The sequence below is a fragment of the Arvicola amphibius genome, chromosome 10 (genome assembly GCF_903992535.2).
Source record: "Arvicola amphibius chromosome 10, mArvAmp1.2, whole genome shotgun sequence".
Classification (NCBI taxonomy): domain Eukaryota; kingdom Metazoa; phylum Chordata; class Mammalia; order Rodentia; family Cricetidae; genus Arvicola; species Arvicola amphibius.
The window spans coordinates 19,753,588-19,897,766 of NC_052056.1; the positions used below are offsets into that span (position 1 = coordinate 19,753,588).

The 144,179-nt window shown below is 37.9% G+C and overlaps 1 protein-coding gene and 1 pseudogene across 2 annotated transcripts; one reads left to right on the plus strand and one right to left on the minus strand.

Moving 5' to 3' along the window:
- Positions 1-6,486: 6,486 nt before the first annotated feature.
- On the minus strand, positions 6,487-112,859 carry Usp25 (ubiquitin specific peptidase 25). 2 transcript variants are annotated; one of them, XM_038345847.1, is made up of 25 exons: positions 112,720-112,859; positions 90,093-90,170; positions 86,470-86,614; positions 82,832-82,915; positions 75,696-75,819; positions 72,521-72,683; positions 67,994-68,080; positions 62,815-62,952; positions 59,262-59,338; positions 52,323-52,396; positions 47,243-47,391; positions 45,572-45,699; positions 45,152-45,247; positions 43,557-43,718; positions 42,789-43,015; positions 39,633-39,703; positions 38,328-38,556; positions 36,709-36,909; positions 32,882-33,021; positions 18,428-18,606; positions 17,295-17,373; positions 12,220-12,299; positions 8,498-8,621; positions 7,373-7,568; positions 6,487-7,076 (listed from the first exon to the last, which is right to left on the minus strand). In XM_038345847.1, exons 1-25 carry the CDS (start codon positions 112,762-112,764, stop codon positions 6,904-6,906), a joined length of 3,249 nt encoding a protein of 1,082 aa, XP_038201775.1. In that variant the 5' UTR covers positions 112,765-112,859; the 3' UTR covers positions 6,487-6,903. The 2 variants fall into 2 exon arrangements, with proteins under 2 accessions (XP_038201775.1, XP_038201776.1); XM_038345848.1 differs by lacking the exon at positions 82,832-82,915.
- Positions 97,906-98,331, plus strand: LOC119824954 (annotated as a pseudogene).
- Positions 112,860-144,179: the final 31,320 nt, after the last annotated feature.

Sequence of the window (144,179 nt, forward strand, 5' to 3'; positions counted from 1 at the left end):
AAATTGAAAAGTGGGAAAAAACAGTTATATCCTTCTCTTCTTTGCTGATTCTATCAGTGTTGAACTAACAACAAACTTGACTGTAGTTTTGAACAACTTTCAGGTTGCCAGAACTACCCAGAAGATGTATCCTACAAAATTATCATAATCAGTCCAGTTGTGAGTTTTCCAGCAGGGTTGAACATCAATGTCAAGTTGACTTGTTGGAGCTCTGTGGTGTTGAAAACACTGGTGCTTCCGCTTTCCACTTCCTTACTCTTAGGTCTATGAGACATATCCTGAGTTTATTTCTCTACGTTACTGTCCCAAGTCACTGTACTTAAAGCTCCTCCATATCTACTGTGACATTCCTTAATCACTTGCGACTAGACGTGCTATCTTGAGTAGACAGTAAACTTGTTTATGACAGAATATGGATAGAAATCAATACTGAAACCTAATGTGTTCTCATGTTATCACCGAATATGCTTGACAAAGGGATAGTAATCAATAAGAGACATTCATATCAGTAAGAGCTGGGGCAGCATCATTCAGATGAGACCCTTGTAAAAGTCATGTAGTGGCCAGAGACTATTGAGCATCTGAAATATGGCCACTGTGACTCAAACACATTATAAATGCAGTGACACGAAGGCTGGATAAGATACAAAAGTGAACCAGTCTCTATTAGGTGGCCAGGTATTTTAGCAGGTGCTTGCTTTAGAAAACAGCATCATCTTTCTCTAGTCCTCTGGTAGAAAGGAGACACACAAAACAAGCCCCACAGGAAGATCACTGTGCCAGCAGGTGGCACAGGGTAAGGACCATGCTAGGAGGCTACTTTTCAGCAAATCCAATAGTCCAAATGCAGAGCTGAGAGATCGTGAACTACAGCAGTGGGGAAGTATTCAAAAGTTGCCTTGTCAATACCTGGCCTCAGTGGAGGCTGGAAGAATTGTTTTAAAAGTTCTGCATTTCTACATGTCTGTCATTCACCAAGGCATATAAGGAAATCAGATACATGGAATAAGGGAGAGTTTAGTTTGCATGTGCAATGGTTAATGTACCTTTGAAATATCCAGATGTCTACAGTATGAACATGCCTGACGTCTGAAATACGCAGATCCAACAAGATATTCAGACAATAGAAATACATACCACTCAAAACCTAAAAAATTGTCAAACACCAACGTGTTCATTATAAAGGATATAGGTAGGAAAAGAGTAAACTCTAGTAAGTTTTAGGAAGACACAGACCTTAGAAATCAGAACAACAGAAATCAACACTACCAGACTGAAAAAAAATCTGATGGGGGCAATGAATTAAGGATGGAGAAACCTTTACCTGCAGCTTCAACTTCAGGTGGAACACGTGACAAAATGGGCTTGCTTTCCATCTAGGAAAAACTAAACATCCTCAAGCCCTGTTGTCCCACTGAATGGCAGTAATAAAAAACCCTAACTCGTTCACACTCCTTCATTAACTAGTCTCTCAGGGTAGGACTAAAATAAATAACAATTAGAAGAGCAACTATCTAATCCCATGTATTAAGACAGCTGTTTTAGACTACAGAGAAGCTGTGGCCAGAGGATTTAGGAGTTCAAAGACATCCTGGGCTGTATAGAGTATTACGCCTGTTAATTTGAAAAGCTTGCTTGCAAATTATAGAACAGAAGTTAAATAGTAACAAAAGTGCCACATATGTTCTTGATGTACATATTAACATTACTAGAGTAACTGTAGATAAAGAAAAACAATAACAATATACTAAAGACAAACCTAAAGACTGGAGACTAATATGGGCTTTAAAAAAAAAGTGGGCCTTTGGGATTGCTTCTGCAGAAGGACAAGCATAATAGGCGTTTATTAAAACAAAGGTATAAGATCATCTATATACTTGGTTCTGGTTTGATTTCTATCATTTTCAGAATGCTGAGTTTCCCAAATGTCCTCCCCACATCCTGGTGATCTAACTGTAAATTTAGCTATAGGGAGGTATAGAGTTCAAGGGAGAGCAAAACTCCAATTTTGTTGGCAAGGAAAAGGAACAGTTTTAGTCCCTATCACAGGAGCTGACTGAATAAGAGACAGAACACAGTAACGACGGTCTGAAGTCTTCACTGGAAATAACCCAACTAGACTATGATTCCCAGCACCCACATAGCAGCTCACAACTGTTTGTAAGTCCAGTTTCAGGGGATTTGACACCCTCACAAGACATACATTCAGGTAGAACAGCAATGTATAATGTATATTAAACAAAAAAATGAATCATTAAAAAAGATAACCACTGGCACAAGATGTCTCTCTCTCTCTCTCTCTCTCTCTCTCTCTGTGTGTGTGTGTGTGTGTGTGTTTGTGTGTGTTCCACTGCCCATAATTCCTCAATCAGGACTCATTATTTTGAGACACTTTTCCCTATATAACACGAGGTGACATTAAACATCAGACTCTATTTCTGCTTCCTAAGTGTGTGTATGCAGGGAGAGTGGTGGAACCCCTCCTAGCTGAGGCTCATTTCTATTACTTTATTATCAGTATTTTTTAACTTAGTTGTTTTTTTTTTTTTTTATTGCCTATCACTCTAAAGCTAACAGGAAAGGGATCCCAACTGGCTTATGGAAAGTATGGGAAGGAATCTGTAAAATAGGTTGTTATGGATTTGCTGCAGGTCCCCACAAACCAAGATAGCTCCTGGGCTTCCCCAGCAGCTAGCCATGTGGGCGGAGGGTGGACAAGGGGCAGACAGATAGGCACACCATGCAGATGGGTTTGCTACAAGCTGCTAGGGTTCCAGGCAGGGACACATGAGACCACGTGGCAGGCTCCATGTGACTGCGACAGACAAGAGAGATGTATAAACATACCATACAGAGTAAAATTAAGTTAGATATTTATTAGATGGGTTATGGAGGGGAAGGAAAAGGGGGAAAGGGGGGAAGAGAGAGAGACCGTGAGAGGAGGGGAGAGGCAGAGAAGAAGGGAGAGAGGCCGAAGCTGCCTCTTCGAGAGAGGGGACAGGAAGAGGGGAGATGGGGCTCAGGCTGCAAGCAGGGAGTAGGTGTGGCTTGTCTCTTAAAGGGACAGAATATTACATAGGTGGCTACTGTTAATTTTTTTAATGTCCAATTTGGGTCTTCCTTTTGTTTTATGTTTTTAATTTACTCTTTTCTCATATATTGAATCCCAACCAATTTCCAATGACCCCTCACCTCATCAATACACAAAAATAAAAGTTACCACACATCTTTGCTGGTATTATCCAAACATGAAAAATAAAACATATCTGCTGAAGGTAGAGTGAGAAATTGGAAAGGAACATGAAAAATATGAGAACAAAAAATATTTACCTTACTGGAAGTCTATCAAAGGCATAATGTGAGACAAAACTATTAAAACACACTCAGATTCATCAGCACATGCAGTTTCCATTCATCCAAAACAAACCAAACCATTTTTAATGAAAATTCTGAACCACTGAGTGCCAGATTAGCATTTTCTGACTTATACTGGTACAATTTATTCCTAAAATAAAGGGTTAAGTAGCAAGAAAATAAAGCAGAGGCTAAAGGAAAACCCTAACAACCTACCCTTACTTCAAGAAAGGAAAAAAACCCAGCTATTTCACACTATCCGAAATTAAGCATGGCTCACCAAACCCCATGCCAAAGCTCCAGCCTTCAGTGTGTACATTTGGAAAGAGCCTTGAGGAGGTGAATAAAGATGCATGAGGTCATGAGGGTTGTGTCTGCACCTTACCTGAGGGTTGTCCTTACTCCAGAGAACCTGGAGGCATGTGTATACAAGGAGAAGGCCATATTGGGGCAGATAATTTGAACATTGCTAATAAGGAGACAGTATCCCACAAAAAGCAACTTGCCATCTCCTTATATATTACATAATATACTTCTGCAGTGCTGTATTTCACAGCACCAGAAAACCTATATACATACTGTGGAGGAAGCTGGATCAGGGCCACAGCCAAGGACACTTAATTTATCTAACATTCTAAAGGAAAATGAAAAATAAAACTTTTTTTTTCTTTTAGTTTGGAGAACTTAGAGTAGAACCTGGAAGCAAGGCAACAAATTTGAATAAAAAACAAACACTAGAGAACCAAATATAGGAAAAATTCATATTATTCTCAGTAATATGTAAAATAAAACAGCAAAAAATCTACCACTTCTTTGAAACTGCTGGAAAGGAATATAGGAGGATTACAATCAAGTATCAGAAAAGGGTGGGAATCTACTGAGTATTACGATATACAAAATGTTGCCAAGAACTTTATGGCATGGGGTGGCTCTCCAACTTCAACACTCTCTGAAGGTATGACTGAAAAGTTTTGAATCGTAGTTAGGAGTTGGAGGTCAGGAATTTTCAGTCTTAACATAATCCCAAACAGGCTAAACAGAGCTTTGGAGCCGACATCTTGGAAACTAGTACCCTTAAATACAGTGTATTCTAACTTGGAATTTAAAGAATGAGATATTGCCAGAATATTAGAATCACTCATAGCTACTGGTCTCCATAAACCATGTGTATATAAGAAGTCTTGGTTCTTTCTTAACTGACTTCTGAGTATTTCAAAATGTATGAGGAGAATTTTACAGTAACTAGAATGACAAGGATTGAATGTTGACCTTACTGTGGATAACAGTTCTACAAGGCTCTAGCTCTTACATCACAAGCTCCAAGTTATAGTTAATTTAGCAAACAACATGAAGAAATTCCAGTGGCCTAAATCATGAGAATAGATTAAATGCCCTTAGGAAAGCAAGTTGATTGTCCATGTATGGATAAAGTTCATTTATATTGCTAAGTTATTTCAGATTCAATCCTAGAAATGAAAAAAACATTCTTTTTTTTAAAATAACATTTTATTTAATATATTTTTTAGTGCAAGCATGTCTATGTGTATTCAGAGTAAAACTTGTGGGAGTCAGAGCTCTCCCTCCACCACGCGAGTCCTAGGAATTGAACTGAGATTGTCAGGCTTGGCGGCAAATTCCTTTACCCACTGAGCTGTCTCAATGGCCCATGAACTCTTTGCTAAGTACAAACTTATTATAATACTACTTACCATAGGCATAAGAACCACACAATCCCCTGGATGTGCTTCTGAGAGAATAATTTCCATATGGTATTTGACTACTCTGTGCTTAGCAGGCGACTATGTACATCAATATGAAGAAGTTCACTATTTTGTTAGGATATCATAAAATATGAGATAACTAGCAAAACTGCAATAACATGTAAAGTTTCTAGACTTTAAAAAGACCAGTGTAGAAGTCTACCCAGTAAAGAATGCTAAACCCAAACACACTTTGATGCCCATATATGCAACAGCTAATTTTACACAGGTTGCGTCCCAATGCCTCCTCATGGCTGTCTCACCACCCAGCATCCCCTTCAAAAAATCACCAGCGTTGTTTAGCTTCCTCTGGTACAGCATTTATCAATGTATAGGTCTCAGCCCCTCTGGGGTCACATATCAGATATTTACATTATGAATCATAACAGTAGCAAAATTACAGTTATGAAGTCTCAATGAAATAACTTTATGGTTGGGGGTCACCACAACAAGAGGAACTATATTAAAGGGGTGCAGCATTAGGAAGGTTGAGAACCACTGCTCTATTGGATCTCTTGTTAGAGGCACTTGTAGAAAGTATTGGTTTGGTGACAATGCTAAAACATATACATATACACACACACACACACACACACACAGCATAATGATACATTTTACTATGCTAACAAAGTATCAATTATAAAGAATTTTTATAAATTCAAAAATATATGGGTGGTAACAGCATTACCTTTAAAGCATTAATCTAGACTTCCATTTACAATATCACTTCATCAATCTTAAAACAGTAGTTCCTTCTATAAAATATTCTACAGCTTTTACCTTTCGTGAAAAAAAAACGGAGGCAAATAAAAAGATAGCGTTCTTAAAATTCCTAGTTGAACAGTATCAATTTCATTCACAGCATTGATTAGTAGAGGACATTTTCATTTATAGTAGTATATGATTTACAAAAATAGAATAATTATATAATGAAAAACATTGCCCTCCATTATGAAGAATACATGTATGTGCATGTATGTGTGTATATGTGCACATTTTCTTTTTAAATTTCACAATAGCCCTTATTCAAGTACTTTTTTCAGGTTTCTCTTGAAATAGTCATCTTGTTATATTATTTACACATACATAAAGGAGCAAACGTTTAATCTAAGAAAAGGTTAAAAGTTTCAGTGCAGCTCGACTTAAAACCCAGTCACTTACTTCAGTGACTGAATACAACATATTTAGGTGCAAGAAGTCAGTTGATAGAGACACACTGAAGTGCTAAGTACTAAGTACAATTCCAATATGGTATCATTATAGTAAACAAAAGGGCTATTGTTTTATGCATCACCCAATGTCAACCCTATAACTAAATTCATTTATATATCTAAAATACACACCAATATACATATACCTGATTACAAACACATAGGTAGCCATAAATAAAACTTTATTCGTTGATTTCATTTACAAGCTACCAAATATTATATATCATACACAGTGCTGAACACTTAATGGCTTAGTCTTGGAAACTCCAGACTAAATGGAAAGCTGTTGATAAGGAAAACGGAGAGGCAATACTGCAATAGAAGGTGGCAAAACCATAGTTTTACCACAAGAAATCAATTGATTTGTAATTATATATCGGTTCCAGATAAAACAAAGTCTGAATGCCATGCGATTCTCGGCTTTATTGTTTGCAGTCTGGTTAAGGTCGGCATAGTCGTTTTGTCTTTTGCAGTTATTAAAATAAAAAGTTAAAAACTCTAGCAGCAGCAAGCAAATCCTGTGACAGGAAGATGGGGTAAGAAAAGAGTTTCTATAGTGTGTGAGAACTCTGGGCAGTTTATCTTCCATCAGCAGGAGTACGACTGAGGGACAACATGATTCGGGCGAATCTCTCACAGAGTTCATGTGCGGAATAGGAAGGTAACTTTGGAGGCTCATGGAAACCTTTAATCTCGGTAGAACAATCAAGCAGTTTTGGTAGAAAATCTGTCAGCTTTTCTTGAAGGTTTGCTGCAAATACAAATAATTAGATTTATCTAAACACAAAGAAAAATTAAAGGATTTCCTGCAATAGGTTTGTTATAGGAGAGGATTCATTTTAGAATGTATGAAATTACTGTCATTTTCGGGATATGATATATATTTTTTTAAGTTCATGGCACAGAAATGTGCACATATTAGCTTGTAAAGGAGGAAAATGGCAACAGTGTGAGCATGCTACAGAACATGAAACAATTCCAAAATAAAACAGCATCTTCTGCTGCTCCATCCCACCTCAGGTGCCTCACGGCACTGTTTAAACTTACATTCCATCTCTTGCCCTAAGTACGAACACCATCGATTCCTCATATCTTCCACAGCAAGGATGTCTTTCTCTTCCATTTCATCCACGAGCAACAAGGGCAAGAAAGGAACGATAAACTCGTTCATAATAATCAAGCCATTGTTCACTTCTCGGTCCTCTCCAGACTCGAACATCTCTGCTGCTTGTTCATTTAATTTCTTAATGGAATGAGAGAAGAGAACATATTTTACCCTTAAGACACTGCACTAAAGGCAACATGCTAAATATGTTCTGACAGCAGTCAGAAATAGCAGTCGTCAGGTATAATAATATCATACACAAAGAGAAAGTTCTCAGGAAAACCTCTGGACATAACAAAGGTAACAGAAAAATAATAAATTCACATCTTCCCATAATTTCACTAAAAACTGCAAAGACGATACTTCACATTAAAATTAATCTAAAACAAATAGTTCTAAGAGAAAACATTCAATCAAAAGTCCACTTAAAATTTCTTTTCTTACACTTAATTCATATTACAAACCTAGAGAGACTTTGTTCATTATTTTTTAAGAATAAAAACAATTAATACATAGTTATTTACTAGGAATTGGTAAAATGGAAGGAAGAGATGACAAAGTCAATAATGAGATCAATGTAGTCCAAGTTTAGGGGAATTTGTGATTTCAAACAGGAAGGCCAGTGTGTATCAATAAAGTGCTCTATGTCTGTAAAATTCAATAGAGTAAAATGTTTTGAAAGTGACTTTTAAAAACCTGCACTGAAAATGCTATTTTAGAGAATTTGAGATGTTTGAGGAAAAACTACCAGTCTCCAGCAACATATAATAGCATGTTCAATGAAATTTTGATACTATGCAAACTAAGTCCAACATGATTTATGCCTCAGTAAACGAAGTGTTTGTTGTACAGAATATCATTCTTCATCATCCAGCAATAAAGGGAAGTAGTAATCTAAAGATAAAATCTGGAAATACAACGAAAGCAAACATCGCTCATTAAAAAAACCATTTTCATACAGATATACAACAATTTTTATACTGACAGTATTTATAGTCAATTACTCATGTGAGAACTGGAGACTGTGTCCAGCAGAGGGCCAATGCAAACACGTTATATTCACTCACCAGTAAACACTCCCTTCTGTAATGCGATATCAACTCTCCATCATGCCCTCTGTAAGGACCCTTTGACAAGAGCTCTCTGTTATTCTGATAAGCACAGATAAGGAACAGCAAAGAATCTATATAACTTAAAATAAACACATGATATTAGTATTTTGTAATTATCAAACGATCTACAATCATAAAATGCTGGGAGGCCAGAGGTTGCAGTCAGAGGCAAGCTCTCTGATCTCCCCACCTTCCCCATCCTCTCGATTCCCCCACCCACATCCACTGAAGGCACCCAGTTCTCTATCTGACCTTACTTGGAGACTGTCTCTAGGCCTTGATGCCTGACTTATCTCTGATGGGACCCTGGACAAAGTTCTCTGAAGCAGCTTTCCCCATGCTACCCATTTGGTAATTAAGTATTATACTAGGAACATTACAATAGAACCGTGATTTCACGGATTATAACTAAGACTTGTACTAAGATCTTTATCATAGGAGTGTGCTGTCTAATGCAAACTCAGTGATTCTCTAGCAAGTGTCCGCCCAGTCCTATGCATTCCCTATACTCTGGAATAAAGTTGAGCAGATTCTCTGAAGCTGTCTCCTGGAGAGTTATCTCTGTCATGCTCACAGCACTACAAAGCTCTCTGTCGTTTCTTCTGTCCCTTGTTCTCAAGGACTAGTGGCCAATAGGCCATCAGGAAAAACGGAATCCCACAAAAAACAATCAAAGTATATATTTAAATGTCTATTCTCCACGACATTAAAAAGTTACAATGCATCAAATTCACCAACACACTTTCTTAACAAAAGCAAAACCCAAAGGCAAGAGGCATATTTTAAAAGTAGAACAAAACAAGAATTAAAGAAAATGGGAGAAAGGCCTCAGCTGAAATTCAATAGTTCCTTCTGTTGTTTTTAAATTTAAGACTGATGTGAAAGCACAATAATTAATGTGTTTAACACAATATTTTCCTGTGGAAAGATTATTTTTTCTTTATACTTACATGCATCATTTTTCTCGTGCAATGTCTATGTAAGTAATGTTTTCTTTATGTATACATAAAAAGTATAAAAGAGAAAATGCTCACAGGAGATGGTGGTGTGCAGAAAATTAGAAACATACAATTTGGGAATTTCCTGGGACAAATTAGGAAGGGTTAAACAGGTAGAAGAGTAAGGGTAGAACAGAGGAGCAAGAATGGGGTGGGATAAATAACACCAAGACCTTTAGAAAAAGACATAGAAAGGTATACTACTCAGCTTCCATATATACAAGCATACATATATACATACAAATAAACATGCATGCATATGCACATACGATTCTTAAAAGTGTTATCCTAGAGCAGGGCAACAATGCCTCTACTAGACACCAGAAGACGATAAATAAACCGAGTTCCTAGTATGGGTTATTTCTTTTGGAATTGTTGACCAGTGAGGTTTCCACAGAACCTCAAACATTACAGGCTAGACTGCCTTGGGTTATATTCCCAAACTTGCTAGCAAGACCCTATTGCTGAAGACAGCACAACTACAACAACTGATCTGGCAAGCCAGGCCTATCAGTGCAATAGTGGCACATTATGGGAATAACTAACCACTTTTTGATAGGAATGAAATATCTGTCTACAAGAAGAAACTCAACTGGCACCACTATTTGGCTAAGAATCTATGGCTAGATAAGTTGTAGGCACTTGGCAAGCATTGTACTATGAAGAGAAGTACTAGTGACAAGTGGCTTGAAGAATGTGGCCAAGACTCTTAAGAAACTGAACACACACACACACACACAGTACATATATATAGTTATAGACAACTTGTCAATCACACTTGGTAACACCAGGTTGAACAGCTACATTCTCAAAATAATTGGCAACTTGCCATTAAAAGCACGCCATAAACTTCCTACAGTTTATTAACACAAACAGAGGAAACAGGTCAGTCATCATTTTGCTCGTCTGACATAAGACAATGCATTGAAAATAAAGCATACATAGATCTAATCTACATGATGAGTTACAAAAAAAGACAAGATCTCCTGAGTAAATTGGGAGCACGAGGACCTTGGGGGAGGGTTGAAGGGGAGGGGAGAGGCAGGGAGGGGAGCAGAGGAAAATGTAGAGCTCAATAAAAATGAAAAATAATTAAAAAGGAAAGAAAACAGCCTATTAAAAATAAATAGTTAATAAGTTGTTACTAAGGTAGAAATAAAAATATGGAGAAATGAGTACAAACTATCAAAGATGAGAACTGACAAGTACATAGAAGTGCTTTCTGTTAATAGTTAAAATATTGATACATTTCTATTTAGATGCCTATTTATATTCTAATAAAGTAAGGAATTGGATTTGGGTGGGAGAGAAAGTGTGGAGAGTATGGGGGAGGGGAATTCATAATAACAATGTATTATATTTGGTGTGGGAGAGTTGTCTGTATTCTACCAATCATGCTTTAAATAAACGCTGATTGGACAGGCAGGAGGTATAGGCGGGTCAACCAGACAGGAAGTAGAGGCAGGGTGATGAGAACAGGAGAATTCTGGGAAGGAAGAAGCCCATTCCTCCTAATCCTGCCCAGACCACAGAAGAAGCAAGATGTGACCTGCTCCACTGAAAAAGGTACTGAGCCATGTGGCTAAAATATATTAAAAATATGGGTTAATATAAGCTACAAGAGCTAATAAGAAGCCTGAGCTAATGGGCCAATCAGTTTATAATCTTATGAAGACCTCTGTGTGATTTTCTTTGGGACTTGCCGGCTGTAGGAACTGTGCAGGACAGAAACCCCGACAAGTCCCACCCTTCATGTTACACATATTAAAAGACTTTTCAATTAAAAATGAAAATAGTTAAAATAACAATTTCATAGCTATATAAATTAAAATCATTACAAATTATCTTCAATTTAAAATATATTATTTAGAAGTTTCTACAGACAAACTTGTTTCTTTGTGAGTGTGCAAAAGAATTAAACCTTGGGCCTTGTACATTTTAGATAGCATGCTATCACTGAATATCTTTCTATCACAGATGCTCTTTTTATGGTACCTGGGGGTTCAGATAAAAACACAAGTATTACCTGTGATTTACATCAACAAGAAGAGGAAGGAGTATAACAATCACTAATGTCACAATAGTTTTTAGGAAATTTAAGCAGTAACACATGCTGGACTATCAGCTCTTTTCCTCCCCAAATTTTAAGGATGGGTTTCATAAAAATTTTCAATTATAGTCCACTAGGCATCAATGGACAAATTCAAACCCATGGTCACAAGAAATTATGGTTAAACTCAACCATGGTCAATTCAATGAGCCACAAAACAAAATGAATAGACATGAATGCTTGAGAGAAATTTGTAGGAAGTAGCTGGAAAGGACAGGGAAGAAATGGGAGAGGGTAGGGTGGTCAATATGTAATGTATTCATGTGTGAAACTGAAGATCAAATTTTAATTAAATTATTTTAAAAAAAGAAAGTGAGAAAAACAAAAAAATTAATGTCAACATTTTTGGATAAGTTTTATTAAAAAGTATAGTATAAAAAAAGAAAATATATTTTATATGGAGGATACGTGATCTCATTGTATTAAATTTGTAATAATCTGTAATCTAAAATTGTTCCAAATTAAGACATTCATTAAAATGTATGCTCCAAAATTTGCATTGGATGATAATCACAGAAAAGAATTAATAACAAGAACAAACCTTATCCATATTTGTCTATCTGTCTTACCTTTCTCTCTGGAAATTTTCTAGCCCAATAATGAGATACATAGATGTTTCTTTGAATTTCTTATAATCTTTATGCCACTCCTGTATATAACATATTAAAGATGAAAAGAAAAACTAAGGTAAGAATCTTCATAACACAACACACTGTTCTGATAGCTATGCAAATGAAGGGAAACAAAAAAATATTATAATAACTTAGGTAGTACACACTACTGCTTAGTAAAATAATAAATATAAAAAATTTTAGGTATTTAGTCATGGATGAGAAATTAAACAACAAGAATATATATTATCAGAAGATTAAGAATATAGAATATAAAATAAAAAGTAATAAAATTGCAGGATAATCAAATTGCCATTTTCCCATAAAACATTCTTCAGTATAATTTTTGCTAATAAATTATTATACTAGTACAGGGTGGAATGGTTTATTCATACAGTTCTGTCTGGAGCACAAATCTGTTGTTTGATACAGAATTTTAGGAAAATAAACGTCATAGTTCACTTACTTAATATTATTAAATGTAGGGCAATTTTAAATGTGTTGTTGCGTACTTTATTTACCTGATATATGATAAAAAGAAAGCCCCACTCCCAAAACACAATAATGAATTTGAAATTTAGGCCCTGGAAATGCTGAAGCATGCCTGGGCAGACAGTATATGGCAGTTTTTGTTGAACTTGTACATATTGGGTTTCATGGTCTACGTTGATGAGAGCAACTGACCAGGTCTCTTCCTCAAACACAATAGCAAGGCATGGATACTCATGGCCAAAAAAAGAGCAGTTTTTTTAAAATAATAGTTCAAAAAACCAAAATATTCTGTATAGGGTTCATCTAAAAGGAAGTTCTAACAAAAACCGTAAATCTTTTTTGGGTCCATCATGATGAGCAAATGAGAGGAGAAATGGTTTCTACATTGCCCTTTACTAGAAACAGAATTTTGATTTGATACTATTAGCTGGTGTCCACAAACTGATACAGTTTCACAGATATGTTACCCACTTTGGAGCTGCCTTAGATCTCAATCAGCAAAGTCTACTTCAAATGAAAGAGCCTTTGCTGATGAGGCAGACCATGTGACAGTAACAGCCAGGACTGTAGTGTGAGCACTTGCCAGCATGAATGCTGAGCTAGAGGCATGTGGGTCAATGTTTGCTGATTTATTCTGTACTGAGACCAAACAAAAGCTAAACAATGTGCCATTTAAATACCTATATAATTAAGACTTCAGTAGAAAAGAACATGATGTTTCAGAACAAAAATATAGTGACCCAATCTTTCGAAATAAACTGAGAAAAGGACTGCAGAATAAAAACACTTAAAAAGCAAGCCCCATGAGCATCGGAGAAGAGATCAACCAGTGAAAAAGGCACAAATCAACAGTTAACATATAACAAAGTCATGGGCGTGGGAAACATACTCTAAAATATCACTGGCTCCGGACTGTATGTTCTGGTCACAACTCTCTGCTCAATACATTTCGCTTACAGGTAAATAAATTTTTTTGACTTTTTGTTCACTTTGACTTTTAGACAGCTTAATACAACTTTCTCAGTTAAAATGGACTTTAGAGATGGAGATGATATCAATTTCATTCCTCAGAGTTACTAATAAAAGCATTCTAACTAATCATAGACTTGCTTGCTATTTCTGGGATACATGCTCATACGGGATATTATCCCAAAGGTTTTATGAAGGCTTTGTCCTGATTTCTAGCAATGTAAACGTTTTAGTCATTTTTAGGGTGTCTGGTTACATTGCTTTGTACTTCCCAGTCATATTATATTAGGCTCCATAAAAATAAACTACTCAAATTTTTCATAGGAATTATATTTGGTTTGTACTATGTTAAAGAAAAATGAATACATTTCCAATATCTAATATTTGAAATACCTCATGAGCATTTTTCAGTTTCTATTGTCTCTAAGTTTTATAATTTTCTTCCCAGATTTTATGTACTTATCTTTCTAAATTTAATTTTAGGTGCTTCACAGTTTTGTGCTACTAGAAACAATGCTATTTTAAAAATACACCTTATTATTAATTGTTACTAGAACATGAGATAAAAGTCAGTAGGTAGCAAGATTTCTGTTTCAAGGCTATAGTTTTTGAATCTGTATTGTTATTTCAATATCTACATAAAAATATGCAAATAAAGATACCTATGTTTCTTCTTTTTCAGTCTTGTTTACTTTATTATATTAATATATTTTTTCTGGCCACAAAAGTAAATTTTTCATCATTCACAACCTTAAACATTTGCAATATTTTAATGCTTTTTATACTTTTTTCACACTGTTTAGTAGATGAAAGGATGTTCTTTAAAAATGTGTACTTTCTCTGTTGCTATAATGAGTGATTACCTACTAAATATAAGGTAATTAGTTCATATAGCAGGGAGTAATGGGAAGGACGCAAGAATAAAGGAACACTCACACTGTTGCTGGACTATAAAATAGGCAGCTGTTAAAGACATCAGCATTGAGCTTCCCCAGAAAATGTATAAAGCTACTGTGATATCCAGCCTTACCACTCTGAGTCGCATACCCAAGGGATATGAGTTAGCACACCACAGAGACATCTTCCCTCTACATTTACTGCTGCGCTACAAGACTGAAAATATCGACTAAGCCTAGGTGCCTATTAACAGATGGCTAAGAATGGGTAGCATACATACATCTGCTTTTATTCAGTCATAAAGAATGAAATTCTGACATCTGTGTGGAACTAGATGGTACTGGGAATCATCATTTTAAACAAAATAAGCAGAACCCAGGAAAGACAAAATAGCATCTCTTTCTCATAATCAAAATTTACATTTAAATATGCAAATAATACATATACTAAATATATGTAGAAACATAGTCGTGTACATGTACATACAACAGAGTGAACGTTTTAGGTACGGCTATTTGGGAAGGGAAGTGAAATGGGGCTGGAGAGATGACTCAGTGGTTAAGAGCACTAGCTGCTCTTCCAGAGGTCCTGCATTCAATTCCCAATTCAAATCCCTTGCAATCTGATGTCCTCTTCTGGGTGCAGACAAACATGCAGATAAATACCGATATACATAAATAAATCTTTTAAATAAAAAAAGTCAGAGTCGGGGAGAGGAATACGAGGGTTTGTTGTGAGCATGGTGGACATAGTGGGATCCCAGCCAGGGCAAAACAGGAAAAACCCAAACGTGTAAGGCCAGGAGATGGATGGGCAAGAAAGGGTATGTAGAGACCAAATGGAAGTCCACAAAGAGCTATACACACAGTGAAATGGTATAATGAAACCATTGTCCTATCTTCTAATTAAAAAAGTAATAGAAATAAGTTTGTAAATAAGAATAGAGATTAATGAAAGATATACATAAAGTAATTTTAATATAAATTTTAAAATAGTGTTAATTTAAAAAGCATAAATAAATACTAGAAGCTTGAATTGAATAAATTAAAATATATATTCAAAATAATGTTGATCAAGGATTTTGTGCACACAAAAATCTCATAAGCCATGACGTGTTGACGTGTGTGTGTGCGTGTGTGTGTGTGTGCGTGTGTATACTCTCAGACAACAATGTCTCATCATACCCAATTGAGATGACATAAAATGACTAAAATGAGTGTCTAGCCAGGCTGTGGCGATGCACAGCTTTAATCCCAGAACGTGAGAAGAAGAAGCTGGTGGATCTCTGTGAGTTCGAGGCCAGACTGGTCAATAGAGCTAGTGCCAGGACAGGTTCCAAAGCTACACAGTAAAACCCTGTCTCAAAAAAACAAACAAACAAAAAAATGACTGTCTGACATCTCTCTAACATGTATGATGAAGCAAAGGGAAAGTAGAAACTACAGCAGTCTGTGTAGATAGAGTGGCAGCTAAGGAGGCAGGTTGGTTCTGCTGGCCAAGTGCCATCAACTCCTACAACTGACACCTTCAGGAAGTTCATCGCCCATCTCTGTGCCTCCAGTGCTCATGTACACACCAGTAATAAGATGGCCTGAGACTAAGAGCATGCACCACCACTTCTGGCTCTTTTTAATTCTTTAAAAAAATGTATTTGTGTCTGTGTGTGTGCCGGAAGGGAGACGAGAGAGACATGTCTACCATGGTGTACGTGTAGAGGTCAGAGGAGACTCTATGCAGTTGTCCCATGGTACCATAAGCTACTATCTGGATTAAGTCAGTCACTATACCTGTCTTGTGTAGAAGAATGTCTAGTACACTTTTCATAAATCATTGCCCTTTCAACATTAATGTGACATATTAAATGTTTTAAACTAGAAAATTTCTCTATAGAAGTAATTGAAAACTAGTTGATATAATACAAGAACATGGCATGTGAACATAAAAAGATTTTCTTTAAAAGATTTTCTTTAAAACATTTTCATCTATAAGCAATTGTACCAAAGTCATCTAAAATTATTTACTGAAGAATTGGTATTGATTAATTCTATTAATTTAAAATTTTAACTTTTATTTATCATCTGTACAAGTCTGTGGTGATATTTTGTTTGAACTATAACAAATAAAGCTTGCCTGAGGATCAGAGTGTGGAGCGAGCTACTAGTCAGCCACACAGGCCAGGAAGTGGTGGCACACATCTTTAAACCCCACACTCAGGAGGAAGAGGCTAAGGAATCTCTGTGAGTTCAAGGCCACTCTGGAGTACACAAGATTGATCCAGTCTAAAATAGAAAGAGAACCAACAGGTGGTGACTCACACCTTTAATTCCAGTATTTTCGAGCCACAGGCCTTTAATCCCAACACTAGGGAAGTGGAGACAGGAAGGGATATGGCTGAGTGAAGAGGGGAATATAAGGCTGGAGGAGACAGGAGCTCAGGGCATTCAGTCTGAAGACTTGGAGAGAAGGACACCCCCATTCGATCAGAGGGTTTCGCAGAGGTAAGAACAAGCAGAGGTAAGACTGCTTTGCTTCTCTGATCTCTCAGCTTTTACCCCCTAATATCCGACTCTGGGTTTTCATTTTTAAGGACTAGAACTCATGCTACAAACACCCAGTCTGTGTTACGCTGAGATCAATGAGGGCAACTAGAGGGCAGTATTTTCAAAGCACGCTACCTCATATTCCTCCAAGTTTACTTCTTCAGGTTTGATCATTTCCAGTTTGGCTTGGGCAACTTTCATTATGTTGTGACACCTTCAAATATAAGAAATACATTTCTAAATCAAAAACAAAATCCAGAAAAACTGTAAAAGTATGTTGCATAAAGCCAAACTACCAAACATATATAACAACAAAATCTCCACGAGTGTCAGTGTGGTAGCTCAACAATTTGAACTAAGCAGGGATCATCCCCCGAACTCACAACTGCCCAGAGTGTCCTCTCATCTCCACACATGCACAATGGCAGGCATGTCTCTCTCCTCCCCTGTCCTGCCAATGCACATACAAACACAAATAATATTTTTTTTAAGAATTAAAAGAGAGTCAGATGTGGTGGCACACGCCTTTAATTCCCGCATTAAAGAGTCAGAGTCAGGAAGATCTCTGTACATTTGAGGCTATCCTGGACTACAAGTGAGTTCCAAAAGGCAACCTAAGTTATATAGTGTCTCAAAATAAAATAAAAAAAATATTGATTAACTTGAACCTTTATACCTGGGGCCTATTTCTTTTAAATGAAATTCAGTTTAACTAGAAAACAGATTAATATTAACACGAGACATTCTGACAATTAGCTGTGGGTGAACAAAATTAACTATTTTCAATCTTCTTTCATAGCAAAGAATTTTTAATGACTAGGCATTCCTCTCCAATGATTGTCACCTTCCACCAGCTATGGGAAGAGGTTTTCCTAAGATGAGGGCACTTTTTGCTTCGCACAGTGTGCTTAGAGTTTTTGCTACATCTGATGAATCATGAAAGCATGATGACAAAATTACCTGACCCAAAATCTGCACAGTACAGATGTTGAAAAATCACATTTTTCTTTCATAGAAGAGTTATTTCTTCATTCATAATTTGTAATTATCCAAATTACTTTTAACTTAAACTTTAAAAGGGCACAGCTAGAAAATTTAAAGAAATGGCAAAACAAATACTGAAATTAATGGAAGATGAGTTTTGTGTTATATTTATTGTTTTTGTACATACATATATCTTACACTTGTGATTAGCAAAACAAGACCAAAACCAGAACAATAATAAAAGTATGAGCATGTAAATTAGATGCTTTATGCTGTTATATTACCTTTCATCAAAACTCAAATTTCTATCTCCAAATTGTTCGAGTAATGTTTTCTCAATGATTTTCTTTGGAGCTTGGTTCTGGATAAAATAGACCAGGACATGATGTAAACGGTAATCTGTTTCTGGTGGGGTATCTTCTTGAGCCAACTTAACCAATCTTGAATATTCCAATTTAATTGCCTAGAAAATAAAACAAGAGCAAAGGTTTTTTGGTCAATTATAATTTAAAGTTCTCCACAATTATAGCTGTATTTAAATGTTTGTTTTTACCTTTTAATGGGTAAGTAAGCTGGTATATATGAGTCCCCATAGCCCATACTTTAAAATTCTAAATAATCAGCTACATAGTAACTTCCTTATCCGACTATCTTACAAATCTCTTTGTTTCTGCAAACAGAAGTGGTCAAACAGTGTGCCTCACTCTGATGTGATTCACATTGTAAGATTCAGGTTTTGGGGCCAGAGACTTTCTGTCTTGAGGCATCACTAGGGAGATGCTGTGCTGTTCTCCACCGTGGCGCACCAGCCACACTAGACTCCATTCCCAAGGAGAATGAGACCATCCAGAAGCACCCAGACTCTTTGAGGTAGTAACTACTACAGCTGCTTCACTAGCAGTCAAACTAAGGCCCCGGAATTCTAGTCACCTCAAAATGAAGGCTTTTTTACAACAACAGTATTCAAATTTTATTTCTACAAAATTAATGATTATTATAAGTAATGATTATTATACATGCTGTAGTATCACATGTTCCTTTAACCATAAAATAACTTTCAAATTGAGAACAAATAACAGAAAATATTAATATATCTTTCAGCATACAAGCACAACCTAAAAGATATATAACTATAAATACGTATAGACTAACATAACAAATACAGCTATATTGATCACATGAAGTCCACATAACTAAAATTAATTTTCAAAATATTTATTGATTTCCTGTTTATATCAAAATCTATCTCTGCTAATCATAAAAAATACTTTGCATTGCATGCAAGACATATTACAGAAAATTCATTCAATTAAAAATGGTTTATTAGTTTATTCCCTTCACTTTCTTTTCATGCATAACTTCCTCAAGTAATCCTATAATCTATGTTGCTCTATTTCAGAGGAAAAATAACTATAAACGTTTATTGAAATATTTTACCTATGTCATACAACACTTAAAAGGTTAATCAGTAAATTCTATGAAACATTAAAAATAAAACAAGAATATACGCTAAAGTTTTTAGTCAACATGATATAACTAGATATGAAATAAATAGCCATAATGGAAGTAATGAGCTATTTATTTGGGATCAGTTTAATAACATAATCAAGAGACCATACTGAAAATTTATATGAAAGCATAGATTTTGATAAATATATATAAATATTTTATATTCATCATAACTTGCAAGTACCATTTTGTAATAAAACATTTATGCATATAAGAACAAAGTAAAAAGTAAGATAAATATCAAGCAAAATTTTGAAAGCTTATTAAATGTGATAAAAAAGATGACATATTGAAAAGTCATATCTGGTTCCTTTTTTAAAATAATCTAAGTATCAAACATAACTTTCAATTTCCTCCTAAATTAACACACAAACATAAATACCAGTCAGATTCCTTAAGGGTCCAAGGAAGGTATAGCAATTAATTCTAAAAAAAAAAATCATAAAAACTAAAAAATTTCAAATATTTCATTTAAAAAACTCAAAAATTAGCAAATATTTTTCTTATAAAATGTCAGCTACATCAATGATGCATGAGGTGACATGTTCATTGCTTTAAAGTACAGCAAGAGAATACAGAGACACAAACAGTTTCAGTTACCGGGGAGAACTATTATATGATAAAAATGGCATTTTACGTCAGTATAAAATAAAAGATGGGTTACAAAATTGTTTCGGGAGTTTTAGAACTTTTCCTATTTGAAGAAAATTAAAATCCTATAATCTGAATTATGGTTAAAAACATGGAAGGAGAAGAATTAATGGTTTGTGTAATTACAGATTTTTTAGCTCTATGAAAAATGTGACTTATTAAAATTCATACCCAAAAAGAGTATAAAATACAAATTTATAAATAGCAAAATACAACTGGCAAACTACTGAACAAATTATCTTATCTCACTTAACATGAACAAATAAAAATTCCTACAATATAAAAAAATTGGACAAAGTCGCTAGGCATGATATCACATGCCTTTAATCTTTAATTCCAGCACTGAAGAGGCAAAGGAAAGCAAATCTCTGTGCATTCAAGGCCAGCCTGGTCTACAAAGTGAGTTATGGAACAGCTATTAGGGCTTTTATATAGAGAAACCCTGTCTCAGTAAATCAAAAAAAATAAAGACAGTTATCACAAATACCAGCAGGGAAGATATTTCTTCAAATGTACTGATGCTCAGGGAAATCAAATACATTTTAATCAGGGACTGAACTTTGTAATGCTCTATTGTCAGACAATTGTAAACAAGCTAAAAACCATATGTGAAGGAGCATGACAGGTGCTTCACAGCATTTAAAATTTGTAGGCATTTTGACTTCGCAATTCTACTCAACTATATTTGTGTATGTATTCAGTGATAGAATGATGTTCACAACTAGACGAAACCCTAATATCCAGCAACAAAGCTCTCAGTCATAGCTTTCAATAACTAACAATTTCAATTAAACTTTTTGTGACAGATATTATCTAATGAGTTCTCTTAGATGGGTTATGTTACTTAATTTTTAAGATGTCTCAATGAAAACACTGGCTCTGATAATTTAATATAAGGTCCAAAGTTGCAGAATTAAGTGAGAAAACTTGGATTTAAAACCAGGCTCCTGATGACAGAGACCTTGCAAGTATCAACTTCTTAAATTAGGACAGGAGTGAATTCTACGAATGCTGAGACCCTGCTCCCATGTGCTCCTAATGGGCCACAGCTGGACACATACTTGCATTTTCAGGTGTGGTGTTGACTAAGAAAATGTTTAAATGCATTTCTTTAATTCCAATAGAAAACAAAGAAAAAAAATTATGTGATGAATGTATGATATGTGGCATGAATTATACTATGGGAAAATAAGGAAGAAACAATGTAAAACCCTGCTTTAAGTTATAAATGTGTTGAGTACGTTATAGAAAAACTTATAAACATATGAGTAAGTTTAAGTGAATGTACCTATCTACCCAGAAAGAGACAGAGCCAACAGCTGGCCATTTGCCAGCTGAAGTTCATGTGCCAAGAGAAACAGCAAGTGAGAGAAACCATTCATAGTTCACTTTTGGATGTGGGTATTAGTTGTTCAAATGTCACTTTCTCTAAGAAGCAGTCTATATACTACTTCTGATCTTTATTGTATGTAAGTAATCTTTATTCACTTGTTTTCTTCATCATACAAATTTCAATTATTAATGTTTGCTTCCCCACTAGAAAAAGATTCATTCAGGAATAAATCAATCCATAACTACTAAAACTATATTCACTGGGCTAAAGGACATGCCTTATAAATTGTTATATCAATCAAGAGTAGAACGGACACACAGATAATGGTACAGCCATACTATGGAATACCAATGTGTCTACATATACGACACCCTACAAACTACAAGCACACTCAATGACAAAGAATTCCAAACATGTTTTAAATGCAGACACACTGAAAAGAGCCAGGAGCAAAGGGTCTGAAGTACACAAGACAGAACACAACACTAACACTGAGACTTGCGTCAGGAGGCAATAGATGCATTTGGTAGTGGGGCCTACAGGAAGGAGCATAGAGATGATGCAGGAACACCTCAGGAGTTCTACTTCTGAGTATGACTGGGGTGACATGGGGTAAATTACTGCCACTGTACTTATTAGTTAAAATAAATACATTTTACATATGCAGAGTAAACAAAGGTGCAGCATTGGTAATGGGTACTTCGGTGTAAAAGGGAGTAACTACATAATATCAACTTGCAATAATTACAGTGGAGTAATGATCCCCCATCAAGAACAATGTTCCATAATACAGAAATTCATGTCATAAAACCCTGGAGATACTACTGTTATAGGTGCAGATAATAGTTTCCAAAAAAAAGAATTTCTATGCCTTTCAAGGAAAATACAAGCTATTCCTAGATTAATAATTGTAATATGACACCTTTGCCCCCAGTCTGTACATAACTTATAATAACCAGACTTTTACAACCATCCTTTATTTTTTATATTTTTGACTTTAGTTTTTCTCATTGAAACAATTTTAAACTGCCTTTCTTGGGAATCTTTAAACCATTTCACTTAAGTGTTGGGACTAATGAGTCCTGGCCTTCAGCTGCTCTTTCCTGCTAGAACCTTCTAATTGAGGATACTAGAAGCTGTGCCTACCTTAGAGGATCAGAGGATTGGATTTTCACCTGTTGACCATTGACTGCAGTGTATTTAAGTCTCCATGGTGTTAATAACGGGGGCTTTGGTTTAAAGGTGTTTAAAGGTCTGTGTGTTGGTCTGTCTCTGCATGTGTATTCTCAACCTCCGCCCCTTGCCCGAAGCTCGCGAACTGGGTTCTCGAACATAGAGCGCGGGCATGGGGCGCGGTGTGCAGCAATTGGAGGTCTTCACCAAGATTTCGGCACTTAAGGATTTTTTTTCTATTTAAAATGGAAACCAGCCCTACAACAAAAGGTCAACTTGAGAAGGAACCAGGCAGAATACCTTAGTCCCATCTGCCTGCCTACTAACTCTTTCACACTACATACAGGTAATCAAAAATTTCTATAAATTCAACTTTAAAGGTTTTCTTGGTAATGTTCAAGATACAGAGAAAAACGCCATTCCCATTTTTAACACCTTCATAAATTAGTCATTGAAAAGAAAAAATATCCTCTATATCATTCACAGAAAAGAGGACGATGGGAACAGCCATTTACATGCCAATGCTCTGCTTCCCTCCTGGAGGCCTCCAGCTATCCGCACAGTGAGGTTTGGACACACAACTGGTGAGCTCTATCAGGGTGCAGTGGAGAGGACTCGGGGCAGGAGACACCTGCAGAAGATTCTAACTGCTAATAAGGGCCCTGAGCCTCGTGTTAACAGCCACTAGTGAGTCTTCAAACTGCCAGTTTTCTGTAGCGCATCTTGAAAATTCTTCCTAATATTGGATTCAGCAGACTACCAACTATAACATTTATATGGGTGTTTATATTTATTAGACACTGAATGAAAAATGAAATTTATGCCCTGGAAATGCTGAAGCATACATGGGCAGCCCGTATATGGTGGTTCTGTTGAACTTGTCCATATTGGGTTTCATGGTCTAAGTTGATGAGGACGACTAACCAGGTCTCTTCCTTGGGAGGGCGACAGATCCCAATTCAGATGGTTGTGAGCCACCATGTGGATGCAGGGAATTTAGGACTTTTGGAAGAGCAGGTAGAGTATCTGCTAAGCCTTCTCTCCAGCTTCCTAAGAGGTACAAAATATCTAACAGTCTAATTAGTCCTTGTCCCAAAAACTAGCTTCTCATTTGCCTTATGGCCTGTTTTTTTCATTGTACATCAAATTCTGATTATATAAGAGGTGGAGGAAATAGGAAAAATTCAAAAAATGCATGATGTAAATGCTCAAGGTAATAATAATAATAGATTTCAAAGCAATGAGCTACGCACGAATAATAAAAATGCAATCAAAGTTGAAAATTTAAACTATAAAAAGATTTTTCTGAGAAACAAAATTGGTAACATCATGGCTGTAGTTGGCTGAGTGGTTAAAATCACTGGCTGTTCTTCTAGAGGACCTGAGTTCAAGTCCCAGAAAGAACCTACATGATGGCTCACAGCCATCTGTAACTTCCAGTTCCAGGAGAATATGATGTGCTGCGGGAACACCTTCTGCTCCTTCAGCCAATAGCGGCTGAAATACCAAACCCACTGGGGGGTGGTCTATTTCTCTTTAAAAAGGAGCAGCAAGCCTAGGTTCACTCTCTTGGTTCCGGCTCCTGGTTCTGGCTCTTGCTCCAGCGACTAGACTCCTTTCCTGACTGTTGGTGTTTTGTAAGTTTTACCCCTAAAATAAATACCCCTTTAAATCCAAACTGGTATGGGATTGTTTCGCGCATTGTCTGGCACCCAGTGTTTGGTTTTAGAACCGCCCTGCACCCCCCACCCCCTGCCCATCCCCTGGCTAGGCTGCCTCCCTCTGGCTTGGCTGCCTGCAGCCAACGCGGCCAGCTAGGCTTGGCCCAAGCCCTCCCTCAGCCGTTGCGCATTACTTATGCCCTCTTATGACCTCTGTGGGCACTGAATTAAAAGTGCTGCAAGGAAAAAATGTAAGCTAAAAACATAGACACATAAAGTAATAATAAAAAGACATACATAAAATTGATTTAAAAAAAGAGAGAAGACTCTAGTAACTAGTAGAGAGAGGAGCCAATGACAAATACAGAAAACTACAACAAAAAAATTAAATACATGTGTGGAGGCAATTAAGGGGAAATAAAGGACAAAAGGGAGTGTGGTGGTTGAACGAAAATGGCTCCCAAAGGGAGTGGCACTATTAGGAGATGTGGCCTTGTTGAAGGAAGTGTGGCTCTGTTCAGGCAGGCTTTGAGGTCTCTTTTGCTCAGGCTTCTCTCAGTAGGACAGTCAGCTGATTTCCTGTTGCCTGAAAGATGTAGGGCTCTCAGCTATTACTCCAGCACCATGTCCACCTGCATGCTGTCATGCTCCCTGCCATGATGATAATGGACTGAACCTCTGAAACTATAAGCCAGTCACCCTAGTGAAATGTTTCCTTTATGAGAGTTGCTCATGGTGTCTCTTGCCAGCAATAGAAACCCTAAGATGGGATGGAAACGCCATCTACGACTTGAGGCAACTGTAAAGAGCACAGTCAGCAACACTACTGCAAATGTAGAAAGCATTTGAATGCCTCTTCCTTCCTATTCTTGTAGAAGTTTTTTTTAATTTTTTTGTATGAGGTCTTAAGAGACCAATAAATTTGTCCTGGGACCAGTTTGACAAAAGGTTTACAATTTAACACTTCAAGTTGGATATTCAAAAAGTCTAACAAATATCCAAAAAGTTGATTAATTCCCACAAATTCAAATGTACTTATTGAGAAGGCAAATAAGTGCCCTGCTTTTGTCCCTTACACGGGGCTGAAGAAAGCTAGCAGGAGGGTGCAGCTTCTGAAGAACAGAGGAAGTGATGACAAAATTCAGAAAATAAAGGGACAGTTTGAGAATGCTAATGTCAAAAAGGATTAGATGCTGACTTTTTTTGTTTTGTTTCGGAGACAGGGTTTCCTTCTGTAATAGCCCTGGATGTCCCAAAACTTGTTTTGTAGACATGGATAGCCATAAATTTACAGAGATCCTCTGCCTCCCAAGTGCTGAGATTAAAGAACTACATCACTACCCCCCTAATAAAACTGACAGTCTTAATACTGACCCTTTTTAAATAACCCCAAGACAGAGAAAGGGGAAATACACACACACACACACACACACACACACAGAGAGAGAGAGAGAGAGAGAGAGAGAGAGAATCTTTGGTAAATTGTAAAAAATTAACACACCATAACACACCACATATGGTGTTCTCATCTTTCAAAAAAAAACCGCTAAACAAACAAAAAACCTGAAAACTTTGGCAAGCTGACATACTTGGGGAGAAGGTGTGAGATGGTGAAAGTCAATTCTATGCCCTCCTCCTTCTTGAGTTGACTAAAATATTAAAAATGCACCAGTTGATAACAAGAAACTAAACATAATAAATGAATTATTTTTAGAAACCATTAGAAAATCGATTTAGTATCAAATAGAAAACTTAAAGGAAACATATTTTAAAACTGACTCACCCATGATCTAAACTCAAAGGAAGAAATATGTTATTACCAGAAGCAATTATACAGTCCCTGTTACAACTCTTCAGTATCCTTAATCTCTTGATTAAATTACTAACAACAAATAAAACTCAGGTAAAATGTTCTGATTCTTAAATTATCTGCATTCAAAGAGAATCTTGGAATCTTACAAGCAGTTCCCAGAACACCACCAGGTTGTCATGATTCAAAAGGAAAACAAATTTGTTTAAAGAAACAGGATGCTGTTGAACACTACATTTTTTGAAAATATGAAAATGTTAATAGTACCTTAAAGAACCCTGCTTCAGGACCACACCTGTCATACACATTCCTGGATTTACCTATCGCCATGATAATACCTTGCATACTGGGTGTCATCATGATCTGGCATAGAAATTGAAAGTAAGAATTTCTGAATGGTTAACAGTAACAAACAAAAATCTAAAACAAAGTGAAATGAATTATTTACATGCAACTTAAAAGCCCTTTGTTCTCTACTGTGGCGAGTCAAATGATGCATTTATAAGAGCAAATGTTTTCTGGTGTACAGTAAAGATCATTCATCTGTACAGCAGCTCAGCTGGCTAGCAAGATGCCTTTGTACGAGCTGCAAAAAGGCATCTTTTTGAAAGTTGAGAATTGTAAACAGGCACCCCCTTCTGGACAAATGAGAAAAATGAATGCTTCTCCAAAGGAACTGTTTAGGGAAAAGCAAAAGCTCTTAGTATATGAATAACTAGATAGTGCATTTGCTCAAGGATGGGTGAGCCACTGAAGAACTCCATTGGATCCCTCTCCTGCTCCTGGGCTAAGCACCTCTGTATAACTGTATACCTGCATATCTGCCCTCTATATAGCTTATCATAAAAGGTCTCAAGGCACATGCACTGCTAAGCAAGGATGCCAAAAAAAAGTACATCAAAACATATAACTCTGGCAGTAACAGGCTTTCCCACCAGGCGGTGATTAGTGAGTGTTGACAATTCTTTCATAAATTCCACAGTTAGCTCACACTGAAAACAAGCAAGTAGGTGCATCATAATAAACTAGTACCTTTATTAAATTGTGTCAGTTTGGATAATTTTCAAAAGCAAACATGGAACAATGTAACATAGTGCTATTAGTATTATATACAATACTTAAGTACTGTTATCAAAATGATTCATTCTTGGCTGTTTGCATTTAAAATACCTCTGAAGTTAAGTGATATAAAGTTGTCTTACTGAAACTTAGAGACTAAGGTCATTACCTCAAACTTGCCCAAACTTCCTCATAGTTTGATTCTGGATTATACATGAAGGGTTGCAACTTGCCCAGGGCTCAATGCCTGCTTATGCAAGTCCTTCTGCCAGTTATTGGCTTTTAAATCTAGTCCTTTGCTAGACATACTTTTTCATACAGGCACAGTGATACCAATGCTTCAAAATACTTAAAAATTAGATGATTTATTCTTAAATAATTGTAATTGAAACTCAGGAATACATTTTGGAGGAAAAAATGATACTTAGAAAAAATATTTAGCACACATCCAATTCTTATCAATGATACAAACACTAAAAAGCTGTGGTATCAAACAAATCTCTCTTTCCTTAAATCACACCCACCTCCCTATCTCTACTACCACTATTCAAAAACTGCTTATCTGTCCTCTCTCAAAATACAGAACAAAACCATTTTAAGAGTTTCAAGGGAAAAAATTCAGAAAAGGAATGACAATAATCCAATGAACTAAACATCTCAATTTCCATTGGATTGAAGAGAACTTTATTATAAGAAATAAAAATGCCTGAAGGTTGCTGGGACAACTAAGTAGAGAGGTAATCAGAAGACAAGTTGGAAGATGGAGGTGCCATGGGGGGGGGGGGGGAACGTTCTAGGCACTCAGTGATGTCCACCAGCCATCATATTTGCTGATACAGACGAGTCTAGAACAGCAAAAATATCAATTATCTATCTTGCGATATATTATGTAGGGCTTTCTGTTGTGGTGGTGAGCAATAATGGGCAAAGTATAAAAGAAATTATACAAGTAAAAGAGGTTAGGAAAATATCAATTATTTTTAAATACAAAATGTTTATTATACGATTAAGTGAATATTACTGCAATCTGTCAGCCTGAGAGTAAACTGAAGTTATTTCTGCATAACACAGTTTCAGAAACATAAAATCATTCTTTTCACCTATTCTCTAAGCTTACCTCTGCTCTTATATTTAATTCCCAAGTTCTGTTAGTGACTCGCAAGGTTTCACAGCATAGGAGGCAAAGCTTTATGTTATGGAGCAACAGACAGACGTTAAGTAGGTGGGTGCAGGCATGCCTGAGTGATGCCTAAAGTATCTGTACACATCAGCACAGAATGAGTGCAAACGGTGCAGAACACTCCAGTCAAGGTACCTCGTCATCATACCCTCCCTCCTTTGACTCAACCATAAACTTCCCTACGTGAGGGATCGCCACCTCTACAACTTGCTGGCTAGAAGGTGGCTGGCTTGTGGCATTTTCAGGATTCTGCAGAAGAAAATCATTGGTATGCAGATTAGAAAAAACAACAATGGAAGCGTTCTCTTTACATGCACAGATTTATAAGCTCTTTTCAGATATCTATTTATGAGGTATAAAATGAAGTCACTTCAAGATAAACATTAAAGGCAAATTTATTAATCAAATTATAATATAAAACTGTAGTCTTTCTCTTTGCACTTCAAATGCTTAAAGTAGCTTTTCACAAAGTATTTTAGACTTACAGTATTTAAGATAAAAAAGACCCCAGTTGCATTTAACAGTACTATTTAAAGCAAACAAACAGCCCTTGTTACTCCCAAAAGAAATTCTTGCTATTTCTAAGAAAATGAGATTATGACCTCCTCTAAGCCCAGCAGTTTGCAAGGGCAAAGGTTTTACATGGTCCTGTATAACTGACAGGTTATTACTTGCACATCTTATTGCTCAGTCAGCAGATATCAAGGGCTAAAAGTACTTAGGCTGCTTGAGTCATTGCCATCTGCACCAGAACATTCTTTAGCAAAGATAAACATTAGTTCCAATACTAAATATGGATAACAATAACAAATTTTTATTTGTTTGAAATATAAGAGAATTTTAATGTTTTAAATATTTCCCACCATTATTTAAATGGACTTTAACAACGAAAACACAAGTAATGACTGAGGACAGTATTTCTTTTTTTAAAAAGAAATGTTTCTTTTTAAAAAATTTTACTCTTATAATGCATTTAGGGTGCTCTACTTATCTGAATTTTCATCATCTTGAAAGGAAATACCCATCCTGTTCTTTTGTCATGATCATGAGCTAATATTTAAGTATCTAGTATTTAACAGACGCTATAAATGGCAGATATTACCAAAATCATTACATTATTTTATTAAATTGCTTTGAATAATTTACATTGTAATAAACTTAAACCAATAGTACTATCACACATATTTTGTAGAGATGTATTTGTTCTAATTAGAAATTGTTAATACTTCTAATATTTGAGAGACTATGCAATGTCTCCATTCACAAAAGTGAAATGTAAGCCAGAAAGCTACAATCCATGTTGGAACCTTAGTGACGAATTGCTTCTGAGCAAACCATCTAAAATGATATCATTTTACAGACAGCACAGGGCAGAAGAGATGGCTCAGCAGAAAAGAGCACATACTGTTCTTACAGAGAAACTAAGCTTGATTCTTAGCACCTATGACTGGCATCTCACGTTCACCTCTAACTTCAGCGCAAAGGGACCCAGCGTCCTTTGCTGGATTCCGTGGAGACTTGCACTCTCATGTGCACCAACCCACACACAGAGACTCACATACAGAAAACCTTTAAAAAATAGGAAATATAAACTTCAAGGAAATACCTACACGGTCCCTGTAAAACGACTATGCGAGGAGGGAAATTTGAGTTGACAAAAACAAGTCCTTGTTGCTACTGTTAAGTTTCATAAGCATAATGTTGGTAAGGATACATTTTGGAAGAAAAGAGATTTTAGCTGTATAAAACAGCTCAAACTGATTCAGAAAATTTTTCATATAAAGTAGCTGTGCGTACACTAAAGTAAATTAGATGTTTTTAATTTTCTATTATATCAAATCTCATTCTGAATAAATTAAGAAAAACTAAACAAAGGCAACAAAATTAGAAGGTTCTCAGTTACCATGATAGAATTAATTAAAATAGCCCAAAACTCGCTGCCTGTATGATTTTGAAAAAAAATATTCTCATAGAAGGGAGTGATAAAATCTCAGAGGTATAGATTTTACTTCTGACTAGAAATACAATCCAGAGTAAGCTGTTTCTTCAGGTTTCAGTTTTCTTTCTCCCAGTAAAACTGAGCCAAATATGGAGTAAATGAGTATGCTTTGTTTTGTTTTGAGATCAGGTATTACTTTTGGACATTTATATGACACCCTCTTTAGTATAATAATTAAATACAGATAGTCTACTTTAAGAAAACATGTAAAATGGGCAGACACTTTTTATTATAATAGCCTATTTATACTAATGTAAAAGTGGAAACAATATACAATGGAACTGGGTAAGCGTACAAATTTTCTACTATTCAGTGGTATAATATTTAGTAATTTTTTACTGAGTTTATAAGGTGAGAAAATATTTATCATGTAAGTTTAGGTAAATAAAAGAGAGGAAAGACAGAAAACTTCATGCTGCAACCATACTGAAAATTTCAAAACTAGTTAAAAATGAAAAGAAAAGCAGAAAGGGTCCAGTTGACAGTGACGGACCACCAGCCAATCACTAACACCAGGCACAAAGATTCTTTCTTGCCATCAGCTTTCCACACTCTTACATATCTTAAAGTGTTCAAGTAGAAATCAGAGCAATTCTCCTGAAAAGCAACTGGCCTGAACATTTGGAGACTGTCGATAGCATCTGTGACTCTAAGTCTTATGGGAGTCAAGCCTACTCTCCAGCTGGAATTTATGATGCTGTGCACTGACGAGACACCTAGAGCTCATGTGAAGTGACCAGTACTCTGAGGCCTGATATCAAAATGAAACAAAAACAACTAAAGCCTCGTGATAACTCCACAGTCACTTCAAATGCATAGAAAAAAAACTGAAACTCATGTAAAAAGTTTATAAGATTGTATGTCTAGTAAGAAGTGAAATCCACACACACAAGTCACAGAAATGCCTATCTAAAGCCTGAACTCTCTCACTTTAGTTGCTAATACATGCTAAATAGAAATGTCAAAACATAACTAGAAATGACTGCCAGGCTCCTAAGCAATGACCCTTAGACCCAGAGCCACAGCTGCTCATATAGAAAAAGCTTACAACTTCTTCAACAAGTTCAGATTTCACGGACAGCAGAGTCATAGGAGACACCATTTTACAGGATGGTCAGGGTGGAAAACAATTAGCTTGCCAGTCATATTCTCTTCTCTTTCTTTTTCCCAGTAGATAAGAGGCAGCACACACTAAATTTATAAGATACCCATGCCAAGACATCTAAGTCATGCAAATTTATGTGGGCATATGTGTGAGCTAAAATATTTATGATTAGCTGTACTAAAATGAAACATAATCCTATATTACTCTAAATTATGTTGTTGGTTTTCTGAGCCAAGCTAAAAGCATGATATTCCTTAGGTTTTAATAACTCAAGGTGTCAATTTATAAAGACCCCAAATTAAAGTTTTATGATAAAAGTATTCTCCCCATACCTATTGTCTGTTCTTCTTTCCCAGTTATCCTGTTTCCATGGCCCCCAAGATGAGTTTTCAGACTCATGAAACAAAATATTTTCCAAGAAAAGCTTTAGAGTTACCTAATATTCTTAAATTCATTTACAGATTCTAAGACATTTGCAGAACTTATAATCATAAAATAAATATATTTAAATTAATTTTTATACTAAGAAGGCTGTAATATATTTTCAAGCTGAAAGTAAAAGCAAAAGAACTTCTGGTTATTATTTAGTTCATTACAACATAGCTAACAGAAAGTCTTACTGGAACGTTTGATTAATGGAGGTCTTAAGTCAGCAGGCTATTGCTGAGACTGTCATGTAAATTTCTGAAGTACCTGATTTGCTTTAGTTCTCTGCAAACACAATCTTCACATCCTATAGAAGCTCTCATAAAGCGTGGGGGCTGGTCATATTCACTACTAAAATGGGAGCGAGATGACTACAAGACAAACTGGAAACACACTACTGTAAGATTCTACCCAGAATACTCACAAACTGCACAGCACACCTATTTCCTAGTAATACTCTCACTTCTTGTTAAACACTTTCCACAAGACAATGACAACTTCATCTTAAACTCCTAATTATTCCAAGATTGGCACATCACAGCCGTGGATGGAGGAGAACATAAAAACTGGTATCGAACTTTATATATACTTCTCTTTAAATTCCAAGTCAAATGGACAATTTAGTCTATGATTGCTGATTCTTCTTATTCCTCTGACAAGAAAATAGAAACTTAAGAGGGAATTTGAAATAGAACCATAAGCAGAGGAAGTGAGAGCCCACGCTCCCAGATCAAGCTGTGGCAGAGCCACAGCATCCCCACCAACCAGCCAGGGTAATTTTCCATTACACTGTGGGAATGCTGTGTTCTGAGAGGCACAGAAGAGGTCTTACCGACTGTAAAACTGTCTCGGGCCCTTTATCTCCATGCTCATGCGCTGCTTTGGCGATCACTCGGACGGTTTCTTCTTTCCAGTGTTTTGAGAAGTCACTCCTTGATGGCTGCTCTAGATAGTCTGCTCCTCCTGCTTGTGCTTCAGGAGAAAAGAATCAATTGTACATCTTCCATAGACCACAAGACACTAGATGATGATGAGAAGCTTATTGCTAGCTCAGAAGTTATGCACTAACCAAGTCAAGTCTTGTGCTATAAAATATGACCTTCGATACACTAAGATCTTTCCAACAAAAAGTAACCAAAAAGGAAATAACAAAACCAAGAGTACTTAATTATATTTTATGTAAGGAGATTTTTCTACATGAAAAGCACCAAAGTCTCAAAACCATCCAGGTTTTGCCAAAAGGAAAATTGGTTTGCCATAGGAATTTCGGCATGCATTTCTACAATGAGTACATGTTTGTATTTTTCCCCATCTCTAACTGACAAATTGTAACCCTGAGTAAACCCTACTATCTCCTTTGGGATCCTATCCCTCCAAAGCTGAGTACTCTCACAAGAGAAAACAATGACAACCTTCCACACTGCTGCCAACATGATTTTGTGTCTTCAAATACCATACAGGAAAAGGATTCGAAGTTACTTCCAGCTCTACATAACTTGAGCTCCAGATCATAGGTCCAACCATGCAATGAATATAAAATGACCTACAAAGCTTATGTCATTGGGCTTTGACCTTTCCTTTCAATGCCACCTTATGTCCTCTGCTAGAAAGGGGCCACACACTACCATTTCTGTGGACACAAAAGGAGAAGCTCGCCTTCCACCCATTAGCTCTGCATGCTCTTCCTGCCACCTGTGTGATCTCCCACCCTCTGGGAACTTGCTTACTTGCTTAAGTATCAGTGGTTTGAGTAAGTCTGGGTGTAGAGGGACATCTTGTGAACCCAGAATATCCCTCCTGATGTAATACCTTTGTCCCTTCCCAAAATGTGACAATGGAGACTCTCCATAAAGGCAAATGGCTCCTTTACAAAGAGAAAATCACTAACACATGAGAACCCCTGTTCTACAGTAACACAAAACTTGTCATTTAAAGACAATTTTACTTTTATAACAAATATTTATCATTCAAAACATAGTACTATAATTTCAAAATACATGTACTACAATTTCAATATACATGTATGGGCATTCATTTCACCAACAAATTTTAATTAAACACATAATTGTGTGCCAGGTAGAAAGCTAGGCACTTAATCGCCAGGAGTGACAAAAGAGACTAATTTCTTCTCTTAAAATTCATTATGGACAAGATCACTAATTAAAAATGGAAGAATAATAATTGTAAAAAGGTTTGAATGAGAATGCCCCATAGGTTCGAGTATTTGAACACCTAATCCCAAGTTGGTGGAACTACTTCCAAAACATTTGGAGGCAGGTTCCCCTTAGAGGAGATGTGTCACTGGAGACAGCCTTTGAAGTTTCAAAGCAGACAGTACTCAGAGGGTATCTCTGCCTCGTGCTATTGAATCGGATATAAGTTATCAGCTACTGCTGCAGCACCATGCCTTTCTGCCACCAAGCTCCCTGCCATGAGTTAGGGACACAAACGCTCTGCAACCATGGGCTCCAATTAAATGTTTTCTCTTAGAAATTGCCTTGGCTATGGTGTTTTGTTACAGCAATAGAAAGGCAATAAAACAGCCATATCAGGACAATAAAGTCTAGAAATAAAATAAGGGCTATGTAAGCAATTTAGTTTGTGGGATGGAGGATAAGGTGAACTCCAAAACCCAATGGTTAGTGAGTTTATTCCCTCAAAGGAAACACAAACAGCCAAGTAATGATAGAAGACTAGGAGTTACACAGCACAATAACAAAGGATCGAGGTAGGATGCCGATTGGCAAAGGGCTAACAGTCTTGAATCCTAGAAATGTTTTGAGCTGAACAAGAGATAGGAAAAGTTTTAATACAACAGCAGTATAACAAGTTTTTTTTTAAAAAAAAAAAAAACAATTATGGGCTATATAAAGCTTGCCTAGTACGCAAAAGTCTTTCAGTTCTATCTCTAGCACACACAGAAAATTATACTAGTTACATTTTGGGTAATGGATTACAGAAGAAAGTAGAATTGAGGTGAGTGAAGATACTGCAAGCTATTGGAGCAATATTAAATGATATGATTGCACTTTAGATGACAGACAGCAATAAGGGCAGACAAAAGTGATGAGATGTAAATGTGTATTTTGGAAGCCACATTAGGAGTCAGAACTTGAACATAAAGGTAATTCCACAGTTTTGACATGGGTTACTATGGTGATAGAGGTGATTTTTACTATAAGGAAAAACAGAAGTGAGATTGCTTAAAGCATATGTAGCAAGGAAGGACAGAAGCTAAAAGACATTAATTCCCTACATGTATAACTATTTCCTGATTTGAGGTCTCATATATAATCAAGCCATACCCAGTGTCTCAAACCACTTCCAGGCAGGTGAATTAACTCTCAGCTCCTTCTCTAGCACCATGTAAGCCTGCATGCCACCAGGCTGCACCAATGATGATAATGGACTAAATAAATCCCTGAAACTGCAAGCCACCCAATTAGTTTTCCTTTAAAAAAGTTGCTGTTGTCATGATGTCTTTTCACAGTAAGAGAAACCCCATGTCACTAATAGTCCTTCTTGAAATATCACAAAGTAGATATAGATCTTTAGTTGGTTCCTTTGTTTAATCTTTATTGAGAAAAGAAGATGGAAATCCCGGCAAGGGAAGTGAGTAGGTAAAACGATCCACTCAGAGTGGAGAGAAGCAGAGAGGGGAAGTCAAGGGTCTCTCTGGGTTTTCTCATTTGTGGAAATTATCTAGGTTTACTTCCTATCTTCTCACTTTCCAGTGCAGAGAAATGGAAAATTAGTAGCAAGAAACTCAAGGTCCTAAAACATGTTTGCAATTAATCCGTTTAAAAAAAGATTAAAAGAAATTTTATCTTCAATTGTCCTAAAAGCTCTTTGCATTAAATTATTTTAGTATTTACTTTGAATATTTTAATGTTTTAGGTAATATTTAAGAATTACATATTTTAACATTTATGCTTTTTATGCATTTGCCAGTTTTATTGATCTATATACAATTTTTAGCTTGGAAGACAGTTTTAAATATTTAGTGTTTACTGAAATTGCTTTATCTTTTGTAAAAGTGGGTATTGATCATATGGCCCTACAACTGAGGTATATTCCCAACCCTGTTTTGTAATCACAATTTAAGAAAAAAGAAAGAAACTGAATCAATGCTGCTATCCCAGTATTATATAATAAACATGAGTATTTTAGTATTGTCTATTGAGAACTCTTTCTTAATTGACCCAGCAAGTCAATTTATTTCTTTCCTAATCACAGCCTTTCCTTCTTCCTGCCAGAAGGACAGCACCTGGCTCAAAGTAGGCAGGGAAATCTTAGCAATTATCTTGAAAAGGCAAATGTATGTGCAGTGGTGTCGGCCAAGGAACAAGGAAGCTCTGAGCTCTGGGCATGGGGGGTACTAGAACTTTACTAACTTCTATTGCTCCTTTATACTTGACTGTGGTTAAACTTCATGCTTTAATTTCTTACACATGTGCCAGTTTTTATTACCTATATACCATTTTTAGCTTGATATATAGTTTTAAATATTTAGTTTTGACTAACATTATTTAATCTTTTTTTTTAAAAAATTGGGTGTTGAGCACATGGTCCATATTAGTGAGGATATCTTATATTAAAACACAATAATAATTGATGCTATTGCTTGATAATAAGATACAACAATAAAAATGGACAAACCTGTAGCTGCAGAAAACTCCGCCTCCCTCAGTTTTTGAGCAGCTAAAAGCTTTTCCTGCAATGCTCTTTGTGCAAGTTGTGTATCCCATTCTTCGAGTTCCTTCTCAAATCGTTGGTTGTCTTCCTCAACAAAATCTCTCAAATCTGGTGGCAATGTTTCTAGTCCAACAAGGGCCTGCCCAGTCTCTTTATTAAACTCCTCTGCAAATCATCAAAAACTACTATAAAATTAAGAATTAAAGGAAAAATGCAAAGCTCAAACAATACATTTCAAATAGAATATAAACTCTAGACCATTAATTATTATATATAGTTATTATCTCAAACAATATTATCTAGCTTTTCTTTAAAAGTCTTAAAGTGCTCAAACAATGGCATGAGTATTTGAAAATGATCTAAGGGATTCTAAGAAGTTTCTAGAGTCTGAAGGGCATTGATGAGACCCAATCTGGGATTAAAATGTTTTGTGTCTCTAACATTGATATAGTATCATTTTTGCCGCTCTAAGACAGCACCCAATGTATGATCATGCAGAAAGTCGCCCTTTCACAGAAGTGGGCAGCAATCATGACTTTTTTAGGCTCTACGCAGAACTGAAACTGTTTTTCATGTTAAGGAGTTAACTATAACACAAAAACACATAATCTTAAGAAGCTTATCAATGCAGCAAAATGTTCTGACACAGTATGTAACCAGTACTTAACTAGTCACGTGAATTGTAAACTATCTCTTCAGTTAGAAATGGACAACCTGCCCAGGTGATAGAAAAGAAAAGATGGCTGCATCTCTTCAGAGCCTTTACTGGGTGTTTTCTTTATGAAAAGTCCGTGTTAGAGTAACAAATGAAAAAGAGAGACTCATACTGGCTTTGGCTCTGAGCTAACAAGATTACAGTAAGCAAGGCTAGCCAAACACCCCGTCCAATGGAAGAAATCTGTTTGAGAACACATAAGCAAATGTTTTTGAATGTTACAAAAACTTTGCAAGAGAAGAAGACATGAAGTTCAAATATAGTTAAGTATATAAAGTTCAAAATGGACAAGACTGCTAAGTGAAACTGGAGGAAATGTCACAGGCCAGAAAGAAAGCCTTCTGTGCTACCTGAGGTGTCAAATGTCCGTCAATGTTTCGATGCAGTAAATAAAGACTGCTCACCATGGAGGAAAACATTCAGCTTTACACTTACTATTTAGCTGTGAGGACAATATGACTGCATGGGTCACATTGCCAAAGTCTACCTCAGGTTATGCCACTTCCTCAATCCAACTTCCCACATCTGTCACCAAGAAATACTTATCACATTCTTCACCCAGACTGAAATCATCAAACAGTCACATAGGCACAGAAAAGTCCATCACTCTGGGGCTGCAGACCTGGCTTAGCAGTTAAGAGCACTTGCTGTTCTTGAGGACATGGATACAGTCCCCCAACATCCATATAGTGGCTCTGGATTAACAGTCTGTAACTCCAGTTCTAAGGGATCCACTCTGATCTTCTGGTGGGCACACAGGCACAGGCTCTTATACAGTGCACTCTTATACATGTAGGTAAAACACTCATACATAGAAATAAAAAGTAAATAACCTCTAAATAATAATGGTGATGATGCATCATCTTACCTTGTATTAAGAATTGTGCCTTGTCATTTATGTACATCAAACAGTAAGCACTGGCATTTCGATAACCACCAAAAGAGTCCCTTACTAGCTCTTCCCATGATGACTTGGTCACAGCAATATCATTGTACTTCATCCATCTGCTTTCACGATGGTCAAAAATATATGCCCAATAGTGCCCGGCATTGGCCTGACCTTCGTGAACTAAAACAGCATGAAGGCGATAAGGGACCTAACATTGAAAGAAAAACAAAGTAGAACTTTGAGTATACAGTCCTTATACCATACTCCAACTGAAAACTCCCTATTTGAGGAAAGATGCAGGGAGGAGGGCACCTTTTTATTAAATGGAAGTAAAGTAGCTGGAATCAAACTTTTAGAGAAAAACAACAGAACAAAAAAAACATGCAAAATAATCTGGGGGTGACTGGAAATCTGGAGGAGTTAAATAAACTAAAATATATACAAAACATGTGTAATAATTGAAAATATACTAGTGTGTGTTCGTGGGTGGCCTACACTTATTTCTACTAAACCAAGGAGTCATGGCGAACATTTAATACACACAGTTTCTCTCAGTCTTCACAAAAAACAGACTGTATAATCTTTGCATATCCAGAGTTAACATTTTATTTTTTCTTGCTGTTTGGAAACAGTTTCTTACTATGTAGGCCTCCTTGGCCTGAAACCCACGTGTTAGATCTATGTGCCCCAACATTCTGGGTGCTGGCTTTAAAGGAGTGTGCTACCACTCCCAGCTAGAAATTAAACTTTAACTGAGTTTTGTAACACTCCCAAAATTAAGTATCTTTAAATGGGCATATATTTTCTGATGTTTGGAGACTAGATTGTAAATTTTATTGAAATATTTTAAAGGTAGCTAGGTATATCATAAAGGATATGTTTTAAAAATTTTTATCAGAAATTTTCTCCTATTAGTTTATTCTGTAATACCAAATATATTACTTATTATAATAAAATATATCCAAGTTGTATGACAAAAAATGTATTGGGAGTTAGTATAAGATAAATAAGATGAATGTGAGAAGATAGAAGGATAGTAGTTCAATAGTCAAAAGCACTTATTGCTCTTCCAGAGGACCTAAGTTTTATCCTCAGCACATATGCAGCTGATCATAGCTGCCTGCAACTCCAGCTCGAAAGTTATCCAACACCTTTGGCCTCCAGAGGCACTGATAAACACAGAAACATCCACATAATGAAAAAACATCCTTAAAAGCAATAAAAAGATGAATTAGACTGTGTGTCAACAATTCTGACAATGATAGCAGCTCAGTGTTCACTTACTTGGATCATGGATTTGTCAGAGTACATAAGTTCAATCGTTCGGTGGATTCTGGATATGCTTTCCTGCAGATCTGCAGATAAAAGATGTGACTTAATGGATGACAAATGTCACATGGATTTTTACTGAGGGTAATAGCAGAGGGACCAAGGTTCTCTTATAATCACACTAGAGAAGAAGAAAAGTTTCCTAAACTAGTCTTTAAGATGCTAGTTATCGTTCCTCTTCCAGCTAAGAATTATTCGACAAATTTAAGAATGTCAAAAATAGATATGAACTATCATTGGAGTCCTTGTGAAAAAAATTCAAAAATACCAAAAATAGGATTGATTCATCAAGGAAATATGCAGTGCCAGGAAAATTAAACTGCACTCAAGCATCCAATAAGCTTTCAAGGAATGCTAACCCACCACTGCATCCATACACACAGGGTACTCGAGATTTTTCTAGAAAAAAATCACTATGAGCTGTGTACATCTAAGTAACTGAAGCACTAAGGTAACCCAGGGAAAGGACTCTGAGTACAGAACGTACTCGACCCTCTATCTCTACTTCTCTACAAGAGAATCCTATGAAACTAAAGACTGGGTGTCCCCAGCTACATTATTTCAGAATTTCAAAATCTTAATAAATGACTATCAATACATTTGAATACCATATAATCACAACATACTATTAATTGGTTGAAGAGAACCAAGAAACCAGAAAAAAAAAATGTTAATAACTTCAAACTCTGGAAAGAATTACTGTAGCCTGGTAGAAAATTAAAAAAAAAAAAAAAACAGAAAAACATAACATCAGCCCCCCTATGAACACCTAAAACTTTAATCAGCACTACAAAACAAAAAGAGGGGGGGTGTGACAGATGACTCAGTGGTTAAGAGCACTGGTTGCTCTTTCAGAAGATCTGAGTTCAATTCCCAGCACCCACAAACACGGCAGCTCACAACCATCTATAACTGTAATCCTAGGGGGATCTGAAGCCCACTTCTGGCCTCCAACGGCACTGCACACAAAGGATGTACCAAAATACATGGAAACAAAATACACACACACACACACACACACACACACACACACAATAGAAAATAACCAACAAAACAAATCAAAAACCACCATAAAGGTCAAATGTCAAACTAGCAAAATAAAGTCTATGGCATGCACTATGGGCAAAATTATTAATGTTTCAAATAGAGTACACTGCCTTTTCAGAAATAAGAATTAGAAAAATGCTTAATATAAAAAAAGGCAAATAAACTACTTCACAACTTGTTACAGGAAATAATAATGTATATAATACTTTCAACATTTCAGTTTTGGTATATATTAAACTGTCCAAAATGTTTACAAAATAGATTGAGATAAGTAATACATTTTTAAAACAATATGAAAATTCAATGCACTTATAATTAAGGGAAAGCAAATCAAGACACAGAAATGGCGTTTATGACCTACCAGACTACTCCAGAAAAAAGTACATTCAGGGTTTGGGAATTTTCTGAGAGTACCCTCTCACACAGAACTATTTTAAAACAGGCATAATTTTAAAACATACACACCTTAGCTAAAAAATGCTATCTTAAAAACATACTCTATTTATTGAAAAATATGTTTATATATATATATATATGAATGAATATAGATGTAGTAGGCCAACAATGGATATTAAATACATTATTCCTGTACATTGGGATATAACACAACAGTTTCAAAACCAAAACTGGTATGCTGTATCAGTAGGAATTAAAGACAAAATCAAGGATCTGGAGTGAATCAGTCTTTCCTTGTCCACAGCATGGTATACACAACTTCTTATGCCATGAATGTTCCTCATGCTCGTCTATCTAAATTGACAAGAGAGTGAGCACATCATCTTTTATTCCTCTTCCGAGTAGGGAGCCACCAATTTGTATTTTCAAAAGTTTATTTTACTTAGTTATTTATACTACTGTGAACTAAAGGGACCAATGACATTGCTCTCTCAGGTCTGTGATCATTAACCTCCATGTGCCTTTTGTCACTGAATAATATTTCAAATTTTGCATTCCTTTTTTCCCTTGATTCAGTATCTTAATGTCAAATGTTTATTAACACCTACAATCTGCCAAGTCCAGAGAAAAATTATCCAACACTTATTACAGCATTCAATAAACACTATGCTTAATTAATGTTAGCAAATTCTAATATTAACATTATTTTCTATACATATGCACAATATTAAGATAAGCTCTCTAGTTACTAAGGCTAACAGTACAACTATTGACTCTATTAGGCTGTGACTGTTCTTTAGTCACACTTAACATAGGAGTCAATTTGACATCTACAGTAAGACACCTAGGGCAATGAAGGCTGTTTAATGTGATTTCATCCTTTTACTATAAATAATAGTTTAGAGTTAGTAGGGTATATTTTGACAAGTTAAAAAAACTATACTATAACTTATCATGAACTATTAAAGTTAAAAAGTATATTTTAACAGAAAAAGATATGAGTTAAAATAAAATTTCTTTCAAGAAAGACAACTCAGCACTACAATATGTATGCATTCATGTACAATTGCTCCTGCATATAAAATCCTTATTTTTCTTATTTTGCTGCATAGTCCCTGAAAATTGTACATACTTACTGGCACTGGATTCACGGATCATTTTTGCAAATATGTTAGAGCAGATTTAAAAATTAAAAATCTAAGGTTGGAGATGGGACTCAGCATCTCTAGCATGAATATGCCTCCAGGCTCAATCTTAAGTATAATTTAGGAAAAAGCAAACAAAAATAAAAAATAACTTCTTAAATTTTTACACCTAAACAGTCATACCCTTTTCACTATGCAGACATCAGTAAGTACAAATTTTGAGGCTCTGTGACACTTCACCAATGGAGTAGCTGCAAAGGCAAAGTCAGTTTGATACAAATTTAGATACTCCACTGCAAATCAGACCATCTGTTATATCATTAATCAGCTAAGGAATCTGGGGAAGCCCTTTCAGTCCCTGTGAATCTGACACTCACTGCATAAAATTGGAGAGTCACATCAGTTTCTCACACAGAAAATTTTTTTCATAAAAGATTGAAAAAATACTAGTGTTTAAATATGAAACCCAGAGGTATCTGACATCATGTGAAGTGACAGTAACACACTAGGAGAAGCTTCTTACCTCGTGTGTCATTTTCTATTTCTGTCCTCCAGCGATGTAAACAGCTCTCTAGCACAGACAGTTCCTCTTCTGTTATGTGTCTTGGTGCTGGATGCATGGGTAAATCTGGAGGAATCCGAGACTGAGTGAATGGTTTGTGTATCACTGTCCTCAGTGACAGGGCAGCACCTGATGCAGGTGATGAGCTGGGCAGTTCTGAAGCAGGGATTCCCTGCTGTTCTGTTGTGCTGTGTATTTAAAGAATACATTACTGAGTAAACTTCCAGCACTAGGAAAGACTAGGCCAGATACATAAGATAGGATCAGAGTCTCTCGTAATTTCAAAAGGAAGTGATCTTAAGAACATATCTAATATCCCGATGAAACAGTGCTTTAAGACTTAAATCTCACAAGGATGAAATTGTGAGTCTAAAGTAAGATTTTCTTTCCGTTTTTAAATGAGAAATCTAATGTATGCTCTAATTAAAGATCTCTTGCTAATACCAATCTAGAGTCACAGAAACAAATTCTACTGTGAATTGCTTTACATATCATAAAATGTTTAAAATCTACAGACACAACTTTGCAAAGAATATATCTGAATGGAAAAGTTTATAAGAATTCCAATTGATAACTATAGATCTACTGAAATAATAAAAGAATAATCTTCTAAGTGAGTTTATTTTTAGAAGGGTTGTTGCAGTCAGAGCGTGCATACTTGATCAAACCTGCCCAGATGTGTTCCAGGACACAGGCAGCCCAGCAGCACGCTGTGTGTGGAAATGTTACCTTGGTGAAGACTGGGATGGTATGGAGCCACTAGTTGAGGAACTAGCTTCAATATCATCAATCGGAGAGGTGCAAACAGGTTTACTTGAGGCAAATTCCAATGCATACTGTAGAACATCTACCAAGGGGAATCTTTTGGGACCGGAACCATAGCTTAAATATCTGTTAATAAAATATACCAATGTTTTATTTATATCATCAGCAATATTTTTAAGCAAGTCTTATAAAATGAAACTTGGTTGCTTTCTAAGAAAGAAGATGAAACTGAATATACATTAAAGAAATGCACTAAATGTTCTCGAAAGAAAGGACAGCAAAACATCAAAATGGAAAGCTGTGAGTACGGATGTACCTAAGACACTGTTCTGAACTGTGGATCAGGGAAAGATGGCGTTCTAAACTGTGGATCAGTGGGAAGATGCCGTTCTAAACTGTGGATCAGGGGAAGATGCCTTTCTAAACTGTGGATGAGCGAGAAGATGCCATTCTAAACTGTGGATCAGTGGGAAGATGCCTTTCTAAACTGTGGATCAGGGGAAGATGCCGTTCTAAACTGTGGATTGGGGAAGATGCCGTTCTAAACTGTGGATCAGTGGGAAGATGCCGTTCTAAACTGTGGATCAGGGGAAGATGCCTTTCTAAACTGTGGATGAGCGAGAAGATGCCATTCTAAACTGTGGATCAGTGGAAAGATGCCGTTCTAAACTGTGGATTGGGGAAGATGCCGTTCTAAACTGTGGCTTGGGGAAGTTGCCTTTCTAAACTGTGGATGAGTGAGAAGATGCCGTTCTAAACTATGGATCAGTGGGAAGACAACCTGTTGGACCATCTGCAAATGTTCTCTGAATACTACACTGATCTCAGCTTCAAAGTAGCGGCTTTTACCATTATTTACCTTGTGAGCACTTTTCATATATATAAACCTTATGAGAAAAAAACATACTAGAAATATGATACATCTTCACTCAACAATTTGTTATTAGTGTGAAGATTAAAAGCAAATGGGAGGAACTCAAAGTTGTAGGTAACCAACTGGAATTATATAAACTGCATTTCAGCCTGTAGACTTATCTGGCTGCATGACACCCACATTCTACATTTCATGGGGTTTCCTAACAAATAATGCAGTACTGTAGATGTAGCAACCTCTGCACACACAGCCACTCACTTAGGTTACTCAATAGCACTGACTCTAGCCCCGCGCCTATGAGCTGCCTAACCTCCCCTCACTGCCTACCTTATTCCTGAGTGACACTGCTGTGTGACATTTGGGAGACCAGGGAGGCTAGAGTTTGAATCTTCTCTTTTCCCTGTCATTCCTTTTACCACAAAGTAAATCTCATGCTCTGTGCTAGAGTTCTTTAGCTCCATTTACAGCACCAGGGGAACAAGCTGATGATGATCACATATTTAATTTCAATTTCTAAAATAAGCCCTTAAAGTCTATTAAAGATGCAATCTAGTTTCTAAAATAATTTAATCAAACTTCAAATCATAACTATCACTATAAGCTAACCAAAGCATATTAAAAATTAAAAATTTTGATAATCACCAAACACATACTTTCCTATCATAACTACATAAAAGTTAAATACCTCTCTAATCTTTGCTGTAATACTGTGAGGTAATCTTTAAGTCTTTTGATCTCTTCACGTTTAATTCTTGTTATTTCTCTGTTTCTGTGCATATACCTATCAAGGAAAAAATTAGAAATCATTAGTATTTCCAAATAACTTAGAAAGAGGTATGGTGTTAAGTCTAATTATTACTATAAAAGGTCAATTGAAATTTTTAAAAGATATTATATGTAAAACACAAAAATATTTTAACATTCCAATACGCATTTATAACTACATATTCATAAAGAAATGAACATATTCCCATGACAAATAGCAAGCTATCATGTATTAATGAGGCTTCCACTGAAGGATATAACATCACATAGTTACCACACAGTTACCCTTCTCTCACTCACTGAGAAGTTGCAAAACTGTAACATTCTACGTAAACCATACCTGTCCAGATATAAAACTTGGGGAAATTCTAATTTATTGTGAATTTTTTCTGGTCTTCCCAATGCTTGATTAAATTCAAATCTTGACAGTTCAAATGTTAATACAGGAGGCAGCTCAGTAAACCAATGCTGAAAGGAAACACAACAAATACTGAGATCACTCTCTGTTTTCCCCATTCTCTTTTTCTGATGAGGATACCACACTGCTGCTGACATCACCGTCTGACACCGCGGAGAAAGTAGTACAGTGGCTTCCTTACAGCTAATGTCTTTTTTTAAAAAAGATTTATTTATTTTTTATGTATACAACATTCCTTCCATGTCTGCCTGCATGCCAGAAGAGGGCACCAAATCTCATTATAGACAGCTGTGAGCCACCATGTGGTTGCTGGGAATTGAACTCAGGACCTTTGGAAGAGCAGTCAGTGCTCTTAACCTCTGAGCCATCTCTCCAGCCCCAGCTAATGACTTTTTGAAAGATTTCCATAGCCTTGGAAACCCCAACAGTGGGTCTGACGCGTAAGAAGACAGAGGGAAACCTTATCTCCATACTGCTCTTCTTCCACAACTGTTTATATTAGAAATCCCAGCCAGAAGAGGACAGTTTCCATTAAGACTCAAGAGCTCTGCCTTCTTCAGTCTTCTGCTGAGTGACACTTCCTGAAATCAACCAGCTTGTCATATCCCATGACTTGACTCAGAGGGAAAAATACTTGTCTGGCACTAATGCTCACTGTTCTCACCCTGAGGGAGGAAAACATTATTTTCCTATTTTGTTTAGATTTTTTTCTTCCTATTTTTATCTTGAACCTTACAACTATACATTATACTAATTTATGAAAAAGATTTGACATTATCAAATAATGTTTATGTTTATAAAACTATATTTATAAAATTTAAACACAAACTAGTGTTTAATGTGTTAAATTTCTTGCTGCTCTGAGACAATGTCCCCACTCACCCACACATACACATGTGAGATTCAACAACCTTCAAAAAAGTTGTTTTCATGTAAACCTCCAGATATACAAAAGCCTACTATTTGTTTCAATGGTAAATGTTTACATTCAAGCAAACCAATACAGAGATGTGAAATAATGGACCAAAGATTTAAGGTATATATTTTTATAAGCCCTGTAATAAGGTGCTGTTAAAGGAAATGCCAGAGTCACAAAAATGGCACAACACACTCCTCAGGGAGTGTACACGATCTTAAATCTAAACCTTAACAGGAATATGATCTAAATATAATCTAACATAGGTTATATTCTATACAATATAATTCTGTAAAAAGTAATCTAACATAGATTATATTCTGTACGAGTTTCACAAATGCATCCAATATTGCAATTAAATGCAAACATTTTTGAGTATTTTCTCCATGATTAGCAGCTATGTAATTAGAACCTTAAATATGCATTGGGCCATGTAAAAGAAAATGGGAGGTAAGCCGGGCGGTGGTGGCGCACGCCTTTAATCCCAGCACTCGGGAGGCAGAGGCAGGCGGATCTCTGTGAGTTCGAGGCCAGCCTGATCTACAAGAGCTAGTTCCAGGACAGGCTCTAAAAAAGCTGCAGAGAAACCCTGTCTCGAAAAAACAAAAAAAACAAAAAAAAAAAAAAAAAAAACAAGAAAATGGGAGGTAAGAGGACAATGAAAATGCTGAACTCACCTCTTGACCTGATTTTCCCGAATTATCTGAATGTAAGGATTCAATCTCTCCTTCAATCATCGCAGCTTCTAGGCACTCATGCAGGTCTTTGAACCCGTTGACCTGAAGTGGATACTGACCAAACATTTCAGTGTTTTCAAATTTTTTTCCTATAGGATGGTTGGAGAAGTTAATTAATGTTCCTCAATTTGGCTATTCAGCTACTAAAAGTAACTGTATATATGGATCCTTTCCTGAATCTAAAAGAGCATCAATCACTGTGGTCCAGAGAATAATGGGTGAGTAGAGCTTTCCTACACACACAAACACACACACACACACACACATGAATGCATATATGTTTTATATATAATATATATGTATATGTGTATATGTATGCATACATGTGACAATGGGTTAGTAGAGATTTCCCACTGGCTAATACATATACACAAGTTTATTCATTCACACTAGTCACAGATAGTAATTTCAACTCACATGTATATGAGCTCTTAAGACACTGTGCTAACACTGGATGTGTGTATATATACACATGTGTATATGTGTGTATGGCAGTAATTCAGCTTTATTGGAAGACATCATAGACACCCATTTATAGTCATAAACCTCTCAATGACTCAGTTGTTATAACAACCAATGATTATTATAAACAAACATTGAATAAGACTACAATAAGACAGCATAAAAGAAGAGCCAACTTAGTGTAGGGATGGATAGTAGGGCAATGAAGACTCCCACAGAAAAGCAGTGTACTTGAACTTAAAATGTGATTAGAATTTAACTAGACATGAGGGATTGGGAAGGTCCGGTTGGGTGAAGGACAGAGAGAGAGAGAGCAAGGAAAGAACTATCTTGATAGAGGGAACCGTTATGGGATTAGCAAGAAACCTGGCACTAGGGAAATTCCCAAAAATACACAAGAATGACCTCAGATAAAACTCTAAGCAATAGTGATGACGGGGACTAAACTGGCCTTCTCCTATAATGAATGAGGACTACCATAATTGTCAAACTTTTATCTAGTAACTGATTGAAGTAGATGCAGATATCCACAACTAATTATTAGTCCAAACTCCCAGAGTACAGTTCAAGAGACAGAATAGCCATAAACAAAGGGCTCAAGACCATGATGGGGATACCCACAGAAACAACTGACCCGAGGTAGTGAGAGCTCACTGATTCTGGACTGACAGCTGAGGAACCTACATAGGATGGAAACAGACCCACTGAATGAAGGTACAGTGGGTGTATTGGACAGCTTATGAGGCCACTGGCAGTGGGTCCAGGATCTATCCCTAGTACATGTACTAGAGGTTTCTGGAGTCCATTTCCTATGGGGAGATACCTTGCTCAGCCTAGATACAGAGGGGTGGGCCTTAGTCAGGCCTAAAGGCAGTGATGGGACAGACTTTATTGATTCCCTATGGGAGGTCATACCCTCTCTGAGGAGTGATAAGAATGAGGTGAGGGGAAGGTAGGGGGAGTGGGATGAGGGGAGGACTGGAGAACTGGGATTGATATGTAAAATTAAAAAATAAAAAAAGTTAACTATGCCAGATTGTTGGGCTGTAGAATATTCTTGGTCAAGGAACAACATAGTCACAATGCTAAGACTCCAAAATTTTGCATGTTTAAGGAACTAAATAAAAATAAGAATATCTTGGAGAAACAAATGTATTGTAGTTAGGTGGGGGTCTTCCAGTCTTAGAATTTTCTTTCATTGAATTAATAAAGTAGAAACACAGAACAGTCAAATTCATGAGCTATTGAATCAGAAGCCCCATGGCTTTCTTTGGTGGAAAAACACACACTCTTACACCAGTGTACAAAATGGAGCATGAACAGGGCTCAACTGGCTGGCCTTTAGACAGAATGCAGACAGCACCACAGGAAGATGAGGATTAGAGATTCCCTTATTCCTCATATGGGTGGACAATGGATGGTTTCTGGGGACTAAACACATATGTGTAGAACTACTTTCTCTGTTCTCGAGGGGTAGAACTCACTGGTTCACAGTGGCCAGGAGATTTCCATTTCAAGAGCTAGATATGCAAATTTCTGAACCCCTTGTTTAATACATAGTGGGAAATCATGGTGGTGAAAAAGATTGCCTAGGGGACTGTAGAAAAGGAAGGGAGCCTATACTAAGTCCTGAGGACTCCACCTTTATATACGACATACATATACACACACATCATGCACACGCACACAACATACATCATGCACACACACACACATACATAAATACATATCACATTTTTGAAGTGCCCACACAGACAAAAAAAAATGGCAAGTGAAAGTAGTGTCCCAGAGGCTAGAAGTTTGTTTTTAAGGAAAAGAAAAATAATCTAGAAGAGGAAGAAGAGTTAATGCCTGATGCCTTATTAGACTACAAGAGGTATAAGAACTGAACTGGATTTGATGGATTTGCTCACAGGTAGGAAATCAATAACCTCACAACATCTACCCTTTTCACAGTTGTGACACCAGCAAACTAAAGCAGGGGATGTTGAAAAGAAGAAAGAGTAGGCCAGTGAACCCATTTGCTCACTATAAGGTACTTAACTGTGGATAGGAATGATTGCTTAGGTAGTCACAAAAAGAACATAAGCCATGTTTTCTCTGTAATTGTTGTGATTTGAAGTGGTAGAACATATGGAAATACTGTGTGGAACTACAGGGAGAGAAAGGAACTAAAGACTTCGAAAGGGGAGCAAATGGAGCAAGAGAAACAGAGTCTAAGTGTAGAAGAATAGTCCTTCTGATATGAGATTCTCCTCGATATGCTGTGAATATGCTTTATTACCATTGGTTAATAAAGAAGCAGCTTCAGCCTATGGCAGGACAGAATAAAACCAGGTGGGAACTTCAAACAGAGATACAGAGAAAGAGTAGACAGAGTCAGAGAGATGCCATATGGCTACTGAAGCAGGAGAAGGCTGCAACCTTTTGGTAGGCCACAGCCTTGTGGTGATACATAGATTAATAGAAATAGATTAAATTAAGATATAAGAGTTGGTTAATAAGAAGCCTGAGCTAATAGGCCAAACACTGTTTGTAATTAATATAGTTTATGTGTAATTATTCAGGTCTGGGCAGCCAGGAAACAAATAGGCAGCCTCCACTTACACCCTTCCATATTTTTATGATGAAAAGAATATGGAAGGGCATAAACAGATAGAGCCAATGATGTCTGAAGCTCATACACAGAGGGAAATACGCTGTTCTAAAAAAATTAAGATGTTGGAATTAAATTCAGAATTTTGGAAGATTTTATGGCTTCAAAATAATTCCATGAAAATTTGAAAGATGTTTCTTAGATAATGAAGAATCAAATAAGTAAATAAATAAAACTTTAGGCTTGAAATGAGGACGGAAATGAAAATAGCCCCTAAGGAAAATGGAAGGAGGCCAGTGTCATTGTCCAGGTGAGGTTACCAAGGCAGGGACATGAAGCTCACTTCTCAAGTCCTCCCTTTATGCCAGCATTTAGGTTTTTGTGCATCACTGAAAATTCAGGACACATGGCAACTCCTGCTGTGTACGTCTTACTGAACAGCACTCAGGTGCACAGTCCATGGAGAGCAAGGTAAAGAGTAAGAGTCATGGAGACTCTCCACACAGTCCACGGAGAGTCCGGGAGTTGGAGTCAGAGGGAATGGGGGATGTAAGAGTTATCGCGAACACTAGAAGGAAAGGGGAGCATGAAGACGAAAGACCTGACAGGAGCAAAGGCAGGTCATTGGAATAGAAGTTCTCCAAATGCTGAGGATGCTTTGCAGGAAAAATACATTAATAAAGTAACAGAAAAATGCCTGCAAGGAAGCACAGGTATGAAACAGGGTGAGGATGAGAAATGAAACATGGTAGGACAGTGACCTGAATGATTTTCATTGTAACACACACAGTTCAGATAGAAATGTATTTAAGCCACAATTAGCACAATATCTATGAAGCAACTTCTTAATACTAAGTGTCAAGATGAATTAACAGCCATGAAGGATCCTACCCAGATGAATATGCTCTGAAAGGTACTGCAGTACCCAGTCCCAGCCTGCTTAGACCTACTTCCTGATTTACACAGTGCTACTTCAGATAAATCAGAAGGGCAAATTAAACAACCTGATTTTGTGTGCTAAATAATTGTTTAGCATTTGAAGAAAAATGTAGTTACCTCATTGTAACCTTTAAATGCCTAATATGCAGTTTGTGTCTGCCTTATTCAGGCCATTACAGAAAGACAATGCTTTGAACAATGAGAAAGATCTCTGTGACATTTTGGAATTTTTCTCAGAAGTTTATAGCTTGAGAATCAAAATTTGAAAAACATATATTTAATGAGCCTGATATCTTTTCTTATTTAAAATCAAACAGAAATTTAAGAGGCCTAAGTTTTAAAAAATATGCAGCCTACAATGAGTAGAATTACTCTTTGCCAATATTCAAAAGCAAAATACTTAAATTTCTTGAAAGTGAGTAAGGATGTTACAATCACTCTGAAACCCACTGTGCCAACTTGCTAAATTCAAACTTCAGCAAATGACCATCAAACCAAGGTGGTCATTGAACTCCAGAACAGCTTGAAGTTCCACACCTGAACTGACTGAGGCTATAAGCATTTCCAGATTTGTGAGCTTTTCTAATTGTGGAATGTCCACGGACACCTGGTTCAGTTCCTGTCCCTTTTGCCATCTCCCTCTCTTTTCCTCAAGGGGCTCAGGACAGAAGCCTGTACACTTGCAATCTTCTGCTGAGTTATTCCCTATCCTGGGTTAAGCATCTCTTATCATCAAATACAGAAAGACCCATGGTAAAAAGCCATGGGCTTTTAGGATCATATCAGTTCTCTCTAATTCATATTCTGAAGTTCTCAGCATCTCAAAGGCCTTTCATTGAAAGAAGTATTATGATAAAGGAAGTGCAGTGTGAACATACACTGTAGTTAGGTCTGTGCAAAAGATTAGTAGGAAGGGGGCAAAAGAGTAGATCTAGTTACAAATAAAGACTACCAACAAACACAGTCAAAAGAGCCAACGGACAGCAGCATCTTAAGGTAATAAAAGTAAACAAGCAACTATACCTTCAAGCACTCCCACGGCTAGGAATCTTCCGTAGAACAACTCTACCATAGGGTTCTTTGGCTTCTCTTCATCCCTAAAGCAAGTTTAAAAGATAGAAATATGCTTATAACTTTCAGATCTATAAATACTTGAGGAAACATAAAAAGGACCATTAAAAAGAACAATCTGTGACGAGATGGTAATATTCGCATGGCTATCACGCACACAGCTCTGCTATTTATTGTGTCACCTTGGGCAAAGTACTTAAATTTATTCTTCAATTTCTTTACCTGTCAGCTAAGGATAATTACAGTAATTGAGCTGGCAGGGTGGATATGAGGGCTGAATGAGTTACTGCTTGGGACCAACTCAGAAGAGAAGTCAGCTACGCTCACGAGGTGCTTGCTCTCTTCCTATTACCACTGTACATGCCATCTCATACTTTTAAGCCTCAATAATACTGGCCTTATTGGGAAGAGAAAAGACTGCTTCATCCTAAAAGATTTCTGAAAAAAAAAAAAAAACTCATTTCCCACATTTACCCATTAAAGTACTTAGGAAAGATGGCTGCAAGTGCCACCAGTGAGGAGACCAAACACCTGGTTCTGAAGTAGAGCCTATGAGATTTTGCCTTTTTGTTTGAATGAAGCAAGGAAAATCAGCAGGTTTTACTTTTTTAAAAACGTATTTATTTTATATGCATTGGTGTGTTGTCTTCAGATATGTCTCTGTGAAGGTGTTGGATCCCGTGGAACTGGAGTCACAGACAGTTGTTAGCTGCCATGTGGGTGCTGGGAATTGAACCCAGATCCTCTGGAAGAGCATCAGTGCTCTTAACCGTTGAGCCATCTCTCCAGCCCCTACTTTGTCTTCTTTATAACTTATATTATACACCTCCAAAAGACACTATTTAACCTGGTCTGTATGAAACTTTGCTGTGCTCACAACTGTATAAAGGAATTTTTTATTATTTTTGTGTTTAAATTTATAAATCTGACTTATGCAGATTGATTTTTAAAGTGGTAGACAAGCATTGGTCTCTTGCTCAGTTTCACACAGGTCATCATAGATCCTTAGAGCCATGTAAAGCTCACCAGACCTTATAGCAATCCAATCTTGCATGTCCTTCAGCTTCTTTGCGTTTGACAACTTGATGTTTCATACATAAATGACCTATGTCTTTTCCATGATTAATTTATTTTCAATTAATGTGTCTTCATGTTTCATCCATGGTTTATGAAGTATCAGAATTCCCATTTATTAGAAAGTGAATAATATGCTATTGTTTCATTCATTCATTATCAATGGACATTTTGCAACTGGGTATACAGTTTTTTATGAACAGGGTATACAAATACTGCTTCAGACTGTTTTTAAAGCATTGGAACACATGCCCACAAATCAAGATGCATTTTTAATCTTCTGAAGAACTACCAAACTATGCTGTGTGGCTGCTATACTATTTCATGTATATATTTCATATATCAGCACTGCACAGAGGTCCTGACTTCACATTACCTGGTTTGATAGTAGCCACCTAGGGCTGTGAAGTGTTCCCACTCACTCTACAATAAGGCAAGTTATAGAACTTGCTTTCACATGTGGTTACTGCAAGTTTATACCTAGGGAAGGTTCCTGCTCACCTGCAGCCCTGGGTAAGCAGAGAGCAGGGTCCTTTACTTATATACTCTGGGGACATGTGTAAGTCACTAGTTTGAGGGTTGCTGCCATCAATACAATTATATAGCACTAGCAATTAAATTATATCTGACTATAAAAATCGAGGTGTTTACACAACACAAAGACTTAATCTTTGGGAATCTTCCTAATAAAGACTTTTCTAAACTGTGACAACAAAAGGTTCTAGAGACTCACTTGACATGGGGAAAACATCCAAAAAGTGACAATTGTGATTCTTTGGCTGTAATTACTAATAGGAATCAGCATTTCCATGAAGGCTTGAGTTAGATTGTAGCGATTTGCTAGCATCTGCTTTATACAGAGCCAGGACTGCTTGAAGGACCGAGTGCACGTTTCCTGGTCAGTTACTCTGTGCCCCTTAAACTTGCTGTTGTTCTAATTCCTCCAGTAACATCTTGATTGTTTCCTCACAATGAAGATTAGTGATACCTGAGTTAGGAGATATCCAAATTGTCCGATTTGATAATTTCACAGAAGCAACTAGTTGCAACTGGCTATGCTAATTCTGAACTCTAAGTACTTATTTTCAAAGCACCTGTGAGAATTCTAGTGCACTCTGCACTGAAGGATACCACATCTTTCCTGAAGGCATCAGGCATGGACATTTCAGAACTGTCTACTCTGGTCTTCTTTGCATCTTCTCAGACACTCTTCACATGAATCATAGAAATGAACCCTAGATGTGCTATGGTTACATCAATAGAAAAAGGGGAAAGCAGAACTGAAAAAAAGTTAAGAAGCAATGAAAAGTCCTATTATAAGAGACACAACTCTCACTTGCATAAAAATAGAAGAAGTTTAGTCTATTACCAATGTCAGAGACAAAAGAAACTTCCCTGAATAAAACATTAAGAGTAATCATGGGAGTGAGAGTGAGGCCAGAACACAAAGAATACAGTGGTCTCAGGAGATAAAGAATAACTAGAAAGCTGCAGTCGGCCACTGGCACAAAGACGATGGATGGAGAACTTTAAAAGCATGGGTTGGTTTCCTATCATTGGAGAAATAAGATCCCTTCCTCCATATACGTCTACTCCAACTTTGAAGGCACAGCAGAGGATTTGCCTCAAGATGGACACAGCAAAGTGACTCAAATCAGCTGAACTCACAACCAGAGAGAACTAAGAACTACTGAAGAGCAAATGAGGATAGTTCCAGGAAAATTTAAGATTTAGATAAAAAAGGAATAAAAAATTTTAGAAAAAACCAAACAGCTATAAATGGAGAATGGTGGAGAATGGAAAGTGGAAGATTATGGATAAAAGGCAATTGAGCAATGTAGTGTAGGATATCCTTTATGATTTTACCTGAGAGGAGAAAGTTGGAATTCAAGGGTAACACTTCAAAGCACTGAGAGAACCTTCTAGAACAATGGTTAATGCAGGGAGGTAAAAAGACTGCTCAACTCTCGTGACTTTACGTTCAGCTGCCTCTGAGCATTAGAAGGCTAACAAAGAAAGGGCAAGAAACATGCACTTTTCTCAAAAAGAAACAAACTCTCAGGGAACAGAGCCATGGAGGCACCCACACTTGGGTCTTTCTGGACCAGAGTGTTGGCAGAGCACACCTGTTCAACCCAGTGAGTGGGAAGAAAGTAGAGGGGACGGACAATCGGACAATTTGGATATCTCCTAACTCAGGTATCACTAATCTTCATTGTGAGGAAACAATCAAGATGTTACTGGAGGAATTAGAACAACAGCAAGTTTAAGGGGCACAGAGTAACTGACCAGGAAACGTGCACTCGGTCCTTCAAGCAGTCCTGGCTCTGTATAAAGCAGATGCTAGCAAATCGCTACAATCTAACTCAAGCTTTCTGTTCATTTTCATTTCTGCTGCTGCTGTAAAACACCCCAGCCAAAAAGAAGCTTTGGGAGGAAAGGCTTATAATTTCAAGTAATGTCCCGTCATCTCAGGACATTCACCAAGGCAGGAGCTTGAGATTGCTGGTCACACTACAACCACAGTCAGGACCACAGGAAAACTAACGCACTCATGCTGCCCGCTTACATCAGCTAGCTTTCATCACTTACATAGTTTAGGGCTCAGTCCATGGTATGGTGCTGCCCACATTCAGGGTAGGTCTTCACATCTCAGTTAACAGGACAGCCGCCCACAGATACGCTCAGAGACCAATGTGATCTAGCTAACTTCTCAGTTGAAGTGCTCTCCTAAGTCTAAGTTGTTTCTGGTAGACATTTAAAACTAACCATTATCACTTTCTAAAAGAAGGGATGTGACAGACACATACACACACAATGCATGCATGCATGTAACTGAACTCAAAGATATATGACACCACAAAAGGCATAGTATCAAGAGCTGCAGGAATGGCTCAGTGGTTAGGATAGCTTTTTTCCTGCAGAAGACCCAGGTTTGTTTCCCAGCATCTCTATGGCAGCTAACAATGATCTGTAGTTCCAGTCCCAGAGTTTCAACAATCTTTTGGCATCCACAGGCACTAGGTGCATACATGGTACACATTCATTCAGCCAAAACATTCATCCACATAAATAAGTCATTTAGAAATGGATATAGAATTAAGAAATATATTCAGGACTGAGGACACACACCAAAAGTAATCCCAGAATAGTACTGCAAAGGTATCTCCATTGGATGCTAGGCTTTGGGTCTCAGAAGCATCAAGAGCAGATCCAGTGCTGAAGTTTGAATAGGAAGTTTTGGGCAAGTAACTAAATGAAGCTAAGATGAAGACAGAAAGCAGCCTTGGAGGCAGGGTTTAGAGGCCTTTCCAGCAACTATAGCAGAAAATACATTGCTAGAATATTCTCCATCAGAAAGGAGGATAATAAATAAATTCACCGTTATATGTGGGAACCGGTTACATATAACGGGCAATAAATGATCTCAGAAGGAAAATGCACCCTCTGAATTAACAGGTAGCCAATGGCATAAACTTCCAAACAAGCAAAAAGAAATCATCTCTCAAATGCCTTTCTATGATGGAGATAATTTGCAAATGTTTAATTTTGTTCCTTCAAATAGTACACACTTGGTGCTAAATTCATTTCTTTTATTTTGGGTTTTTTTGCTTTAATCAGTTGCATGTTTTATTATTATTATACATAATAATATTGAGTATTCTTTTATCAATTTTTGGTAATTTAATGTTTATGTAATGAATTTTGCCTTTCCTTCTCATCCCTTTAATCCCTTTTCCTCTCCCACTGAAGTGCTTCTTCCTAGTAAGCCCCGCCCTACTTTTATGGAGTCTTTTTGTGTGTGACCCACTGGGGATAACTACCGTGCCTTGCCAGAGAATAAGAGTTGTATATTAGAGAATGAGCGACTTGCCCTGTCCCTAACAAGCGTTAGGAGACAAACACCCCTCAGTATGGGGTGGGGAGTCAATTTCCACACCAGATCCACAATGCAGTGCGGCTGAGTCCACTCGTGCGCAAACAACCAGAAGACTGAGCTCCCGAGAGCAAAGGCGCTGTCAGGTACAGAAAACGCCTTTTTACTGGAAAGCTCTCTATCTCTGGAATTATCTATATCTGGAATATCTCACTCCACTCTCTCTATTCTTAGCACACTAGTTAGCTAATCACAACCTATGGCCAAAGGACACTTCTCTCATTAAACTTTGTTACTGTACTGTAAAAAAAGTCCTTAGTAAGATTCTCTCAGCTTGGTTTACGTTCACAGACAGTGGTCTACAAGCAACTCACTAGTAATGGCTGTCATTCTGCAGAACTAAAGCCAATAGGGCTTTCTCAGCTTATGTTTTATCCTAAATTTCTGACATTATTCTGGCAACAACACAAGTCAGAACTGCACAAAATTATGAGATTAATACTGCAGGGTAAAAATGACAAGGTAACATGTTGGTGCTGTGTTTGTGTGTGTGTGCATGTGTGTGTGCATGTGTGTTGTATGTGTCTTAAAATTCCTCTGAAATCTAAAATCCAGGCATGCTCAGCTCAATATCTGAGGTGCTGAGAGAACTAGCGATATGAGTGAAAGAACACAGCCCGCAGATGAGGACCCCAGCAAGCTCTGCACAGGTACAGCTTAATACGGAGTCCGCAAAAACTAAAAAGCTGGGACATAGTTTTTTAATTAATTGACTTGTGTACACAAGGCAAAATAATCTGATTTCTGCGCATAACTCCTCTGAATTTTGCCTTAAAAGATCAATTGAATTTCATTTGGAAAAAAATCCCTTGGATTTTGACAGCAAATTGGAGGGTTTAATGTTTAGGTACATCTCTGATGGATAATGATATTACAGCATATTTAAATTAAAGGCAAACCATGCTATAGTGGCCTTTAAATAACAATAAGGCTGAATGTATTTTAAAATAAAAAAAGAAAAGGAGATGGAAGATACTTAGGAAAACTGGAAGAAGGAAGGAGGTAATAATTTTGAGCCTAGGATTTCTTGCCTGTATTCTACATATTGTTCAGCGCATGCCGCAGATTTCACAACAGAGCCTTTAGCAGGAATCTAAACGGCTGGGCTTCAACAAAATACATAAAGGTGCAGCTGGAGAAATGGCTCAGCAGTCAACAGTGCTTGCTGCTCTCGCAGAGAACCTGGCTTTCCTTTCTAGCACACACGTGCTGGCTGAGGACCACCCGTAGCTCAGGTTCCAGGTGATCTGATCCCTTCCTTTGCCTCCTCAGGCAGCAGACACAATGTGGCACACAGCTAAACATGCAGGCAGAGCACCCATAAGGGGACAAATAGTTAATATAAAAAAGGTGGCCTCAGGAGACTGAGCAAACTCCATTCAAATGAGAGAGCCTCTTTTTAAACATTAGGTGAATGGCACCTGAGAAACAACACCCAACATTGATCTGCCACGGACCCACATATAACGGTGAAAGCGTCAAGGATCTGTGCTTACACCCAATTGACAGAATGAACAGCATGAATATGAAAAGGGAAGTACTCATCCTGCCCTCAGGAAAGGACTTAAAATGAAATAAGGTTCTTTTGAAATTCATGCCCAGCTTACCCCCTTCTTCCTCATGAAAAGTTGAACCCAGGAAGAACACAGGACTGTAAGATTAGTAACCTTAGGAATCTCACACCAGATCTGATAGGAGAAACTGATAGGAGCTACTGGAAATGTGCTACCTTAACTTCCAGACAGCCTTTTAATAACACAGATAACACTAGGACTCCCAAAAGTTTCTCACACTTGCATGTTTGCACTGCACCCAGAGAACAAAAATGATTCTCATTTATTGACTTTAAAGCCCCATCTTTAAATATCACAGTGACTTACGTTTCCTCTTCAGCTTTCATTTGAAAGGCGTCTTCTAACCAATCTAACAACTTGTGTGTAAACTCACTCACATCTTGCTGTGGAGATAAAAAGGGGCAGTTGGTTGATATTTGATCCTACTAATAAACATGCTAGATGCTGCAAAATAAAACATAGCCAGACACTACTCACAAAAGTATCATGAGAATGTGTCCTATATAATGCAATAAATTTTTATAATTTAACCAGAACAAAAAAAACCAATAATTTAAAAGTATTAAAATCATAAGGTTTCATTTTAGGAACACACACATAAAATGTAACAAATTAATTTAAAAAAAATATTAGTTATTTTCTCCCTGAATGCTTTGTAATGAATCCATGAAATGAAAGACTTCCTTTTACCAGAAGATTCTCTGTTTTATACAAAATTATCATCACCTTTTCTCCTAAAAAAAGACTAGTGTTTTTGACAAATGTTTAACTCATATACAATTTTTAATCCATACCCACTTTTATCAAGATATTTATTAACTTTTACAGGTAGTAAGCCCGATTATTTAGTCTACAATCCTTAAACCCCAAATGAATTTTACATTTAGGAATAGCTAAATACCTTTTGTCATTCCTTTCTTTGGTTTTTTGATCCCCTAACAAAAAAATAGTAGGGTAAGTAGTGGCCCACATATTTACTACCACCACTTACATAATGTTGTTTGGAAGACAGAAGAATAGGTTTAAAAAAGAAAGACCAGATCATGGCATCAAGACTAGATAGATGAAGACACATAGGTAATTTGCCATAACTAAAGTAGCCTCAAGAAAAAAGTAATTGCATTTTTTCCCAAGTAGTGCTTAGCTCAATAAATTCAACTATAAAATGTTGATGCTAAGGTCTAGGAAGAGCAAGCAGCTCTAGTACCACAAAGTTAAACAGGACTGGTCTCAGCACAGAAGTCTCTATTGTATATACTTGTATCACCATGAGCAAAATAGCAGCAAAAAAATTTACGCAATACCTCAAAAAGCAATTTTAACTGAATATGGGTCTTTGTGGAAATTGCTAATAATCTTATGGTGAATTCGAATTAGATAAAAGAGTGCCCTAAGTCCACTAATGGCCAATGGAACACAGAACAAGAGAAGGGAATTAGAACAAATGAAGATAGGCAGAAATCAAAACTAGCCTTCCAGGGCCAGGGCCAAACAATACCAGAAAATGGTGGAGGCAGGAAGATACTCCTATCAGAGAGCACGTGGCTCTACCCGCATCTTCATTCTAAACCCTTGGCCCCAACATATATTAATAATTTTCTATTGTTCCTGAGCCAGATGATTAATTTGTAAACATTTTAAACAATTTTATTCTTCTTGAAGACTGTAGGAACCATCAATGTTTCCTACTTATGACAAGTCTTCGAGGGAACTATTCCATGTCTTTCTATGTAATCAATCTAAAATTTACAATTACACAACAAATTTTTAGCAAAGTTCAGTAGGATGAACAAGGGAGGTCCTTAACAATGCATGTTTAAACTATAAGAAAAGTATGACGAAAACTGACAGGACTGCCATACAAAGAATCGCCCATAAAATTGTTTCACAGTGCCAAACATGACATATTCTGGGAGAATATGAAAGAAACACAAGTACAAAATACCAAGCCGGGACATGGAGGCATATACCTTAAATTACAGCACTTGGGAGGCAGGGGCAGGCAGCTCTCTGTGAGTTCGAGGCCAACCTGGTCTACAGAACAAGTTTCAGGGCAGGCTCTAAGGCTACAAAGAGAAATCCTGTCTCAAAACAAACAACAAAAACAAACCAAAAAAAAAAAAAAAACCTAATCTCAAAAAAAAAATTAAAACCTAATTTAATGTGACTTGGATACACATTAAATTAACTCACTAATGTGAATGTTAGAAAATCACACCTGTACCAAAGTAACTAAAGTGCATCTACCTTTAAAGACATTTAGAGAAAAAGAAGCAACAAAGATAAAACTAGTTGGTCCACGCAAAGGTAAGTTATTCATGCTACAGCATTCATACTAAGCACGGAACAGCATGGTAGCAGGCCCTGCCCATCAGGATTTTCACTCTTAGGGAGAGTCCCACACATGCCCCAGCTTTAATAGGAAAGATACCAAAAGATCAACAGGCTTCTGTAGAAAGAAGGGGGAAAAATAAATGTGGAAAGCAGAGAAGAAAACATGTCAAAGAATAGAAGAGAGCTTGTGCAAAAATAATTTTATACAAAGAGCAACTGGAGAGGACAGCCACGTATGCACGAGAAGGCTATAGCAATAAGTTAATAAATGAATATAATATATTTGGAACCAGAAGCAGGCTCTAGAGCTGATCATGTGGGGAATATAATTTTATTTCTTTGGCTTGTGTTAGTATTGCTGCAACCAGAAAGAGTGCGTGAGGAAGCAGAGCAGACGGAACATACGGAAAGCGCTGGGCTGCTTTTGGAAACCATTTAAAAAGAGAACATCACAACAGCAACTGCTGCTGTAAGCACTTTGTGTTTGCGTATATTTTCTAAACAACTAAAACTTTAAGAAAAATCCAGAAAACAGAAACATATTTTTTCTTCTGAATCCTGCTCTAAATTTTTATTTCATGAATCCATGTAAAACAGAGGCCCCTGTTCAACAGGCAGTGGCTCCGTGATGTTCCCTGTGTCATCGACACCCCTTTGAGGCTGCTGAATCTCCAACATTTATTAGATTTTACAACTACATGTCCTCCTGCGTGTGCTCGAAATCTTTCTGACTTCTCAAGTAGTATGCTGGTTTATAGACACTGCTTGTTCTATGTAAGAAATCATCTGAAATACTGGTTTTGGCAAATGTTAACTAAAAGGAACTATGAAAAATAATTAAAAGCAAGAAAAATGAGAGAAGCAATGTTTTTCAAAACCCCTTACAGGTTAATTCAGGAAAACTGACACCCATTTGCAAAGGCGGGGACATGACAACCACATATACTATACTGCGTCGAGTTATCACAAGTTCATTAAAATTGTTAATTACAGGACGTGGAGAGATGACTCCGTAGTTAAGAGAACTATACACTCTTCCAGAGGATCCAGATTAAACTCCCAGGAACCACATAGTGGCTCACAACCATCTGTGCCTCCAGTTCCAGGGGATCCAATGTCTTCCTGCAGATTCTGGGCACACCAGGTACTCACATAATACAGACATACATATGCAAGACAAACTCCCATACACATAAAATCTTTTAAACATATGAATATTCTTAATTTTGTTCATTGTTTTTCCTTGGCAATGCCCATCATATAAAGGTAAATGAATGTAAGTTATTCTATAACCATAACTATATTATAATTTTGTAAATTATAATTTACCTTTATACCTCCAACATAGTCACTTTTTGCTCTGTTTAAATGTTTTCAAAAACATAAAATAATGATTCCAATGGCTTCAAGTTATTATTAATAATGTTGAGTAATGTCATTCTAAATCAGCAGACCACTTGGAAAAGCATCACAAAGATCTAGAAGATTATATGGAAATAATCAGTTAAAAGGGACAGGAGGCTACCTGCTGTGAGTCATTGGATTTGAAGGCATCCTTCAGAATCTCAACTGCTCTAGATGGGTCAACATATTTCCTCTTGGTACCAACCAGAAGTGCAAAGAGATACCTCAGTTCCCGCATAAAAGGCAAATTCCGATGTTCCTACAGACAGAAGAAAAAATAAAAATAAAAACAGCATTCCCAGTGAAATCAGGAAACTTTTTACTGGTCAATAGATACTTCAACAGGAACTAGAAAGTAACTGACATCTATTAGGACAAATCTGGCCCCCTGACACATTGAATGAGTGCTAGCTACAAAACTCAAAGGAGTTAAGAGCCACAACTGAGGACCTTAGGCTAGCCTCACCGTTTCTGCATAAATAACACATATTCATAGCAAATTATGTCACTAGCCAGCCAAGAATAGCCACCTCATTTAAGTCTCCTCATTATAATCTTCCCATTCATCAGGGTGCAGCTGCTGCTGACAAGAGCAAGCAGGGAGCTCAGTGCATGCCCGGCACCATCTGAGTGCTGTACTCCAAACACCCATTTAAACCAAGGACCATACTCATCTCCGAGTGCTTTAGACCCCTCCAAGTCAACAGCGCCTCCAAATTCTTATCTACTGGATTGAGTGCCTTTGACTACAGACCACCAACTGTCACTTCTCATACAAGGACTCTAATTATTTAACTAATGTTAGGCCTGTGTCTAATCCTTACTTAATGACCTAATAAACACTAACATCTATTTATACATACTACCTTATACCTTATTAATAAAATTATTTCATTTAAACATTTTGTAAATTATAAGATTTAGTATGAATTCATTGTAATTACTGTAATTTGTCAACTTAAATTCTTAATACATGTTAGCATAATCACTAATCAGACAAAGCCCTAACATAAAATCTTAATTTTATTCTTTCTAGAATTACACATTTCTCAAACATTTCCATATCACATCTCTTTTTTGCTACACAAAGCAAGTATTCAATTCTTACTGGTTGATTACACTAAACCTTCTGGGAAAAAAAAGAATTTTATTCTCTTATTTAAATCAAAAAACATTTAAAAATCCTGAAATGTATGTAACTTAGTGAAATGCTTTAGGTCAGCAAATCATAAAATCAGTTCCCACAATAGTCTTTATAACAATAATTTTAACATAAACCTTAAAGATACTATTTAAATAAGGGAAGGTTTTTGATTTTCATGATCGACATTACTATAGAAGTATCAATACAGATAATGTTATATAACTGATGTTCAGAATAACAATCTACATAAAAATCCTTGTTCTCTCAATGCACTAAAAAGGGAGCTCTAAGAAACAGGAAAGAAATCAAAGTCTTATCATTTAACACACACACCATTGAAGCATTCTCACATAAACTAATTCTAAAATGAAATTTTAGAAAACTACAAATAACACTTATTTAAATATATATTCCATAAACAGTAATAAGATTAAAGACAAAATATATACATAAAAATTAATCTACCTATCTTTAACTTTTTCTACAACTACCCTATATAGGTAAGTTTTAACAGTATAAACATTATTAATTTGAATCTATACAACAATTTCCCCAAATTCCCTGTTTCTTGATATCTACTTCGTCATTATCTCTCAGTCCATGACAAAGGAGGATAGTTCTTATCAAATATGGGGATAATTTTTTTTAAACTCACAGAGATCCACCTGCCTCTGCCTCCCAAGTGCTGGGATTAAAGGTATGCACCATGACTGCCTGGCACAATTTTTTTTTTTTTGGTTTTTCGAGACAGGGTTTCCCTGGAGTTTCTAGAGCCTGTACTGGAACTAGCTCTTGTAGACCAGGCTGGCCTTGAACTCAGAGATCCACCTGCCTCTGCCTACCGAGTGCTGGGATTAAAGACATGCGCCACCACCGCCCAGCCACAATATTTTTTTTAACTAAGAGAAATTCTGCCAAGATTATTTGGAAAGCAAAATAGTATGAAATATCTGTCTCAGTCAATACCTAAAGCTAGAATCTGACTATCAAAAGGTATAGTATTTTATAATAAAACAGAGCAACTATTTCACTTGATTAAATTATGAAAATAATGGTACACATAAAAATTATTCGAACACTACTTTTGTAAACAGGCTTGGTGTGGCATAATTAATGCACAATATATACATAATTTAAAAATACACAATTTCCCAAGCTTCTTGTATGCATTATTACCATCAAGATAGCAAACATATTTATTCACCACACCCCAAAATGCGGCCACTCCCTAGTCATCTCAGCTAACAGCAGTCATGTTGCATTTTCTGGACATTTATATGAACGGAGTCATCCTCTAGGTATTTACTTCAGACTGGTTTTGTGAAATCAGTATACTTTTGAAGTGCTTCATCTACATGTTTGTGCACACTTGTAATTTGATACAATTTGCTGCTGTGTAGCATTATATCGTAGATTAAATACAACATATTTATCTATCAGTCTCTGCTTCTGTTGCTGGATACAATGGTGTAAAAGTTTTTCTGGAAACACACACTTTCGTTTGTTTCATAAGAACCTGGTGGGGGCTTGTAATATTCTAAACTCAAAGAATATCTGTATGTAGGAGATGAAAGCAGTCATTATCTTTCAGATAACAATTAGCCTGTATAGTTCAAATAAGTGAGCATATAATTCTAGACAAATCAACTATCTAAAATAAAATCTAGACTTTTAAGAGAGTCCTGCCTCTTATTATAATGCAAAGTATTTGTGGGAAGCTTTATTTGTTTAAAAAGATATTCTTAGCAGTGCATGCAAATAGCATTTCTGTAATATGATTAAACCAATCTCAGGTGTAGTAATATGATTAAACCAATCTCAGGTGTAGTCTGTATCTTAATACTTTGGTCTTCAAGTTCAGAGTAACAGTAAACATGTCTTGAGTTCAATGTAAATTCACTATTAAGAGAAATGGTAAATGTTATATTTACACCTTTAAGACAGAAAGTATCTTTCATTATCTCAAGTGAATTTAGCATGAAGCAGTGATTGACTATTACCCATAATTGCAACACTGGTTTTAAAGGCATTGAGCACAACGTTTCCTGCTTTTACATGGCATATTAAAGACCTTTATTTATCAAACCTTCTGCAAATTTTCACAATATTTTTCTGCATAAGGGTCTTTCAAAGAATACAAATGGTAACTCTCCTTTCAGCGCAAGAAATAAACTCTTCTACCATGCGCTCATTACAGTCCTCTAGCATGCGCTCATTACACAGTCCTCTACCATGCGCTCATTACACAGTCCTCTACCATGCGCTCATTACACAGTCCTCTACCATGCGCTCATTACACACTCCTCTACCATGCACTCATTACACACTCCTCTACCATGCACTCATTACACACTCCTCTAGCATGTGCAAATTACACACTCCTCTAGCATGCGCAAATTACACACTCCTCTAGCATGCGCTCATTACACACTTCTCTACCATGTACTCATTACACACTCCTCTAGCATGCGCAAATTACACACTCCTCTAGCATGCGCTCATTACACACTCCTCTACCATGCACTCATTACACACTCCTCTAGCATGAGCTCATTACACACTCCTCTAGCATGCACTCATTACATATTCCTCCAGCATGAGCTCATTACACACTCCTCTAGCATGAGTTCATTACACACTCCTCTAGCATGCGCTCATTACACACTCCTCTACCATGCACTCATTACATATTCCTCCAGCATGCATTCATTATGCACTCAGTTAGCACAGCTGAGAATCTTAAGGACTTCACAAGTAGCTCTGGTATATAAACATGGACAATTTCTTTTTTTAAAATAAAGTTACAAAACTGATTTGGTCTTATTCAAACTATGAAAAACAAGAGATTGACGTTCTTTAAATAGTAAAATGAAAGAAACAAAAGGTAAGCACAGCACACATAAATACACAGTTGGAGGTAATACTAACTAAAGGCATGTAAATTATATATGCCTTCTACTGAGACATGAGAAGGGCGAACTGATGATACTAAGGTGATACAGAGAGGCGGCAATCCAAACTCCCCTGTAAACTCTTATACTTGAAGAAGTTTGTGTAATTTCTCTAGCAGTATGAGGTTGTTAAATTGCCTTGATTCCCTTTTAAGAAGTAGTTGTTCTTTAGCCTGACACAGTCCAAAGATTGCACTCTAAAAGTTGGCTGTTCTACAGGTTTTATTTCTTCTGGTGTGCATTATAAAAGTTTCATGTATTTGCAGAAAAAGTGGCTTAAAATATTAAACACTAAAAGGATAATGCAGCTTAATAATTTATCACTGTAGCAATGGGTCATACAAAGTTCAGAACACCACTGAAACACAAAACGTCACCTTTGCTCTACACCCTGTTGCTTTAAGGCCACCAGCCCTTCATAGATGATCAGATACTTGCACCAAAGCACATCATCTTCCCCTCACAATTCTTTTCTTCCACTAAGTATAAATGTATGCATGCAAATCAGTCCAATTTTTATTAAAATTAAAATTATAATTTATAAAAATCAAAATTTTCCTTAAAAATAGCCAATAATACTATATAACAGATACTTTTATAAGGACTTTACAAGTTCATCTTACTTAATCTCCTCAGCATCTCTAGGAAATAATTACAATCACTGTCTACACTACCAAAAAGGAAATTCAGAAAGAAATATGACTTGCTTTAGGACCATAACTAAACTGAAGCATCAGACCCTGGAATCTGATCTCATCAACCTCAAACTGCCTACGACTAACTTCCAACACAGAAGGAATAGGTTTGCCCTGGAACACAGCACATAACTGAGTTTCAAAGGATTCTTCTGGATGATCAAGAGAAAAGAAATGCTGAGACTGACAATAGTTTTAGGGAGTCAGTTAAGGAAAGACCTTAAATTGTAACATGCAGCCTACAATGGATTATAGCTTGACAGCATTATGGGAGAGGGATCCCTACCTGGCCACATGGAACTGGTATGCTATTGTGACACACAGACAAAGAAAATTCACATTTATGATGTATAGAAAAGAGGAAGGAAGTTACTGTAATAGAAATTAATGTCATAACATTAAAATTTGAACAGTTTCAGGTTTGATGAAGTAAGTGCTTCCAAAATTCTTTTTTAAAAAAGACTATAAAAACTAAAAGTACTCGACTTTAAAAATCTTTTATAATTTTACCTTTTGGTTTCGGGGTAAATCTTGAGCGTTTGATGGAGGCTTGTAATTCAGAACTAATCTTCTAAATTCCAAAAGATTGAATAATGACTGAAAAAGAACAATTTAAGATATCTAAGTGAAATTTCTGTCAATGGAATTGTGACTATCACTGTTACCAAGACTCATTCTTGATACTTCTACTAGTTACATAAGGAATTGTGGCAATTATCAAAAGAATGCCTATTTTTTCCCTGAGAACAGCCTACTTATGTTTTAAAATAGTATTCTCATTTTTACAATATTTTTTGATGGAGGTTGAAAGGAATTGAACCCAAGGCCTTCTGCATGCAAGGCAAGTGTCCTGACTAGTATGCTATATCCAATATCAATATATTATTCTTCCTAACTAACATTTATCCTACATGCGAAGTACAAAATTATACAAGAACATTTTTTAAAGCATACAGAGTATTACATTATTAAAATCTGTTTACGTTACTATGTCATTAACAAGAAATTTTCTTAAAATGGATAAAATACAGTGAAGAAGTTTTTAGATGTGTTCTATTTTAAATTATTTACCAACAAAAATTGAGTACAAATCAATGTATTCAACAGATGCTAGGTGAGAGAGGCACAAAATATTACATATTCTCTTGATATCCAAGAAAGCACAATAGGAGACAAATGTACAATTGTAAAAATAAAATAATGCAAAAGTCCACAGTAGGATAGACAACTCAAGAAAGCTTTCTTGTTGGCGGTGTTTTAGCTGCTGGAAACTGAATCAAGGCCTTGAAGTTTCTCTACCACTGAGCTCAATTACAAGTCACTCATAATGACCTTGATTGTTAGCTAAAAGGGGTACTTTGTAATCCACTATCATCATAACATTTGTTCAAAATGAAATATACAATAGTACATACTAGAACACATACTTAATAGATATAAATTCATCTGAGCATCTCTGCAAGATTCTCCTCATAAATATTTCACACACTTGTAACTATTCCTTCACATTTGACAGTGTAACTATACTTCTTCCTTGAGTCATATTTTATACAGTATATAAACTGACACAAGCAATGATAATGTCATATTTAATGATATATAAATTTGCTTACTTTATAGGACATAAAAGCAGCATCACAAATCAATGATAACAACTTATTTTTTAAATAGTGGTTATTTGTAGTGTACCTTTAATCCCAGCACAGGGAAAGCAGAGGCAGGAGAATCTCTGTGAATTAAAGATCAGCCTAGTCTACCAAAGTGAGTTCCAGGACGGCCAGGGTTGTTACAGAGAAACAGTCTCGTAAAACCAAATAAAAATAACAATATAACAATAATAGTAAATAAAATTAAAAGTAGATAAATTTTGGTAAATCTGAGTCACCATTTGTCTTAAATAAAAGGGAGGACGGGAAAGCTAAGTACAAACGGTGAAAAGCAACTTCTAATAGAAATTATGAGAAAAGCGACCTGTATTGACTTATGTATAAGCCCTTCTCTTTTATTTCTTGTTTGTCTGTGATTTGTGATAGCATCCTGCTACATGCCCTGGCTGGTCTTAGTCAGGCTGGACTTGAACTCAGCGAAATCCACATGCCTCTGTCTCCTGTGTGTGCCACCACATTCAGAAAAGATTTTCTTAATTAAACATTATGAGCAGATAAAATAACTCATTTTCTTGAACTTATTATTTTTGTTCCTCTGAGAAGGGATCTTGCCAATGGCCCAACTCATTTATTCACACATTTAATAAACACTTACAAAAGACCATGGCATGAACAACACTAGAGGACAAAGAGAAAAGCACAGCTAAAATAAGCAGTCTCTTTTTCATGAGAATTATCATCGTCTGACTGCAGATTAAAAGGATGAAAGGAGGAGTATAAATCAGAAGGGATACAGCTAAAGCTGCAAATGAGAATCTAAGCAGAATGGCGGCATTTTAAAGCCAGAGCTTACTCAAGCAAAAGGTTTTGAGCACAGTAGCAAGAGTAGGGAAATCAAACAAGGAAAAGGAATACAGAAAAGCAGAGTGTTCGAATCTGTGAAACATCGAGAAGGGAAATTATCAAACATCATCCATCTCTTGATAAATACCACTGAAGATTATGACACACAGAGGACTCGCTGGAGCATTGCAAGACAAAAAAGATTAGCTGCTGCACTGTCGTAGCGTGAAGCAACTGATGACCTTGAGAAATGGCGACTGCAAAGTCACCACCTCAGTGCAGTGGTAAAGGAAGAATGCTTGAGATGTGAATTGTAGAAACAGAATAGAGCTTAAGGGGGAAATCTGAGCCACTTCTGTGACGAATTTTAAGAGAAAATTTCCAAAGAGGAATGAGAATCCCACTACAGGGCTTTGAACTCCCTCTAGAATGTCTTCCTTGTTTCTGAACAGTAAGAATTTCCATTGGTTTGGGTGTGCAACAAACCTCTTCCTCAACTTTATCAAGATTTTTGAAGTAAGGAATTCTTGTGGTCCAGTTCACTTTCCCGGCACTTCAGAGCGCCTGCCTGTCCCCTGCTGCTGTCTGCTGATCTGAGGAGATGACCCATTGACCTTCATCTTGTCTCACATCAACTGTGAGCTGAGTGAGCTCAGCCACTGGGAGAGTCTGGGACTGAAACTGCACAGAGCATTTGGCTCAGTTGGAAGGAATTCCAACCAACTCTTCAAATTCCAACAAAAGTTTTGGTGCTAATGGAGGCAACTTTAGGTGAAAAGCTCCCTTTCTAAGTATGCAGTCACATCTCAGCTCACACCTGAGAATTAAGTGATGCCCGAAAAGGAAAAAGAAATGAACCTAATTACTAAACGTAAAATAATAGCTCCCCAAAATGACAGTGAACATTGGAGAGACGTACACACAGCTGACCATTCGTGAACGCACATTTTCTTCCACAGAATTCGATAGTTTGGAGCTTCATGTCTTCCCTAAAAGTCACTTTTCTTAGGGTGTGATAACCCAAACTTCTAATGGGGAAAGATGATTTGTTATGGGCATTTAGATTTCTGCTAGAGAAATCAAATGTTCTTCAGTGGCTACGTTTGCTGTCATAGAATAATAAATTCTAAACTAATAAAATTACTTCTTCCTATTAAGGAAGAATACATCATAGGTTTTTCTGGTGTGTTCCTTTCACACACACACACACACACACACACACACACCTAGTAGTCTTTGGTTAAGTGGACAGTTAAAGCTGAGTTGGTAAAAGAACTCATTAACAAACAGAGTTTCCGCTGCTCTGTTGATAATAATTTATCACTTCAAGTGGGAATTTCCTGTGAACACTGTCAGGAGACCTGAAGAGCACTTATCTAGCTATCATGCACTGGCTGTGTGCAAGAACTTCCTCTGCTTGAACTTCCCCATGAAAAGCCTGGCAAGGAAGAAGCATTGCCCACACAGTGCTGAAGAAAGGCAGCCTGGCGTATTCAGGAACACTCGGCTCACAGCTTCACATCTGCTCCTCACAGGTCAAACTGTCTAAATTATGCGCCACTACTGGGACCTCACTAATGAACAAGAGGAGAGAAAAAAAAAAATCTAAGACACCACTGTAATGCCTACAGGACTCCAAAGTATCCAATAAATGCTATATATTGCTTTGGGCACAGAAGTGAGTAACAAATTTACAATGAAAACTACTGTCAAAGAATGGGTACATATTCATAGTAATCCAGATATTTCTCAGACTCAGCATTTTATGAAACCAAGTAATGAGCCATGTTACTTAGTAGTAGTGTCTATCATAACATCTTAAGATTGAGGCAAGTCCAGAAAACCAAAGGAAATCTACTTATATGCCCATGTGCCACGAAGCAAGAGGTGGGGGCTTACGACCTATACTAACTACACAGAAAAGCATTAAAATCACAGATTAGTCACCTAACAATGGCAACAGCGGAAAGAAAACGAAAGGCATGAGATACATATGTCACTCCTATGAAGCCAACATAAAAACATAGACTCAGAAAGCTACAAAGGAGTCCTATTGAGCATAAAAACAAATGGCACATAAGCCCAACGACTTTTAAGTCCTTATTAGGAAAAATACACAATTAAGTCACATTTTAACTATTTTATGAAAAAAAACAAAAATATTTATAGAATGCTTAATTTAAATTTTAAAATTTGATTATTCACATAAACAGAATGAAAGATTATGACAATTGTTATTGTATAAAAAGCTAAACTTCAGAGATTATAATAAATATATTATCAAAAATATTATTTCTAATTGAGAAGATAGTGGGTATGTGTATTTACAAACATCTCCTATTTTGAAGAAGCAAACAAAACATTTCTCAACGATTTTCTAAGGTAAAAACAAAATGTGCGGGCTGGAGAGATGGCTGGTAATTAAAGACAAAAAGTGCTAGGAGGTTCTGAAGTCAAGCCACTTTATACCACATACATGAATCCTGCCTGAACTTTTACGAAAACTGTGCAAACTGTGCAAGAAACAGCACAGCACACAGCACTGCCCCTCAGGCCCGCTGATTGAGAGCTGAATCTCGACCCTTACCTGAATAACAGCGCTAAACCAGCATGTGTTGCCGACGTTCTTCAGCCCAACTGGAGCTTTGTCTTGTCTTTTTCTATCATACGGATTTCGAGAATCCCTCCAAACTTCTGTAGGTGTTCTCTTCAAACATGCTTTATTCTCTGCTATGCTGGCTTCAAGAACTCTTAAGAAATGAAAATACAATGTTGAAAAAGATTTACACTATTATACAACACACTAAGCAACTTCTTATTGTGGGTGAGCATACAGGATTTGTTATAGGGCTAACATGTTCTGGGAAGTAATATGTGATCCTGACATTCCTCAAGAAGCAAATGGATGCTATTAGGAACATGGTAGTGGCCTCCTCCACCCCACACCCCTCCCCCATCAATGCCTGAGGCAGGTGGGAGAGCTGGTCCTGAGGTTATAAGAGCATCCCTGCCCCTCATCAACTGCAGCACTTGGCCCCTACACTATGCATGGGCAACACAGTAGAGCTGGCGCTGAAGGTGTATGTGTGGGAGAACCGACCAAGAGGACATGAAAGTAATGTGAGATTCCCCTCTGTGTGTTGTGAATATGTTTTATTACGATTGGCTTATAAAGAAGCTCCTCTGGCCTATGGCAGAGGAGAATATAAGTAGCCTGGAAACCTAAGCTGAATACAAAGAGCAAGAAGGCAGAGTCAGGGGACACCATGTAGCTCTCAAAGGATAAAGACTCCAGAACCTTACAGGTAAGCCACAGCCTAATGGTGATACACAGATTTAAAGTAACAGTGTTTAATTAATATAGTTTCTGTGTGATTATTGAGATCTGAGTGGTCAAGAAATGTAAGTGCAGTCTCCATTTACATGAAAGCATGAGAACCCCTGGTCCCACCCCTTGCACATAGCTACAAGGGGTGAAACAACCAGTGCAGTGCAGGAGAGCTCACCCTGGTGGTGAGGACAAGGGAGAGCTCGTGAACTGACTAGCCCTGCAACTCCCCAGGCTCAGAACCAGGGTTATAAGCTGACCCGCCCCAACATTTATCACATCTATGATCTGCAGACCCAAAGCTGCAGGATCTCCATGGCACAGGGCAACAAGAGGATAACCAAGAGGAGTTCCAGTGAGTGCCCAGCATCAATAGTGTAGCAGAAAACAGAGGCCTTCAACCAGACAATGGACTCTTTGCAATGAACATTTGCAAGTAAAGATATATAGACAAAATGTTTGCTGTGTGACTCACTGTGTCACACTTCAACTTCCATGATGAGATTGATTTTTTTTTCTTTCTTTTCTCTTAAATTTTATTTTATTTTATTGGGGGGGAGGTTACAAAGGCAGAGAATGGATACAAAGGGATGGAAAATGAATGGGATGGAGATGCTCAATGTAAAAAAACACAAAGAGTAAATAAAATACAAAGTTTAAAAAAATAAAAAGAACATGGCAGATAACCAACAGATAAAGTGAAGTACAGATTATTTCCTAAGAAAATTTCAAACACAATACCTCAATCAGTTTAAAAATAATCATAATCCTTTGCTACACATACACACACACACCACACATACACGTGTCCATGAGCCACACAGGCATAACCAGGTCATGATTAGACTGCATGTGCAACAGTGGTCCCAAGAAAGTACAACGGATATGGACTTCCTTTGCTTAATGGTCTAGTGCTACAGCACAGCACCTGTAGCAATACTAGGCTGTGTGTGTGAGGATGCCAGCACAAACAAACCTACTGTACTTACACTACCTAAAATCATACATAGTACACAACACTTAGCAGCTCTGACACTGCATATACGTTTAATATGCTATGCCACGTGCCAATATTTTACAGTATTCATACCCTAGTACAAACATGCTATAAAATGAATGCCACAATGTGCTGGCAGAAGCTTCACACTTCTAATGTTTGTCTCTGAACTGCAACAGGGACCACATGGAGGCGTTAACCTATGATATGACATCTGGGTTTTTGTACCCACATTCTGATGAAATTGTCTCTTGACAACTATTTTTTGGATTCTCGTCAACATTAACCCGTATGGAACTTAAATAAGTATATAGTGTTTCAACTAGAAACATTCTGACACAGACTGGCAAGATGGCTCAACTGCCTTTTTGGATCCTTTTGGGCCTTTAGAACATGATGCTTTGACAGAGTAGATTACAGCGTAAGAAGTTAAAACCCTGGGTAAGTCACCTTTGACACAACTGTTAAAAGCTAGACCTAACATGGTCAATGTCATAGTTTTGATGCACAGCACTTCAAAAACTAAACAAAATAACCAGGTAAAATATGCAATGACCCTATCCCTCATCAATGTACATACCTATAAATAGAGGGAGGTCAAAAGTTCAAGGTCACCATCAGATACACAATAAGACCATGTCTCAAAAATACCAAAGAAATAAATATGTAGTAGAGATTACAACTGAAGAAAAGATTAATAATCTAGCAATCTACATGTGTAAGGTGGCAATTTAAATATAAACCCTATAAATATTTAATAATTTTTTTAAAAAAGCTAAGCTCACAATGAAAACATCAAGAAAACACATGACACAGAATTATAAATACTAATCCGGGATATAATCTTCTAGGTATTTTCATATTGATATGCTTATATAACTTGATGTAAACAAAAATATATGTGCATTTAAAAATAACATTTGCAGCAAGTATACTTTTTATTTTATAATCTTTAGCCTCCACAACAAGCACACACAAACATGTCTATATACACACAAAGGTATTAAAAAGTATCACTATCCAAAATAATTACATACCGTATCATATATCCAATTGAAGTAAAAAAACCATTTACCTTTGGCTTATTACAAAAAAAAAAAAAAAGTAAAAAAAAAAAACAAAAAAAAAAAAACAACAGACTTGAATCCTATGATAAATTCCTAAAAGTGGACTGGAAAGTAGATTCAAAGAACAAAAAAGAAACAAAAATTAAAGAATAAATTTGTGACAAAATTTTGATCTCCGTAACTAAAAAAATATTTAAAAGATTTAAAATTTCAAATATGAAGTTTGATTACATAAAATGTAAAAAATACAAGCACATATTATTGATTTTTTTAGAATGAAGTATATCTCAATGCTCTTAAAATTTAAGTCTGTCTTTTCCTTTTGGAGTACAGACAGATTCACACACGCAAGCTGGGTCTACACTCTTACCTGCTAATGGCTTGTTCTTCATCGGTTATTCCAGTCTCCCTGAATGCCTTATTTGATTCAGCCAAGCTCAAAGCAATTGCCCTCTGAAGATCGTCTTTGTCATCTCCAGTGAGATCTATCACATCTGAAAAGCAAAGCTAGCTTTCTCAGAATTAAGGCAAATAAATGAAAGTGAACTCCCACCACAGCGACTGTATGCCCAATAAACCTTGACAAACCAAAAGCTAGGACCAAGTTAATCCTCTGTTTTATAAGCATGAATATATCTTTAAAAATCCAAACATGGTTACCATAAACTATCCTTAGTAACTAAATAGTTTCTTCTACAAAATCTACAAAAAGTAGTGAAAAGAAGAAAATTCTTGGTATTTACTGTGTAATATCTTATTAAAAAGCTAATAAGCAGAAAGCCTACTGCAAATATGGCTTATCAATAAAATACAAAACAACCACTACCAAACACTTACATTGGTGCTCTCTGATGTGTAAATATCACACTAACTAATCACAGAGTAGGGGGCTTTGTGTTTGTGTGTGTGTGTGTGTCACATTGTTGATAGTTTTTAGTTCTAGTGAAAAGTAGGAAGGGAGATAAAAGGATCTGTCACTTTTTGTTTTTCTCTTCTGTACCATGTGATTAATTTAAAACATGTGCCTTTCTTTTCATTGAAAATAAGATTTTCATTTACACAGAGGTATGCAAACAAAAACACTTGGTCCATTTCATTGAACAGTATGAGTCCTACTTCTGTATTCAATAAATAAAACCCATGACTATTACCACCATCGGTAAAACATGCTTAATGCAGTTCTGCAATGTATGTTGGTCAATTTCCTTGACAGAGGAGTTGTAGCTATGAATGCTATTATTACAACTTAAGAAGTGATAGGAATCAGTCTAATAAAAGAATATAGAACTGGAATTATCTTCATGTTTTGCACATAATTTATATTCGTGTACCTTAAATTTTAAGTATGTTTAAAATGTATTGATTTTCTTTGAAATAACTAAATATTACATGAGAAAAAAGGGAAAATATGGAAAAACTACCTTAATTGTTACTGAATTACAAAATACATGTGTTGAGGAAACACTAATGCATGTCAATAACTGCAAAGGTCTACATTTATTGTTATCTTCACTTTTTCCTCCAATAGTAGCATAGCAATCAATAGAAATAGTTGCTATAGAAAGGGGCTTATAAAACCTTATAAGAGTATAGTAAGCTTTGTTTCAATCATGTTTGTAAAAATAGGACAAACATATAGTACACAATCACTGAGTAGAATAGCTGAAATGATGGGACACCTTCACATGCTATCAAGTACAAGATTTCACAAGGCTAGCTTCAAGATATCTATCCTCAGACACAGCAAAAGAGGGTGGAGCCATAAGAAAGATACAGCTAAAAGAGGGCAAAGCTATAAGGTAGGTGGAGCAATAGAAAGGTAGATCTATATGAAGATACAGCTAGAAGAGGGAGGAGCTATACAAAGATAGAGTCAGAAGAGGGAGGAGCTATACAAAGATAGAGCTAGAAGAGGGAGGAGCTATATGAAGATAGAGCTAGAAGAGGGAGGAGCTATATGAAGATAGAGCCAGAAGAGGAAGGAGCTATACTATATGAAGATAGGGCTAGAAGAGGGAGGAGTTCTATGAAGATAGAGCTAGAAAACGGCGGGGCTATATGAAAATAGAGCTAGAAGAGAGTAGAGCTATATGAAAATAGAGCTAGAAGAGGGAGGAGCTGTAAGGAGGTCAGAGCTACCCAGTCCAAATTCGGTAAGAGAAAAGAGACTAGTTCTAGGCAGTATGAAACAAGAACCCTCTCAGTAATTAAAACACAACCTGAACAATGATGGGAGAGGATATAAATTTTAGAAAAATCCCAGAAAAGCAGAAAGCCAAGCTCTAGGATCAGGATCAGTTAGCCCTCGGGTTCCATTTTCACATCTTTTCATTGTGTTTTCATCACAAAACAAACAAATCTTTCACATTTACCTGCAAGAAAAATTATTAGTATGATCTGGAACTCATCAATACCATCATTAAATGGAGACTTTGATGGTAGAAGCAAGGGAGCAGCCATAATCCTACTGCTTCTGCTTTTCCCAGTGTCCTTAGTGGACATGTAGAAGTTGTTCTATCAATGTTCAGCTGCAAGGAAGTCACTCACAGAGCAAAAACGACACTCTATTAGCATTCCAACTTCCAGGCAGAGTCAAGTGGAGGTTACTTATCAAGGTTCCTATTCCCTAAACCAAAGTTACTTAGGAAGTACACAGTTGCTCAGAGCTGCCCTACTGGCTGTCTTCCTGGTGTGGCAGAGGACTGAAGCACTGTGGTGGTAGGGTCTGCAGTCACTAGAGAAGACTGAGCTCAAGGGCCCTCCCTCAGTTCCCTGCAAAGAGGTCTGCAATTGCTTAATCCCTTGGATTAAATGCCTTCTCTGAAATTACCAAGCATAGCTGATGTTTCATGCCTGACTGCCTAGAAACTCAGAAACAGCAACTAATTATACTTTTACTTACACTCTTTCAGTATCCATGAATTGGAGTTCACACAAAAGCAAACAATAAGCAAGGATGGTATATTTTCTCCTATCCCACAAATGCTGAGATGCTAATAACAGTGTAAAAATAAAGAATGGTACAGAGGCTCCAGGTCTAAGACTTTTACTTCTTAAACCCCACGTATTTTGCCCCACAATCAGTTTTTTAAGTGATCTATTGACCCCTTAAAGAAGGGATGAGAACTCCAGAAAGTAGAGAATATAATCACAATAATATGGATATGTGATACCCTCTGCTGCTGTTAATATTTGCCCTGCTGATGCTGATCAAGGCACCAGTACCAAGGTGAATTTCTGGTATTACTTAGAAGTAAGCACAATACTTTTTAAAAAATCAGTTTACCTTAAGAATTATAACTTTGATCAAAAAACTAATTTTAACAAGAAACTGAATCTTGATTTACAAGGTTTTGAAGTTGTTACTGACTAAAAGTGCATAGTTTCTATGTGGCAAAGCCTGCTATAAATGCTAGTCCAATGCTGGGGTTGCCAAAGTTAGTATTTCTCATATTTTAGTTGAAAGAACAAATGACATACTACACAGGATGAGCACCCAAACTTCAATTTTATCAGTTGTTGCAGGGCAAGTTCTATTAATGACTGATAGAGAATTTCATCCAAGCTCAGGATTTTGAAAAAAAAATTATGTTTCAACTACTATGATCCTGAGAGTTCCTCAGGATGTAAAGGCTTTTCTGGTAGAACCAGTTCATAAGCTGCCAACAAATGTGATACATTAGCATATTATTCTTTCATAATATAGATGGAACTACAACTATCAACATAGTTTTACAGAATCATGTAAGGGTAACAGATCAAACAGCAAAATATTGGTAGATTTTAAAATATAACAGCACTGTATAAAAGGCAATTGATAACCACCATCCAGTGTGACTGTGGATTCACACTGTAACTCAGCCTTGGAAATTAAGAAGCACTGAGTTTGGGTATATTAAACAGAATAATCATTATTATTTGAATAATCAGTTAAAACACTCCTCCCTTTGCTAAATGAACATCTATATGAAGCTAGATTTTCTTCACAAAACAGAACCAAAGCAACTTATTCCAACAAAATGCAAACCCTCCAACATAGATCTGAGATCCCACCTCATTTCTAATACCATAGACAGGAGAAAGGTGCAGTAGCATAAATGGTTTACCCTTTTGCAAATTTGTTTCAGAAATATATTCTATACAAAAATATTTACCTCACAGAATAGGTTGCTATTTTAACTAAGAATTCATTTTCTAAGCTTCTCTGAATTTTAAAAATGTTTTAAACAGCTCCTGAATTAGAATTAACTCAAAAAGTATTTCATATCAATGAAAGCTCTTTGAAGTCCATCATAAATTTGTGACTTTAAAGAAGCCCGAAGATCAAAAGTGTGCTACGTTATCAAATATGAACATGTTCTACAAGACTTCTGGCTGTACAGGACTGGGGCTCTTGTAATCTGGTTTTTACAATCAAGTTGGCAAAAGATAAGTCACAATCACCTGACCAACAGAAGACAAATGTCAAGAAACATTGCTACAACCCTCTGTGCCAGTCATTCCTGTGAGGAGGCCAGGACCTGATAGCAGAGCAGCAATTCTGGTTGGACAACTTGTCCTCCCCAATGGGGCCCAACCCTGTGCGTCCTGCTTTCTGATCCCGTCTAGACCACAATTCATATCATCTACCTTTCCCTGATGGCATTACAAACAGAAGACGCTTGTTTTTTCCGCTGGTATGAAAGGCTAACCTGTCTGTGGCTAGAATGACCACACCCAGTTGTTCCTGCTCCCATCTCTCTCCACATCTCTAATCCCCTAAAAGGTGGGCAACTAGGTACAACTGTAATGCAGATGGGAACAGGAATCTGCCTTTCCTGGTATTGGGCAGCAGTATATTTTAATGATGAAAAAGGTTAGCTGAGACCAGATGCTATCAGTTCTTGACTGACACATTCTTCCAGCAAAGGAAAAGGTCTCCTTATCTATAAAGTTACTGTAATTACAATTTTCTTCATAGTGTTCCCATTTCTCTATAAAACTGCTTTTCTTCTGTCATAGTTTGAGAAAAATGTGGCCATCACGAAAGGAGACTTTTATGACACTCACATACCAAATTATTTAGATTTTAAGTATCATTTTGCTTAACAAATTAGCAAGTAAAATATAATTTTAATAATGGCTAAATGAGAATTTCTTTTTTGTAATTCATGAGTAGCTAATTTTTCTCTTTTGATAGCTATTGTTGGTTGTCAGCTTGGCTACATCTGGAATTAACTAAAACCACTGTTGCTGGGTACACCTGTAAGGACATTTTTCTGAATTAAATCATTTGAAGTGGGAAGACACACTTTTAATCCAGATCCACCTTTAATCTGGGATGTATCTTTTGCTAGCAGCCTATAAGGGACAGGAAAGGAAGCTTGCTCTCTGTGCCTGCTTGCTCTTGCTCTTGCTAGCAAGTCCATTCCTTCAATGGTATTAACGTGTACTTTGGGATTCTGGCATGTACTGAAGACCAGCTGAAAAATCCAGCTTTGGGTCTTGCTAAATTCTTTTTCCAGGGATTGGAAAAACAATGAATACATTAGATGCATAGAGTCTTCAGTTGTATAATGAAAACTAGCATTTTCTGTATGTTTATTGAAAAGAGCTGAGAATTAACTTGGCTATAAACAAGTGGTAATTGCAGAAGTAAATTTAAAATCAAAATAGCCTTGGTAGAAATTTCTATCCATATACCAGCATACTATATGCATGTATCTGCACCATGGCAAGACTTTGGGAAAACACTGCAAACTTTTTTGCTATCTACTCTCCCTGAAAATCACTGTGAGAACAATTCAAAGACACTAAACAGAAATGATAGACGGACAATTGGAGGAAGAACACATACCAGGACAAGACAGAGTAGAAGTAACAAGTTAGAATGCCAAACCAGAACTATACACTGCATGGCTTGTTTGAAGAGAAAAGCAACCTAGGAAGTGAAAGATGGGAGCTCACATAGGAAACAGATCAGAAGTGAGGACTCTGCTGAGCCTTACAACTCAGCCTCAGAGGCTGCCGGTCTCACTGTTTGTCTCAGGAGGCAAACGCAATTCAGCCTCAGGCTGGGCTGTGGCTCATTTCTCTCCACAGTCCTGTGATTCCTTCCTCACTTCCCCTCAGGTATTTGTTCTAATGTGACCTCACCCAAAAAGCATTCTCTAAGGACAGGACCTAAAATAGTCATTCCTATTCCCAGCCACAGCCACACCCACAGCACCACCTTGACACAACATGTGGTTCTCTGTGAACTTCTGAGAACTCAGCAGTATTATTCTTCACTGTCATTCCTAAACAAAACAGACTGTATCTTTCGCTGGCTTAATAAGCTCCCTAAAAGCATTGAAAAATCAATACTTCTGTATAAAACAACTGAAACATAATACCCAAATATAAAACATAAATTTCAAAAGTGGGCTATGTATAAATACTTCCATATAAACAGATATTCATAGGCAAAGTGCCTTCTCCACTCTCCATCCACTTCTTCCCTACTCTGACTTATTGGTTTTCCCATAATAATCCTACTATTCTGTTTTTCTGACTGTTAAACACACAGTCTCTAAAACTGTAATGTATGAACAGGACTTTTTACAATAGGAGCTACAAATTTCACAATTATTTAACTTTAATTTTGATTACTGGCAACTATGCTGAACTGTTTAGTTAAAAATATAATTCTGATTTTAAGAACAGCTACTAAACTTATAATGGTAGCATCCATACGGAAGAAAATGAAAAGTACTTGGGAAGTCATTCAAAAATTGTCACTTGTTTTCTGTGTCTTCCATCTTTTCATGGAAGGTGAAAAAACTGAAGTTAATATTCCATGTTAGTCCACAACTACAAAAACAGTGATAGCCCATGGCCAGCTTCTCTACTAAAACTCAGAAAATTTTCATCACGGAAAGAGAAACAGGCCTTGAGTACAACACCAGCCTCAGAAATAAAAGCTCCACTTGAGAAAGAATGAAATAAATTTAAAAAGTTATCCAAGCCATTCCATAGTCCACATCTACTAGAATATTCCATATTGGCTTGAAGCATCTTAACATATCCAATCAGCTGCACACCACCACCCTGGTGTAACCTATTTCTAAGCTTAACTTTGGATGTTGTGAATGACCAAAACAGTTTCATGTAATGGAAATTTCTAGACAGAGTTGTAACTTTCATTGAATTTCTTTTTCTACCTAAAGTTAGTTTCAAAAAGTGTGAGGAATGGAAAGAGGAAAGAGTCTGTTGATAACTCCTCAGCCATGAGGACAGAAGATGCACCCATCAACATCTGGACGTTAAATCACCCTGGTCAAGGAGTCCACCCATGATCTAGATTCTAGGATGGAACCTCAAAGGTTTTCTCATTTTAATGCCATTCAGGTTTATGGAGCCTAGGCACCAACAGCAGTTCAAATGTTTGAAGAGCCTACTACTTAATTAGCACTCATGCTAATGTATTATACCAGTTTCTCTAAAGCTTAATAATGCTGTATTACTTTCTATGTTATGATTACCTACCCAAATCCCTCTTATCTTTTGATCCATATTTTGATTGCTCAACTGGGGTGCATCTTGCTCTGGTGGACATATACTGTTTTTGTCCTGTTTTAAAAAAGTTTAAAACAATTTAATAGTCGTGGTATAAAACAATACTATTAAATTAATATTGGGCAAACTCTTTTGTATAGTCATGGCTAAGACACTGTGTGCCAAGACCCCAAAATATCATTGTTTCCGCTTTGATTCAAATACAATTATGACAGGGAATACCATGCATTTTAAACTAGTCCACTATAATTGTGTATGTAGTAGGGGCTGATGTGTGTGCAGAAAATCAGGGACTCATGTCAGCATCCTGCCCAATTACACCCCACAGTATTCCCTGAAGACAGGTTCTATCATTAAGTCTAAACTAGCCTGGAAACCAGCAAGGATCAGTGAACCTCTTGTTTCTGCTGTGTAACAGCAAGCACCGCGCTACACAGAGGTTTTCTATGTGGTTTGGGGTTTAATCACAGGTCTCCATCCTTGTTCAGCAAGAGCTTTTACTCACTAACACTCATTTCTTTTTCTTGTTCTGAAAAGATCTCATAGAGTTTCATTCCTATCCTAAGTTAGGAGCATGAGGCATTCTTTGAAAATTTGTTATTTAATATTGTCTGGATTATACAAGTTATGAAAGGTTAAATAAACAGCAAAAATTAGAGCCTTTTTCCAGAGTATTAAATTATAGTAAAGAATATTATGAAGAGTCACCCAGTACAGTAACTGAATTTCTGGATACAAGTTTTCTTCAAATTGTAACTTTTCTCTCAAAAGTAAAAGCCAAACTAAAATATGAAATGGCTTTCCTATTAAAAGTATTGAAAAGATAATTACTTCTTCAATATTACAGAAAGGGGCACAAATATAAGTGTTCTTCAAATCAAGTGGAAAACATTATGGTTTCTTTTTCTCTAAAAGAGACATTCAAGAACAAATAATTATTTGCCTGCTTACATAAATGCAGTAGCATATTTATTATGAGTTTTTCAGTTCAGAGGATAGATTTTTGCCAGCAATGAAACCAGCATGTGATTGACTGGGACCATGATTTTATTTACCCTCAAGTTCTGGCTGAAGAAAAGAAAGAGTAATAATTTACAGAAAATAAAATTTTCCAGTATCTGAAACAAACTATTATAGAATTTCAAATACCAATGTACTTCAAATAAAACTGATGAGAAAGTACTCAAAAGTGAAGCATTTCCTTCACATCTATCCCTGAGAAATTCTGCCCTAGACCCTGTCCACTGCTTTTCCCTCTAGACTCAAGCTTGTGAGCAAGTCTGCACTTACTGACACTCACTTGTAACAATTTTCAATCTTTCCTTCCAATCCATAAAAGCTAAAAACACACAAAAATCATTTCATTTCTCAACAATACCTGCACAGTCAAAAGTACTTTTCAATAAACTGCTGAATGTGCCTCTCAATCCTCACTTCTGAGGCTTGCTAGGTTTGCTGAATCAGACTGGTTCCTAACAACTGCTCTCCTTCCAATAACTCTACAAGACAGGACACAAAGGCTGCTACCAAAAGTAATGACACTGAAGTGTGATCAAGAGGCTATCATGTAAGCACTCATTAAATTTCAACAGATCTGTGTCTCAGTGATCTATGTGTGTCTATGTGATGGACACACTACAGAGTGAGCCCTCAGCTTAGGGGAGCACATTAGCAATGAAGCCACAGCAGTGAGCAGGGCACTCAAAATGACCATCAGCTGAGTCCAATTACAACCTGCTATGCCAAATGTTGGTGAAAAGTAAAGTGATTTTGTGTGTATGTGTGCGTGTGTACGTGTGTGTGTGTGTGTGTGTGTGTGTGCGTGCGTGTGTGTGTTTATATATATGGGGGTGGTTATCACAAGACATAGCCTTCTGAGTGTGAGCTGTGTTCTCTCTAAGTGAACCTATTCATCTATTCATGTCACCATCGGTGTCCACTAGCATTTTCACTGGTCCTCACTGAAAGTCTTCAACAGGTGCTATCATCTACCTTAAGCAATATCCTCTCCTTTGCACAGCAAATAAGCCTTCTATTAGGACAGTCTCACAATTCCATTTTTCTCCCTCTGTTCATTGATCTTTGTGTCATAAACATAGCATTAACAACAAGAGTTCCCACGTGCCCTTCTAAAATCCTAACTCTCCAACTAGCGCTCAAGGCTGAACTATTTGCCAATTTCCATCTCTAGTTGGCTTCAGGAAAAACTACATTTTGTTTTTTTCTGTTTTCTTTAAAAAAAAAAAAACTATGTAATTAGTTCCTTTTTCCACCACAGAACTGGATGCTATTCTCAAACACACATCCTTCCTATACTTAGAACCCTTCGCTTTCTCCCAGCTTCTTCCAACATTAAAATGTTGTTTCATTGGTCTTGAAGGAGATTTTTTCCTATGCCAAATTTAGTGGCATCAGTGTTCAACGAAATGATTTCCAAATGAGTCCTTAGCAGCACACTTTGGATACTGGAAAGACTTGTTTCAAGCAAGAGGGCAGAGAAAACGATTTCCAGCAGGCAGTTGCTAAGCTAACTCTTAAGACGGAAATAACTTAGACTGGAGAGGGAAAGGTTAGAGACTCTTCCTGGCCCAAAGAAGAGTAAGTTAAATATTGAGGGGGTAGGTAGCACCAGGTGCTGCCACTTCAGTTCATTCAGTTTTATTGTCAGAGTGTAAAGAAAGAAGGGAAAACAGGAGAAACTGAGGCTAGAGGGGAAGACTGCAAAAAGCCTCAATTATTGCTGAACTTGATTGACATAGGCAGAAGGTGCACCTCATGCAAGCATGAAAAGGGGAAGGGAAATGGCTCTCCCTACTTCTTCCTAATTTCCATGGCCACAGAAGGAAACCATACATGCTCCTCAAACAAGTGATCTTGTGTCTCACATCTGTAACACATAAAAGTGCTTACACTTTATATATACTAATTTAATATTTTGGAGTGCTTAGGACTAAAACCATGGCCAAGTATATACCTTAAATAATACCTCCTATTTCACGTTAATTAAGCCATGGGAATGTCAGTAAACAGTGAAAACTTCTGTGTGGTACATGAGAATATTCCCTTGATGATGATAAGCTAGGGTCTTGGGCAAAGTTATATAACTTGACTTAAGGTGCAAGAGAGAGTGCATGGTGTCTCCAAACATTTCTCTCAAGAGGTGTGTGTGTGTGTGTGTGTGTGTGTGTGTGTGTGTGTGTGTGTTTTCATTTTGGATTAAGGAGAATTTTGATTATATGAAAGCCTTCTCCTCAAATCTTTATTTTTTTCAATGTGGAGGAAAGGAAATTTTATAATATAGTAAACCTATAAATTTATAACCTCAAAGCAGTATTTGGCTTCTACTGAAGGCTGAAATTGACAAATGACTATCCACTTAAGATTCTAGACTTTTTATGAATATAATTCACCATTTTTTTATATTTCAAAGTCATGTATTCTATAAGAGATACTCATAAAAAGATATATAACTTAAATAAGATGGTTTGTAACTAATAAAAATTTATATTATTTTTGTTTATGCATCACTTCTGTTTAATGAGTAAAAGTAATACAACATCAAAAGAAAATTTTAATATGTCCATAAAACATTAAGAAGAAAAACTTACTTGCATCTGCTTGGCTTCCCACACTGATGTATCTATCGTTGCCTGGAAGTGCTGTCTGGTAATAGGCTGTCTCCTCCTGTGGAGGGGTCTTGGCATTCTTTGCAGTGAGGAAAGCCACTGCTAACTCCAAGTTTCCATTACTATCCTTCAAATAGCAAGAAGGGAACATCCAATGATTTTGGAGTAAAGGCATCCAAACTGTATCTAATTTTATCTTGAATATTTTGTAACAAAAATCATTTTGATTTGAATATATTTTAATGCAACTCTAAACAGTAAAAATTTATCACCCATATACTCTACTTCAATAATTATTTTTAAAAACTATATTCATTATTTGATATTTATTATTAAAACATTCTATTACACTGCTAAATCAATTCTCTATTTTCTTAGCCACCTATTCATTTGGAAAAATACAATCATGAACTTCTAATTTTAAAAAAAAATGAGTAATCAAGAATTTTTTTTCTAGGTTTTGCTTTCAAAGTGGAAAAGTGAATACTTAAAATATGGTTCCTTAACAAGGATATTGCATGCACACCTAGGAGAAACTTAAGAAAATGTCAAGAATTCTTAGTACAGCAGAGGGCAGAAACACTCATGCCATCAAGATAAAAACTCTTCCCATACACACATCAGTGCTCATCGAAAGCACAGCTACCCAAAATATGTTAATGTTCATCTAGAAGTAACAGAAGGCCGAAAAGCAGTGTGGGGAGGCTTGCTCGGCTTATCTTTAGATTCTCTAAGAGGATGATATAAAGTAAAAATGTAATATGAGGCCCCCCTCAGGACAGCTAACTGAGACAGTATAAATAAACTCGGATGTTAACCAGTCATCTCCATAGCGGCCACAGTCAGGATGCAGAAGGGCCTGGCTGTTCAGCAGAAAAACCACTAGAGCATTGTGGACACCGTATTTACATTCATTTTTAAAAAATCTTGTGCTGGCTGTGGATTAAAAGGAAACAGTAAGAGCAGAGTGTGCTATCACTGTTAATATTGTTAAGGTAAGACACGATACAGTGATCAAAGTAACCATAAAATTATCAACAGCCAAAGAAAAAAACCAAAACCTGCTCTCAATCTCATTGTGGCAGGAAGTTAAGGAGAGGGTGGCTGGGAAGGCAACACGGCTTTACAGTGTGCTGCCTTTGTGCCCATGATGAGACTCTTAGTGACTCATCCAAGATACAATAGGCCTTCTTAGATAGTACACTGCTCATAAAATGAACTACAGGAATGAGCAGCTGACATTGACCAAAGCATCTACTAGGTATCCAGAAGTGTACTAAGTGTTTTGAATGCCCTGCTTCATTTAATGAAACCCCAGACACATTGGGAATTTGCAAACTTGGCAGTTATTTCAGTTTGCATGACTAAGTATAGATTCTTGCTATGGCTTAGACATAAAATGTTCTTCATGGGCTCCTGTGATGAATACAATTCAATAGATAGCAATGGTTTGAGAAGTTTAACTTTCTAGGCAGCTACGCTGAGTGACAAAAGTCACCTCTGCACAGAGAGGGATGTATGCATAACTCTGTCCCACTTTTTCCCAACTGTACTGCCCGTTCTGACAAGATTCTGATTGTGCAGTCTCAAGCTCCTTCCACCCATTACCACCATTACAAAATAAATCCTTCCTCCTCTATGTATCTTGATATGAGTGTGACATGCATGTTTGTTTGTGTGTGGGTGCATACATGAGTGTAGTGCCTGCAGGGGCCAGAAGAGGGGGTCAGACCTGCTAGAAATGGAGTTACAATGACTGCAGGCCAACTGATGTAGGTATCATGAACCAAAATCTAGTCCTCCACAAGAGCAGCAAGTGCTCTTACCACTGAGCCGTCTCTTCAGCCCTCCCAAGTTGTTTTTTGTTGGCCATAGGGTTAAAAAAAAAAAAAGTAGCCGGGCGGTGGTGATGCACGCCTTTAATCCCAGCACTTGGGAGGCAGAGGCAGACGGATCTCTGTGAGTTCGAGGCCAGCCTGGTCTACAAGAGCTAGTTCCAGGACAGGCTCCAGAGCCACAGAGAAACCCTGTCTCGAAAAACAAAACAAAACAAAAAAAAAAAGTAACAGCATTTTCAAGTTAAACATCATGAAGTCAGTGACTGTGGTTACCAAAGCACAGGAGTTGTTGGTATGTATGTTGCTAAAGAATCGACTCATTACTAAAACACCCTTGAAAAATCTTAAAGGCCCATCAGTTAGGGTTTAAGTATCCTAATTACTCTCTCAAATGAAAGTTTGTGAAGAAGAAAATAACATAGCAAAGGAATGTGGACAAGACTTAATTTGATCTATATTTCTCAAATTTAGTAAGTAGAGGGAGTCCCTCAAATTTCCAGTAGCAAAGTGATGGGCTAAAGTCTCACCCTCTATGATCTCCTGGGAGAGACAATCTCTGAAAATAGACTTGGAATGGATTAGTCATGTATTCATCAGAATGAAAGACTGGTAGCCATCTAACGGTCAGGGTCCTAAGAACTGGGCTGCACTCTGGAATCCTCTGACAGCATGTGCAGCCCAGGATTAGCACCCTCAGGAACACTGCTTCTTCAGTTTTCTCCTGGCAGATGAGACAAAGCAAGCTCCCAGCAAAGTGCTAGACACTTAGCCTTATTCGGGCACCTGTGAACGGCTCCTGCAGCTCCATTCCAAGTCTCCCACACGCTGTTGTGTGTGATGTGGGGTAGGCTACTTAGCATCTCCATTTCCTCATCTCCAAAGAGGGATATGGAAGCCTTTATCACACTTGGGAAATATGAGATAGATTAACAAAGCCCGCATAAAAACGGAAGCTGTTGGTCCAAATTGTCTGGTGTTTAGTGAACACTATCATGATGATTTTTTGGTACAAACCATCAAAAAAAAAAAATACCCAAACGATAAAGTATCTCTAGACAATAAGCCCTCAGGCTCGGAATTCAAGGGACCATTTTAACATTTTCCCCATAGTTAAGTTACAAAATCTCCGGGGCTATGTGCAATGAGAGGGATAAAAATGTTACATACAAATGAGCTCAAAATACAGTTCTATTTCAAGCAAACACTTCATTCTCTTGATCACTCTCACCAAGAACTATCCATGGGACTTGACTCATCTCGGCACCTCCACGGGAAAATAAGGGTGTATTTAGAATGCAACCAAAATGACACATTGCATGTTGCGCATATTACTGAAATTTGAAGCTGAATAGCCTTAAGGCAATGATTAACTGAATGGTAGGAATGATGTAAGCTTTTTCTCTACTGATTCTCTCCTTTGTGATCCTCCTTCAGCTCTTACTCTAACCCACCTTCTGAGCCCCATTTAGATGCTAGAAACAGTCTAAGAATACTATTCCTCAACACTCGGACTATATCCTACTAGCCAGTAAGAAAAGTATCCAATACAGAGAGGTTATGCCTCCCTCCAGTGTACCCTCAAACATCAAATTCCTGAAATTTACACGCTTAGAATTGTAGTGCAGGAGATGAGGCTCTTGCTTTCCAAGAGAGTGCTTTCCTCTATCTCTGCTGGTGTCATATGGTCAAAGAGACTTGGCTTTTAAATACAGTACACAAAGGAGGCAAAAATATACCACAATTTTAAGCTATAACTAAAATTCATACCTTCAGGGCTTGTTGCAGTATCTGGGTATCATTAATCCCAGTTATTTCTCTCAGCTGATTCAAAAATGTCTGCTGGTGCTAGAGGGGCAGGAAAAAAATCAGAGTTATTACAATAGAAAACAATGGAATTTTTTTAAAAAAAAAAGACTATTTTTTTAAAAGAGAAAAAAAGAGAGAGGAAAGAGAAAGTAGAATTTGAAAGATACAAGATAAAAATGCCACTCTTTCGCAACAGAGTGCAGGGAGTCCTTGCTCTACTCTCATATTTCTGAACCTCAACTTCTGCTTTCTCTCCCAGGCTGCCTTACCGAACTAACAGTTTTCATCCTATCAAACGATGCCTCAGCAAGAAAAAGAACAGTTTGTTTGTAGCTTGAGTCTGAGGAGAACTCCTGGGATGTTTAGATGTTCGAGAGATGCGTGCTCCCAGCCCGAGCAGTAAACCAGTTTTTGGGGAATAGTATTCTCAGGTGTGTGACCTTTGTTTATGCTGCATTTGTTTAACTCTGTGAAGCTGTGTTACTGGGCCTGTCTAAAACACCTGAAGGTCCTAATAAAGAGATGAACAGTCAATAACGAGGCAGGAGCAAGGATAGGCAGGGCTAGCAGGCAGAGAGTATAAATAGAAGGCGAACTCTGGGAGAAAGGATTGCAAGGAGCAAACAAGAGAACAAGGAGAGGACAACACCAGGGGCCAGTCACCAAGCTACACATGAAGCCACGGTGAAGAAGCAAAGAAAGGTATACAGAAATAGAGAAAGATAAAAGCCCAGAGGCAAAAGATCATCGGGTTAATTTAAGAGAAGTTGACAAGAAACAAGCCAAGCTAAGGCCAGGCATTCATAACTAAGAATAAACCTACATGTGTGATTTATTTGGGCACTGGCTGGTGGGCCTCTCAAAAAGCCAAAAGAATAAAACATACAACAACCAGAAATGCATCTAAGAGTCCTCAGATCCAGTCAATGAAAGAAAACCATCTGATTCTCCAAAATGTCATAAAAGATCCTAAGTTGAACTGGCTTGACCCATTTCCTTCCCTTCTCTTTACAGTATATTAGTCTAGCAAATCTCATGACCCAAACGGCGCAGGACTCTTACCAAAGTGTTCAATGATCTTCTATGAACAAGCCCCCTACACGCCTTTGTATTTTATTTCTTAAAACACAGTTCCCTCAAATGGTGAAACAACACCATGAAATAAAGCACAGAATATGTTAAACAAAAAACAAGCTTAGTCCCTAAAATAATGTAGGTCTCCTGGATTATTACTTCAAAATGGCTTACCCTTAACTCAGTACCAGTTCAGTTAGGAATCTTCGGGGACACTTAAAACTACTGGGTGAAGTTTGCTGAGATAAAGAATTAATAACAAAGTTCCCAACTGCAAAGTATAAAAAGAAAGGGTAACACCGTAATGGGAAATCTAACAGTTCACATTAGGCAGGAAATCAAAATTGTTATTACTGGTACAGGACATGACAGTCTGTACCTCCTAACACACTATAACCTGTGGCAGTATGTCACAGCTAGAAAACCCAAATCTAATCTTGAGGAATGACCAAACGGCCTCAAACAAGAAATGCAGCGCAAAGGAATTCTCATCCTATCATCTGTTAAGATGTCTACAGTACCAAAGGCGACGAGGCAGTCTCCAGCTAAGGGAAATCCAGAGGTGCTGCCACACAGGGCAACAAGAGAGGCTGGCAAAGGCTACTGCGTGTCCTGCAGAGTGTGAGTGGGCATGACTGAGAAGCATGGGAGAAAGCTGCTCAGTGTAGGACAGTGTTTTAGCCCATTCCTGTATGGCATTATAGTAGGACAACATCTTTTTCCTTAGGAATGTTTAACTGACAGAATAAGATGTCCACAACTGATTCTCAAATGGCTCAGGGAGGAAAAAAAAAAAAGAGCCATGGAAGTTCTTTTCATTAGTGTGCCCATATCCATTAAAATTCTAGAAAAACTAGCCCAGAGCAAAGGGACCTGCCTTCTTTAAAACTTCTTTAAGACTTCCACTGAGGCTCTACCATGCAGAAGAATGTTTCAAGCCCCTCACACCTTGAGAGGAGTTGGGAAAATAATTTTCAGGTAGGCAAAAATCATGTTAGAAGTTAAATCAAAGATGCAGCAACTCAAAAGAGAGAAAGCAACAAGAAAAAGCATTCAAGCAGACAATGGTTAGATCTTCCATGCCATCTAGGATCTTTATTTCTATTAAAGCTGTATTAAGTAACTAAGATGACAGGATTATCTAATAATAAATATTAAAGTACAACAGGAAGTACCCAACAGCTGAAAGAATCAAACTACCAATTTACAGGCTGAAATATGAAAAAATATTCTTTTTATTCCTGTGTTGGGGGATATTCTATCACACTGCAAACCCCGAGCTTGCATTTGGATTAAATAAAATGAACCTTGGGTCAGTAGTTAACAGAAAGTTATCACAGAGCATGAGAGGACATCTGGAAGACACAGAGAGATGAGATTCACCAGGAGTAGAGAGAGATTTTGAGTGGTTGGCTGAGCTGAAGGACGCTCGCTCTCTTTGGGAGATGCCAGTAAAGAGAAGGGGTTAGCTACATGCTATTCAACCTCTCCGAGCTAGCAGATTTCACCCCAGCCTTTGAGTTTTACTTGTAAATAGAATGATAGAGATTTAGTTAAAGCTACCTTTAGTGGCACTGGCACAGTCAGTGCCTGTGGGAATAGAGTTCCTGCCAGGCTGTAGTCTGAGCAACCAGGTCACTCCCAGAGAACCAGGTTGGTAACTGTGGAGTTGCAATTTTGCTGGCTGAAATAGCAATAGATTAAGGCACAGATACTGTGCGGAAGATAAAACAATGGCCAAATTGATTAAAGCAAACTTTATTCATGTACTCATGCTGCTTCCCCTTAAGGCAGGGTTTGAATGGTCAGCATGGATGTGAGGAAGACCAGGCTTGTATAGTGCTCAGGGGAGAGGATTTTCAAATGGGGGGAAGTAGGCAGGGTTACAGGAGCAGAAGAAACAGGTGGCCAAAGAAGATAATCGCAACAGGTAGTCATAATAAGGGCATGATAGATGGTCATATAACCTTTAGGATTGCAAGGTGGTTATAAATAACTTTTTGAAACAAAAACACTATTGCCATTCCTGGAACAAACAGTACAGAACCATTTATAGTTAGGGTTACAAGTGGGGCATAACCCCATCCTTAAGAAACAGGGGTTTAATCATAAACAGGAACGAACCTAGTTTGTCTTTAAGATGCTTTTAAGCCTAAAATGGAGGCAGGCTGGTTTATTCACAAAATGTGCCTCAAATGCCTGAAAGCAGTATGAATAAAGAAACAACCATTTATTTTAATGATGAATGTATGGCTATAAAATATAACTATGCTAGAATGGTAATATACCAAACAATACATAAACACATTACTGTTACTCCCTATTCCCATTCTCGAAAGACATATTTCCCTGTTCCCTGGAAGAGGGACACTCATCAATGCAAAATAGAGAACTGCATGCAATCGGAAATGAGAGTGAGTTGTATGGTTGGAATTGCCTCTTGCATTCCAAAGAATCCTTAATAGAGAACTTGGGCAGCACACTTAATCTCAACCCACCCCCAAAAAATGAGGCAAATGTGGAAAAGAGCCACTCAGCTCACCAGTAAGTCGGTGAAGATGACGACAATACCTTGGTATGCAACTGAATACTAAGGTGATCTTTATAGCAATAGCTGGCTGATACAGACTTCAATAAGAAGTGTGGAGAAATGGATGGAGAGCAGAGTCTGGCTTTCACCACATATGCTCAGTGTTTTATTTTTTAAGAAGTCTGTCGGATACATTATCCCAAAAAAAGCATATTCTACAATGATCTATGCTTTTACAATTGACTGAAAAATAAAAAAAAATAGGAAATAAGTTAGAGGGAAATTGGGAAAGAGGAAGTGAGAGAAAAGCTAGAGACAATTTCTTAGTTAAACTGACAAGAGATGGGGAAAGCAATGGAAAGAATTTTGAGAAGCCACCTGACAGGCCAAGGTGTCCCCTTTGTCATTAGCTGTGCGCGCATCTCCTGCAGTTGTGTCTGTATTGCTGAAGTTTTTGATGTAATTATTACCCCGATTTGTCTGGTAAGGTTTGTACCTTCCTGTAACAGTTAATCTCTTCTGCCAGCCTGACTGGATTTAGAATCACCATGGAAACAAAATCTGGGATGCCTGTGAAAGATTTTCCAGATTAAGTTAACTGAATTAGAAAGATGCACCCTAAGTGGGCAACATCATTCCATGCTTTAGTGTCCTAGACTGAATTTAAAAAGAGAGAGGAATCCGGGGCATAATATTTTCTCTACTACCTGTTGTGGACATGGTGTGACGAATCAACTCTTGTTCCTGTTATAATACCTCCGCTGCCAAGAACTGTATCTCTGAAAACTATCAGCCAAAACAAACCCATTCATCCTTGTATTGTGCCAGATATCTTGTTGAAGCAGCAAGACAGGAAAGGGGTGCAGAACAATTGTCTATATTCTGTCAATTATGTTTTAAATAAATGCTGATTGAGCAGTAGCCAGGCAGGAAGTATAGGTGGGACAACCAGACAGGAAGTAGAGATGGGTCAATAAGAACAGGAAAATCATGGGAAGATGGAAGCTCCCTCTGCAGTCCTGTCCAGACTCAAAAGAAGCAAGGTATGACTGCACCACTGGAAAAGGTACTGACCCATGTGGCTAACACAGATAAGAATAATGGGCTAATATAAGTTATAAGAGTTAATAAGAAGTCTGAGTTAATGGGCCAATCAGTTTATGATTAATGTAGACCTCTGTGTGATTTCTTTGGGACTTAATGACTGTGGGAGCTGAAACTTCAGACAACCAAAAGGCACACCCCACCTACCAAACTTGTGGTTTGACACACTCTCATACTCACTATAAGCATACTGCATAAGGCTCTCTCCTTTACCAAGTTCAGATGCAAGGTGGACTCAACACAATCTCCTACATCTGGAGCCCATTACTGAGTTCCAAAGGCCTCCTTTGTATGGATTCCTTAGGTGCTATAGATTAGAAGCTGGCAGGTTCTACTGGTTCCCACTGCTGGACCAAAGGGAAGACAGAATTCAACAGATTTGAGGGGTTATGAATGACACAAAAATCAATAAGCACAGATGCCAAAATGCACATGGGGTTTCATCCTCTCCCTCATTACATGTATATGATGTCATTGTACAATGGCATCTCTTCTCTTCTGCAGAATATAGCTCTTCAAGGATAAGAAAGCAAGGGCAATTTCAATACATCTTTTTTATCTCTCCAGTTGACTATGAAATGCTGGGCCTTTTTAAATGTTTTCATAAAAAAACGAAGACCACTGGACTCTGGCTCTATGGAATACTGGGGGTGGAGTAAAACAGCAACAGACACTTAAATCTTACCAATCCTTGGTACAGGCTTTAGAATTGCTAGTTCTGTATTGAGCTTTACTCAGTTACATCTACATCGTAAATACCCAGTTAATGTTCTTGGAATGAGTAAAACTGTCTTAAGTAGACCAGAAGAGCGGAAACTTCCTTTATGGTTATCAGCTTCAAGAACCATCAGTCAAGAGACCTGGTTCCCAGAAACCAGATAGAGGAGCTCATTGCAGCCCAGCTTTACTGGACATGATACAATTACTCCAAGAAGACTTCAACAGCTGCGGAGGACCAGTACAGCCACAGTTGAAGATGTACTCCAGTTATGAGCACCCCAGTCTCTACCAGTTGTGGAGCAGTGCTCTCAGCGGACTCTGGAGGACCCTGCAGCCATTTCCATCCAAATCAGAATAGGATCACAAGCAGAAGCCTTGATTAACACAAACATCAACTTTCCTTTGAAGGAGAGCATCGTGAGTGGTCCAAACACCTTGCAGATAACAACTAGGGTACTTGGTTCATTTACTGAGTGAGTCTTTCTCTGGAACTATCAGCTGATATGACTTGAGACCACTTCCCAAGGCTTCTTTCCAGGCAGAAATCTTCTTAGCAGTTGTTATCTTTTTCTTAGTAAAGTACACTAAACAGCTAACACAAGGTGGCAGCAGTAACAGAAAGTCAGCTGCAGAGTTTCAGAAAGCAAGCAGGGGCAGAAACTAAGTGAGCAAGAGAGCCAAAGACAAACTGCAGTGCAGGCTTGACTTGCTGGAGGAATTCCAAGGAGAAGGAAGCCTTACGAGCCAAGAATCCCAACAGCCTAAGCCTGAGAGCTGTAACACTACCTGCAATCAAGATCCAAATGTCCAGACAGGATAGGTCTCAGTGCTGTAACACTAGCTTCTTTGGGAACTGAGGTCGCACCACACCGCCCACCCAGGAGTTATCGCACTAGCAGGCGCTGCCTTCTGGTCTCTGTTCTTTCCACTCACTGCTGTTGAAAACCAAGGACTACAGCCAAATTTTGGAGCCGCTGGTGGTTAACCACAACTGCAAGCCTCTGACCTGTATGTTTAAAATCAAAAATCTCTAGTTCTAAAGCCTAGTTCAATAAGCCCTAGTTCTCAGGGCATAGTCTACCTTCACTGCCCCCAGGCCTTGGGCACCCAAGGGCCAGGAATAGCTAACACTAGCAAAGTCTCTCTACACTGCTCATCTCTATACAAGCAGAGCAAGAGGGCCTGGGTCAGCTCACTGATAACTTAGAAACACCATATTTAATATCAGTAAAACTGTTGAGAATTAAAAAAAAAATGGGGATCGCTAGCTGGGGTGGGGGTAAATTGTTTATTATGCCCTTGCTCTACAAAATACTCTTTTCTAAATGCTGGAGTTCATAATCTCAGTGTGCGCTCCACTCCCCCAGAAGTTATTTTCAATGAAGCTCCCTGAAGTCTCTTCAGGAGCTCAGCACATGCAAACAGGAATAAACACAGGTCTTTAAAGTTCCACAGCTCCTGTCTTTTCCACATTCTTGACTCACTCACTATCAATGGTGTGAAAAAACGACAACTCTGGGCAAAACTACAGCTACACTGACATGAAGTATTCGGGTAACGGTGGTAGGAAAACAAAGAAAATGAAAACCCAAAGCATGCTGACTACAAGGCAGGGAAAAAATGGACTAACATTTGAGTAACTCAGGTCAGTACTGGTCTTTTTACTCAATTTCCTAAATTAAATAAACTCTGTTGAGTACAGAGGAAAAGAACTCAAAGGTCTCTGTCCCCTCAAAGGTGACTGGGGTTAGCAAATTTTAAAATGACTACTAGAAAAAAATGTCTTTTGATTTTCTAACACTAGAAAAGTGACGCAAAGCTCAGAGACTTGCAGGCTAGGCCCTCGGTGGCGGGCCTCTCTAAGTAGCCTATCACTCACTCCACTACCACCCTGCAGGGTGGGGAGCCATGTGTGCACATCCTCCATCCTGCAGCTGCCTGTTAGCAGCAAACTGCTGTGTCCGTTTCTTACAATAACTCACTAGTAATTCACTGAAAGAACTTCAAATGCACATGGCCTTTGGAATGAGATTTCCCAGAACCCTCCAATGATCTTTCAACAGTGGTTTCAATAAAAGAATGGATTGTAGATGGATCTCTGTGAGACTGAAAAGGTCCCATATGAGAAAAGTCTTTCCACGCGTGCTTACATATTTCAGACTTCACACAGCATAACCATCAGTCATGTCAGGAACAGAAGATGGCTAGGCATGGTGGCTCAGGTCTGTGATCCTAGCACTCAGGAAGCTAAGGTCAGATGATTGATTTCAAGTTGAAGGCCAGCAAGGGCCACATAGGATTAAGAGGAATCTGTCTCAAAGAAAGGGGAGGAATGAAGTAGGCAAGATGGCTGAAGTGGCGCAGATGAAGAGGCAGACCTTTCCTAGTTTACCTAGCAGAGCATGGACCTAGACCCACTGCTGGACATATCCTATGAGCAGCTGATGCAGGTGTACAGTGACAGCCACAGGCAGCACCTGAAATGTGGCCTGTGGCAGAAGCAACACTCCCTACTCAAGGGCCTGAGAAAGGTCAAGAAGGAGGAGCTACCCATGGAGAAGCCTGAAGACCCGCCTGCAGGACTTGATCATCCTGCCAGAGAAGGTAGGCAGCACAGTGAGTGTATACAGCAAGCCCTACAGCCAAGAGGAAATCAAGCCAGAGATGATTGGCCACTACATGGGTCAGCTCTCCACCATCTACAAATCCATGAAGCAGTGCCAGCCTGGTATTGGTGCCACCCACTCCTCCCACTTCATCCTCCTCAGTTAGTCACAGCCAATAAAGTCTCATGGTTAGTTCTTGGGGGTGAGGGGAGAGAAGAAGGAAGGAAGGAAGAGGGGGAAGGGAAGAAGAAGGTGGGGTAGGGACTAAAAGCAGCATTGATTCTGGGGAACTTTGAGAAAGCCAAAGGAAGGCTAAGCCTGAGGAATCTGGTCTCCATGGAAGCATGATCTTTGGCATACCACTTTCTAAACAGCAAACCTTCCCTTCATTGACCAAAGAAAGAAGAAACAAAAAAGGAAAGAAAAATCTTGATTTCCTGAGGCTTTTTTTATAACATGTCATTTGAACCTTCATCTTCATTTAAATAAAATCATCTATAACTTCTTTTTGAGTATAAATCTTTCCACAGTTTTCAGTGCCCCTTTAAAACGCTAATACTTGGAAAGTCTGCATGCGGGGGTCTCTAGCCTTACGTTGTACTTTGGTTTCTCTTCCATCCATCAATGGATATCTACAGAATTTCATTTTCTTTTCTAATGTAAGGATTTGTGCATTCATCATCTACAAAAGTTACAATTTTTCTTCAGATTTACATAAATTCTAATGTGACATAGAACGGTTAATCTCCAGATAATAAGTCCAACAAGAGAAGTATTATTTCAATCATTACTGTGCTCCTGCTACCTAGTTCAGCGTTTGGCACACAGGAGCTCAATCAATGTTAATATTAATATGGTGCAGTTAATATTAACACATATTAAAATTAATTAAATTCATTTTATTTAATTAGAAAATATTTATTTCAAATACATAAAAATATTAATTAAAATCAATATTGGAGAGTTTGCAAAGTTGACCTCAGGTTCACAGGGCTTGCCCTTCCACACAGGAAGAAAAAGAGACTAAGGAAATACTGGGCAGATTTTCTAACTCTTAAATTCTAGAACACAGAAAGCAAAGCTCACCTGCTAAGAAAACTTTCTCCGTCATCCTCTTGTCTCTCAGAATCTCATACATCTGACTATCTGATTTAGGTACTATCTATCATACTTAAAAGTGTTACAAGCTTAAATGGGGGCAAACAAACAAAAGTTTTCAAAGCACTTATTTAATCAAAACAGCTCATAAATTAGCTTGTTCCAAACCAGAAGTGTTGGAGACCACAGAGGGTAAAACAAGGAAATTGTTGGTTAGCAGTTACATCCTCCAACAAGTTGGTGTACCCAGTTGGAAAACCCCTGGTTATGTAAGTTATATAAGCTTCGGGGAAAGCTTATACACAGCCTGCCTTTAATATGGCTATTTGCAAGGTTGGTTTCTTTCCAAGTGTTTGTAAATCAGCAAGGTGGTGGGTGATTGTATTAGCTTGACTGGTTTTGTCAGCGATTCCTCTGGGCTGGCCACCATTTTATTCACTTTAATAAATAATGCACACAGGATCCTCAGAATGGCTCAGGCACACGGTAGTGTCTGCAGCCAGGTGGAAGATTGGTTTGGGCTTTGCAGCGCTTCAGTAGAAGTTAAACAAGCCATACCTCTACACAGAACTCTTTACCATATCTATTTAACCTTATAAATACCAGCAGTTCTACATTTAACTCTTATTTTAAAAAAAATCAAACTTTTAAAAAAATAAAAGTCATAATTATGTTAAGCAAGCAGTTGTGTAACTCAGAAAAAAATAAAAACTAAGAAAAGACATGAGTTTATCTATAGGAAACGGCTAGCAAAGAGTAATGAATACAGCTAGTCCTAGATAAATGTAAGTTTACATCCTTCTCACTCAAGAATTCTTATCCGCACCTGTCACCCAGTTCTTCAGTCCTATCTGTAATACACCCACACCATTTCATGAATTCTCCACACCTACTAAATGGCAGATAAATAATCAAAGTAGAAACTGTCATTGCAGTTCACCCAATGAATGTTATTAACAGCACTATAACCTAACTGTATACAAAATAAAGCATATTTCAGGGCCAAATTAAAACTCTACAGGAACAAACATGGTTTCCATGGGAACATCATACATATTCAGTTCCACAAACCAAACTGGCAAACTCTTGTGGAGCATGGTCTGATTCTAAACTAGAGTACCTGCATTCTAGAAAACATATAGGTAAACAAAATTCTGAGAATCAAGTCATATATTTTTAACTTCCTTATCTGTGGTTTAAAGTAAAATAAGCATTTAGCTTCTTCTTGATGCTGATATAGTTCTTTTATCCAAATAGAATGTTATGTATTTCTAATTTCTGACTTAAATTTTCATAATTCATTTGTAGTGCAAAATTAAAGAACCTTATACTAATGAAATAAACATGCTTTAGCACTACTGAAATGGCTCAGTACCTAAAGCTTGCCACGTAAGCCTGAAGATCTAGGTGTTGCTCTTCAGTACCCACCTAAATGGAGGATGTAGTGACCTGGGCCTCTAACCCAGTACTGGGGAGGTGGAGCCAGGAGAATCCATGCCATAGCCAGCTAGACAGCCTAAGCAGTCAGTGAACTCCAGGTTCAAGAGACCTATCTCAGAATATTAAATAGAAGTTGAAGAAGATAACCCAACATTAATTCTCTGGCCCTCACACATATGTACACACAGAAAGAATAATGAATTTGTTAATTAAACATCCGTGTGCTAGCTTTATTTCCTATTGCTTTGAGAAAACATCCTGTCAAAAGCAACTTAAGGTAAAAGAGGGTTTACTTTTTCAGCTCACAGTTCCAGGTGTGAAGTCCACCATAGCAGGCAAGTCAAAGCAGCAGGCCTCTAAAGCAGGTAGGTGCTCACATCCATGGTCAAAGCAGACATGGAATGGATGCATGCATGCTCACACTTGGCTCACTTTTTCCACTCACATGCAAGTCCAGGACCCAAACACAAGAAATGCTGTCACCCATAATGGATGGGTCTTTCCTGTCTCAAAGTAATCCAGACACTCCCTACAGACAGGCCCACAGGTCAGGCTGATGTAGACAGTCCCTCACTGAGACTCTCTTCCAGGTGATAGCAGATTGTATAAAGTTGAAATCAAAACTAAACAATTCAATGTTCAGAGTAGAACTTTCAAACTAAAGTGTCTCATCATTCCTAAATGTTATAATGTAAAACAATTCTTTAAAGCAAATCCAGTTTTTTAATTGTTGTGTTCTATTGATTACAGAATGAATACCCTATGGCAATGGTCCTCAACCTTGCTAATGCTGCCACCCTTTACTGCAGTGCCTCATGCTGTGGTGACCCCAACCATAAAATTATTTTCATTGCTACCTCATAACTGTAATTGTGGTACTGTCCATAAACTGTAATGTGAACATCTGATATGCAGAATATCTGATATGTGACCCCCCCCAAAGGAGCCATAGCCTACAGATTGAGAACCACTGCCCTAGATACTACAAACCCCCTCTTCTGCTTCGGGGAATATCCCAGCATGCACAATTCGGCATATCTCTCCCCTACCTAGTGAGTCATATTATAATCTCTCCTGAAGAAGGAAAATCAGAAAGGTTCTTAGAAAAGGCCTCTTCTACTCTTCCAAACTCTTCCTTCATTTTGTTGTTTGTGGGGCAGGGTGTGGAGAATTGAGCCCAGGGCCTTACATATAACAGATCAGTTTTTAACCACTAAATTACATCTTCAGTTCTTTTTAATATTTTAAAGCTTTACTTATTTTATGTGCATGGGTATTTTATCTGCATGTATGTCTGTATAACACATGTGAACTTGGTGCCTTCAGCAACCAGAAAATGAAGCTGGATCCACTGGGGCTGAAGTTAGAAGATGCCAAGGAGTGTGGGTTTGAGAATTGAAGCTAGGTTCCCTGGAGAGCAGCAGGGCTCTGAACCAGTGAGTCATCACTGGAGCACCTCTTTTCAGTGCTCCAGACAGGGTCTCACTCAGTTGTCCATGCTCATCTTCAACTCACTCTGTAGCCCCAGCAGGTCTCACTTCCTCACCAGCTGGCATTACGGGATCATGCCACAAGACCTGTCCCATCCTCTCTTCTCATTTTTTTTTCTCTTAGCAGTCAACAATCTGTTCTGGGCCAATTCTTCATTATGGTAAACATTTCTTACTCAAATTTTGTGTTTTCCTTATGTCCTGGTTAGACCTTAACTAGAAAATGTTCCTTATCTCTTTATGCTAATAATATATTGTTATGATTTCTAAGAAAGTAAATCTCAAGAGAATTAGGAAAGCAAAATTTAATAAATGCTTCGGGAAGGGAGTAAATCTAAGAAGGTGAAATTTAACTAAGTATGTTAAGTACTCTCCTACAGTATTTCCTGGGCACTTAATTAACAACATACAAGAAGTGTGTTTTATTAAGGAACAGGTAATTCAGTCATTGACAACTATTGACTGAGCTCAACCTGCAGACCCTGTCTCTTCACTGGAGGTAGCAGTGATGTCCAATTGTTCAAACCCTCTAGTGGCACTGGTTAGTTTTTCTGGCAAATGGCTCCCATCCTAAAGCTATCCATACCATCTATCAAGCACCATGAGTCATTTCCCTAAGGAAAAAAAAGGCAATTCCAAGAGTTTTCTGAGCTCTGCCAGAAACCAAGGGAAGGGAAAGGACTAGAGGTTTGTTTGTTTTTCTGCCACAATTCTTGTAGAGCCACCTGGAGTGACAGGAGCAGCAGATCATTTCATGTTTCTTTGTCTTTGCTATTTTCAAGTTAGAAGCTTCTCTAACAGCTGAAGTATGTCTGCATCTTGAATTCACCACTTCATCCCCTTTCTGTCCATTCTTCCTTCATCCTCCCTTAGCCTTTGGCTACTCATAACAAAGGTTCAATCTGTATTCACACTACCACAGAATATAAACTTATGCATGAGTAATTTTTGGGGGTGTTCACAGCAACCTTTCAAGGGGCTTGGTCCATTAAACCATATTAGTCTGGAAGAAATTCACAGGTTCTCATCCTATGTGGAAACAAAAGAAGAACCTCTTTTGATGATACAAAGTAACATATCCTTAAACCCAAATTCTGAAGTCAAGATACCTTTATAATATACATGCTGGTTTAGCTTAGTAGCCCATACAATGAAATCTCTCTCTGTACTTAGTTCCTTCATAGTCAAAAAAAGTCAAAGAAAACACAATAATATACATAATCCAGACTCTGTGAATTTTCCATCTTTACATGGTTTATTTTTCTTTATTCCTTTTAATCTATGAATGTACGCTGTCTCTTCAAAGACTTTTTTTAAACGATTTGCTTCTTTTCCAACTCTCTATATTCTTTTTCTTCTCTCTCCCAAGTCTACAAGCAATTATCCAACACTGTAACCCATTTAGAGGTCTTTTTTAATCTGGATTTGTCTTTATTGCATATCTGTATTTTCTGACCAGAAGTACTTCTTAAAATGTTAAGCACTTAAAAATCTAAGGTGCAGCATTGCTAAGGTATTTATGGTACTTCCTACTTGCTCCCTACAGTCCAACATGGCACAGGAGGTCTGTTCACTGCCTCTGAGCTGTGCATACCACCCCAGAGTGGGTCTATGTTGAGCCATTAAGCAGTTGTATGTGCTTCCTGTTTTCTTGGGTAATATTATATCATTCTGGAGTCTTTGATGAAGTTGAAGAATTTATACTTATAGTTTTCCTTAGATATAATAAAAGATAATTAGATATAAATATTGTAATTATAATTCTTACTTGATAGCCATTTTGTTATATATAATTTTACTGTGTTAAAGTTAAAACCTTCTTTTTCATTTAAACAGAAACGAGGAGATGATGTGGGATTCCCCTCTGTATGCTGTCAATATTATTGGTTAATAAAGGAACTGCTTTGGGAGCTATAAGGGAACAGAGCTGGTTGGGGAAAACTAAGCAGAATGCTGGGAGAAAGGAGGCAGAGTCAGAAGCCATGTAGCCCCTGCCAGAGACAGACGCCAGAGGGAACTTTATCCGGTAAACCACAACCAAGTAGCAATACGCAGATTATTGGAGAGGGGTTAAATTAAGAAATAAGAGTTAACCAATAACAAGCTAGAGCTAATGGGCCAAGCAGTGATTTAATTAATACAGTTTGTGTGATTATTTCGGTTCTGGGTGACCGGGGCAAACAAGTGGCCTCCTCCTACATGTGTGTTATTTATTTCTCAGTTTGCATAAAATTAAGAGAGATTAAATGAAATGACAGACATGACACTGACTGGTCACTATATATTTATGCAGAAAATGGGCAATCAACTGGAATCCAGAAATGATGAAAATATACATCACTACAGAACTACTTCAAATCAAAATGAAATTGTAAAAGACAAACAAAAAACAGGAATTTCACAAAAAGAATCAGAAAGTTCTATAAGAACTCAAATAGATAACCAAATAGTTTATTAATGGTAGCATGATAAAGCTGTGGGATGTCCAGAAACACAAAAGGTTGACCACAAATAGAGTTTTACCAAAATACTCACAGACTAGCTATTGAAGAAAACATTTTCAACCTTACAAAATATACCTTTCAAAAGAACTGTGGCAAAGATCACACGTAGTACAGGACAAAACATTTCCTACATTTAACAAGGGACAATGCAAAAATACCAGGTCAATATTTTTCCTGGAGGCTCAGAGATTACAATCAGACAGCCAGGAAAACAATCAGAACACACACACACACATAGCAATATATATGTATATATACAGGAAGGTTTAAAAATTAAATAAAACTCATTGGGCAAAGCCTATGCAAAAATCAATTATAATATGCCAAAGAACAATTAAAACACAAACATAAAAATGCCATCTAGTACCAAAAATCAACTCTAATAAATGACACACCAAGTCTATAAATGATATGCCATTAAGAAATTAAAATCTAAATTAATGGGAAAATGTAGTGAGTTATTACATTAAAAGAGTCCTTAAGTCTATGCACTCAGAATTGATCTCTATAATCAACACAGTTCTACTCAAAACCCTACCTAGTTTTTGGTCTAACTGTACATAGAACACTAGAATTGTACATGGAGATGCAAAAACAGAGAACAGCCAAAACATTCTTTAAACAAAAAGACTGCAGAAAAACTCCCCCAACCTATTTCAAAGCATGTTCTTAAGACATGGTATTTGTGGCATTATATAGAGTAAGAGTGGAACAGCGGAGGTGAAAAACCTAACCACTCAGGTACAGTCAACTTTCCAGAAGGAAATCATTAACTCAAAAATCAGGGATCATCTTTTCAAACCAAAGGTGCTTGGACAATTCACATGAAGTGAACCTTGAAAATCTATTTAGAGTATATGTTAATAATACAAAATTTATGACATTTTCATACATATATGATGAATCGTATTAACCTCAGAGCACACATGCAAATTAGTAAGAAAATTAAAACATCAGTCACATATAAGGCAACGTGAAAAGTACACAAAGAATTTCTAAAACTCAAAATCAAAAAGGGAAATAACCCAGGTAACAGTATGACAAATGAAGCCAATAAGATGGCTCAGCAGGTAAGATGTTTGTTCGTAAGCCTGACAACCTAACTTCAGACCCCAGAATCACTCCACAAATTGTCTATCTCGTTTCCTTATGCATGTATGCCATGTGGGAATCCAAACACACACACACACACACACACACACACACACACACGGAGGGAGAAGGAGGAAAGGGAGGGAGAGGGAGGAGACCAAAATTAAATTTAAATAAATGTAAAAGAAATAGGCAAATTGAAAATGCCAAGGAAGTAGGAAAAGGGAGGAATGGAGGGGAGAAAAGTAGGAGAGGCCCTAATCAGTCAGTTGCCCATATCTTTGGATATTACAGACCTCTACCTGCTCCCCCAGAAAAAGAAGGAATACAGGGCACACCACCTACAACACATCCCTAGAACACATCATCCTCCCTCCAATCCCGCACATCATGAGGTGTGCCCAAGCTAGCCTCAATGAAGCTTAACATAAGCTACTGGTAAGATTCATCAGTCAGTGTTCCTGCTGCCCTAGAACCACATCACATAGCATGGGACCATGTGACCAGAAAAAGTGTCTCTGTGGGTATCCCCAGAGCCCTGCCCCTGCTTCACAACCCAGACAATACAGTTGAAATTGGCCACCTGGTAGGCTGTTGTCACCTGCCCAGCAACAGCTCTGAATGAACTCAAGTCCACTGGTGCCCTCCCTCTCATGGCAGCCACTAAAGGGAGCCTCAGTTGGTGTAGTTCTACAGTGGTTATCACTAGCCTGAAGCTGATGCTCCCCTAGGTAGGAAAGGGAAGTCTGCACACTGCAGAATGTCTGCCGACTCCAGACAAGCTGTGCTAAGCTGCAGGCTACCTCTCACAGACACAGTCTTTAGAGCTACTATTCCCCCTCTACATTTCATCCTCTCTCTGAGGGGGCATGGTCAAATCGGCAGTTTGGAATTAATCAGACTAGCTCTAATATAAAATATTCTTTAATAAAGGAAAGAATGAGAACTTACAAAACCTGGGTTTCCAGCGAGGAGTGCAGGAAAAAACAAACGCACATGGATGTTTATAGACTATTTTGTGGTGGGGGGTTGAGAGCACACCCCACAGACAAGGTCATTGGCTAAGCTTCCCCCATCATCTCTCCCAGCACAGCACTGTGGCCTGTCTCAGGGAAAGGCTTGAGGGCCTTTTGCTGAGATCTCCAGACCCAGCTCAGAGGCCTTGGAGGGGGACAGAGATGCTCAGCGCTCCAGCCCAAGCTGGATTTTTTACAGTACCTTAAGGAAATAAGGCATCTGATTCTCCATGGGCTGTGTCATGAAATTAAACACTAAGTTTTACATACGCCATGTTCAATTGCTGCTCCCATTGATGTTAACAGAGCATCAAGTCTTTCCTGGTCCTTCTCCACACATCCCTCTATACAGAGCCACCCTGCTTCAGTGAGAACTCAGGTCTCAGTTCTACAGCCTCCTACCTGATACCTAATGCTTTTCATATCCCCAATCCTTTTCACTGAACAGCAACAGTAAAAAAAATCCAACAGATGCACCAGGGGCTTGGTGGTTCAAATCAGCTTTCTACCTTGTCCTCAGATGGATCAAAAAGTATAACAGACAATATATCTGCCCAATATATCTCTCCACAGTTCATCCCATACCTTCCATTCTTCCTCTAAGTTCTTTCCAAATTCTACCCCAACTAAACTATGTAAAAAGTTTTATTTGTTTGCTGTTAGTTTATTTTGGATAGTGGAAGTTTAAGACATAGTCTCAGTAGCCTAGACTGGTTCTGAGATTGTACACATGTGGCAACGCATCCACTAGGAAAATATTTTATACACTGGTAATAAAATATGCATCATGAGGATTTCTAGAGTACATGCACACTCAATTATTAAAGAGATGAACTGAGTGTTTGATGAGGCATGATAAAGAAAATGCTTCCTAGTTTTCAGCAATCACCCTTTTTTATCAGTCTTTAAGGAGTAAAATGGATTCTAAATCTTCATGCTTTGTGTTTCCTTTAACAACTTCTTTAACATTTTACCATTTCGATTTGGAAAATATTCAGTTGCTGTTACCTGTCTGTGATAATGGAAAACTAGGTACTATATGAGAAACAATATTTAAAAGTCATCCTAAATATATTTACCATAAGAGATCTCAGAACCTGTTAGTCATTAAGGAAATGCAAGCTAATATGAGTTTCCACTATACTCAGTAAAATGGCTAAGACATAAAAGAGTAACAGGACCAAGTCCTCAGGAAATAGTACACCAACTGAATTCTCAGAGAAAGCTAAGAGAATGTATGAGAGTCTGGGTAACAATTTAAGAGTATACTTTTAACGAATCTACTCCGATGTATTTGCCCAAGACAAATACAAAATGTCTGCCTACTCAGTCTGACTATCATCTATATATAACAGTGTCACAAAACAAAACAAAAAAAATCTGGTGGAAAACTAGAAAGAACCAGCAATATACCACCAACATCTCCATGTAGCCACATCTTTTGGAATATTCAACAGCAAAAAAGAAACAAAACTGAAATATGGAAAACATTTGAAGCTCAAAAAACATTTTAATAGCAACAGGAGGATAGATTTTTCAACAGCAAAGAAAATGTCTATGGTTCCATGAAAAAAACCAAAATTAGCCTAAATTTACTGTCCCAAATCATAGTTATCATGCTGAAAACACTTAACGCTGCTCTTCAATTAGAAAAGAGCATCCAGTCTAAAGCTTATTCTACAACGCAGTACTGAATAGCTCACATACATTCACTTCAGTATCCAAGAGGCCACAGCAAAGGCACCCATAAAGTCTAGCTCGTTTCCTTTAGAGTCACAGAGTGTGAGCTACAGTTCACTGCTGCCGCCCCACATCGAAAGACAGACATATATCCCCACAGCATTTTCCTAGCCTGGGAGAAGAACTCAAAATCCAGTTTCTACTAAATGCCTATCACTTTTGCACAGAGAACTAAGAAGGATTGTTTGAACTATAATCAAACAAGCAACAGGCCATCTTGATGGCTAGACAGGTAAAAGTGCTTACCTCACAAGCTAAGGGCCCTAAATTTGATTCCCAGAACCCCTTGCAAAAGTGAAAGGAGAGAGATGACTACAGAGCTGCCCTCTGACCTTCAAATGTTTGCCGGGATACACGCCTGTCTGCATTCAAACACACATATCATGTACTTACAGACTCATGTCTACAAAGCTGGTGGCCAATGGTGGATGTCAGGCTTAATCATTTTCTACCTTAGACCTGGAGACTCTTTCTGAACCTAAAGTTCACTGACTCTGTAGGATGGCAGCTAGTGAGCTACAGCTACAAGAGTCCATCTTGCCTCTCTCCCCAGTGTTTGGTTACAAATGGGTGCTGCTGTGTTGGCTTAGACATGGATGCTGGAGATGGAACACAGGTTCTCATGTTTGGACAGCAAGCATTTACTGACTGATCTAGCTTTCCAGTCCTCAGAATGGTATTTCTGGTAAACTTCTTTAAATGGTTTTGAATTGTGGAATTGCATTTAGAAAAATATGATTGGTAACCACAAAAGAAGTGTATAAACATGTTTTTTTTCTTTTCATTCCAGTCCCTCTGTCTTTCTGTGTCTCTGTCTCTCTCTCCCCCCCCCTCTTTCTCTCTCTCTTTCTCTCTTGTTTTCAGCAGCTATTGTTTAATTTGCTATATACCCAGTTGGCCTTGAATTGAGAGTCTTTATGCCCCAGCTTTCTCACTGATGGGCATGCCTACATAATTAACATTTTCCTTATGGCAAATTAATTGGATTTTCTGACAACTGCTTTTGTTTTAATGCACTGAGTGAACACTAATAGCTCTTTTTGAATAATCTATTTTCTTGATCTTTTAAATTGAAGAGGATATTTATATTATATTATCCTCATGCATAAATGCTTGCTTAGCTCCCCTAAACACTCAGATCTGAAGAAGTTTTTCATGTCTACACATAGCTTAAAGCTTAATAAGAAGACTTAAGAGACATTAATGAGTTGCGCAAGGTCACAGAAGGGTGACTTAGGCCTAGTCCACATCCTGTCCTTTTAGTCTACTGCTTCTTTTCCTAGCACAGGTGGTTTTTCAAGCTCTCGTTGTTTCTCAATAATTGAATGTCAGTCTTTACTCAGGAAGCGAAGTGCTCGTTGTGCTTGCTTTCCTTCTAAGAAACATTCCCTTACAAAGTCATTTGTCAAACATTTACTGGGTCCTACTGCGTGTAGGAACAAGTCCAAGCCCTATTGAGTAACATTGTAGGCAACTCACTCACCAGGATGCTTTCAAGTAAGGGGAGCCCTGATCACCTAGAAACACCTTGTTTACTGGGAAGAAGTTCCCAGTCCTCCCCTAAGGAACCTGCATGGGAAACTTGAATTTAGGTATCAAATTTCTTCGGAGATCTAAAGATCCCCCAGGGAGGTAAATATCCAGCACAAAGGTTGAAGAAAATAAGCGCGAGTTCAGCTGTACTATGTGTACTGCCAAATGCTCACCTGAAACATCTCAACCTCAGAAAATCCGCTCTTGCTGCAGTTTCCAATATTTCCAAACTCCTTGGGCAAACTTCACCGATTAACCAGAGAATACAAGAGGAGGAATACACAGTCCCTGTCACTTGTTATTACATTGTCACTAGTTACTTAGTAGGTGAACAAAACACTTAAAGTTTTGGGGACTGTAGCTTTAAAAAATAACAATCTTATAGCTTTTTACAGTAAAAGAGGGGAAAAACTTAAAAACATAAACAGTCATTACAACAACTATTATAATAGCCACTTCCTTAACATTTGTCAACAAAGCTACATACTCTTTAGAAAAGAGAAATCCAGTTAAAATTCTGGCCCAGTAGTGTGCTCCAAACATGCCCACCCTTTTCCTGACAGCCCAGGAAGCTTCTAAAGAAAATCGGTTTCACTTTTGTTTCTTCTTAAGTATGAAGCCCACGTCCTACTTCCTAGAACCAAGTAAGTATACTTCCTAGTTCCTAGCATAGTTTTAAGACTTCAACTTTGAATTAGATTGTTTCGAGCATTTGTAAGCATATTGTTTGAATCGGTTCTAATACTGGTTACAAAATAACAGTGTATTAACAAGGGAAAGAAACACATTTAAGAAACTAGAGAGGTAATTCAGTTAGTAGAGTTCTTGCCTAGCATGCATGAGACCCTGGGTTCAATCCCCAATAACATTAAGAGTAAATACCATGGATGAGTAAAACTTTACGATGCTGCTCTAAAAACAGTTCCCAATGTCAATGAAATAATCTAACATACTTAACATGTGGTAAAAAAAAAAAAAATCATCATAACATGAATATATTAAACTAAAAAATATTCTCTTTGGGAAGAGGAAGCTCATTAAACAAGAATATCAGACTTGACAACCAAGATCACTCCTAGTAATCTGATTCTTGATTCTATAGTTTTATGTACAGAGTTCAGATAAAGATAGATATCTGACTCTATGCAAAGTAGTTAGTAAAAATGAACAATGACAAAAACCACAAACAATAAATTCCCTGCCATTTTTATGTTTAAGAGAAGCAAAGAATAGCAACATTTCTCACTTTGAAATAAAGAAATCTTAAAATATAAAAATCTAGAAACAAAATGATACTGAGTCTATTGCTCAGTATTCCTAAGATCACATGACCTAGTCATCACTCCAGCACATACTCCGATCAAAATCTAAAGATTATAGTGTTCAAGATACAACGTACAAGAGTAGAAGGCTAACTGTTGTGTCCATTATTCAGTCTTGAATTGTTCTTCCACAAAGACATTACAGTCTGCAATAATCTCAGTTTACAAGTAAGAGCAACTAAAATGGGCTTCAAACCCAACTTTAGCAGAAGTGCCTGAAACAACAAGGCACTATCGTTGCTTCCCAAAATTCTCCACATCTTCAGTTATCTCAAGAAGTATGAAAGCTAAAACTATTCTGAGGACAAAAAAAAAAAAAAAAAAAAAAAAAAAATACCAGGCTGTCGGCACATAATTGGTCGGTTTTAGTACAACAGGCCTTACTTTAAAGACCGGCACAGGTACACTGCAAGTATGGAGTGTCAAAACTACAGCAGGGTGTGGCACCCATTACTCACACAGATGAGCCAAACATGGCTTTGGCTGTTCACTGTAAACCTAATTGCTTCTACAATTCGAACACGACTAAACCATCGTTTCCCTTGTGCTCAGAATGCTCTTCACAGCAATAAGTGGGGAGGCAGAACAAGTCATGACCAACTCCTCTTCAGGGAGGGCATGGGGCAAGCTATGATGGGGCATTTAAAATTCTTCAAGCAAAATCTAGAATAGTGAGATGCTCTTCCAAAAGTAAGATGCGACGATCCCCCTGAGTGTCTAGCTGATTCGAGAGTAAAGGATGAACAAACGGGAAAGCAAGGTCAAACTTAGGGGACAAAAGATTTCAATAACAGCCACAAAGGTCTCTCTTCGTGAGAGATAGTTTCAATATTCAGAAGAAAAGAAAAGAAAACAGAGTAATAACCAACCGAACCCTCTATTTGTCTAGAGTCCATCCTGGGTGGATGTACCTGACCAGGAAGGCAGGTAACTCGGTTTGGGAGATTTTTTTTTCTTTTTTTTTTTTGAGACCAGTAGGCCTGGAATAACACCACCTCCGAAAGAGATACTGTCCAAATGGAGGGTTACAAGTGACATTCTTGCGGAAGAAAGGGGAATAGAAAGGAAGCGATGGGGGAAAAGTTTAATTACAAAGCCTGGCAGAGAACTGGAGGAATGTGAGGGTCACTCTGGGGACGCGGCACCGTCGGTTACTGGGCGAGCGATCTGCAGAAGGGAGTGGAGGACCGAGAGCCTCTCGCTACTCATCCCGCTCCGCACGCAGCCCCGCCGGACCCAGCGCGACGCCCCGGGGTGGCCGAGCCGGGCGGGGGAGGCCACGCGGCCCGTCGAGGAGCGGCGAGCAGCCCGCGCCTCACCTTCTGCGCCGTGCTCTGCTGCAGCACATTCTGCTCCACGGTCATGGCCCCCGCGGCGGTCCCGCCTGCAGTGCACTGCCGGGCCCGGGACAGCGGCGCAGACGGCCCGGGAGGACGGCGCCCCCGCCAGCCGGGCGCGAAGGCGGTGACGGCGGCGCCGGCGGTGGCAGCAGCGGGCGGACGCGGGCCCCGCGGGCAGGCGGCGGCGGCGAGAGGCTGCCGGAGAGCGCCACCGCGGCCGCCTCAGGTCCTCCGCGCCCCCCTCCTCAGCGCCGCTCGTCCGCGGCGGCCCGGCCCATGGGCGCAGGCGAGGGAGAGCGCGAGCGAGCGAGCGAGCGGGGCCGCGTCACGCGTTCGCACTCGGCGACTTCGCCGGACGGCTCCCGGGCACCACTGCGGGCCGGTGGCGGCGAGCGGACAGAGGGAGCGGCCGGCCAGAATGGCGCTGTCCTCCAGCCGCCGCGACTCCGCCTCCCGCCCCGCCCCCGCCGCCGTCACCGCCCCCGCCCCGCCCTCCGGCCACGCCCCCGCACGGCCACGCCCCGCCCGTCCTAGCCCTACATTGTGACCTACGGCGGGATGGGGAGGGGCTCTGCTGCTGTCCCGCCCCCTGGAGGGCCCCGCTTGCTGTCTTAGGCCCCGCCCAACTTGCGGGTTGGCCTCCAGAACCGCCCATCCGGCAGGTGACTGTGGGCCTGTGGCTTTGGTTAAACTCTGACTTTCTGACCCCCAACCTGGGGCTGGAGCCTTAGGCTGGTTTACCAGTTCTCCCTCTTTCACAACGTCTCCAAAATAAACAATGTCCCTCTCTACCTGTAAGGTCCCCAAATTTGGCTGTGCCCAGAATTCTAGCTACTTCCTATGTCACCCATGCCTTTCTAGGAATTTCACGAGCAATGAACCTGCTGGGGGGAAAAAAAAAGTCAAATAAGCAGAGTGCTGTTAGAAGTCTTTCTTGGGTGTACTTTTCTCCTTAACTAATCGTTACATACATCAGCATTGACATTCTGTGTCTATTTCACGGACTGCAATGTGTGCCAGTCACTGCTGGACTCGGGATTTAAGGTTTATTTACTGAAGAGAATATAAGTGAATAGACATAAGGCAAACAACATTATAAAAGAATCACTGCCTAGATGATGTATAATTCTAATTAATATCCCTGTTGCCAAATTAAACAAACGATTAACTACATGTGTGGAATAGTATACTGTAAACGGTATTGTAAGAAAAGCCTAACAATGAAAAAGCAACCTAGAGACAATAAAATATCTCCAACTGCACCAGCTACCCTAGGGACAAACGCGAAGGCGCAGCCCAGAGAAGAGTCGTGTGATGAGTACGTGGTTGCAAATACACATACAAACCGGGATAGAATTTAACCCATGACGAGGAAAGTAAGCTTGGTAAAGGAAGTCCGATGAATTACAAATTTTTACTTCATTAGTGGTCCTACTCCCTTTCTAGAATATTATAAAAGTTGTGAAATGGTTGGAAGCAAAGAATTTCGGGAATAATTCTAGAATTCCAGAACATGGACCATTTCTGAGGTAGCATGGGTCTGTCTGAGAATGCGCTAGAGCTACTTCTCCACAGTTGAAGAACACAATTCGGTTTCTCCTCATTTACAGAGCAGCTTCATGGTTCTCCCTAGGATAGACAGCTATAGAAAGTCAACTTCTTCCATTTGTAACTGAGACCAAAGATACATCTTAACAGCAGAGAGTATGGAAACACAAGGCTCTTTCTTTGATCTTCAGCATCACTGTACAAACAAAGTTAAAATTAATACTAACAAAGCTATTCAAGATATGATTTAAAAAAAATATTGCCAGATATTTTAAAAAAAATATTATTTAAAAAATAAATAATAAATAAAAAATAAAATTTAAAAAATAAAAAAAATATTATTATTAAAAAAAAAATATTGCCAGATACTTTAATTTCAGGAATTTGACAGTACAATGATCTCAAAGCTCCATTCTTTGGTATTAGTTTTTTAAAAGTCCCTATACAGGTAAATAAAAGTTTGATGGCCCACTTAGGGCATTTGTTTCCAGATCATTTCTGAAGGTTTCTTGCTCAATGTATTTTAGCATACTGTCAACTATCCAAATATAGGATTTTGTCATAAAAATTTCAGGTTAATATATGTGTGTTTCTTCTGGAAAACCTGCAGTTGTAGTAAATGGAGAACAGAAATTTGAGAAAAGATGAATTAGCATAAAAACCCACTTTGAGGACTGACTCATCTTCAAAGTTTATGCACCTGGCAGTTTTGGTCTTCACACATTTGCTTTACTAGGCAAGATTAGCTGGACCTGTGAATTCACAGGACATTACTTAAGAACTCCTAGACTCCTGCATTACTCTGTGTTACTGATATTCTGGTGAAAAGATAATATGGTAAATGTCATGTGAACTGAAAGTATAGCCTTTTGTCATGCTGTAGTTTGAAAATTTCTCAACAAAAACATACAGTCTTAATGTCCAGGACAATAGCATTGGGAAGTAGAGCCTAAAACATAAAGTTTCTACCATTGTGAGTTAATAACATTACTAAGAGAATAAATTATTATTGTGGTTATTATGAAAGAACAAGATTCTTCCCCTCTTTCTGACCTATCTCATGACCACACACACACACACACACACACACACACACACATTTTCTTCCATGATATGATGCATCAAGAAGGTCACTAGTAGATTTAGGCTGAGCCCTCCATCCTAGACTACTAAGACTCTGGGGCTATAAGCCAACAAATTCTGTTGGATACATAATTTACCAGTCTCAGGTGCTCTATATAATATAAGCACAAAATAGACTAAGGACAAACCCCCAAAATACTTCTTTGTTGAGAAAAATAACAATGTTTCTAACAACATTCATTATTATATTTTGTGTGCCCATGTGTGAACCAAGAAATTGTTCCTCTATCTTAACTATACATTTTTCTTTGTTTAGACAAGGTTTAAGATCAACTTCTGGATACTAAGAGTCTACTATGTTGCCAAAGATATTTGAAAGACATTCCTAACAAAAAAGAGTTTGGTTCATAATGTACATTTGAAGGATGAAAGACTCAGGTCTATATTAAGAGTATTAGAGTTCTTTTGCTTCTTTAGATACACTTATCTAGAGAAGGTGCATTCCCACCTAAAGCAAGCAATAAGTAGACCTGTTACAAGAAGGTTCTGTGATGTCACAATAACACTGTTAGAATATAGACTGCTCATAGATGAGCTAGAAGAGAACCGTCCACCTAACACAGGCTCAAATGCATGTTAAATCAACTGAGCAGCCAAGAAGCTTATCTATGGATAGTTCTGTGGTCCTAACAGCCTGGCCATACAAGTTTGACTAACAAATCATGTCACTGCTAGTGTCTCTAGTGATCAATAGTATCTCTCTTGGTGCTGCATCTGTATATTAGTACTTCTGCTGGTACTGTTTCACTATACTAGTACCCCCGTTAGTACTATCTTAGTATACTAGTACCTCTCTTAATACTGTGTCACTATACTAGAATTTACATAACAAATGACCACAAACAAGGATTCCTAGACAAAAGGAATGGATGTTTCTACTGTTCTGAGGGATAGAAATCTAGAAGCAGAGATCAGACTGGAGATAAGTTTTATTGCTGCTTCTCTGCTTAGCTTTCAGATGGCCACTTTCTTTGTGTCTGTGTTCACATAAGCCTACCATGCCTACATCTTTCCCTAGTACATCAATTATATTAAATGGTCTCTGGTGAACAGTCACACATTTGAACTTATTTACAGAATTTATCACAAAGACATTTAAACCTAAAACAAGAAGGTCTAGCACTTCAATATATAATCGTCTGGGAATTCACTCCATTCAAAACAGCAATGCTCAATATGCTTCCTTTATTTCTACACACCATACCTTTGTGTCTTCAAATATTCTTTGCCTGTCCAATCCATAACTTCTTAGATTGGTAAGAATTATATTGCCACATGAAAGGGTACCCACTCTATGCCTCTTTTAAAAAATCAGTATTGACAGTTCCATTGGAGTAGTTTTGTTGGAGAGCATATTCTGTGAGTTGAATATGAGTTAAATATTCTATGAGTTGAATAAAGAGAACTTGGACTGGCCACATGGCTCAGTGAACAAAAATACCTGTCTACAAGCCTGTTGACCTGAGTTCAATCCCCAGGACCTACATGGTAGAAGGAAGGAACCAAGTACCTAACAATTTGTTTTCTGACTCCATCCCTACACACCTACATACCTGCATACAGAAATAAATACATAAACCGGGCAGTGGTGGCACACGCTTTTAATCCCAGCACTCAGGATGCAGAGGCAGGCAGATCTCTATGAGTTCAAGGCCAGCCTGGTCTACAAGAGTTAGTTCCAGGACAGTCAGGACTGTTACACATAGAAACCGTGTTTTGGAAAAACAAAAAGACAGACAGACAGAAAGAAGAAAGAAAGAAAGAGAGAGAGAGAAGAGAGAGAGAGAGAGAGAGAGAGAGAGAGAGAGAGAAGGAAGGAAGGAAGGAAGGAAGGAAGGAAGGAAGGAAGGAAAAGAAGGAAGGAAGGAAGGAAGGAAGGAAGGAAGGAAGGAAGGAAGGAAGGAAGGAAGGAAGGAAGGGAAGGAAGGAAGGAAGGAAGAAATAACCTAATATAAACTGTTGCTTTACACAGTGTTCCCTTAAAGCAAGGTCAGTACAGAGAAAAGGCTGCATCTTATTGACTGAAAGCATAACAGTAGATGGTTCTTCCCTGTATTGTTTTCCCTCACCTTGAACAACACCCACGTTGTTCTCTCACAGTGATGACAGCTTATATCCCTTAGATCCTTCTTCATTACCTTTCTCCCAGATATATTAAAAAATGAAAGACACATTCTGAAAGTATCCTACGATATATACAAGCTGGAAAAAAACCTACATAAGAAAGTAAGTAATTCCACTTTACAAGACTTCTTTCTCCATTTTCAGGAAAAAACGTCTTGAATACAGACATGAAAACTTTAGCTCTGTGACCTTGGCCAAGTTCTGCAAACCTTCTACACCATCCTGACTTTTTTCAAAAAGATTATCGATCTTTGCTTTACTCAAATTTGTGGAGAGTATCCACATGCATGTGCATGTCCTCAAGTCATATGACTTCAGAATGCTTTCAGCTGATAAGGATAGGTGGGGCACTGAGGAGTGGAAAAAGGGGGAAGATTGAGCTATTCTTCTTGTGCCTCCAGCTTTTCTGTGTGACATCTGCTTGGACTGTATTTTTTGAAAGGTCTAACCTCATTTCAGACTCATCCTCCCCATGTTGGGCTTTCCTGCTAAGATGAACTCTTGAGACATACAAACTTTACCTCTACTTCATCCTTTCATATTAAGTATGACAATGACTGAGTGACTGTGTGTGTGTGTTGTTGTTGTTATTGTTGTTGTTTCGGTCGTGTATATGCACTATATGCTGAGGTCAAACATAGATATCGGTGACTTTATGTATTATTACCCAACATGACTCTTTAGAATGAGTCTCTCACTGGATCTAGTGCTCACAAATTTGGCTAAAATCATTGCCAACAAGTACCAGAGATCCTTCTGTCTCTAGATCCCTAGTCCTGGGGTTACAAACTTGTGTCACCATGCTTGGCTTTTCAAATGGGTGCTAAGGATCACAACTCAGGTAGACATGCTTGAACATGACTTTGTCCACTGAGTCATCTCACCGCCCATTGCAATGACTTCTTGCTATAATTTTACATTAACTTATGGTAGCAATTTGGATCTTGAATGTTCTCCAACTGTGGAAGGCCTGGTCCCTGCCCTGTGGTATTATCGAGAGGTGGTAGAGTTCTTATGGCCTCCTATTGGGAAGCTGTTATCATTATATTAAAGATGTATGCACTGGAAGGGGCAACGGGATACTGAATCAATTCTCACTTTGTTTGCAGGCTACATGAGCTGTGCATCTTTTTACCATATGCCTCCAGGAAGATTGTCTATCTTACCATGTGTGTTCACAGCAACAAGCCAACTGTCCATGGTGGGAAGCCATGGGGAAAAATAGATTTCCCTACTTGTAGATTGTTTATTTCTGGATTTTTGTCACAGTGAGGGGATGGTGAATAACATTCTTATGGCCATCATTTATTCATCCTTAAGGAAAAATACCTACAATTCTTTTGATTAGATTATCCTGGTTTAGCTATGTTTTGAAGCATAATTCTTACTAACAAAAATTATTGATAAAATGAAAATAATATTTGTTATTTTGGGAGCTAAATGACTGGCCACATGAAGGAAGCCCAGAAAACTATAAGACATTATATAGAATGAATCAGGAATGAATGTCAAGGATCCTGATTTGAAGGCTTAGTCTTTTCATTCTTGAGTGGGAATGCAAATATTTAATAGCAGGGTCTAATGAAAGATCTTAGGTCATTGAGGTCATGCTATCAAATGGGCTAATATGTCTTCATTTTTCCTTCTTCCTTTGGCTTTCTAGTTGCTGTGAGGTGTTTAAACGGAGGTTTAGTCAAGAAGCTATGTCAGAAGGCAAGCTGCTCCAAAAGTGTGTTAGTTTCCCCCCTCATTCCACAGAAAAAATACCTGGCAAAACAATTGAGGAGACAATGGTTTATTTTGTTATTTTTTTTTTTTTGTCTCATAGTTCCAGAGGTGACAGCTTCTCGTGGCAGGGAAGGCATGTCAAAACTCACACAGCAGGAGGGATATCAGGTTGCTGGAACCAGGGAGACTGTAATCCACAAGCCTGTCTTCAGCCACTTGCTTCTTCACACACTTCTTCCACTAAGACACTGTCTTCTAAAGGCTCCATAACTTCCCCAAACAGTGCAATCAATTGGGGATCAATAGATCAAACACTTGTCAAACACTTGGCAGACATTTCATATTCAACCCTTGACAAATATTTCATATGAACAAGACAACTATTTTATAAATTGTTGTTGGTGATGATGATGGGTTTTGATTTTGAAGCAAGGTGTTACTATAGCACAGGCTGGCCTTGAACCGACAGTGTTGCCCAGAATAGGCTTACCTGGAAATCATGAAATTCTCCTGCTTCATCTTTTCAAGTGTTGGAACTCTAAGTATGTAGCACCATGCTTGGCTTATGACAATCTGTAACACCTGATTCTGTGTTACCCCCTCGGTACAGTTCCCACGCCACTGTACCCTACGCGAGTCGGGCAAGGGCCTGGAGATTGAAAAAACACACAAAGAGACCTGGGTCATTGGAAAGGAGATCAGCCAAATGCCGTTTATTTAATTTTGGGGAAATCCTTACCCTCCCTGCTGAGCAAGGATTTCCACCCAGACAGGTGGGAAATTACCATACCACGCTGCTGCACAAGGATTTCTGCCCAGGCAGGTGGGAAATTACCATACCAATGATGGAGTCAACAATGCCCTACAGCTAATCACCAGGCAGGACAGAGGGAGCACAGGAACAAACAGGATGCTTAGTAACTGACCAGAAACTGTCCTCAAGATGCACCCCACGAACAGGGGAAGACCTGGGCCCTACAACAATCTTCATTCGCCCTGCATTACCTTCCCTGACTTCTATTGTCACGCCCCACCCCCAAAGACTCATGTCCTTATTTCTTTCCTGACTAACTGCTTCACGTGTGAGCAACTGTCATCTGGATCAGCTTAAACCAGACACTATATTCTCCTGATTGCTGGGACTACCTTTCTCACGTACTTAATTCAGTATGGTCCCCCTCTTGTTGATCTGTCTTTTGTCAGTTTAATTTGAAGCCCAGAGGGGTGTGAGTAAGGCATTCTTTGCACCTCCTCTCAGTAGATAAAACCTGTAAATGGGCAGTGAGAAGAACTAGTCAGCTGGTATTGACTACTGCAATTCCAGGAAAACGAGTGAAGTGGGGGTTAAGTGAGGTCAGTTGAAAATCTTGGCAGTATAAGAAGGGATTGTGCTATTGAAATTCCTGAAATGGTCTTTAATAAGTCAGATCATGTTCAAATGACCTTGCCTAGAAATTCTTGGGCAGCTACTCCTTTGGACCCTTTGAATATTGGTATCCTGGATGAAAAGAAAAGGCATAAAACTTGTATATAAATCCCATAAAAAACTTTAAAAATACATATTCAGGCTATAGAATTCTGAAAATATAGGAGCATGTAGACAAAAAAGCATGTAAGCGAGAGAGCCTTGAATTTTACTGAGAAATGATATTTAGCTTCTCATTTAGAATAATGACATTTATACTGCATTGAATGATAATTTAAATGATTTTATAAGCAAGATAATGCAAATTAGAAGAAAATCTACATTCTTATTTTCTAGCTTCCAAATACTGCTTAGTGTGTATGCCTTGTATCACATTATAAAAGGAGATACGACTATAACAATATGCTAATCTCTATGCTTGTTAATTAGATCTATTGTTTTTATATTAAAATTAAACATAATTTTTAATGTAAAGTTTAGTTTGATAGTTCATCTCAAATCCATCATAACTTTTAGCTTGGATTATCATGTTACACTACTCACCTGCTCTGCTGAACATATAATTCAAGACATCCACTGACCCCAAAACTTTGGCTCATACCAATCCCAGCATGCATTGTTTCTGTAAATATTTATGAAACAGTTTAATATTTAAGGAAAGCACAGTAAATGATTGATGATAACCTTAATGAAATATAATCCAAATTATGTAAATAACTCTCTCAAAATAACTCATTCTATTTTTACCTTTTCATATAAAGGAAATGCTATTTAACAACTCGTTTACATGATTGAATTCTCACCATCATTAATTACTTTTGCTCTTTGTGGCCCTTGCTCACTAAAATCAGTAATTCCTGAACACAAGTGTGTGATACCAGGATGATGTAGATTGCCAAGTAGGATACCTACTGAGACTAATAAGGAGGTTGCATATACAACATGGAGGCATTAGACCAAGAAATGATTCACCTATTGTGCAAGACAGAACTATATAGTAATATATATTACCACAATACTCAGAGCATTTTGCTTAATATTTTCTGTGATTCTCATGGGATGAGGACCACACCTCCCAGAAGGATCAGTTTCACCCCAACGGACTGGAAGACTACATTTCCCAGAAACACCACAACAGACAACCACACCTACGCAGATTCTTATATATACCAGTGTTAAATCCATCTCCTTCCCTTTTTCCTCCCTCCCTCGACCCGTCCCACCCGCACTGTGGAGCACCCCCTTCCCTTAATAAACAATCCTTCCACGCACGTGGTCGCGTCCTGGGTCTCCCTTCCTCCTCCTCCGACTCCACGATACACACCACGCCGAAAAAGAAGAACAGCATTTTCAGACTGTAATTAACTATAGGTAATTGAAAACACAGAAATCTCAACCATGGTATTCAAATAGCATTGAAGTCTCATCAAAGAAAAAGTATTTCCTTGTGGTTGAGATAATGAAATCTCTGGCCTGGGTGGGAACACAGCATTCCAGTTGGGCAAGCCAATGATTTGACTAAGGTACCATGCCTCAGGAACGTAGCATTCCAGTTGGGCAAGTCAGAGTCTTGATAAAGGTACCATGCCTCAGGAAGACGGGTTCACCTTAAGCCACACTAAAAAGGCAAGAGAAATATGTTTCCCTTAATGAGGTGATGTATTTTTCCTTCCCAGAATTCCAACCCTTTAGTCCTTAGAAACTGTTATAAGACTCTGTTGGGTCTGCCTGTCTGGTACAGGTTTCTGTTTTCTCCTCTGTCTCTTTCTGACACTGGCCGGATCCAAGGAGGCTTTTTTCCTGGTAATTCAGGCTCTCTTTGTCTTTCTCTAAAGCTCCCCTGCCAACCATGTGGCTGTTTGTCTGTCCTTTGGCTGACCTCCATGTCATATACCAAACGCTAAGGCGTTCTTTCTTCCTCCTCACCGTCTTTCCCCTCCAGGCTGCCAACATTTACAGATTGTCTGCTTTGGAATTTTTCCTGTAAACTCTAATAAAACTGTCCTTGAGCTTCCTTTTGAGTCCACTCTTAAAGATTTTTTTTTTTAGTTTGTTTTTATTGAGAGTAAAAACCTTAAAAGGAAACCCCAATTTCTCAAGGGACATTTCGTAATTGTGACAGACCTCCCCAAACTTTCTGGTGATTGTGGCAGAAACACTTATAAATGTATGAGAACACTGGCTAGCAATAAATCCCATCTACATACAGGAGAATATATTTTAAAATTACACACACACACACACACACACACACACACACACACACTTTCCAGAAACTCCTCTCCGTGACTGGCCTTGCTGCTTTGTGACTTAGGAGAGCTATGGTGGGTTTCCATCTCAAGGTAATACAGAAAACAGGCTGTGATATATTGGGAATGAGCTACGGTTTTCAATGAACTTATGTCTCTTTAGGTCGTGTGCTGAGTCCTTCGTTCTTATCATTTTACCTGTATAGCGATCCTAGGAAATTTGCAAAAATACAAAACAGTATTATTCTTTCCACTGTTTATTGTTTTTATAAAATATAACTGTTTTTCATAAAGTACACTTATATTAAAATGTAGTAAAGCACCAGGATGGGCTCGCAGGCAGAAGAGTCATGAGCATGGATAATGTCAGAGGCACATTTTGCCACCAAGAGCCGTGTGGGTATCCACCACCTGAGGCTATGGTGATATTTGAGTCTTTGCTGTAGTCAAGAATTGTGTTTTGGTACATGGACCTCCTGAAACTGTGGTCTATGTTGACATCCATGTCCTGTGTTACCACAGAAGGCCATGTGGATGCCTATAGGCCTTGCTGCTTCCAGAGACCATACTGATCTGAGTGGCCTGCCGTGCCACCTGAGGCCATGTTGATATCCACGTCCAGGCTGCCTCCCAGGGCCCTATCTGGATCCATAGTTCTGCTGCATCTGGAAGCCTTGTCTGTGACCTGTTTTATCTCAAGAAATACTGTGCAGGGCCGTGATGTGTGTTCTCTCTGACTGTGAAGAACAAGGAAGCTACTTTCACTGTGATGTGGATGACTACAGACACACAGTTGAGAGGGAGGGAAACAGAAGGAATTGTGCTAACCCCTCCCTACCACCACACCACTAAAGAAGGTAATGGCATAGACAGGAAGCCACTGAAGAGAACTCTTAAAAGTGTGAAAGAGACACTGAAGTGTAGCTCTCCATGATTGATGGCTTCTGGTAGGTATGTGGGAGGGGAAGTCTCAGTTCTATTTAAGGGAGGCTACTGAGATCTTGACCATGCCCCAGTGAATATGTAGATAATGCAAAGAGGGCATGCTTTATTTTCTTTCTTTTTCTTTCTTTTTTTAACTTCTTCTTTTGGGGGGGAGGCAGGGGGAGTCACAGGTGCTAGAAAAATGGCTCAGCAGTTAAGAGCACTGCCTGCTCTTCTGAAGGTCTGACTTCAATTCCCAGCAACTTGGTGGCTCACAACCATCTTTAATGAGATCTGATGCCATCTCGAAGAAAAAATTTGGTCAGTCATCCTCATCAGCTTAGACCATGAAACCCAATATGGACAAGTTCAACAGAACTTCCATATATGGGCTACCTGTGCATGTTTCATCTTTGCCAGGGCATAAATTTTATTCACTTTTTCACTTCAGGAGGAGTAACAGGGTGGGGGGCAGACAAAGAAGGATTGGAAAGAGATTGCAAGAGGGGTACATGAGGTGAAACTCCCAGAGAATTAATAAAATATTGTGTGGCAAAAATAATGTGATAAAACTAGATATTATGGCACATGACTGTGTTCCTAGTTGGACAGAGTAGAAAATCATGGAAAACTAAGGGGACAAAGCGAGGGAAGGAGGTTCTCATCCTGGAGTTTTATTGAAGTTTCCTCCCAGTTGAGAATCCTGAATTCCATAGCAACTAAAAACATTTGTTGCAAAAATTCCCTAAGTGGATTTAATATTAATTTGTTATATAAATATTTCAAATAAGAATATCAAGATAACAATGGATCATGCTTAAGACTTTAACTATACATGGCCTTTGGGGGTAGGCTTTCTCCCTTCTACACTATAAAGCTGTGATTTTATAAGTCCCTCACGGGAAGCTGTATTTACAGCAAAAGACATGTCTTAATCCTTGTGACCTGAACTTCTACCCCATCAGATTTTAATCCTAGCTAATACCTCACAAGAATCACTCTTTTATTTCATTACTCACAAAAACGATGTGAACAGAGGACTTCGTATCAGGTTTTGAGTTATAACTCAAAAAGGGAACCACCAAAAACATTGTTTAGATGATGTTGTCGCGTGTTTTGTTGTATCTTTGGTCAAAATACTAAGACATAAGCAACTTAAGGGGAAAATATTCTTTCTTGTTCACAGCTCAAAGGTAAAGTCTATAATGATGAGGATGTCAAATATGGCATGGGATTATTGCAGTAGGATGCATCTCATGTACAACCTGGAGGCAGAGAGCTATGAATGCATCCTCCCACTCTATGCCCTTCTTCTACTTACACAGTTTAGGATTCTATCCAGGGAGTAGAACTCCCACAGCGCATGGGTCTTCCCACTTTTTTTACTAACACAAGGAAGAAAATCTAGGAAAGAACTTTCTCTGAGGTGGTTCTAGGTTCTGTAAAGCTGAGAATATTATTCCCCACAAATGGATACTGTTGAACAGTTAAACCTGACTCCTTTCTTAAGAAACCCATCCCTATTTCTAGGTGTGTGCTAACCTTTCCATACATCCTTTTCTTATTAACCACCACGCTCATCTGAGTTAAAATATCTTTCTATTGAACTTCAACTCCACTTCAAACTATCCTCTCATGAAATTCTCCACTGTGGCAAATATAAGAAAAACATCTTTACTTGAGGAAAAACCTCTGAAGAAATTGGAGCAAATCACATGTCATTACTGAAGTAGGAGGGGCATGCTGGAGAAGGGTTAATGAGATAAGCACAGAAGGAGTTGGGAGATTCCAAGAATTGATTACATGGGGAGATGTAAACAAGATCTATCCCCCACATATAAGGTCCCACTAACAAACTATTAGTCCACTAAAGTTCCCCTGGGGAATCAATGAACTTATTGTGCTTATTTAAAACCACTTATGAGAGATTGCTTAGTGAACCCAAAGTTGTCACCATGGATGTTGGCTTTCCCATAGCTTCATAGATGGAACCCATTCATTTGACTGTCTTTGTCCTTCATACTCTGTCATCTCCTGACACTCCAATCACATGTAAATGATTGAAAGGTACAAAAGCTAGTAGCTGGGATCTCAGATGAGGATCCAATGACCATTCCCAACCTCCTTTTCTGAAGAAATACAAACATTCGACAGTCCTTTTGGGATGGTCTCCTTAAACAGGCATAGCTGATCTGAAGATAGCAATTATTAGGTTTAGACACCCTTTTTCTACAGTTGAGGGAGGAGTTCAGGAAGGAATGGATGGAAGGTAGATTAACCAAAACTAAGGATGAGCTCTAAAGGCCTTAAGGAAACTCATTGCTTTGTATGCTAATTTTTAAAATATATTAATAATAAGTTTGAATAGGGAAAACCATGTGTGGGTGGTATGCTGGCTAGATTTATGTCAACTTGACACAAGCTAAAATCATATGAGAGGAGGTATCCTCAATTTTTAAAAAAAATGCCTCCATAATATGGGGCTGTTGGAAAATCTGTTGGACATTTTTAAAATTAATGATTGATAGAGAAGAGTCCAGATCATCGTAGGTAGTGCCATAATTGGGCTGGTGGTCCTAGGTTGTGTATGAAAGCGGGCTGAGCAAGCCATATGGAACAAGTCAGTAAGCAGCATTCTACAGGTTTCTGTCTCAGCTCCTGACTCCAGGATCCTGCCCTGTTTGAGTTCCTGTCCTGACTTCCCAGCCCTCAGGAGGCAGAGGCAGGAGAATCTCTGTGAGTCAACACCAGCCTGGTCTACAGAGTAAGTTCCATAACAGGCTCCAAAGATACACCAAGAATCCCTGCCTCAAAAAAGAAAAAAAAGCAAGCAAGGAAGGAAGGAAGGAAGGAAGGAAGGAAGGAAGGAAGGAAGGAAGGAAGGAAGGAAAGAAGGAAGGAAAAAAGAAAAGTGGGAGAGCAAGACTTAGGGGTCATAAGAAAGTGAGAGGGGAACTGAGATTGGAATTGATCAACATTCATTGTCTATGTGTATGAAATTGTGAAATAATACATAGAAGATAGTCTTAAAGAAGTTATACCAAATGTTTTCCTTATTCTTACTTATACCAGCTATGAAGTACTTGAGCTCTAGCCTTAAGAACCATCTTGTAGCTGTAGAAAAGTAGACTTTGAAATGTGTCCACAGAAAAATTAATAAAAGATGTTACTCTGCTTTTTCTACTGTTGAATGGATCAAAGATAAACTATTAGAAAATATTCTGCAAGTGAGAGGACAAATTAATGTACAATGTTCTTATGAGTTATCACACTTCCCAGTACTGAAATTGTAGAATTTAGTAGTTAACTCTTATAAGTAATCACCTTATTAACTGATAAATAATAAGACACTTATAGTTAATACACATAATTAAATGTATTTGTTAGAATTCTATTACTCTAATATAACAACTAAAAAAACTTCACATTGCCATTCTGTACCATATAGAATTCACTTGAACAGAGACTGTATCTTATTTTACTGCCTCTAATCAAGCTAGGAAAAAAGGCAGAGCATACGCTATCTCTCTTCGTCATCATACAAACATGAATATCTAATCTTAGCAGTAGCTGAATGACTTATCAACATTGCACAGCCGATATTCAGTCACAATAAAACTCACACCTGTCAGTGCTTCAGTAAATGCCCTCTGAATGAGAAAATAGGTATTCCTAGTCTAATGTCTAGAGTTGGCAGAGGCTGACTTGGGGGCTGGGGGGTAGATTTTACAAGTGTCTCACCTGCAATGATTATTTGAAAGAGGATTGATTAGACATATTATAGTATTGATTGAGAATTTGTTGACGCAGCTCTTTCTTAAGAGAACAGTACATGCAAAGATAATCCGCATTCCTACGCTAAAGGTTCCAATTCTCCCTCCTATTAAATCTTCAAATGTGCTTTCCACGTTCAAGGTTTTTATTCAATAATAAAATGTCTGCACATCTATGCATGTAGCAACAATTAAAGAAAAAAGAGGCGATGAATTTGAAAGACTGCACGGAGGTATCTATGGGAGGAGTTTGAGGGCAGGAAGGGGAAATGTTGTAATATAACTCAAATTTTAAAAAATTAATTGAAAAATATCTTTGTTTCTATCTTTGTTCCTCTGATTGTGTATGTCACATCTGTGCAGGAGTCCAAAGAGCTCAGAAGAGGAGGTCAGATCATCTGGAGATTGATTTGCACATGTTTGACAGTTGCCAGCTATTCAGTGTGGGTATTGGGAGTTAAACTCAGGGCCTCTGGAAGAGCAGCAAGTGCTCTTAATCACGGAGCTATCTCTCCAGCCTCACTGTTTTCTGTTTTCAAACAGTAAATAATGAAATGCTAACTTTCCCTCACACGATTAACTTCTAAAACTAAACAAATGTAAATGAGCTTCACTAGTACTTCAAGCAAATAATAATTTGGAAAAACAAAGGAAACCTATCCATTTGTCCATATGGCAATAATGGCGTTTTCAGTACCATGGACAAAGTCTATAAAACTACCCCTCAGAGGTCTAATGGTAACTCTGCTAGAGAATCAATGCGGTGATGCTCACAGTGAGCAGGGTATGAGGGAGCAGTACGATGTGACTCTGTCTGAATATATGGTTTTTCTTTCACACGGTTCTCAGTCTGGCAGCTCAGGCCTAAAGACGGCAGAATGCAAGATGTAAGTTCCCGGAAGCAGGAAAAATGGGCTCAGTCGGGTGTGAGCTTGAGAGAAAGCCAATTGATAGTATAGGCCGCAGGTCACAACCAGCTCGGTGAATGTGTTAACGTTTTATTTTTCCTTTGTCTTTTCTTTGTAGAAATTTAAAGGCAATAACATTGTCTTTTTTGATTGAATTGCATCCATGTGTTGAGGAGGTCATTTGCAGCACCCTTTACAATACTCCAGCTAGGGAATGGGTTCGCTTTTCTTTGCTTTCACGTTAAAAGAAAGTCTTGAGAATGACAGCCATCCTTCATGAACATTGCGTATCCCTAACTCTTTTAGGATGGTATTATGCACAGTTATGAGTACCGGTGAGGTTTCCATGAAACCACAAAGTCTCCAGAACCATTTTCTATATTTATCTTTTATATAATCATTGCTAAAATGGAGCCTATACTTAGCCTTAAAAAAACTTACTTTGATGTTCTTGCTTTCTCTGTCTTTGACATTCTTCCCAAAATTCATATCTAGTATACAATTTATTTCCACAGCACACGAAATTTAGCTTAGCTCTAAAAGAGGACATTTTGTAGTGCCTGTGACAAGGATATTGTTTGGTTAATGATGGCAGTCCAATATCTAAACACCAAGTTTGTGTTGTGTTTTAAAATATATTAATAATAAGTTTGAATAGGGAAAACCATGTGTGGATGGTATGCTGGCTAGATTTATGTCAACTGGACACAAGCTAAAATCATATGAGAGGAGGTATCCTCAATTTTTAAAAAACTGATCATTTTCTGAGTCATGATGACAGACACCACTCTACTTACTGGCTCAGAAGACAAAAATATGAGGTACTTGCTTTCTGAGAATCCTTCATGAATTCCACTAATCAGATACTCTTCTGGACCTTCTGAATCAATAGCTTGTGAAAAAAGACAGATTGTTTTAATTTTGTTCTAGAAGTGGAACTTACCTTTGAGCATATACGTGAGATTATTTTTAGAGACATCAAATTAAGGATAGAAGAAAACCTACCCTGCACATAGGTGGCACATGCTATGGACTGTGGTTCCAGATTGAATGAAAAGGAGAAAGTAAATAGAGAGGCAGCATTCATCTCTCTGGTTCCTGTCTGCAGATGCAATGTGACCAGCTGTGCAATCGCTTGCCCTCACTAGAACCTAGGCATTGAGTACAGATTGGTCTCCATCATCTGAGCGATCATTTACAATTTCATTTATTTAAAATTTATTTTAAAATTGTAAATTATGCACACAAATGAATTTAAAAATTTTTAAAGGGTGAAAAAATATTTCTCTCATCCTACCCTGTTTCTTTCTGGGGGGCAATTATAACTACAAGTTTCTTTTCTTCCTACTTGAAATGCTGTATTCCATATATATATAAGGTTATAGCATCTAGAGAGAAAATATGGCTGCTTGTACATTTTGTCCTTCCCTTTATTTAGCAGTCTCTATTGTATGTATTATATATTGTGTGTCATATGTAATAATGATATATGTACATTAGAAGACTTTCTTTAATTCAATAGAATATAAGTATAAAAATGTATCTTTTTTTCAAACAAAATACACATTTCTTGAGAGATGCACCTAATATGTAGGAACTTTGATCCTAAATAAAACAAATCTAAGGACCCGGGAAGGAACCCTTCCTCAGAAAACTTTAATCTTCTTACTTCTTATACTTTTAGAGTCTGGCAGACATACACTTAACAGAATCACAAAACACCCCATTCACAAACATTGGTGCTCTAAAGACTCTTCACCCGCATGGCTCTTTACAGTAAAATGTTAATATGTTATGTAAGATAAGCAAAAGAAAGAAGGAACTCAAGGCTAACAATTCAAATCAGAAAAGAATATTTTCCCCTGGAGAATTTTATTTTGTTGAAGAACATAGAACTAAGAAAAAGATTATGCATTATTTTAAGAGTTCAACTAGTTTTATGACCTGTTCAACTCAGACAAAAAATAAATCTGAGGATAATTTTTACATTGAATAGACTGAAAATTATTAAACACCCCACACCTCTATGCAATTTGGGCAATACACACACACATCAAAGCTTTGTACCGGAGACTTACCAGTTTGTAGTTTAAAAGTATGGCAAAAGGAAACTAGTTTACACTCTACTTTAGATAGATTTTGCTCAGCTTGAGAATTTTACCGCCTAAATATTAATAAATATATTCAAATAGAAAGGCTCTTTGATACTACCAATAAACTAAAACAGCTTGGCATGGGTTTCTGAGTTTCTGTGTTCCAATGTCACTATTCTCTCCTTTGGAAATAACTGAGGAAAAAAACCTTAATGACAACAGTTCCACCTAGGGATGACCATAAAACCAGCAATAGAGTATAGATATTGTATTTGAGAACTAAAACTTTGTGAAATGTGAATTATTCTTATGTCTGTGCACAAATAAATAAAAAGCTTAGTAGTGTGATTCCTCAGGTTTGAGCTAATGACTGCAAAATGAAAGCAAACTGTTCATAGGTGAAAACCCGCCTTCTCTTTGAGGAAGTGATTTGTTGTTGCTGTCCATGTAATGCTTTGCTCTTTACTAAAAAGAGTGCATTTAAAAACTCTATTCATTGTGTTTCCAAAGGCTAGGGCTTCTCTTTTATGTGGTGGACACAATAGCACGCTAATGGCTGCTCGCATTCCCATGCCTTGTTTTTGAAAGTGAACTCTATTCTTACACTGGTAAAAATATTTCAGTTTCTTGTTGAGAGAGAATGTATCTCCATCCAGTGCCCAAAATTTTAAGATAAAATGACTCATGCTCTTTGTGTGTCTGTGGCTTCAGGTCTGACCACTAACCATTGGACACTAATGAGGGGGGGATCATTCCTGGAAGAGGTTAATTCTCATTCTCCTAGCAGTCATGTGTTGCCTGTAGGTCTTCACAAGCATTTGCTGTAGTGACTGACACTTGACTGACAAGTGACATCTTCACTAAGCCATTAGCCAGAAAGATAAATGATTTTGTTTTTGCTTCTATAGGAACTATTAAGTCCCACCATGAAAGAAAAATGTGACACTATGAAGGAACATATTTTCTGAATAATTTATGTCTGTGCCCTCTCCTGAATAGAAGTGACCTGATTTTGTCTAACAGGGTCTTCTGAATGTGGTCAGATGTGGTGGACAAAAAAAAACCTACTAGGAGATGTGTATTTTTTTAATTCCAAAATTTATTTCTTGTGTACATTATAGGCTGAGAATTGGGATTGATGTGAGTTGGTTAAATATGGCAAGAATAAAGACAAGTATAAATAGACAGGAAGAGGCGGGAGAGCTATTTATTTATTTGAGAAGAAAGTGAGAACTGCTTGGTGTAAACAGAATTTTCCTTAAATCTATGTGAGTAGTATGCTATCTGACAGCTTCCCCTGCTTTTTAGAAATCTGCAGTAAATCACAGAATTCTTGTGATTGATTGATGGAGTTTCTTTTTTTATATGCTGTGTAAGAGATTCCACAAAAACTTGAGACAGCTTCCAAGGAAGTAGGGAACCACGGTTGAAGTTCATACAGAAACTTCCATGAGTAAGTTTCCTAAGGATGAATGATTTACCATTAATCCCCAAACCACTTTTCCTCCCACATGAACTTAGAAGACACATGTTCATTTAAGTCACTTTTGAGGTTTCGGCACCTGACTGGGGTGGTCGCTGCTACTTGGACTTCAAGGCAACACCAGTTAATTCCTTCGCCTTCCACCTGTGTAACTGCTAGTATCCTCTGTAAATTGTTTGGACAGCCATCAAGCGACTAGGAGTCATTTTAAAAATAAATATCCTAGTTCCTCAGGAAGTACAATACTCATCTACACCAAAACCTGTTCAGAATAAAGGCAATTAAAAGTACAGGTTCATCTTTCCCCTAATCAGGAGAGTTCTCGTTTCCTAACTGGTTCTACGCTTAGGATACCGGACATTAGATGCAGGACAAGTGATGAAGTACTCACACAAGGAGAAAGACTGGCAGGGGAGTTCAGCTCACCTATTGGGACCTGCATAACACACGCTGTTCCCTTTATCCCCATTTCTTCAGTGAAAAGTTGATGAGTAAAGCTTGATGTGTGTTACTTTCATTTCTAACACATCCATCCAAAGAATCAACGGTGTGTGTGTGTGTGTGTGTGTGTGTGTTTAGTAAAGACGTGAGCCAATATAATGGTTCATAACTCAGCCTGGTAAGCAAAGCTTTTCAAGTACACATCAACCCTCAAATCGCCTGTCGACTCTGTAAAGAAATAACTGAGTTTTTCTCAAGCAGGTGCAAAGTAGAAGAGATGCTGTGTTTTTCTCACGTGATGATCAGGATTGCACTCCCGCGAGCCCACACAATCCACTGGGAGTTGGGAGTCAATGACGTGAACGCAAGCTTTAGTTCTGCATTTGATCACACTGTGTGTCTTGAGTATCTAGAGATACTCTGGTATCTCTAGAGTGATCTCTCCTGAGTAGAATGTAAATGGTAGTATTAAAAGCATGCATAGGTTGTAAGAATTAGTAGACCTGATATCTAATAGCATGAAAAATAATGTCTAGCTCATGGTTGTTGCACAATAAATATTTGCTGAATTAAATACACAGAAATAGGAGAAGAGAAGCTGTGCTTATCCACTCATCCTGATGTCTGCCCAAAGAATCCACTTGCAATTTTAACTTCTAACTTGATACCATTAGTTGACCATGAGACAACTCTGTAGAGGCCTAATAAAAGCTAAAGAGAAGCAAAGAATGTATCTGCAGAAAATGACGAAGAGTACTAAGAAGTTTTATTGTTTTGTTTTTCATCTACAGGCGAAGAATAATCAGATATGGTGCAGGAGAATTGTCTGCATTCTGTCAGTCATGTTTTAAATAAACACTGATTGGCCAGGCAGGAAGTATAGGCAGGTCAACCAGACAGGAAGTAGAGGCTGGGCCATGAGAGCAGGAGAATTCTAGGAAGGAGGAAGCCCATTCCTCCCAGTCCTGCCCAGACCACGGAAGAAGCAAGATGTAACCTGCTCTGCTGAAAAAGGTACAGAGCCATGTGGCTAACATAGATAAGAATAATGGGCTAATATAAGTTATAAGAGTAAATAAGAAGCCTGAGCTAATGGGCCAATCAGTTTTATAACCTATGGAGACCTCTGTGTGATTTTCTTTGGGTCTTGCCGGCTGTGGGGTACTGGGCAGGACAGAAACCTCAACAAGCAGCCCCTCGTGTCTCACAGATAGGCTTTGGGTTTGTTTGTATGTTTGGGGATTTTAGCTTTGTTTTTTGTTTGTTTTAGAATCTCTTAATAGATAGACAAAAATATCAAAGAGAATTCAAAAGACTATGGATGGAGAAGTAAATACCTCAGAAATTGCTCTACCAAAGCAGAAGGAAACTAAAGGGAAGGGAGACAACACATGTACAATAGTGGAGGCCTACTTGGTAAGCTGTTGTTTTCATTCCTCAGCACTGAAGTTTAAGGAGGGGTCTACGTAACGCTCCCCACTTCTTCAGTAGGTAAAGAGACAGATCTTGGAGCCCATTTTCATAGAAAACAAAGCAGAAGGAATAAGTAACAATGATTACAAACAAAGGAGAATTAAGTAGAGTGGCAAGTCTAACTTGGGACGCGTTGAGAGTGGGTAGAGCAGCAGATACTATCAACAATAAGAAAGCTACGTGAAGAGCTGGGACAGCTCCCACAGGTGTTTGAAAGCTAGAGTATTTGGATAATTACACTCAGAAATGAATGAAAACATTCCAAAAGCATGCTCGGTAGAAAAACTAACGCCAACTAGACTGGTAAGGAGCCATTGAAGGAGCAAAGGGGGAGTTAGGAAGTAAAACGGCAATGCCGAGGCTGTGGAGCAGGGAGCCTCAGTCCTGAGCAAGCGGCCTTCAGGACACCACGTTCCGCAGCTACACTCTCCTGGAAACCAGTCCTTCCTTCATGACTCACTGAATCTGTCAACACCACATCATTCTCCTAATCGCTCTGGACCAAAGTGTGTGCCTTGTTTTTAACTCATCCGGCTTCCTTGTTTTCGATTCTCAACACGCTAAGATTTTCCCCGCTGTTCTTTAATATTTATTTATTTTACTTTCTAAAACAGATTTTATGGTCTGTTTCAAATAGTCCTTGTTAACACTTTTTTTTTCATATTTTTCTCTAAGCTCAAATTCCCAATGCATCTTTTGATTATGCCATATGTATTTGCTTCAATAGGTGACAATCTAGCTTCAACATGGAAAATACATTTTATTTAGGAAAATAAGCATGTATATACTGCATCTTTGTGATTGGTGATTAAAATGTCTAAGAATAATGAACCCATATTTATGATGAAAATTACTTTTGCTAAAGGTCAAACACAATGACAACTACAAAAGGAACTGCAAGTATATTAAAATGCTTACTTTTTAAATTGGGGAATAGCAGACTTGTATTTCTAGATATTTAAACAAAACGAAATTATTATAAGACATAGTTCATAATAACAATCTTCTGAAATCCAAGTCTTTAAGGCCTTTTCATTGGGACCTTTTTCATCTTGTTACCCATCAGCCCTAACAGTGTTCTCTTCTGGGTCTCTTTTTATTGCCCACAAAAGTATTTGCTGAGTATTTTTGTTTGCCTTTCCTTCATCATGGTGTCCTGCTGCCAGGAATGCATCTATATTCAATCAGGGTTTCCTCTCCAAATATTTTCCAACTTTTTTAGCTTACAGAGCATCATTGCTTGTTTTTATTGGATATGATGAGATCTCTCTGTCCTCTGAACTCTCATTCGTGTGTGTGTGTGTGTGTGTGTGTGACATTCTTGTCTATCTCTTCAAAATGTATTTGAAGGATATTGTTCTTGGTATATATTGCAGAGCTTCTGGACTTTCAATTAAATCTTTAAAGTTGTTGACACAAATGGCGTCACTGACAGAACTTGATACAGTTTTCAAGGTGATCCCAATATGACAGGTACAGTGTGATGACACTAGATTGGCAAGTGCTACTACTTGTTCATGTCTAGCAGTATGAAATTCCACATACGCAACAGTGATGCGCATGGAGAATATGATTAGGTGTCTGCGTGCCAATTAGCTTAAATGTCAAGAAGCAGAAACTGATGACCTCTTGTTCCAATAGCATATTACTACAAAAGGGCCACTTAGCAGTAACTTGACCTTCAATAACTCAGTGCCATGAATATTTGGAAGCAAATTACCTAAATGTTCAAACACGAACAGCTGAACTGAAACTGACACTGCCTGGAGTGACATAAAATCCTAGAGTCCAAGGAGGAAAGGCCATAGTTAGAGCTCTTCATTCCATTGCTTGACAACTGATCCTAGCCCCAGAAAAGACCAAGGCAGTCATAGATCTGGGTAAAGCACACAGCACAAAGAGTATGAAGCAGTCATTAAAATAAAACAGTGAAGAATAGTTAAACATTATTTGCAAAGTTTATGTGAATACTGGGGAAAATATACAATTTCTCTCTGTGTGTGTCTCTCTGACTCTGTCTCTTTGCTTATGTCTGTCTGTCTGTCTCTCTACATGTATGTATGTATGTCTCTCCATCTGTGGTGTATGTATGCATATACACGTGTGAGGATATGGCAACCAGAACTTGACATTAGATATATTTCTCAGTCATTACTTATTTTTTTGAAATATTTTTGAATACCTCATCATTTTTGCTATACTGGCTGAGAAGAAAACAACAAGGATTTGCCTCTCTGACCCCCAACACTGGCTCATAGGTGAGCAGTGCCATATCTGGCTTTCCATGTTCCCCGGGGATCCAGATTTGAGTCCTCATGCTTGTATAGAACTCTTCCCACTGAGCAATCCTTCAAGCCCATCTTACTAATTATCCTAATTAAATAATAATTATATACAATTTGTATGTTGTATGGCCTTGAAACTAGGATCAAGTAACTTTGGTATTCAACATTCCAGTGGTGGGAGGAGGGAGAAAATGAATGAGAGAGAACCAGCACTATTTTCCAAAAAGGAAATAAGATTGCAACCTTTAACGTCTCTTCTAGCCATTGATTCCTTAATTCAGTTGTGTCTATTGATTAGTCTTCAAGCCAGTCTTTCTGTAGCTGTTGGATCTATTAAGTCCAATTTCACCATCCGTTATTTCTTTTAATGTTGCTTCCATTCCTGTCATTTCCTTTTGATGCCTTTTAGCTTTCCCATTACCCTGCTTATATGACTCACTTATCCTTGATTATCTGATATTTTCCACCATAACTTTTAACACATCATTTCCAATTAAAATTTTGATCTGATAATCTCAAAGTTGTTATCATATCTGATCCTGGTTCTAATGCTTCTTTGTCTCTTCAGACTATCTTTTCCAAACCGGTGGAAGGTCTTGTAGATTTTTATTGTTGTTGCTGTTGAAAGATGAAAATAATATATATATATATAGTATATATATAATATATATATATGAAAGGTAGGAACTGAATTAAAATAGACTTGGGGATTTATGTTAATCTGGTTGTATTGTTTACTGTGGCTGTGAGTGCCAGGAACTTCAAATTTCTTGAATAGCTGGCTTCCGTTTTCCCTAGAACTCCCTTAAGCATACTTTCTTAGGCAGTTGGCTCCTCCCAGCTTCTCCAGGTACAGTCCAGTGTAGTATTTGAAATGAGAATTGATGTGATATGTTAGGGAAGGGAACATTGTCTAATATTCCCATAAACTTCTTGTTTAGGTGGTGTCTTAGTTGTGTTTCTACTGCTGTAACAAAATACCATGACCAAGGCAACTTATAAAAGGGAAAGTTTAGTTGGGCCTCTTGTTTCAGGAGCTAGAGTCTATGATGGAGGAGCAAAGGCATGGAGACATGTCATTAGAGATGCCACTGAGAGAGAAACTTAAAAACATAGTTCTTTGAGAACTTTCGTTTGATCATATTTGTTCCCCCAGTTCCTCTCAGATCTACAATTTTTTCCCTACGCTTCTAAATTTATGTCTTCCTTTTTTGTTTGTCTTATTTTAATCTTTCAAATCCAACTTGTGTTGCCCGTGCAGTCATATACATGTGTCCTTCCGTGGAGTGTGGTCAGTGTAATAGGGATACTTTCTTAAGGAAAACTGGCTCTCCCAGTGCAGAGAGGGGAGATGGGCATGTTGTTCCATGCCTAATCCAGGAGCTACCGACTGCTGAAATTTTGTCTGGCTTGAACTTTCACAAGTCTTCCAATGCTGTCAAAAACCCTGTGAATTCATAGCTGTAACTGTCCCGCTGTGTCTGGAAGAAACCAGGGTTCTTTCTTTGTACATAGTCATTCCCTACCTGTTGTTTTTACAATATTTCTGTCCCTTCTTTTGCAATTATCTTAGAGTATTTTAGAGGCAGGACGTGATGAAGTTGTCGCATTTAGGACTGGATCTACTGTCGTCTATACTCTGCCCATGCCTAGTGGTGGATCTCTGTGTCAATCACTGTCTACAGCAAAAGAGCCTCTGATGAGGGCTGAGAAGTTCGCTGCTCTGTGGCTATAATAATAAGTCATTAGGATTCAGTTTACTGCTCTATCCATTTAGCAGAATAATAATAGATTCTACTGGCCTGTCTAAACAGAGGTTATTGGCCATGATAATGGTGGCAGGTATAGGTTCCATTCATACAGAGTGGATCTTAAAGACAACCAGAAAATGGTTGGTTAATCCCATGGTGTTCATGTCACCAGTGGGTGTTTCTTGACTGGATAGTCATTGTTGTAGCTAGCAGGATTCATTATTAGATAAGGCTGATGATTCTCCTAACTCATTTTTGCAGGTTAATTACCAAAACACACGGCAAAGTCAGAAGAGATGCCAGTGGCCACTAGTCCAATACCACTAAGGACATATTAGGAGAATTTTCTCAGGAAACTTTTGAAAGATGCAACAAGAATTCTTACGGCAGAAGCACCTTATTAGAATGTGTTAATTAGAGTATGTTAATGTTCTATAAAAATATAAAGGATTACAGAATTACAGCTCTGGAAACTGTTTTCTCCAAAAATTAAAAACGAAAGTTGGGCATATAGACAGACACACAGATACACACACACACACACACACACACACACACAATTTCTTGTTTTATGATTCAGAATACATAATAGAAAAGGATTTTCATGCATTCCTTTCTCCCACCTTCCCCAAAGGTTGCAATATTATTAACATCTTGTATGAGGGTGGTAGATTTGATATAATTGGTGAAGTAATTTGATGCATTTCTTAATTAAACTCTACTGTTTCCTTTACTTTTAAAGAATCCTGTTAGACAGCATTCACCTTTTGAGGACAACGAGGAAACAAATAGTCAGTTTTCCTGTGTTCCACCTTTTCCTTAGCTATGATGGATTTGACAACAGTAAGGTGTGAGATCAAATGTCATCCTTTTATGCCAAATGAATAAAAACAAATAGAAGTGCCTCAAAGCCAACATTCTTATTTTATAAAATTTTACCCATATAAAAAAGTATAATGAAGTCATTACTATAACTAAGTTTTAAGACAGACAATTGAGAATTATATCCTATCACTTTTTCTGAACTGGAAAGGGAATAGACGTGGTTAGGTATATCCAGGGTAATGCAGCCATAGACTCATGGTGATATAAGCAGTCTTTCAAAAAGGTTGATAGAAGTTATTGGAAATATACCTTGGAAAAAGTAAAACTGTATTTTGAGAGGGATGTGAAAAGTAAAATCTTAATAGAAAATACTTACTTATGTGTTGATGTGGAATTTTCTTCTCTATGCTGTGAATACCATTGGTTAATAAAGAAACTGCTTTGGCCTGTTCATAGGACAGAGTAGAACTAGGTAGGGAAAACTAAACAAAATGCTTGGGAAAAGAAGGTAGAGTTAGAGAGAAGCTATGGAGCTGCTGCCAGAGACAGACATGCTGTAACTTTGCTGGTAAGCCACATTCATGTGGCGATACAGAGATTAATGGAGATAGGTTGGTTTAGGACATAAGAGTTAGCCAGAAACACATTTATGCTATTGGCTAAATAGTATTGCAAATCATGCTTTCTGTGTGATTATTTTGGGGCTGAGCAGCCAAGAACAATCAAACAGCCTTCATACAACAGTGTGTCTTTGAAGTTCTATAGAAGATTTAACTATCTACTTTTGAAAAATAAATTTTTTTTACTTATCTTATTTTGGTGGGTACAGACATGCTCCAAAATTCTATGACATGTATGTGGAGGTCAAAGTAAGGTCTGGTTAATAAACTGTAAAGTATAGGCAAAAAGAAATCAAAAATATATCTTTTGTGGCTTTATAAGTAATTCCCATGGGCCTCTCAGGCAATAAGCAACTTCTGCACTGAATTCTCATTTACATATAAACATACAATTTTCATGTTTAAATATAAGCATTTTTCTTTTACTATGACCCCAAATTTTAGAGTCTAGAGGCCATGTATTCAAATACAGATTAAAAATACCATGATCCATTGAATGAGAATGTAAGAGATGTTTAAAACCCACCTTTATGTACAATTTATCATTTTAAAGTTGAATTTATAATTAAGTTTTCAACTAAAAGTTGACTCCAGTATAAGTAAATATAGACAAATAAATGTTAGTTTGAGCCAGAAAATAAAAATGCTTCAACTGGAAAATATCTTTTGATATAACAATTTAAAGGCAGAAATGTTAGCCAATAGTCTAATAAAGTATTGTTTATCTGCAGCACTTAAGATATGATGACATTTTTTTGGTACAGGGTGTCCCTGTGCAGCCCTTGTTAGCTTTGGAACTGGCATTTTAGACCACTCTGGTCTTGAATTCACAGAGATCCACCTGCTTCTACTTCTTGAGTCCTGGGCTTAAAGGTGTGTGTCACCACATACTGCGCGCGCACACCCACATACACAAAAAAAAACCCAAAAAACTTTATTATACCAAATGTAACTTACTGACACATTTTGTTAGAATTCGTTAATTAGGCATGGTGCTTCACCTTTTGAATGGTTCCTCATTTCTATAAAATTTTAAATCAAAATGAAATTGGAGATTACACTTTTGACTCTTCCCTCTCTCTCATTTTGTGAGTCTGTGTGTGTTATTCCTTTGAGATGGTTTCAGCTGAACCCCAATCCTGGATGGCAGCCAACAAGCCCCAATGATCCCTCTGTCTTTGCTTCCCACATTGTTGGGGTTACAGACGCATACATGAGTACCCCTGGGTCCTAGGGACTTGAGCCTAGATTTTCATGTTTGTACAGCAAGTGCTTGGAGCCACTGAGCCATGTCTTCAGAACGCTCACTTGACTAATTTCTCCCCACACATAAGGATGTGACAACAAAACCAAGTTTCAAAAGCAACCATGGAAAAACCCATCAGCTGAGTTTTTCTGCATATCGATCCCCAGGGAACACATTCTCTCACAATGCCCTCCTTCTCCAGGCAAAGAACTCTGGCTGACCAGTGGCCTTGGCCACATAATCCATTCAATCTGGAGATATAATATTTGATTCACTCTATGTAAGTAATTATTTTTCTTAGGAAGATGAGCTGTTATTTCAAAGCCTCCCTGTGTGGGCAGAGGACTATTGGTAGGGCCATGTAAAGAGCAAAATATTTCTCAACAACAGAAAAGCATTCCTGACTTTAAAAAAAGGATTTTTTTTAAATTTATAAAAGCAATTATTTTCAGTCACTTGAGAGAAAATAGAAGTGGTAGTTTATTTGATGTTGGTAGCATTTTCTTTTTCTGAAAAAATTGCCACCAAGTGCAAAGAGAAACATAAAAAGGGAGTTGTTTTAAACAGACCATTGTTTTTATTAATTTTGCTGGGTGCTTCAAAGTGAGTTTCACAGCCATAATTACATTCTTGCCTCCCCATTTTCTGCTGCACTGTCTTGTTCCCACACTGTTGTTTACCACATTTTTCAAATTGAGCTGGACATTTCTGTTTTTTTCACAAAACAGCAGCAAAAGACATTTCTCTGGAGGAGATGTGGGTGAGGAAGAACACAGCTACGGCATTTCTCACACGAAATTCTTTAAAAATCTGTTTCCAGTCTCCACACAACTTACTTCCCTTATGACAATGGAGAGCTCTCCAGTGCAGTATTCCTATCTTTGATGGAAACTAGTGTAGGTTTGTAGCATGAATACTAATTGTTCTTAATAAAAACTGGGGATCAGATAATAGGGGTTAAAAGCTGAGAGATCAGAAAAGCAGTGCAGTCAGCCACTAGAGAGACTTTTTACCTCTACCAAATCCTCAGATGAAAAGGGAAATCCTGTCCTCAGACTGCATCTGAGCTCCTATCTCCTCCTTATATTCCTCTCTCCACCCAACCATATCCTTTCCTGTATCTACCTCCCTAGTGATGAAATTAAATTAAATTAAGATGTGGAACTCCCCACTATGATTAAAGGTGTGAGCCACCACTGCCTAGCTTCTAGTGGCTTAGCTCAGCAATCTGATTTTCAGACAAGCTTTATTTGTTAAAACACAAACAAAACATCAATGCATAGGTTGAATTCTATTAGAGGAAGTTTTGTTTTTAGTCTGTTTTGGGCCCAGGACTCCATGTATGTTAAATATACCAATCTCCATCCCCAGGCTTAAAGTATGTCTTAAAAATGCTGCCCTTTTCATCCAATAACTTCTTCTTCTTCTTTTTTTTTTTTTTTTTTTTTTTTGGTTTTTTGAGACAGGGTTTCCCTGTAGTTTCTAGAGCCTGTCCTGGAACTAGCTCTTGTAGACCAGGCTGGCCTCGAACTCAGAGATCCGCCTGCCTCTGCCTCCCGAGTGCTGGGATTAAAGGCGTGTGCCACCACCGCCTGGCTCCAATAACTTCTTGAATTAAAAAAAAATGAAAAGAAACCTCTTAGTCCATCCAAGCTGTTGCATCAAATAACATATACTGACTAGTTTATAGACAACAGAATCACATTGCACATAGGCATGGTAGGTAAAAGTATAACATCTAAGATACCAGCAAATTTGGTGAGTGCTATAAACTTTCTTCTATATACATGGCACCTTCTTGTCACATCTTCACATGTCCGAGGCCGTGAACAAGTTCCTTTAACATATGGATCTGTTTTCATTCATGAGGACAAAGATTTCTAACTGCATCGTCTCCCTGAGTAGCCATCCTTTAATACAATTAGGCTGGCGATTAGGTTTCAAATTATGAATTTTTGGAGGGCACACCATTTAGACTGTAACAAAAGTCCACAAGTGATTATTACAAAATTGATGCTTATTTAGGAATGGAAGAGAAGGAGGCTAAAGAAGAGATGCAGAGTTGGGAAGAAGAAGCTTGTAGTCTGTCATCTTGAGGAGAGCTGAAGGCACTTTCGAGAAGGAACTAACAACTACAACACATATCGTGGGTGAAGATCCAGGGCTGGTTAATCTTGATTGTCAATTTGGGATGAAGATTCACAATGAGAACGCACTCGGGTGTGTCCATGAGGGAGATTCTAGAGAGATTAACCTGAGGAGGGAAGATTTGCCCTGAAAGTTCTCACTCTTCTGACAAACCCATCGGTCCTGCTGCTGCAGCATTTTCCTCATTGATTTTAGAAACATTCTACAGGCTGTGGTCCCAGGTTGAACCCAAAATGAGAAACACATTCACTCTCTTCTGCTTTGTGATTATAGATGCTATGTAACCAGCTACCTCAAACTCCTGCCTTCATGATTTCCTACCACAGTGAACCATACATTCAGACTGTGGCCCAAAATAAACACTTCCTGCCTCAAGATGTGTTGGCTAGCTCTTTTTTTTCCTCACACCAATGAGAAAGTTAACTAACACACCTCATTTGTTCTGTGAAGAGTGGGAAGTGAAGATGGAGTTAATCTGAACATCTTTTCTTGCTATGACGTTCTGCTCCTGGCTTGGCCCCATCCCTGTTAGTCGTATTTGCCCTAAAGCTGTTGTTGTTTTTTTTCTGAACTCGATTTTCTTCCAGACTCAACAATCATCACTTACCCTATTCCTTCCTAAATGTCACCCTGTAAAATATTTTTTTTTCACTGAATATGAAAGCTTATGGGGAAAATACACAATGTGTAGAACTTGAATCACTCTGAAAGGAAACATTGTAAAACTGATTTTTTAAAAAAATATATAGTTAGTCCCTACTACGTAGCAATTCCCTGCATATATGACTTATAAAAACATAGCCAGTCACCTTTTTCTGTGTGCTATTGCATGTTAGTATTTCCCTTGGCTGCTTTATTTACTTTTTTCTCCATCATGAACATATAGTCCTCCCCAGAGGTACTGAGGCAGATCAAATAATGAACTTTGGAGATGTGCAGGTTCTACTCCTCAGATTATGTGAAGCAAGAAGACCTGGTGTTAATCTGAGCCATGCCTAGTAGCAGTGTAGCTAAAGGGACATAGAAAAAGCAACGGTGTTTGTCCTCACCCTTTCTGACAAATTCATCAGCCCTGCTGCTGCAGTGTTTCTTCAATGGTATTAGAACCAGCTTCTTTGTGATTCCAACATAAATAGACTGGAGATTGGTAGCTCTCCAGGAATCCTCCAGTGCTTCTGACTGGGACTGTTGAGTGACTAGCCTTGTGGAGTGAGCACTACCAAAGTCTTAGTCTTCGCATTGTGAAACAGC

Coding starts and splice junctions, on each gene's coding strand:
- Usp25 (XM_038345847.1), bottom strand. CDS start 112,764: ATGACCGTGGAGCAGAATGTGCTGCAGCAGAGCACGGCGCAGAAG. Junction 90,171..112,719: donor AGCAGAGCACGGCGCAGAAG/GTGAGGCGCGGG, acceptor CTGCCCCTCTAG/CACCAGCAGACATTTTTGAA. Junction 39,704..42,788: donor AATAGAAAATGACACACGAG/GTAAGAAGCTTC, acceptor TTTTATCTGCAG/ATCTGCAGGAAAGCATATCC.